The following is a 126063-nucleotide window of genomic DNA, read 5'->3' as shown; positions in this document are numbered from 1 at the left end:
TCCGCTTAATGCTGCACTTAAGCATATCATCAACTCCTCTCTGTCAGCGGGTGTGTTCCCCACCGCATTCAAGCAAGCTCAGGTCACCCCTCTGCTCAAAAAACCCACACTAAACCCAGCCCAGGTGAAAACTACAGACCGGTTTCTCTTCTGCCCTTTCTGTCAAAAATACTTGAGCGGACAGTCTTTAAGCAAGTTTCTGAGTTCCTGTCCAGAAACGATCTGTTTGACCCAAATCAGTCAGGCTTTAAGCGGGGCCACTCTACTGAAACTGCACTACTGTCAGTAACAGAATCGCTACGAGCTGCCAGAGCTGCGGGTCAGTCCTCAGTTCTATTACTGCTAGACCTGTCTGCTGCCTTTGACACAGTCAACCATCAAATCCTCCTATCCACGCTCTCTGAACTTGGCATCTCAGGATCTGCCCTCTGTTGGTTCGTGTCCTACCTCTCTGGGCAATCCTTTAGAGTGTCATGGAAGGAAGAAGTGTCCAAAGCGCACAACTTATCCACAGGGGTACCTCAAGGGTCAGTGCTTGGTCCCCTTCTCATCTCCATATACACAAGCTCACTTGGTTCAATAATCCGCTCTCATGGCTTCTCATACCACTGCTATGCTGACGATACCCAGCTCTTCCTGTCATTCCCGCCAGACGATGTTACAGTCTCTGCAAGAATCTCATCATGCCTTGCTGATATCGCTAAATGGATGAATGAACGGCACCTTCAACTCAATCTTTCAAAGACTGAGCTCCTTGTCATCCCAGCAAGTCCCTCTATGCAACCACAGATCAATATCCAGCTTGGAACAACCACACTCATGCCCACAAAGTCTGCCCGGAACCTGGGTGTCATGATTGATGACCAGCTAAGTTTTAAGGTTCAAGTAGCCTCGATTGCCCGGTCATGTCGATTTGCCCTGTACAACATCAGGAAGATCAGACCTTACCTGTCAGAACATGCTACACAGCTCCTGGTACAGGCTCTTGTGATATCACGCATTGACTATTGCAACTCTCTACTGGCAGGTCTTCCTATATGCACTATCAAACCCCTGCAAATGATACAAAATGCAGCAGCACGACTGGTCTTCAACCTTCCTAAAAGAGCACATGTCACTCCGCTGTTCATCTCCTTACACTGGCTCCCAGTTACTGCTCGCATCAAATGTAAAACTCTGCTGCTCGCTTACAAAACAGCAACAAAAACGGCTCCTCCTTACTTTAACTCTCTCATCCAGGTCTACACTTCCTCCCGCGCACTACGCTCTGCCAATGAAAGGCGTCTGATCCAACCTTCACAACAGGGTCCTAAGTCTCTGACTAGACTCTTCTCCACTGTTGCCCCCCGGTGGTGGAATGAACTTCCAAACTCCATTCGATCTGCAGAGTCCCTCTGCACCTTTAAGAAAAAGCTAAAGGCCCAGCTCTTTCATGAATACCTACTAACTTAATGATGATGGTCTCAATATTATTGATGATGATGATGATGATGGTTGTGACGATTGTTTTTGTTTGATAACGATGACTTGGGATGGTTTCTATACTGATTAGAGCTCTCAAGAACTGCCGTCAATGTTGTGCTTTGCCTCTGTGCAATGCCTGTCAGCACCTGTGTGTCCAATCGGACTCATAGCTGATCGTTTGCTTTTACTGACATTGTTCCCTTTTTTCTAGATCCTTGCTTGTGTTGTACTTACTCTCTGATGTACGTCGCTTTGGATAAAAGCGTCTGCTAAGTGAATTGTAGAATTGTAGATCTCAGAAATAGATTATTGAAGCTTTGAAGTGACAGTAGAGAGTACTACCTTTTCACCCACACATCTAAACTATAGACTTTCTCAATTCAAGTTCATCAGGAGTATAATGTGGTGGTCATCTATTTCCATCATTAATAACTGACAGCTGTAAAGTTTGGGAGCAAACAGGGCCAACTCAATTTAGGACAGATCCCTTGTTGTTGTGTGAGTCAACCCTCCCTCTCCACCCAAGTCCTTTTCATCCAAGTTTTGGAGAAAGACATGGAAGGAATGACCGAGCTGAGCAGCTGGGGCAGCTAATTAAGGGACCTACATCTTTAAAGAGCCTCACATGTCAGCATTCAAACAGTAAAGGTATTAGTCCTGTAGTTTCAACTTGATCGTCATCAACATTTCAGGGGGAGATGCTCTGATTTTATTTATCAAAGGACAATGATTTGGGAATATCCACCTGTGAGTAAACAGTTGTAAGAGGCTTACTTTACTTGCCTTTTTGCAAAACAGGTTTTCACATGCAAGAAGAACCATAGAGGTTTGATGAATAACACTAAACACATAGTAATGGGGGCGCTGGTGGAGCAGTGGTTAGTGCGCGTGCCCCATGTATGGAGGCTGTCGTCTCAAGCGGGCAGCCCGGGTTCACATCCCACCCGTGGCCTCCTTCCCGCATGTCATTCCCCACTCTCTCTCCCTGATTTCCGACTCTATCCACTGTCCTATCTCTCCATTAAAGGCACAAAAAGCCCAAAAATAAATCTTTAAACACATAGTAATTACAATAAATTGATCATAGGAAAGTGTTGCGAGTTATGTACAAACATATGAGTGACTATAAAAAAATATTAAAACGTGTAAAATAAAGTGTTTTTTTTTAAAGAAATATAAGTGGAATACAGTTGTGATATCTTGATATGGGAATTTGTAATGTACGGAGAGAGAAAAGTCCAAATACTGTGAGTTATTATCATACACTAAACAAGATGTGAGATTGAACTTTTATGTAACATTAGTGTCTGTAGGCTGGGATTAGAGAAGGGTGTCAGTTGGGGGTCCTGTACTTTAGGATTAGCTGTGAGTCAGCCCCAGTTCAGTCAAAAACAATTACTTTGAAAATCAAAAAAATATGAAAATCTGTTATATCAAAGTGAAAAAAGTGATGTAATCTCACCTCTGCAGCCCAAAGCATAAGTCTGCTTGTGGCCGTAACTCAGTCAGAGCTCAAGTTGCATTGTGGGTACTGTAGGCACTAGTTCAAGTCTAACATGCTATCTTATCAATTAGTCAGAAGTGAACTTTAGAATTTTTGCTTATAAATATGACTTTTTAAGGATAATTAATTAAAAAAACAACTGCTTCTAATCTTAATAGATGTATTTTAGTTGTGTCCACTTAAAAAATACATGTTTTTTTCTTTACTTTTTTATGTTTTAATGTGTTGCTTCTACTTTCCAAAGAGAATTGTGACAGTGTAATTAGTTATTTCTACTAATCTTCAGCACAGGATGTGAACATTCTTTCACCACTGTGGTGGAATCTAAAGACTTCATCAAAGTACAATCGAATATAGGGCACATGTTGAGTTTCAGACGCCATCCTGCTGCAGCCTGTCCCAGCCTGACCTGATGGCATCTGGTGCCGTCTTCTACGCCAATCAGCTCTCACAGGCCTTCAGCTAAAAATGTATCAGGAGAGAAAATAGAGCCTTTTTTGGGCTGTAACATTTAAAAGTCTGATAATGATAAGAAATTGAGCCACTTTTTGGAGGTCTGATGCCCCCTTTTTTTTGCACATCCATGCTTTGAATATTGTATGGGTTACTTGAATAATAGCCTGTTTGTTTGTATTTCAGCATGAAGCTACAAGAAAGAAGAGAAGAGCAAGGGTGTTCAAATTGCAGTAATGGGCAGACAAAACATGTGATAGGAAGTAAGCTAAGTGTTGACTTCTGATTGATAAGCGGTCTGTGTTTCTGTGGTTGGCCTTGTTTTAGCTTGAGTGGAAGTGGCCAAGTCCATTTAGAAACTGACCAGTCAAATGGCAAACTGACTGCACACAGCTATGAGTTTTATCAGCACTTTTGCACACTGGAAGTGATCCACCCTTTGAGGAGAGAGCGTGCAATTGATTTATTAAGCCCATCCAGCAATGATGCTGCAGTGATACCATTGTGTCAGTCACTGGGGCTTTGTTGCATTATGCATTTTATTCCCTCTCTAAATATTCCCAGCATGCAACTACAGTATCACAGATGGCCTAATTTGAACAATTAAAGGCAGATTACCCGGCGGTATAGATTGCAAACATAATAATTGACGTGCTTCTCTGAGATTTGAGGAGAAGAAGATGACTTGATTATGTGAGAGTGTGAGGGGAGGCTTCATTTACTGTCTGCTTGACGGTATAAGCATTTTTTTTTTTGTGTGTGTATGTATGTTTGCTTAAGTGCTGTATGTGTGAGGTTTGTGTGCAGAAAGACACAAATGATGATAGAGAGAGGAGGTGAACAACATAATCCCCAGTGGGCAGAGAAGTGCACGTAACACATGAGTGCTGGTGGAGTGTGAAAAGCAGAGGTTATTTAATGGGACGGGCCCAAGGTTGAAGTTGGGACCACTGAAATAAAATTCAGTTAAAAAACATCATCCTGCAGAAATAATATATTGTTAATGTAAGTGTTAGAAAGGAAAGGTTGCAGCTGCAGCTTTATTCCAAGGAAGCAACACAGGGAATTGCATGAAGATTGCTTCATCATCATGATCAAAGATAACCGAAAGTAACCTTACTTTATCACTCCTGAATTTATCTGAGTATACTCAACCCATAAGTATCTGTCTTTTTTATCACCCAAAGGATCACTAATAGGACAGGATTCAGTGCCTCAAAGGCTGAAAAACAAAAGAATATATATTTGTGTTTGAACTTGTAATGTCACATGACTTTCTGTGTCAACCCCCGTGCCAAACTGTACCAGACACAACCTTGAACAGTTTGGTTGAATGTTTGTTGCACCAAACACAGGGAGACCAAACTGTCAGGATTCTGTCTGTTTTCACCTGATCCACTGTAAAGGTTATTAAATGCGCTTTTTGACCGTATTGAATAAATTCCACTGATGGAGGGCAGTCACTCAGCTAATCACTAAGCTTGAAGACGTTTTAAACTGAACATCACATGGAAATAATGAACCTTTCACTAATTATGAATTCTTTAAGTACATGAGCATGTTCTAAATAGATTACAATGATTATTATAAAGACAGCAGCTTGTATATGAAGAAATTCAGATCATCCTCGTCTTTTAAAACAATGCTTTACTTCTAGTTCTTGGAGTACATTTTAAAGCTATATGGTATTTTATATGACTGAGGGTGCATGGCATTTATCTGTAACACAGTATTTCTACACTTTAGTACTAAGAATTAATGTATTTTCTAAATAGAAGATCTAAATACTTCTTTCAACACTGATTGTTAGGTTAAGTTTATTTTACTCTCTCTCTCTCTCTCAGTTGACAGTAGTGATACCTGTGAGAATACATCAACAATAACTGAATAACACACATGTAATGTTAAGCTATATACTTTTATTTTACTCCGTATTTATTCTATTGTAATGGGCTTTGTTGTTTAGAAACAATCTTTCTGTTTCTCTGATAAACTTTTAGTGTATAAATATCTCCACTAGGGGGTGCTGCTGGAGTAGAGGCACAGAGAACTTCACACAGATCAAGTGTGGTGGTTTTTTACTTCATGAAAAGAGGAAATGTGATCGTATTAAGATAGATGTGAATAGATAATCAGAAGCTGGAGGTTTATAAATAGTACATTCTGTGTTCCACATTTCTTACGAAAACTATCTTGATTTATGTCTCAAATAGTCTGACAGCAGAGCTCTTCTACAGCGACACATAACAGGAAACATTGAAATGTGAGCTTAACTTCCCAAAACTGAACCCGAAAAAAAGGCACACAAGGAACGCTGTTATGGCATATATCTATATAATTTATTTTACAAAGTAAGTTACACATAACGCAGGAAGAGCTTCATATTTCCTGTTCATGCAGCAGCAGGTTTCCAGATCAGATGATATGAGCTACATGTTAGTTTAGGGTAACAACACTGACAAAAGTCTCTGCGTTAATACCTCCAATCCCGTCAGCTCGACCTCTTTGAAGGCTTACATCCAAGGAGCCATCACAGACGTCTCCTTCTGTACCTGCTGAGGAAACAAAAGCAAACACAAATCTAATTGGACCATAAAAGGAACAAGATGGCAACAAAACTTCAGAAGCTTTTTAAGAAGAAAAAACCTAGTATTCATGTGATTAACAGGGGACTTCCCTTTTTACAAAGAATACAAAAAATGTTTAAAAAGTATCCTTCATGTACAATAATCGTCATAGTAAACAGTACAACGGAAGTGATTCACTGCTGAACTCACAAATTCTCCTCACTTAAAGGAGCCATAACTCTTACATCATATTCATCAAGACAGGTTATCAACAGACGTTATTACATTCTCCAAAAGAAACACAGTGATTTATATTAATGCTAAAGCTGGTTTTATGAGCTCTCATTTCAAAGTGTCTTAGTTTCAGACTCTTCTTAGCTCTGCAGAAACCGAAGCTAGTCTCTGTTACCTTGTTGAGTTCAGGGAAAAGCTCCTGAATAGTGATGTCCAACAGCACATACGTCAGCTAAGGAAGGCGAAGAGAAGAGGAAAAGCATCAAGGCCGTTGATGAAAGACATTTTTACAATACTTACACAATGAATTGCAGAGGAATTTTTACATTGGAGAGATATTGCACAAAACACTAAATAAATCAGTGTTTGCTTACAGTCATGTATGAGTGTTAACATGGAGAGATACAGAAAATTCACTTCATTTCTAGCAGTGAAGGACAGACGTGCTGGAATAAACTTGTAAAGTGTTTGTGTGTTGGAGTGAGGGTCTTTTGTACCTGTTTGTTGAGAACAGGCTGTTGCAGTCCATCAAAGAGCAGACGTATGCCTTCATACTTGGCCTCTTCTCCGATACATTTCCCCAGAAAGTCTAAAAACATACACCTATAATGAATTTCCTAACCAACACTTTTTTTAATAATAACCACTTTTTCTCAGTTACAATGGTTTTATTTGTTGTTGTTTCTTTACAAAATTACAACTCTTGTAAGATCTGTATGAATACCTGGAATATATTTCATCATCTCGTCAAACGTCTTCCTGGCTCTGCTCTGCTTGTCCTGAGCCGAGCGAGGCTGACTGCTCTCACAGAACACCGAGTCTAGAAGGGCACAGATTATGTACGTCACACGATCATTTCACCTCCTTAAAGTACCGTGTTCAAAGAGATGGTTAAAGAATCACAGGTTCACCACCCCTCCCTCTCAGCATCACATTAATGTGAACACGTCTTCATTAGTACCTCTGAGTAGTGTGATGAGTGACACGAGCCGGTGCTCCTGGACCACCTGGTTCAGTTTGTACTGGAGGCAGTAGTCCGTGTATGCTTCCAGTGTGTTCTTCAACAGGATCCTACCGGTCATCAGCAGGTGGTGGAGCCAGTCGGGGATGTGAAAGACAACCCGGCCTGACAACATTTAAGTTGAACAAGAAGAAGAAAGAAAAAACAATGAGCTCTACATCAGGGCTTTAAGGTTGTACTTTTCATGGTGCTGATAAATGGTGCAGCACAATTCTACAAAGACTTCATTTTTTAAAATAAAAACAAACTTTTTTTTAAGACTTATTTTTGGGCTTTTTGTAACTTTATTGGAGAGATAGGACAGGGGATAGAGTTGGAAATCAGGGAGAGAGAGAGTGGGGAATGACATGCGGGACAGGAGCCGCAGGTCGGATTCGAACCTGGGCCGCCAGCTTGGAGGACTATAGCCTCCGTATGGGACTACCCACTGCGCCACCAGCGCCCCAGTCCTCTTTTACTTTAAAGCAGTTTTTAACTTCAAAGTTAGAAAGCTCACTTGAGGTGTCTTGCTCAAAGACACGCAGCGTGAACACAAACTTTCCTTTCCTGTCATCAATAAGATTTGATGGACAAACTCATGGGGAGCTCGCTCACCTATATACATCAAGTAGTCATACACCCCTTCCACGTTGATCATTTCCATGAAGTAGTTCTGGTTGTGCCTCTTCTCACTCAGCTCTGAGCGGTTGGCATTGTTTTTGAAGACATCATTGAAGAGCTACGAAAGAGAGATTAACATCCGACGTTAAGACTGAAGCCCTTTGACCTTCACCTTTTCTGCTCCGAGTAAATAAATATGCAGTTTATGATTGTTTGCTTTTTATACCAAATAAAGTGATCAATGTATACAGTGCATAGAAAGCCCATCTTTATTCCAAACTGTACGTATTTATCCCTGTATTAGACAGTCATATCTAACTAGTCTGATGCGGGGCAAACATCACTGCATGTCATCGCTGATACAACTTAAAAATATACAGTATATGTTATACATACATGATAAAATATGTTGACCCAGACTGTTGCAAACTCTGTATGCATTTACATTTTTCTGGAAAAAACTATAAACAAGACATATTACCATGTGGCTTAGCTCATGATAAAAAAATCAAGATAACCAGTGGCTGTGATGTCTGGTTCTTAAAGTCCAGTCAAACGTTCCCTTATTTCAGGACAGCTGACCCGGTAGAAAACATTGAAAATAATTGAAAACTGATATTTTAACACATAGATAATAAACAAGGGTGTAAAAGGTAACCATAAAGCTTGTTTGGAAGTTTAAACTACATTTCAGCATCAAGCACGACTCCATCTGTACTGAAAGATGACAATTCCTGCAGCCCAGGCTTGCAGACAGAGAGAGAGAAAGAGAGAGAGAGAGAGTGAGAGAGAGAGAGAAAAAATAGAGTCCCCAACCTTTTTATCATTTTCCGAGGTGGGGCTGAGGATGGTGAGCTCAGGGCGGCTGGGTTTAGGTTTTGGAGACTCGCAGGAGTTGAAGAAGGACTGGATGAAAGGCTCCAGATGCTGTCCTTTCTGACAGAGACGTCACAGCAGGGATCATTTGTTAAAGCTTACAATGACAGTATTACTTCTAATGCAGGTGTATTTGTCTAATTTGAAGGGCACATTTGCAGTGAAGGAAAGGTTTGTATTGTGGAAGAGCAAACACACAGACACAATCAACCAGGAATGCATTTCTTACCTCTTTGATCAGTTTGCTGGGGACTGACTTGATGATTTTCCCTGTGAAACATAAATACATCATCACAGTGATGCCTCATCTGAAACACACACATCTATTCTCTGCACCGACAGGCCATTAAATATAGAAAGATAAGGTAAAGATAGGCCACTGATTAAACGCTAACACAATGTGTCTGACACTTTAACTGAGTGCTGTTGTTCAAACATGATCTATCTCACTGGTCTTTATCTCACTCATACTGTACCCAGGTTCACGTCAGGTAACATCTTGTCCAGGAACTGAGACTCCATACTGTAAGGAGACAGGAAGTCGGCAAGCAGCTGACTGTTGCTAAGCTCCGGGTGCTGCAGGAGTTTCTGCAAAGAAAACACATGATGACATCGATATTAATTTTGCATGGACATTCATGCCTCCCTCAGCATCCTGAATTTGGAACTTGTGAGTATTAGCCTGAAAATGACATGAGCCCAATTTCATCATCCAGACCTTACAGACACAGCAGTTTGTAAAAAAATAAAATTTTCATACCTCTGCAAGGAACATTACATATGTAGAAGTTGTTTTTGTTCAATTCTGGCTCATCCCTCAATCTATCAATCTGCAATGCGGATATAAAGGGCAAATAAAGCAGAAATGTAATCTACCTGCAGGTATTCCTGGAACTCTTCACGTTTCGATGTGAGAAACTCGTAGTTCTTGGGACCAATGATTCTCTTGGAAGGCAACTGTGCGTCTGGAAAAGAGCCTGCAGAGGGTGTAAGAATTCACAGAGAGGAATGCCTGTATGATTCAAAACACAAGCTCTCTTTTCCCTCAGTAGGAAAATAATTCAGTTTACCAAATGAAATTTTACAGCAGGACTTTGAAACCTACACGACCCTTGAAATGAATGTTCACTTAAAAGTAATGTTCTGTGAATCCTTTTTGGTGAGTAATTCCTTCCCTCTGCCAGTCAGTGAAAAGCATAAAATGTACAGGCTCTGCAAAGATAACCAGAGTAAACATAGACAGGAAGAAACCTTACCGTGAAACTCAGTGAGCTTTGATTCAAGGACATAGAACTCGAGATATCTTCTGTACACAGACCAGTGCTCAGTCTCGTGTCCCACTGCCGCACAAACACACAGAGGGAAAACATACAGTTAGATTTTAGAGGTTAGATCTACTGTAAGTTAGATATACTTTAAGTTAGATCTACTTTAAGTTAGATCTACAATAGGTTAGCCTCATCTGTGCACGCAGCACAACTCCACATGTCATGGGATGTCAGTGAGCTAAACAAACACAAGTAAACGCTTTGAAGATAATTTGTGTTTATTTTCTCAGAATCAACGGATCATAAAATCCCTGCTTTGTTTGCTAATGAGTCATACAGCTACCAATCAGATCTTATACAACCACTCCCCTGCTTTTCTCAGAAGCAGGTTGACTAAGATCCAAGTGTAACCCTTGATAGTGTAATTCACTAGAGAAATATAAAAAAATGTAAGCAATAATTTCAGGTATTTATTGGTCAAATTCATTCTCAGAATGTTAAAACCTTCCCTTCAGAACAAGAGCAGCTCACTGTGAAACACCGCACAGTAAAGTAGGGTAACCTCTCTGTGGGGACAGAGAGAGGTTATCCCGGTACAGGTCTGCAGAGTCTCACCTGCCTTCCGGTCATTGCGCTCCACGTCGATACAGAACACAGGAATCCTCTCCCTCTTCACATCATCATCGTAAAAATCAATGTAGGGGATAGTGATGTTCCAGGCTGAGAGGTTTCTCGGTGTACTGGGAGTGGAGGCTGCCTCCATGGGGGCGTCGTCCTCCAGCACCATCATGGCTTCCTCCACCTTGAACGGAAGGAAGAGGAAGAGTTTAAGGTCGGGCTCCGTTAAAGTTCTGTTGATTTTTAAGTGAGTCTTCAACTTGTGGCCAGAGTACAATTCAAAACACTGCATGTCCTTCATTCTCCACTCAAGAAGGGATGTTAAAGAAATCTCACTCTTCACCAGCTGTGGAAGACAGGTTTACATGTTATATATATCTGTACATATACATAAAAAAGGGCAGTCATCATCAGACATTAATGGTTAGAACTGAACACAAAGGATTGTTTTGCTCCATAGAAATATACACGTAGATACCGCTTCTGGGCTTGTGAGATGCAGGAGGACGGCTGTGGTGACATGTTGCTCTTGTGAACCAGAGCGGGCATCTACTTACAGATATGATGTATATTAGCCAAGTACGGAAAACACTGAAGGTCAAGTGGTGCTTTCAACAGCAGAGATCGAAGACTGAAACCTTTGATATTGAACTGGAAAACTCAAAGGAAGGAATGGTTCCTTTCATTACTCACTAACACACCCAAGTGGTTACTACAGTGAAAGTACAGGAGAGGTGCTCGGTTGAAATTTTGAAGTTGCTTATTTTGGTTTAGATTAAACAATTATCTTTTTATTAAAGCCCATGTTTGCTATTTTAAAGCCAGCATGTAACATTCATCTTAGGTAAAAACACAGAATAATTTGTTTCAAGTTTAAGAGCAGATTGTAAAGGAAATCATTATTATATCACTATTACAACAAAAACTGTGTATCACCTAAAGATTTGTGTTTTTGAATATTTTGAATTAGCCTCACCATATCGTCTTCTCCCTCTACCAGCCCATAGGACGGCAGCATGGCTCCCTCCATGGTCGTGCTCTTGAACACTCCTTTGATCTTGCTGCCAATGCGGCTGATCCCAAAGGATTCGCCCCTCTTTGACGTGTTCCTGCAGGCCGTACAGGGAGGTGATTAGACAATGTGTGAAGGAGGAGACGCGCATCGCTTCAGCAAAGCGCATGCAGCCTGAAAGATGTGACAGGAAAGAAAACTGTAGAGGAGAAAACATGAAGCAAGGAGCACAGACTGCATCACTATCATGATTGTACAATAGGGGGAGGCGGGGTGGGGGGGAAAAAAAGCTAAGGTAGCCATCCCAAAGCCAAAACGTCACTTCACAGCCATCTCACAATGAAATGCCTGGGTTGTTGTTTAGGGGCGGCAGCAGGGCCAGAAGCAGACACAGCACACAGCAGTGATTTCATGAACAGATGTCTAGTTGGAGGAGGATCACAATGTTAAATGATCGCAAAATGCCAACTGGAAACGACACATAACATCACAGGTGCTATGTAGGAGTGTTAGTTAAATCAGGGGGGGGGGGAAACACAATATAAGCCTTAGAAACTGGACATTGTAAAGTCACTGTTATGTCAAAAACAAGAGTCAAATCTTTAGCCTAAACAAATCCAGAGTATTGTTGGACACACATAACAAATAGAAACAGAATCGCATGCATCGGTCCAGCCATGCAAGCGTCTGGAGGGGACCAGGGGGTGACATGGGAGGAAAAGTGGACAGCATGACATCACACTGAGCGACCTGTGACACACGGATGGACCCTGACTTACTTGGGTGATGAGTGGCGGTGGGATAGCGAGCCGTATGGTAAGGTTGTGAACGTGGACTGGGCATGGAGGGAGTTAAAGGATGCAGGTGAAGAGCTGCCAGAGGCGGTGAACAGTGAGGATGGGGACTCGGGGCTCCAGTCCCAGGAACTATAAGCAGAACAGGGTCACGTCCCCCGATGGGCAAGAGGAGGGAGAGGGCCGTGGATTGTACCGGGGTCAGGCAGTATGGTGGTTACAGAATCAAGAGTGGACACACAGACACAGCACGGGGGAGGCAATACAGAGATGGAGTAACGGGGCAGACAGACGGGCAAAGTGGAGGGGAGGGGGGAGGTTACTGAACTGCAGACATGGAGGGAGTTGAAGCTCTAGGTTGGTTGTCTTGTTATGGAGTGCCAGTATGAACTACTATCTACTTGTTTCTCCTTTAAGTCATGCTGCTTTGAAAACTGTCTAAACCAGATTTAAACATTCTTCCTAAAGCTTCCCTGCTGTAATTCTATATTTTTTCAAACCAAAGACTTTCATATGTTTTAATCATTTTCTTATCAAATAAAGCCTGAACTGATGGAGAATTCCTATTGCATAGACTCAGCAGCATCTCTGCCGATTAGCCTCCTTAAATATTATTAATGATGACTCATGCAAAATGATTAACAACATTAGCTGATTGAGGTCACTTTTTTACAACCTTCTCTCATTTGCATTCACAACACAGGCATCAAATCAAACATCTATTTAGCAGTGAAATGAGATTAGCAAAAGAGTTAAACATCATTATCATTTGATGAAGGCGTGCTCATCGAACTGTAGCCCTGATTACAGGTGGCAGAGAGCACAGATCATTGGGAATAAAAGGCAGCACATGTTCCTCTGTACACCAGTCAGGCGACAATGAAGTGTTGTTTGTATCTTGCGTGCAGCAGCACTGCTCAGCCAGCCACTGTTTCTTTTTTTATTTTTATTTTTTTTTTCAAACAGCACACACTGATGCCTTATACTCACCGGATGTCATCCAAACTCAGGCTATTTCTGGAACAATATGCACAAGGAGTTAGTGGCAGGGCCCCCGTGGCCACATACACACCGCACCCCGAGATACACACACTGCAGTCCGTACCTGGGATCATGTCACCTGATTTCAAACGTACATTTCATACAATACTGGCAAGAATTCTCACATATCTATTTCTAATTAGAAGCGATTTTAGGCTGCAGTTGCTATAAGGATGCAGTGAACTGTAGACTTTGAAAATATCCATAAATTATAAGTGAAATTCTAAAACAAAATGAAGGAACTTTGAATGCATATTGGTGCACACGCAAAAATCAAAGCATTAAACAGATAAACTTCTAGTCACACATTCTGTGTTTAGTATCTTTCTGTGAATAGATCCCAATAAATCATCATCTGTACTTTATATTATATCACAGATTAAAACATGTACTTGTTAACATAAAGGTCACACTGAGTTTTGTTCCACATCAACTCAAACGTTGGTAAAGTGAAACCTACCTGCTCATCTTGGAGTTCCTGGTGGGGGACTCGGCCCCTCTCAGAAGCTGGCGGAAATACTGGAGAAGGCCATGAAGAAGAGAAAATAAATGAAAGTGATTTTTAGGTTAATCACAGCTAACTCGTCACTTAAAAAAATCACTACCATATGTATCAAGTGACCACATAATGTCTTACTAATAATCATGGCTGCACTGTTTATTGTTGAGCAAGAATAGAAGTGGCTAAAAAATAAATAAGAATAACATTTATGTGCAGGGGCACTGTTCATAAAGCCAGTGCCCTGCTGTGGACAATGACTGAGCTCTGGTCCACCCAGCTGTATTCAATGAAACGGCCTCTGAGGGGTGAAATTCGGCTTGGCAGCTTGGCATTTGGCCAGCGTCGGCTCATTGGCCAGTTGCGCTTCTGGTATTGATGACATGTCCGATAGTGGTTGGTGGCTGAGAGATCGGAAGAGGATAGTGCAAGAGAGTCACTGAATCAAAAGTTCATTGTTTTGTTACTTCTGAGACAAAAATCTGAGGACATTAACATTCAGTCTGAGCTTAAGACAGACTTGTTTTGAAGGATTGTAGTTGAATTTAGAGCACGCACAAACGGGTGAAACAGATTGAGGCTGAGGCATAAATTGCCGAGCTGGCTGACAGTGAGTTAAGTGATTGAATTCTGGGTGTAGGTGCCTACCTCGTCACTGTGACAAAACATGGGGGTGAAGACATTCTCCAGGAGGGACAGGACGTGCTCGTAGGCTTCAAACAAACACCTCATGGTCTGCAGTTTCACTACCTCTGCATACGGGCCCTCTGCAACTGGAATTAAATCAAACAAAAAACATGGTATTAGCATACATTCTTCTGAAGGTTTTGTAGAAATGTAGAAAAATGATTTAGGCGATTATTGGAAGATGCTGTCACATACTGTTGCGTATTTCTTCCACTATGAAGGGGTCGAAGCGGATCTTGTCAATGCTCTCATCCAAACAGTAGCTCTCATAGATCTTCTTCACCTCCCCATGAAGCAATACCTTCTCTGAGTCAGATAGCTCCGGACAGAGAATCCTGTCATTGAACTCCTCTAAAAAAATACATTCAGAAATTTCAGTCTCACTGGAATATGAAAGTCAGGATTATGTACAGTCTTTAGTGAGTTTTCCTGATTCACTTCTGACTGATTTCCTCTGTGTTGCTAAGCGATTTCTCCTGAATACTTCTGAAGTTCAACCAAATTCAAGAAAATTTACATTTTTAAAATGTAGAAACTTAAAATGGTCTTTTTGCTCCAGTGACTGTGGGCCACAAGATAAGCAACTCATTTACATATTGACGGAACAAAAATATAACCCTGACTGGCAGCTGAGCTATCTTTTAAAAACATTTTACAGGTTTATGACATGCCTACCAACTGCGAGGCAGAACTGGAGCACATGGACAGCTCCTTCTTGCTTCAGGAAGTTCATGAAACGGAAGAGGAGGTCTTGTTGCTCTCGGATTTCCTTCAACTCCAGCTTCAGCACCTGATTAAGAGTGAGACGACAGAAGTTGTCTGTAAACAAAGATAAGATCTTCTTACTCACTGGTATGCTCCTTAAGACCTGATGTATTACGCAAAAAAAAAAATCAGCATATTGTGATAACCCAAACGATAATTGAATGCAGTATCTGGTGGTTTGCAGGGGAAGTGGTTCTTACACTCTGGATCAGATGAAACACTTACAGAGGGCTTCTTGCTGCGGGTATCAGAGTACTTCTGCAGGAAAGGAACCAACGTTGACGAGGGCTCCGTGGCTGCTTCAGGCTGGAGGGACAGACATCGTTAAGAAGAACGTGTTTATCCAACACGTCCTCTGCAGCTATATGTTCACATTCAGACTGTACATGGAACTGCCTATGAATATCAGGTCACAGTATACTTACAGGGGAGTTGTCTATGAATAACAAAAGTAAATGATTCACTGTGTCCTAAAATGAAAGAAAAGAAAAAGTTAGTTAGACCACAAAACTCCTAAATCCAGTGTTGACTGACAAGCATCTGTAGAATGGCTCAAGTTTAAATAGTTTTAGCTTTAGGAAAAAAATGGCTGAAAATGTGTCTACACTCACAGGATCAGCCAAGTAGTCCAATGAAGGAAGGAAGACAGAGCCAGCCAAGACCTCTCTAATGAGGAGAGTAAGAGATCTGGAAGGAGTGAGGAGATAAGGCAGCAGGAAATAAGAAACTGAAAGCGTAAAGAAGGATCCTTGTCTACTTGTTGCCAGCGTCAGTGCTGTCAGACTTTCTCATTGAGGACAGTAATACACACTGAGGCTGTGGAGAGTCCTGGGTTACCTGCAGTCTGTAGCCTTGGGTGGTAGGATGTAGGGGAAGAGCATCTCAGTCAGCTTCCTGAGGTAGAGGAGCTCATCTCGGCGACTGCGAAGGGCCACATGGAGGTCAGGACCGTATTCTTCCAGAGCAGCTTGTTGAAGAAACTCGCTGTTCTTAACTACGGAGGGGGAATAATAGAGCGGTGTTCTCCTCACTTTCTTTTTCAGGTGAAAACAAAGAACAGACTTGGTGGATTATGCAGATCAGCAATACCTCTCTGTCTCGCTTTGCTAATTATTTCAATGTGCTTCATGGAAACTTTGAGAAGTTTCTGTGTGATGAGCAATGCCACGTCCACCTAAGAAAACAAAAAAAAAAGCACATCACAACTAAATCCTGCTCAGTCAATTAGAATCCAAAGATTTAGTTCATACAGCAGTTTGTACTTTCTGGGTGCGGCGGACCAACACGGCTGCAAAGAAGCGCAAAGTCACTCTCAGCTCGTCGACAAACGCCTCATCATCTGTGATGTCTCTGGAAGCAAACAGAACATAGTCACAACCGTCACAACATAAATCATATAAAATACTATTTAAACTTGATTATAACATACACTAAAAGTAGAACAGATGGCATACCTATACCAGGGATATACAAAATTTTCCAGAACCAGCTCCAGAATCTTGAAGACAAGTAGATCAGACAAATTAGTTTGGTGGGAAAACGTAAACTACTAATTTCATTCAAATGTATTGAATCACGATTAATTAATGAATTAATGTATTACCTCTGAAAGGGAAGCATCCACCTTAGAAGGAACCTTCAAGTCAAGCCATGGTTGATAATTTTCCAGTAATAAAGTCGGTCTAATGTTGGAACAAATAGAAAAGAAACACCTTTCATGAACACAAGAGGGCAGTGTAACATCATCCATAGCTTGATACAATTTTTTATTATTGTGCATACTGACAGCTATGACAAATCAAATGAGTTGAATTAAGACAGAATTACCAAATAAGAATATGATCACATAGAATGAAGGCAGAATTATCCATAGAGTCTATTTATTATCAACAACCACAGTTGACTGAAATGATCATAACACGAGACAAGACAGTACCACATCAGAAACAGGTATCTTACCTGTGCCTTTTGCATTTGATTTTCCCACAGACGGCACAGCTGTGGCCCAGTGGAAACAGCTCCTGTTGGTATGTCTGCAAGAGACAATGAACATGTCGAAGATAAACATCATGTACAGCGATCCTATCATTAAAACACCAGTTTGTTCATAGAAACAATATGTGATGTACAGTTTCTTATTTGAGCTTGGAGACACTAAACACCAATAAGAACTTAAGTTAACATGGTCCTATCATGCAAGCCCCCCCCCCCCCCCCCCCGGAAATTATGTGAACCAAAACCATTTAATGTAGGCTAAAGCATGAGACACGCCAAAAAGGTTATTATAAAAGGAACAAAGTCAGAAGAGCATGCAATTACATTTTATCAGTGGGCATTAATTATTGCTTTTTAATCTACCTTATTCTTTGGTTTGATGGAGACAAAAATGTTGGGCAGCAGAGACTCAGGCCCCAAAGAGCAGTAGAAAGTGATGACTCCAGCCAGGAAGGACCAAAACACCATAATAATGTGAATATATCTGTCAAAACAGAAGAAATGTTCTGTTATTAGTAAAGTACTATGTTTAAGCATGTAGAGGGAACATATGAGGATGTTAGGGATGTCATATTTTAAGAAGAAATGATGACGTATTAAAAATGTATATTTACCTGTTTAAAAGCAGAGTGGTGAGCAGCAGTGCCAGCAGCAAAAAGCAGAAGACTGGATATTGTCTTCCCAGCTCTCTGAAACGCTCTAGCTTCATCCTGCCTCTTATTTTATGCAGGAAAGTCGTGATGCATCCCATTTTTGTCGCTTTGGCAGTCTATTTGCATGTAGTCTCTTACATATTGATTGTAAAATTAGGATAACCCCATGGATTCTGAGGTCAGTGGAGTCTGAAAATACAGAAAAGGCGTGTTTCAGCCACACACCACAGCGTCAACAAAAAATACTTTTTTATTGCCAAGAGAGATTATTGCAGGTGGCACTGATTTTAGTAATGCGCTCCAGCACTTACTGTAAATGTACGGTGTATGTTATGGGCCATTTTCTCTGTAGTCCAGCAGCGACACCATCATGATTTTGCAAAAAAAACAAATACGCAGGCTGCGTGTTTTTAGGGTCAGCGGAGGAGAGGCGAGGTGCCGTACACAGCTGTAAACCACAGCAGGATTAGAGGTAATTACGCAGCGTAATCTGTATGTAGACTGTCCTTAAACTCAAACACTGCGAGGCTAATGGCTGCGCTGCGCTAGCTGTCATTTCGGGTCCATTGAGGGGCATCTGATCGTCTGCGCTGGAGACGCGTGATGTCACCTCCGCTGTGCTCAAAACAGCAGCCTTTAACATAATGGCCACTGTCGTTCACAAACAACCGAGAGCATATATATGATCCTGTCCATACTTCAATAGAAGAAGAAATAAAACACGGCGAGGTATCGAGACGAGATCGAGTTTGGAGTAGGTTATTTCTATTTTCTGAATTAAACGTGGGTAAAGTGAACTAAGGCAAATATCCCATTGTGGGATACACAACTCACCGTGAAAGATGAAAAAACTCAGCAACCAAATAATGTCCAATATTTTCTATTAATCACCAGTTAGCCAACTGCCAATTAATTAGTTTCGATACCAGGTAGGCTACAACCGTGTTGTTGCTATGGTTACGTGCAGATCATGAACAGATACCCTGATGCTGTCCAAAATGACAACTGAAGAGACAGCGGGTTTGCTATTTAAGATATTACTTTCAATTAATTACGTTTCCATTCCCCATTTATTCTAGTCACGGCACCACACTATAAACACGCCCTGCCCAGCGCTTCAACTGGGAGTTAACGCCGCCAAAAAAATAACGGACAATTTTATATAATCCCATGTTCTGTTACGTTAAAAGCATTAATACTTTAAATTAGTCAGAAAATTTAAGCGCTTTAAAACACAACTTGCTGACAAAACATCTTATATTAAAAGGTCCAACTGTGTTATTTAGGTCAGCCTTACATTGCCCTTGGGTTTTTCAGATCCTGTAAATAGACCATTTTCTCCGAAGTCTGAAATTAACAGGAAAGGATGAACAGCAGTATTCATTTGAGTTCTGGTGGTCTCACATCCACTCATTATGGTGAACAGTAAGAACACAGACTGCTGTTTTTATTCATTTAAAGCGTTTATAGAGATGTCTTCGGCATGTTCTTGCATAGACCTACCGGTAATTCATATTTCAAATATTTTTAATGGTGTTGCCTACAGGAATTCTTTGAAGAAATACGCCTGTTTTAAAAAAGGCCCATCATCCGTAATGACCTGCTGTTCAACAGTGAACTTTAATTTCTTCACTGGACAGGAAGATAAATTAAAAATCACTGTAAAATGAGGCGTCACAAGGAATACATGTCAAACTAAATCAAACACAGGCCAATTTGTATCCCATCAATATTTTATCCAAAGAGTAAGACACAGATAGAAATCAAAAACTTTATTACAAAAATAAGTTACACTCACCTCCATTTTACAGTATAAAACAATTTATTTGCAGGAATGCAAAAAACGTTGTTGGCCACCAACAATAGTTTAAAACTGCTAACATCTTTTTTTTTCAAAAGGTGGTTGTTATGATTTTATTGAGGGAGTTAACTGTATAGAAAACTGGGATTGAAGAGCAGTTTCCTTTATGCTATACCGGGAAATAGAAATTATTCACTGCAGTATCCCTTCTACCACTATGTCTATGATCCCTCAGCATATCATGGCAGCTCTCGTTAGGCACACATGCTCACTGGTTGGGCATTATGGCAATTCAGTCATCCATCAAGATTAATTCAAAAGATCTTCTACATAGTCGTGGTCTTCACAGCTGGGAAGGGATCATTCAAGACTGACATGATTTCAGATGATGTTGAATAAGGTTGTTTTACATTATTCTGTTGTTGGAAAATATGTTGTTTCAATATAAAAACAATCCACTTGAATTTTATAGTGGCACAAAAGGGACACTGCAGGGCTTTATTTTTGTTTTTACTTTTTTTTTTTAATCAAAGGCAGTTGGATGCCTGTGATGTTGAAGCCTTTACAAAAGTAACATTTTATCCGAAAAACTATACAACCAGTAACTACATACTCTGAAGAAGCAAGGCGGCTAATTCAGTTCAAAATAGGATAAAAGCAGGGCTTGTTCAGACTCATCTCATGAGATTGTTTTGCATGCCCAGTTTGACTGTTTGCAGTGTCAGAGCTGCAGCTAAAATGACTATATTACATTAAGTACATCGTTTTTGCGCTACAGCTCTTGTGCATATTTTGTTTGAAAACAAGCCCTGCTTTCATCAATATAGTTTCCCTATTTACAGTACAGGCCGGGTAGTTTAGTCCTCTGTACTGAGGTAGTCAACCAACCCTTTAAAGACAAGTTCTGAAAAGAACCACTTTCCTGGAATGCCTGACTTATCCATGCCAGGTGGGTACACCCTAAAAACCTGCAAATGTTCTCTGTCAAACATCCAGATCATACGATTAAGATTGGACATGGATATTCCGACAATAAAAATTGCGATTAGCACAAAAATATACAATAGCATCAAGCTCCTTTGAGCCACTTCAAACCTAAAAACTTAAAAAGTGCAAATTCTTCAATAATTATTTAAAAATGGCATGTTCAGGGACAGGGAAGGGGGAGATTGTAAGGGCAATACACAGCTCTGTTTATCAGTACTGGGTACAGGGGATCTGGGCAAATAGGCTATGGGGATTTAAAATCCTCCATCATTTTTTAAGGTGGCAGAAAAAAAAAAATACAATAGAAATGGGGCGGGGAGGGGATGCTTCTTCTGTAAGGCTGGAATATCATTGGACCTTTTTGTCGCGCTCTTTTTTTCTTTTAACATCCATTGCAGCTTACGGTGTAACCCCACACATCAAGTCAGTATCCACTGTGACAGGTCAGGACCGCCCTCTGCCCCGTTTCCCTGCTGGACCAATAAGAGATTAGATACTATTAGTTCAGAAAAAGACAATCCAACAGACACCCACCACCTCCCATCAATCACAGTAATTACAGATTAATGAGATTCCATTGAAATTTTGATTGAATACAGTATTTTGCCATGAGGGTGGTACTCATCTAGCCTCCTAAAAATATATGTTGTGAATGACCTTTGTCTGCTGGCAAACAAGCTGCTCTGACAGATGACACCTGTCAAGGATAAGATATGAAGCCAATAAGCAGGTGGAACTTTTTTTGTAGATGCAGCCTTATAATCATTACCAACACCAATTCAAGACAATCCTTACCTGCTCTGTAGTTCATCCTTAACTTCAGTTTTCCCAAACTACAGTTGTTTTAATTTTTCTACGCTTTAATACCTCCTTCATCTGAACTTGTGCTTTGACCCACTGACAGAGAATATGCTTAATTCAACACTCAATTTTGGAGCAGAGCCTAACCAACAAAAAAATGAACCACAGATTTTTTAGTCACCACAGTTCAACTAATCAGATGTTCCCCCCTTTTAAACTAAGAAAAAGAAACAACATATATTTACCTCTGCTTGTTCCAGGGCCTCCTCGCTGGGTGAAGCCCAGCCGGCCCCTTGGTGTGATAGCACCACGGCCCCTGGTCTGACTGGCATTGCCACGGACTCCTCCCCTCCCTCCTCGGCCCCTGCCGGACCCCTGGTAGTCGTCGTATCCGTAGTATGGGTCGTCGTAGCCTCCCCGGTAGTTGTGGTAGTCGTATCCGTAATAATCGTAATAATCTTCATAGCCATAGTAGTCAGGGGGGTAAGAATAACCTCCTCGCCCTCCTCGGCCACGGCCTCTCGTTGGTGGTGGCATGTGGGGAGGCCCATAATAGTAGTATTCATCATACCTGTAGGAAGATTCACAGATTCCACATAAAAACGTTGTTCTGCTTCAGGTAAACATTTTTTTTAATTTGATTGATTGATAGCTAAAGGTTTACAGCCTTTAGCTATTGTGCTTCTCTCTTACATTTGTGTTTTAGCGGCTTGTCTCTGGGCTTTGCGCTCTTTCCGCTTCTGGTCAGGGGGCTTGGCAAAGACAATTTCAATGTGCTCTCCCTCGAGGTCTTTGCCATTGAGATCGGCCAAAGCCTGGAAAATTGATTAGGTCAGTAACAATCAGACAAACTTCCGTTTTTGTGTTTTATAAATGTGATGCATGTCCTTTAAGTCTTTTTCCCCATCCATACCTTCACAGCACCATCTCTTTCCTCAAAGTGGATGAAGGCATAGTCTTTCAATTTTTTCACCCGCTCCAGCTTCCCAAACTGACTGAAGGCCTTTTCAAGAATCTCCTCTGTGACAGTGCTTGCTAAGTTCCTCACAAACAGCACCTTGACCTGGTAATGGAAACACAAAGTTAAGAGGTTTTTTTTTTCCTTCTTCAGAAAAGTTAGCAAACAACTGCAGGAAACAGTTTGATGTCACATATGCGTGTAACAACATTCTATTGAAGACACTTGTGCTTGTATCTTACCTTGGCCATGACCTCTGGGTCAGGGTCCTCAATGGGATCAGCCCACTCCACAGTGACAACGTTTCCCCACACCTTGACCTTGCCGCTCATGAGCCGACGGCGGGCCTGAGCTGCTGTCTTGTGGTCTTCGTACTCCAGGAAGCAGAAGCCCCGATTCTTCTTCTTGTCGTCAGGCTGATGGTACAATATGACATCATTTAGACCCTCTGTCGAGAAGAACAAGGGGAGAGGAAGAGGCAGCAGGTGGTTAACTAGATACATTTCACTATTACATCGACAACATACAAATGACATCCAATCTGCATTAAGGAAAACGACCATTTATAAAACAAATTGAACAAAATCTGCCTAGTTATAATTCCTTAATTTAAAACATAATTTACTAAGTTTAGTGTCCAGTCAGATCTTAGCGGTAAACCATCATAGCAACGTGAGTCACTCCAGCATAGTAATGAGATCATCATTTGGACACAAACAGGAGATGCTTCAAACACATCTTTACTAACCACGCTACAACCACGGGTCCTTTGTTTAAGTTACAAATCTTATATGCAAAAAGTCAATTTCATTAAAATGGTAGTGAAACTGTTGAATAAATGTTACACTGAATATGATGTGGAAGGAGGGGTTAAAGGATGTTGCAGACTCACCTGTGACTTTTGCAAATTCTTCAACAATCTGCTCTTTTGTTTTACTCTTGGGGATGGAGCCAACAAACAGTCTATTATTGGCCACAGAGATGCATACGCCAATGTGTTTACCTGGTCGAATTTCATTGTTGTTGCACTGCAAAAGGATGGAGAGTAGTGTAAGTAAGAGAAGAAAAAAAAAGGCAACAAAGGAAAGTCTTTGGCAACTTGTTGGGTTTTCTTTTTCACAATTAGCATATATGTTTATTTTATCCGTTCATGTTAAATATCCTGACATGGGCTGTATTAGGTTAGTTTGTTTTCTCAACTAAGTCCCGCTACCCAACACACCCGCACTCTTTCTGCTATGATTTGCAGGAGACTAAGCGTACCAATTTGACAGCCTGCTGTGCAGCGTCTTTAGTGCAGAAAGTGACAAAGGCGTAGCCTCTGTTCAGGCCACTGAGAGGATCCATCATCAGGCGGAGGTCCCAGATGGGTCCAGCTTTCTCAAACAGTGGAACCAGCTCATCCTCAAAAAGGTCTCTGGGGATTTTGCCTACGAATATCTGTCAGGCGGAGAAGAAAGAGAAATGTGGTGCATGAGTTCAACTTTTTAATCCGATGAAGATAGAAACATGGGATAAATGGCATCCAGTTTAAGAGGAATCCAGTCAGCTCTTAGCGGTAAACTATCAGTGTAACCATGGTTACTACAGAGGATATAAAAGTGTCATCATTTGGACCCCATGTGAAACATGAATGCACTTGCAATAATAACTATTGAAAGTTCATTATTCTTGCATCTCTGTGTGTAATGAATGCTAAAAAGGCAACTAGTTTTGTACCTCTGTACCAATGGTGGGCTGAGCCCCTGAGTGGGCGGACTCTGGAGGTGGACCTCCATACTTCCTCTGACCAGTTGTCACATCAAGTGTGTAGCCAGTTCTCTCCAACAAAGCCTGACCAGAAAAAAAGAGAATGATGGTTATGGTTTAACAATGATGGATTATACAAACAGCATCTATATAACAATACTCATACATGTCTTTCTTTTTCATTTATTAAGATACAATCACTTTTTTGAACAAAGGACAAGTTCTCACTTTAATTTTGGCTTCATCTGGTCCTTTACTGGTGTCTGACACTTTGGTCCCTTGTTTCTCTCTCTGTCTGAACGTCTTCATCACGCCACAAAGAAAGGCACTTTTGTTCTGGGAAGGAAAAAAAAGGGACAAGTCATGTGCAGGAATTCCTGATCAGATCTCAAAAACGTGTATGGATGAATTAAGTTATACATTGACCAATCTGATCTTTTTCTTTAAATGTTGGCAGTCATGTAGGTGCTTTAACACCCTAAGTTTTCCTTTTCAACAACACAGAGTGCAGCTGTATGGAACTCATAGTCTATCCTTGCTCAGCTTTGTAGATGTACAGTGGATAAGAACACTACTGTGGTAGTACAGGGCTGCTGTGTAACTAGTTTACAACTTATATGCTTAGTAGTAAGGTATCTGCCTGTATAGACCCCACTATACATCCACTCGGTATGAAGGCATCAGAAATGAAAAGTGGCGTATCATACCTGAACATGTGAGAGGTCACTGTCCTTAAATTGCAAAAGGACTTGCAGAGCACCTTCCACCTGAAATTCTTTCAGGGCGTCAATCGCTCGATCATCTAAGTCACTGTGTGACACCAAACCTGGAGGAGGGACGACAACAAAAAAGACAGAATTTGAGTTATTAGCAGATAACAATGACAAAGTTTTCATAACCAACATAATGATGTTGATGCACAGAATTATAAAGTACATCTGAAAGGATGTAAGTAAGCATGCGAGTAATGTTTCAAACCCAATCTTTTAGGTTGCGAAACAGACAAATAATGATTTCAAGATTATGGAGTAAAGACCGGGAGCTTCCTAATCTGATGAAACTGTATTCAGTAGTCAGGCTGCACTTAACTCTCCAACCAGCACATTTTTGCAGAACTAATCACAACAGATGTGACAGTGCAACTCGATATGCTAGTGCCACTCTATACTGTGGCTGGGAGTTTCTAATGAGACGGTCTGCACTCTGTTCTATGGAGGGGCCATCACCTGTCCCAAGCAGGCGCACACCAGACAGCTGCTGCCATTGTTTCTGCCTCAGCCCCATCTGGCCGAAAATGCAAGACTGGTACTTTTCTAGATCTTACCGACCAAATGAGTCCTAAAATGACCCCCAAGCTCTGGCACTGTAGCCCACCCCATACAAACTGGTAAATATCCGACCACAGAAGAGACACTTTAGCTGTAACTGACATCATACTCAAACCTTTCCATCCCTCTGCAACCCTTTTATGAGTTGCAGAGAAACTTCAAAGAAAATATGGAGAGACTGGACAGGCTCATCAATACACATCCCAAGGAGAGGACAATTCATTTGCCCAGACACCAGTGATCATGCAACCATGTCGGGAATACAAATGCTGCAATCATTTACACATTTTCACACTAGTAATGTGTAATTTTGTATTTTGTAGCACTGCAGTACCCATTTTGGTAGGAAACCACAAAAAGTTGCTTCAGGATCCCAATTCCCCCATTCAAAAAGGTGATATTATGACAATACATGCAAGAAATTGATAAAACATAGAAATTTGCATATTTGAATATGCAAGTATAGTCATTGTGCCTTACCTGCTATGAAAATTTCATCTAGTTTTTCAGCAACTTTCTGTGGTAAACCAGCTTCTAATAAAGTCTGGAAGTGCTCAGAATGGGTAACTGCAGCAGAGGTGTCCATTGGTTCTTCTGGACCATTTCCATTAATATGTTCTGTGGCCATGTCTCCAGAAATCTGTGTAAATGCAATGAGCCAAATTAATCCTGGGTCAAGGGCAAGACTTGGCATGTGTTCAGGAGAGTGCAAAGTCTCAGACTTGTAAGGTCAAAAACATTTAACCATTGTAAGATCTTGGAAACAGTGATTTTTGTATTAGGCACAAATTATCTTATTATATCTTGTATTTTTTTTTTTTACTTCACCATGTGCTTTATTAGTAACCATGGTTGTGTGGGCCGTCTGGAGACTTTTCACTATCCTGACTGTCACTTGAAGCTCTTGGCTTGCATGAAATAGGAGCGAAGAAACCTGTGTATAGGCATTTGACAAATGTTTCAATAGTGTGCTGTGCGCAAGACAGACAATGCACATACCAAATTCCCCACGAAAATCAATTGGATGACATCTCGTAAAAACCGTGAAACTACTGGGTTTGTGTCCATGTGGCAGTTTTTCCTTTCTGGTTTGCTCTAAGCTTAGAAGTTTGTGCAAACGGAGCCAAGTATTGCTAGCTCCTGTATCACAGCCCCGTTGGTAGTTTCTGTTGCAGAAGTCTGGTCTTCTTTGGTCTCTAAATTACATGTTAGCTTACCTTCTCACTGCTGACCACAGCACAGGCTAGATAGTCAATACACGTGTTCCAAAAGAGAGTCATCCCCGGTTTCCGTTTACTGACCAATGAGCAAGAATGCAGCATTTAGCATTTTGTTTTCAGTCACTTTGGCGGCTGATATTGTGACAGTGGTAAACAATCAAATTGTCACGTTACTGACCCGTACAGCCATAACTTTCCATGTGTATGATCAGACCGAGTGAAAACTTACGAGGAGCATCGACCTAACTGTCCCGAACATTATTCATCTTCCAACAATATACTAAACAGCAAGTGAACAAGACTTTTTTCTTTTGACCTACTGTTGACTCGGTTAATGATATAAAGCAACCTTTATCCTGCTAATCATTTTCATATCGGTAAGCACGTGTTGTCTCTGTGGTTAAAAACACGTCTGCAATAGTTAAAACTATCTAATCCGCAAGGCCAGATCTAAATGTCATCTCGACTTTGTGAAATTAACTAAATACAAGACGTTTTTTTTCCATTTCAAATCGATGTTAATGATAATTACATTCAGCGGGGACTGGCTCGCACACGTTGAGGCTCGCTAGCTAAGCGGGCTAGTCTGCACGGCCACTGTAACAGACATTAAGCTAGCGCAGAGGACCGTCTTCTGGACAATAACAGGACGCGCTAGAAAGCATCGTCTTCTATAAACGCGTGTGTATTAAGTGTTTCAGAGGACAATGAGCGTGTCCGCTGCAAAACTAACCACGTTGAATCGCACATTTTTCGTCCAAGTTAACAGGCGTTTGCCAGCTAGCCACCGTTAGCACACGATGACAATGAGCATGTCAATTCCATGATCTGTCAAAATAGGCTAGCTTAAGTTAGCATGCTAATTCGAACGGAATTTCAGTGGGGCCATTGTTACAACGTCACTTGTCGGCGTGGACTTCAGCATTAACGACGTATAGCTTAAATATTTAACATGTGTCTACTAGGCCCGAGTAGCTAAAGGTTTAGCCTGCTAGATGCGTGGTTTGACAACGTGCCGCCATGTAGGAAGAGTCCATTTTCAAAAAGCCGGTCTGGAGAACTCGTTCCCAACCACCACCAGTTTCCACATTGTTTGAAACAGCACCGCACGATTCAGACTTTTTAAGCAAGCAATTAAGCAACAATCAAACGACTAATTACAAGCATTCGCCCTACCTGCCGCTGGATCACCAACGCGTATGTTGTGGATTATTTAGGAAGATAAATGTGATATTTAAAAGACAGAAAAAGTGTAAAACTCCCGGCACTGATCCGGCTTCAGTCATTCACTCTTGATGATGTAAAATGGCTGCCACGTTCACGCCTCGAGTTTTGTCTCGTCGATGGGGTTTCTTGGACAGCCCCGCACGGGCTTGCCTTGTATGCATTTTACAGAGGAGCAGCAGGTCAACCACAGCATCCATCATAATTACTACAGTGAGTAATTTTACGACAACAGGGGCCGTTCATTTGACGGATATGATTGTAAGTAAATGGGTACATTACTAGAACTTAGTCACATGGCGTAACATTTTGGGATAACAACCTAGAGCTGAACCTTGGTTATTAAAAAAAAGAAGTTAATAATATCACGAAATTCTAAACGATAAATGCATTACATAACTTTTAATTGACTCGGAAACAAACATCAGTGATGAGATAAGAGTAACTTAAAGTCACTAGTCTAGTCTTGGACCAAATATTATCAACAGCAAGTACACATATACATATTCTTTAATGAAAAACTGCATGCCTACAGTAAACTAACACTTGTACGATGCACCATTTCAGCAGAGTGTCTGACTGGGAGAAGTGAGGTAGGTCCCACTTTTCACCACACTGTGTCACCATTTTCATAGATTTAACACTCCTCTGCCACATGAACAAAGGAATATATCGAGAGAGTGTAAAAAAAACTAAACAAGAGAGGTTAGTTGTTTGATGACCAATCATAGTAAGTTAAACAATGGTTATTGGAATAGTTTGTACTGCTAAAGAGTTCAAAACCTTTTTTATAAATTTATTTCTGCAACATCAGTAGCATACAGGAAAGAAATATTGACTTTGTCGTCATGCCTGCACTACAAACTTGATCATATTCAGATGATGTAGTGTCTATGTTTGTAAAAATGTCCTCAACATTTGTCTTTGTGTCAATCTATGTCTGTTTTACATGTTTTCTTTCTTTCACACTGCTTGGGGCTGGGGGAACACAATTTGCGTCTTTTATTCATGCAGATAAAGTGGAAAATAAATAAACGGAATCTTGAATCGTGAACATTTTGCTGTTCTACATTTTGAGCCAGTTACCAAAAAGTCTAACGTCAATTTTTGGAAGAATATCATTATAACAGACTCCTATGTCTGGGTTCAAATATTTGGACACGTTTGGAAAAAAGCTATTTTGTAATTATTATTGAAAAGTGCCTGAGTTGATTCTCTAGACAGTATGATTTAAAGTAGGCTAAACATGACATACAAACCAGAATATGAGTTTAAGATTGGTTTGTCTGCTATCCTCATCACAGCTGGATGAATGATGGGTCCTAATGTCCCACTCATGGCTGAAATCATTCAACTTTAGCTGCTACAACAATCCTCCACAGGTAGGCTACAGAGCAGCTGGACTGCGATGGCTGGAAGATTTTGAGGAATTACTTACACAGCTGTTCAGGAGTAGAGTGACAGGTGGATTCCCTATAGCTCTCGAGCTGTAAAAATGTTGGAGAAAGAATCAAAGATGTGTCACAAGAAAGTTTTTTCAGGAAAAAGTAGGCTATAGACAAATCAACAAAGTTCTGAAAAATAAATATGAAGGGCAAAGTGCAATGCAGTCATAAAGAAAGACAAAATCAGAGGTAAATGTTTTAAATATTACGCAGAGACAGAAATGAAGACGAATGTGTTCAGCCTAAAAAGATCCCTTATCCATCGTATCTTTGTTCTCTAGCGATAAAGCCAACAATAAAAACTCTTTTGATTTAAAGGAAGTACTTTATTAAGTTTGAATGCTTATGCCTGAAGGCTCCTCTTACCTTCAAGGTGACTGGCAGATTCCACTTTTTGGTCTACTTTTTTTTCTTTTCTTTAGTTAACTATTTATTTATTTTCTGTAACTTTTATTTCCATTGTTTTGGAAACTAGGAGGTCTATTGGTTGTACCAGGAGGGTTGATTATAAGGAGAAGTGATATTGGGTTTTTGAATGATTCAGAAAAAGAAACAGAAGAATGTTGACGGCATCTTAAAGTTTGGAACTTATTGCTTCAGAAAAAAGTACAGTGAAATAGAAAAAAAAGATGACTGGCAGATTTGGTATTGCATTAATTATCATGTCCTATAATATTATTTAACAACTGATTCAGAAACTTTTCTATTGAGACTTGAGACTCAAATGCAGCATGCTATGAAACGGGAAAAGAAAAGTCCCAAATAATTCAGTTATAGCAAAATCTCTTTTAGCTCTGTGTGTCATTTGGCATCTTGAACTGCTAGAATGAAAAAGAACAACTATTTCACCATGATTTAAAATAACAAAGATTAATGCCTTGTGTTCAGGTGCTTTTGTTTTCATAGTGTAAAGGATTACAACTCCTTAGATTCTGATTATCAAAAGTTGGAGGCGTGGTTTTTTGTTATTATAAAAGACATGAATGGAACAACTGTTTCTATTGGTTTGTCCAGGATCTACTGTAAATGTCCAAAAACGTACATTAAGGGATAATGATTATTAGGATTCTTAGTTAAAAAGCAGCACACTTCAGTATTCAGGTCTGATTGGTGGTTTCGACATACACAAATGAAGAGATTCTCAGTCCTTCAACTTCATCTTCTATACACATTGGATACTTCTCAAACTGATGTGAGGTGTGTTGTTTTTCTTTAATGACACTAATATAACCTTCTCATCAATAACCATCTGTTTGTTTGTGTCAGACAACGCCTGCTTCCATTTCCTCCCCTCACTGTAACGTGAACACCGCAAACTCTTGAGTGAGATGAGGCTCATAACAGTTCCTGTATTTAGAGAGCTCTCATGCCACCATGTGGAGAGAGTGCCGCTGTGTACCCAGCAACAAAGCAAGGTGATCTGCCATGTGGACAATACGCTGTTTATCACCCTCTGTGTTTGAATATTCATTTTTAATTTTTTCAATGTTAAATAACTAAAACACATTTCATATCCATTTTAAATGATTTGGATTTATTCTAAAGCAGAAATTAACGAATTACATTATAATTTAGTTTATACACAAAAATCCTCCCATTGAGACGTTCAGCTGTTCAAAGTCTTTAATACGATGACTAAGAGTTCTAATCATTTTTGTCTTTATTAGATCACAATGTGCCATGGGAGTCAGGTAGTCATTTCATGAGGCTGTGGCTGTGGCTCAGTTGGTAGAGTCGTCGTTCCGGTCGAGGGTTCGATCCCCTGTAGCCACATGTCCGATGTGTCCTTGGGCAAGACCCTAAACCCCGAATTGCTCCCGCTGCCTGGGCGGCATTTGAATGTATGAATGGAATTAGTGACTTCTGATGGACTCTCTGCATATCAGCCTCTACCATCAGGGTGTGAACGGGTAAGTGTAACCTGCGGTGAGTGTTCTTACTTTGAGTAGTAAGCAGACTAGAAAAGCGCTATAAGCTCAAGTCCATTAATCATTAACATCCACATAGTGTACCATGCAATATTTAGCTGCTTAATAACCTCTGATGTTACAATATGGACTTGACCCTCTGCACTTTATTGAACTTGCTACTGAAATCCCTCGTGTAATCATGTGATGCTTAAAATGACGTATTCTATTTTTTTTAATGGTTTTGTTTTTATTTGCTTAAAATGAAAGTTTTGTTACTGGTATTGTTTTTTTATGGTGTACAGTAAGGCAAATTCCCCTTGGGGCAATAAAGGGTTTAATTCAGTCATTCGAGTCGCACTCTTCTTCATGCTATACCTCATTATTCATATTGTTTACCATCCTACCTACTGTATTTCATATTGATTTATGTTATATAAACTAATTTAACTTTTTATTTGTACATTCTTTAACTTCTACATTGAATATTCCAGATCAAACCGCATTAAATACTTCATTATTCTGTACTGCTCTACATGTATGTTTTAACAGATCATCATCTTATCTCTCACTTCCTCTTAATGCACCTTTTATTATAATAAACCTAATACCTCATATCAAACTGTATGTCATTCGTCTTCACTGCTGTTTCCACAACTAGCTGCCAAATAATCATACCTGGTCACTTTAATTTACCAAGGCAAGGCAAGTTTATTTATATAGCACATTTTAACAACAAGGCAATTCAAAGTGCTTCACACAAGACAAAAGCATCATGACAGAGGAAAGAAAAGAAACATTAAAATAGAAAATTTAAAAATCAATGAAATTATTAAATCTAAATATTTGTTCAAATAAAAATAATTCAAATGAAATTAATTGAAATAAATAAAGTAAAAATATTAAAAGAGTTAAAAGTTACAGTGCAGAGTTAAAGTTTAAAATCATATTAAAATTGTTTAATGAAAGGCAGCTGTAAACAGGTGTGTCTTCAACCTCAATTTAAAAGAGCTGAGAGTTTCAGCAGACCTGCAGTTTTCTGGGAGTTTGTTCCAGATATAGGGAGCATAGAAACTGAACGCATCTTCTCCATGTTTGGTTCTGACTCTGGGGACAGAGAGCAGACCTGTCCCAGACGACCAGAACGGTCTGGATAGTTCGTAATCAGGAGGTCACTAATGTATTTTGGCCCTAAACCATTCAGCGCTTTATAAACCAGCAGCAGGATTTTAAAATCTATTCTCTGACAGACTGGGAGCCAGTGTGAAGACCTCAGAACTGGGCTGATGTGATCCATTTTCTTGGTCTTGGTGAGGACTCTAGCAGCAGCATTCTGGATCAGCTGCAGTTGTCTGACTGATTTTTTAGGCAGACCTGTAAAGACACTGTTACAGTAATCAAGACGACTGAAGATAAAAGCATGGACAAGTTTTTCCAAGTCCTGCTGGTCCTCCAAGTTTTTCCAAGTCCTCTGATTCTTGATATGTTGTTCAGGTGATAGTAGGCTGATTCTGTAATTGTCTTAATGTGGCTTTTAGAATTGAGATTTCTTTCCTGGTCTGTGGTTTTCAGTCTTACTGACTGAAGCTGCGTGCTGACTCTTAGCCACTCCTCCTTTGCTCCAAAAACAACAACCTCAGTTTTGTCTTTGTTTAGCTGGAGAAAATTTTTGCACATCCAATCATTGATTTGTTCTATGCATTTACCCAGTGCTTTTATGGGACCGTGGTCGCCTGGCAACATTGTAATATATATTTGTGTGTCATCTGCATAGTTATGATAACTTGTTTTATTGTTTTTTATAATCTGAGCTAGTGGGAGCATGTAGATGTTAAACAGAATAGGCCCCAGGATGGAACCTTGGGGAACTCCACAAGTAATTTCTGTTTGCTCAGATTTGAAGTTACCTATAGACACGAAGAAGTCCCTGTCCTTTAAGTAGGATTCAAACCAGTTTAATGTTGTGCCAGAAACTCCCACCAAGTTTTCCAGTCGGTCGAATAATATATTGTGGTCAACTGTGTCGAACGCAGCACTGAGATCAAGTGAAACTAAGACTGAGGTTCTGCCACTGTCTGTGTTTAAACGGATGTCATCAAACACCTTAACCAGGGCTGTCTCAGTGCTGTGATTTTGTCTAAAACCTGACTGGAAGACATCGAAACAGTCGCTCAATGTCAAGAAGTTATTTAACTGTTGAAAAACAGCTTTTTCTATTATTTTACTTAAAAAAGGAATATTTGATATAGGCCTGTAATTGTTCATTATTGACTTGTCTAGATTGTTCTTTTTTAATAGTGGCTTGATGACTGCTGTCTTCAGGGTCTGTGGGAAGACACCTGAGAGAAGAGACAGGTTTACAATTTGGAACAGATCTGGAGCCATGACTTCGGAGACTTTTTTGAAAAAAACTGTTTGCAGAATATCAAGACAGCAGGAGGAGGAATTTAATTGTTGTATAATGTCCTCCAGGTTTTTAAGGTTGACTAGATTAAATTGTGTCATGGTGCTTAAGTTGGTTTTAAATGGACACAGCACATATCCTGATCCTGATGTTGAGTTACTGACAGTTTGTCTAATTTTCTGGATTTTTTCAGTAAAGAAGGTGGAAAATGTATTACAGGCCCTGGTAGAATGAAATTCAGATGCTATTGACACAGGATTGGTTTTGTTAGCCTGTCCACAGTAGCAAACAGGGCACAAGCATTATTATTGTTTCTGGTGATGATGTCAGAGAAGAAAGATTGCCTTGCATTCCTCAGTTGTGAATTCTAAACATGAAGTCTCTATGTAGGTTATAATGAATCTGGAGATTAGTTTTACGCCACCTGCGTTCAGCTTTTGGACAATCTCTTTTTCCGTTTCTTACCAGTGTCGAATTTCTCCATGGAGATTTTTTCTTACCAGAGACAACCTTCACCTTAATGGGAGCAATGGAATCAATAACATTTGTGATTTTAGAATTGAAGTTATCCACGTAGAGCAGCTTGGCCTTCAGCCAGACTCAAACAGAGCCGGTCAGCTTCACTGTGTCTCCTATGCTCTCTCCGCTACAGAAACAGGGACAATGTTTACCCAGCGGGGCCTCTGACAACATATCTGACTCGTGTTTCTTCAAGCATGACCATGTAGACTACACAGTTTACTCCAGACCTGGGGCTTTCTTCATCTCCGTAGTTCAACATCTCACAACATCTGAAACTCAGCATCACTCTCTAACTCACTCATCACTCATCATTCAGCTCTATAATGGTTTCAATCAGTGATTTTAGTCACTGCTGCAAAAAGCCACAGCTGATCTTATTTACAAATCACAACCAAATAAGCATGAGGTCTTATGAGGTATGATAAAACTTCTTATCCTTTTTTAAAGACACTATTTGAGCCATTTTATGCATTTATTGACAAGATGTGCTAGATGATGAGTGATGAGACAAAATCGGAGCAGATATGAAACAATGTGAGGAGAAAAAACAGGAAGAGAATAAAGAAAAATACAAGTTTAGTTTGATGGTTGATAATCACATCACATCAATTTAAACAATTCATATTTTTCAATCATGTTTTGATACTTTAAATGTCGTTTTGAAAAAGCATAATTAAGCCTGTTTACTCAATATTACCATCAGAGGACATGTTGTCTAATGTCAATAAATTACATGTTTCATAGCCTAAATAATAGCACACAATCCAGGAGCCATGATTAGCACTACTTGTATGGTTTACAATGCCAACGTTTTGAGAAGAAAGTAAAAACGTATTAAAGCATAAAAAAAGGCTTTAAATATCCCGTTGTTTTAAAATCTATTCATCCACAGGGTTGAATTTCAAGTCTTAGGCCGAGGATTTATCACCAGCACAACCAAGGACACAGGACGTGGGCTTAAGTAAACAGGCAGACGAAGTACAAACTGCATTCATATTCATCCTTGACATTTGGGCTGTTTGTGGGCGGACAGATGACAACTATCAAACATGTCTGCATTTATTGATAACTTCTTCCATCGATTCAGTCAATGATGCCTTAATGTACAGTCAGCTTTTTTGTCGAAATACGGGTTAAGAGAATAAACCCCAAATACGTGTTCTGATTTTGTAATAATGTAGAGTCCAATTTACTGTAAAAAATGATGTTTGTTTAAGAAATATGTTGTTAATAAAGCTAACATGACAAATCACAGCATCCCAGTAAAGAGCTCAAAGGTATGATGATGAATTAAAAAAAACTAAATCTGTTGTATTTCACCACTAAGTGTTATAAGACTTGATAAAAATATGTACAGTATCCAACATTTAACTGCATTTATTTATAATGTATTTCATTATGAATAGTGTTTTTTCTTTTGTTTAATTTAATGATTTAAATCTATTGATATTTCAAAATAAAAGTAACCATCACAACTTTCCCACAGAAGAAAAAAGTCCAAAATATGAAATGTAACCATAGAACAGAACAGTTTGATTGTTTTGTCTGAGGGGAACAGTCAAGAAATAAAATATCAAGAGATCAATACTAGATTTTTTTGTTAACTTAATTGCATTTTATTTGTAAAGGCACCATGTAGAACAGGGATCATCAACTGGCGGCCCGTGGCTACTTAATCACAATGTGAAAAATAACCTATTGACCCTCTCTTTGCTGTGACATGACAAATAATAATAATAATAACCTCCAGTTACTAAGTAACAGAAATCCAGGGATTAAAGCAGCGTCCATAGTCAGGATGGAAGGATGATTGAAGTATGTTTCCACTGTTTGTTCTTACTGTTTTGTGCTTTGAAGGGATTATGGGAAAGGTTGCAAAGTGGCCAGTGAGTCAGTGAGATCGTTGATAAGGTTGATAGGTTTCACTTACTCCAGGAAGGGGTCACAGTCTGCCCGCAGCACATGAGGTATAAAATCGACCGGCAGGGAAGCAGAATTCATCAGTAAAAAGCCACCCTGCACAGAGAAAGAGAAGACAGAAAACATTTTCTGAACATGGTAACATTCTCTATCTCTATCTTCCTGCATGTTTATGATTCGACGGATGTTTGATTGACGGTTATCTCTTTGTCTCTGTGTTATCAGGTGACTGCTTCAACTATGATGGGTTCAGTGAAATCCTCCGGACTCTGTCTACTTCTGATGTCTTTCCTTCTTTACGTAGCTGATTCTTACCCCAACAATGACCTATCAAACAGTAAGATTTGATCATACTGACTCTGCATCCCAAGCTGTCCATGATGGGTACTATCTGATTCTAAATGTAATACTTCTGTGATCTCTTCTTCAGTGGGCTGTGAGGAGTGCACGCTTAAGAGGAACAATGTTTTCTCCTCTACTCGTCCCCTCTATCAGTGCATGGGCTGCTGCTTCTCCAGAGCGTACCCAACACCTCTCGGGGCCATGAAGACGATGTTGGTCCCGAAGAATATCACCTCAGAGGCAACATGCTGTGTGGCCAAGCACAGCTATGAGGTAAGGATGCACACAAAAGACAAGTCTGGAAAACGTATCTATAAATAGCGTATCTACTTAAACTGAAGTCAGTCTAAAGTAAATCTTTTACTACATACTCGGTCAAAGTCTGGCTGGACACTCTTCTCTCCACCAGTGGTTTCTGTCTGACACTTTTATTTTAAAGGATACAAAGGAGGAAACACATCTTTGAACTTAAAATAAAAATAAAATAATTTAATTGGACTGGAAGAAATTATGTGTATTGAAAGCTACACAAACTTGCAAGTTCAATAAAATATTTCCAAATGTGCCCACTGTGAAAATATAACAATTATGTTTTCTTTAAGGTTACTTTTGGGGCTTATTGGACTTTAATTGATATGACAGCTTGAGAGAGACGGGATATGTGGAGAGAGAGAGAGAGAGAAGGTTGTACACCAAATAGCATCAGGACCAGGAGTCAAACTCGCACCCAGTGCATCGCGATCCGTAACCTCTGTACATGAGGCCTGCTTTATTTTTGGACATTTATTTATGATCAGATAAGTTGAAAGAAGTCTCTACTTAGATATCTATGAGTTATGGTCATTGAAAAGTGCCATTTCTGGGGTCCCAGATGACCTAGCGGTTAGGCCATGAGCCCCACGTACAGAGAGCACAGTCATCAATGCGTGCAGCCAGGGTTCGACTCCGACCCTCGGCTCTTTCCATGAATGTTATTCCCACCTCTCTCCCCTATTCCCTTCTCTATCCACTGTCCCTCAAATAAAGGCATAAAAGCCCTAAATAAAAGGTAAAAAGTGAAGTTTCTGCTGAAACTTCTACAATAGTTGAGACTCCCAGCCTCTGTCCTTTGATGTATGTCTACCCTTTCTCTCCTCGCCACATTTCCTGTCTCTCGTACGCTGTCCTATCAATAAAGGCAAAAGCAACTGCTTCAAGTGAACTTTCATTTCATGCTGTAAATCAATGAGACTTAGTTAATACCGTTGTCACTCTGCTTTCTTCTTCCTCATCTGTTTCTCTTTCAGACCGAGGTGTTTGGCATAAAGGTGAGAAACCACACAGAATGCCACTGCAGCACCTGCTACTTCCATAAGATATGACAGCTGGGAAGTGGAGACAACCCTGCAGCACTCAGCTCGGCAACAAATGATGCTTCTGTTCACGTACACATGCTATTCTCTGTTTTCAAATGTAAACTCTTGTGTTGGCAAGTGTCTGTGATTTGTATTTATTAGCCCACATTTTTGCATGGATAGATGTGTTTAAAACAATGTAGATTGAAAAGCAATAAAATCTCATCCAGATTTTCCAGTTTCATTCATGTGTCTTGTAGTGAAATACATGGTATCTGTGGTGTGTGAGTGATTGAGTGTGCCTTTTTGTCAGAAGCAAATTGTCTTTGGACATCAGTAGTGGCAGAGTTGCTTGGGGCATCAAACACCTTGTTTTCAAATTAGAACTGGCAACCACAAAATATACATGTCAAGACATCAACAAACTACTGTAGCTGTCTTTAACAAGACTTTGTGCTTGTTGGGGGAAATCTCTGGTAATGTTGACCTTTTTCCAACAATGGATGTTGACGTGTCAAAAAGGCCTACCTTTATTGTATCAAAATGAAAATAATATTTTATAATGATTGCTTGTTTGATTCTTTGTAAATTGAACAAATGAGCTGTTTAGCTCTAAGATTTGATTTTTTCACATTGAGGATAATATAAGACATCAAGTCGACATAAAAGCAAGAGGAACATTACTTAAATATAGTTATAGTCACGCAATAACAACTTTTTTTATCACGACCACTCTGTAGTTACAAGACAGACTGGAATATCTTGTCCTGTTCGTCCTAGAGTTTGATTATAACTTGGGTAAATGTCGGAAGTTTTTCTAGATGTTTGAGGCTGTTTTGTTTTTCACTGATGCTCACTGTCTGTTGGACACAGATCGACACATCATGAGGTGTTCGGGGGAAATCCAGGAATCCGTGAGTTCACGTCCAGCCTGTGTGCAGAGGATGATTTTGTGTCACTGTAAGGTCATGGATGCTTTGTTGACATCAGGGGTGTGTGTGTGTGTGTGAGTGTGTGTTTGGGGCCACTTTGTGTTCTCCCTTCCCCCCTCTGCGTGCGCGTGCGTGTGCGAGTCTGGCAGCGTAACATCTGTGCGTACGCGGTCGTGATTGTTGTGAAGATGGCGGAGGGGGAGACAGAGAAGGAATATGACACACGGAAAGCTATCGAGGAGCTCCGAGGGCGCTTCCAGGGTTTGACCACAGCTTTGAAAGAGAGCTCACAGTCTCCGTTGGAAGCCTCTCTGCATTTCTGCCAGGAGTTTTGCCAGGTTAGCCTTCTCTCCTGCTGCTCATCCCGGGCAGCAGCCTGCAGCCCCTCTGGCTTCCTGGCCGAGGATGCGCGTCTACGTTTGCTACAACAATGTAGCTAAGGGGTTAGCTCCCCAGCTAGCAGCCTGGTATTTCAAGATGGGGGAAAAAAACTCATGTGTTGTTTTTAGCTATTCTTTTCATCGTGTTTGTCTGTGTCGTGAACTTATTTGCAAAGTCTGACTATCCATGCGGCGATAAGTCCCATCAGTGTGTGCGCGCTGTGCACGCCTTATTGGTATTTTCCAGGCCAGATAGCTAATAGCAGATGAATGCTGCTAGCTGGTATGCAGGGTCCCCCTGTCCTGTGCAGTGGTCATGCTGTGCAAAAAATGGATACCTACGTTAGCGAGATTTCACATGGCGATTAGATATATATGCACGCAATTACAAGTTTCTACCCCCCGTATAAAATATAGTTACGATGTTATAACATTGCATCTCTGCAGGTCGTCACGTTTAAACCTTGTGCAGAAAATGGTTACTTTTGTTGAGCTCTTTTTTTTCGAAACGTAAAGATCAATGATTTTTTTTCCAAAGGTGCTAGCCCAGGCCTTGTGAACTAATTAATTCAGTTTCATATATAAGCGAAGATGTTTATTACAGTCATACAGTCGGCATCAGCAGAAGATGTTAAACTGATGTCAGTGTTAAAGCAGCCTGCAGCTGTGATTTAAAAAAGGGAAAGTGTGGCTGTGGTCACTGACTCCATTACACATCCTGCTCATTAATTTGCCCTGACCACGTAAATATCAAGCGAGATATCCGCTGATCTAACATTTTGCTGACACTAGTACTACTATCATCTCTACGAGAGAGCGGGGGTTAGTTAGTTTGAGCCTCGGCTGGGAGGAATGAATCCAAGAAAAAAAAGTTATTTGTGGAAAAAAAAGGGGGCGACTGTGTGCAGGGAAGTCTTAATGGAGGATGATCTCATGAAAGTAAGCCGGCAGGATGAAATGAGAGTGCATGGATATACTGCTGAAGTAACGGGGGAACTTTTCAGAGATGGAGGCGATGCTTACTTCTTCTTACTTCTCTGTAAAAAAAAAAAAAAAAAAAAAGATGGAGGATTAAAAATTACTTTTTTCCGCACATTGTTGCTTTCTTGTATCAGGTCTCTACATATTGCTTGAATTATGTATAAAGTTTATCAAAACATAATTAATATTAATACAATATTTTTTTCATCTCAGGTAATTTGTTATGCTGTTAATATTGTTCTTCATGTAATAATTAATGATGTACTTTATGGTCCAGAACTCAAAGTTTGACTATTTTTCATTGTTAATTGCCACCCCATCTTTATATTTAGACTGATTCATTTCTAACTTTAACATGTTTATTTTGTCTTTTTCGATTTAAGACTAAAGTTTGTTTTTTTTATAAAGTGATCGGGGTTATTTAACAGCATTTACCATCATGTAATTACAACTCCACCACTGCTCTGGTGCACTGTGCTTAGATAGAAATACATATTTAATTATGAAAATATAAGATTTAATTTTAAATATTTTATTTGTATATATTTGTAGAAGTTCCACTTTACTTGTCTTTATTATTTTCCTTCACCAAGAGGGTTTAATGTTCCCCAGGAGTCACGGCTCGGTTCATAACTTAGTTTTTGTTTAACAATTGTTACAACGGGGAAAAAGCGACTAAAAGTCCTTCATAAATAGTTTTAGGTTCCTTTAATATAATTTGAACCAACAGCAGTGCAAAAAATGATTTATCACACACACATTGACTGATAATAAAAACAGGACCGAGAGAGTGATGTGATGGAAACCTGAAAAAGCTCAAATCTTAACTTGTAATAATTGTTCTTCTGTTTGTTAGTTTTAGATATACAATGTTTCAGAAAAGATTGAGCCATTCAAATATGACATCTCACATATTTTACCAGTACTGTATTAAGGGACTTGCATTAAACACACAAGGAAAAAACCCATTACTGAAGATATAAGAAAAAGAAAAACTGACAATCCTCAAAATTAGATAAAAAGAGAATGTTCTGAATTTCGTCATTCGCTTAATGAATTAATTGTTTTAGCATACACAGAACAATATCATTGTTTATAAACATTTTGTTTGCTCTAACAAACTTTTTTAAAGAACTTATCCCATGCCAGGACCTGCTGGGTCAGCAGTTTGCTTCAGACTGTTTTTTATGATTCTGAAAAGAAACAACTCGGTGTTCAATGGGTTCATCTCACTGTCGTGTTTCTTTGTTTGCCAGGTCCTTGTGGAGCATGCTGGCCGTTGGAAAACTGATGAGGATCCACTGCCTTTGCTGGAGGTCTACACTGTGGCTATCGTCAGCTTTGCGCAGGCCGCCTCCTGTCTCTCCTCTGAATGTGAAAACGTGCCACTCCTACTTGAAAAGTTAGCACTGTGAGTAGAAACTCTGCAGTGTTTCCTGCACGTTGACTTTGTTTTGGCAGGCCGCCATGGTTTAATAAAGGCTGCCAAGGCATATTTGGTGACCCATTTAGCAGGTTTTATTCATATTTTAATCCTTCAGATAGCATGACCACCATCTTCATTCGATTTATGTAGAAGACAACTTCCACTTGCGCTCTCTTTCACTTACCTGTTCGTCCTGCCATCATACGTTTAGAGACATGCAGGAGGATAGAGACAGAAAGAGGCGTGGCAGGCAAGTGTGTGTGTAGTAAGAGAGCAGATGTGTATGTGATTGTGTGGAAATTAAAAGAATGTTAACCAGATTAAAGTTCTTTAAAGAAGTAATTCATTCATTGAATCAAAACTAAGGTCAACTGGAAAGTTGGTCGAATAATAAACTTGTAATAATAAATACGTAGTAGAAATGGGGAGGTGTAACGAGTTAAATGTTTTTGGTTAATCAATTTTTGTTTAGCACCAATTCATAACAAATGTTGTCTCAAGACACAAACGAGGTTTAGTCCAAACTCGTTGTTATATTATTCACAGAGATCCAATATGAATCCACAATGAGCAAAACACCAGGCCACATTTAGTAAGTACCAGTGACGAGGGAAAAACGTTCTTTTAACAGACAGAAACCTCGAGCAGAACCAGACTCATGTTGAACAGGACTGAAACATGTTGGGCTAGAAAAGGAAGACCTCTAACATGTTTTACCCAGACTGTTTGGAGAATCATCTTCATCGAGTCTCAGCGGCAACAGCAGAAAAACATCTACACATGTTTTGGATGTCCACATAACATTTGACACAACATGGATTGACTTTACAGTTCGAGAAGTGTGTGATCTCTGTATATATGATTCCATGAAAGATGCATAATATTTGACTTGAAAATAAAACAAACACAGATTTGATTCCTAAAAGGACGTTTACATTAAAAAAAAAAAAAACAGTATCAAGTATCTGCTCAGCTAGTTCCACTAAGTGCTCTTGATGTAGTTATGGAGGCAGAGTCCTTGAGGCACGAGTACAGAATAGAAATGTAGGCTACCTCTTGGGGAGCTCTGACATATTTGGGACGAGCTAAATAGTATACTTTGCATGCAGAGGTCGGTTCAGTGCAAACACCACACGCAGAGAATCCAAGACAGTTATCCTGACATTGAAAGATGAAACTTCAGTAGTGATCTTATTGACTGATTATCAGATTTTTTTTAAATTACTTCCACACGTAAAAGAAGGTCAACTTTGAAAAACTTGTATTGAGCCGTGTGACTACTGACTTCACATTGCATTATTTGAACAGCAATACGCACATGGTTCCTCTTATTACCTGAAGTGTTGTCCATCCTTGACCTAAATGTGGCTTTAACAAATGACTGTGTTGTATCCACAGGAGCTGTGCAGAGCTGCTGCTCTTACTGCCCCAGCATGTCCCTATTGCCTTATGGGAGGAGTTTCAGTCCTCCATGAAGGTCAGTATCCCCCCGGCTGTTAGGAGAGGCTTGCCTTTGCACTGATAAGAAATGAAAAGTTGTATCATTATTACAATGTGTTTAGATCATCATTGGAAAAAAAAAATTTGATCTTTTGGTACTCTTTCTAAAACATCATCTGTTAACCATTGCAAAATGGCACAAAACCACTGCAGTAACCTTGTTATTTTAGTCTCTGGCATGTCTAACATTTGAGGCGGACTCCTTTTATTTGTAGTTTTATAGTTACATTGATTGATGTCTGTTGCAGTCGGCACACAGCCTTTTGCAAGACAGCGGGAGCACGCAGCTTTACCAGCTCTCAGTTCTGGCGCAGCAAGATGGCGTCTGGTCCAACACCACGTTAAGCAGCATCCTGTCCAATCAGACTCCTCAACCCGAACAAGGTTTTTTGCCCCATGCTAATTTTAAAAGTTGCATTTGCACTAAATTATATATTTCTTTGTACATTTTATTGTCTGCATTCCCTTTTGTATGTAGTTTTCTAACATTTTGTCTCTGTGTTCTTCTCTCTCTCTCTATTTGTTTTTCTTAGTTCATGAGTATCTTGAGTTGGAAGGCCCCACGCTTCTCAACATGAGGATCAAGCATCTTATCAAAGTGGACAGAGCTGATAAAGCTGCTGTCCTCGCAAAGATGTGCTCCGAGTATCCGGGATATGAAGGAAAAGGAAACTTTAAGCAGACTTACTTGCTTTGCATCTGTATGACAAAAAGTCAGGAGCAGCTAATGGAGGAGGTAAGAGATCAAACATGACAGCAGTGTTTTGTTTTTTTAACACACATAGTCCTTTAGCATGTTACATTTTTAAAAAGTGCCCTGCTGTTAAAAAAAACTACTTTTTTCTGATTTTAAATCTTTGAATTAGAAAAAAAAAACTCCCAATCATCCAACAGAAGTTTTTAGTTTTTGACTTTGTATTTTTGTATAACATCTTGAGGAAAAGTAATCTAATACAGTAAACATGATTTTGTTTTGAACTGAAATTGAATTGAACAAATTCTTGTAATCACAATCTCAAACAGTGTTGGTAAATAACCAGATAATTGTGTGTTCATTTCCTGACGTACTGTTTCTCTCTCCCTCTCTCTCTCTCTCTCTCTCTCTCTCTCTCTCTCTCTCTCTCTCGCTCTCTGCCTGTTAGATCGCATCAATAGACTGTAAAGATGCTCTTGAAATGATCTGCAACTTGGAGTCAGAGGGAGACGAGAAAGGAGCTCTCTGCGTATGTTCTGCCTTTCTCAAGCGTCAGCTTCTCCAAGGGGATGTCTACTGTGCCTGGTAAGTGTTGCACTTTGTTTCAGACAGATCCTCCAAGACCTCTTCCAAAATCAACCCCAGGAATTCAGTAGTCATTGAATAATTGTATTATGCAACCTGATGAAATCTCTCTAATGAATATGCACGAAGGTAACCTCATTGTTGAGCAGGATTGCAAATGTGTGAATTTAAGATTGGAGTCTCTTAATGCCTCTGTACTTGAAGGAAGAGAGGACAGCTGTGAAATAATAAGCTAAATGTGTATTACTGTACTTACCATTTTTAATGCAAGGGTTATTTTCTCAAGTTACAATCTTTTTAAAACTTTTACATATGTTTATTACTTGTGATCTACCTTTTTCAGTTTTTGTAACGATTAATATGTATATGTGACATATGCGACAGTTTTTCCTTTAAAGCTACCAAACATTCAATATTTTTTAGTTTTTAGATGCGTGGATTTGACCCTTATACGTTTAAAAACATGTAGTGATGTCTTCTTGGGTAGTAAGATCTTGTGATGGATATTTCATGTTGATTATGAAAATGTATGGACAGAATGTTTCATCAAAATACTTTTATCTTAACAAAAAAGAACAAGTAATAAAAAATGATGAGTAGCAATTTTTTAATACGTGTGTTTGTTGTTTTGCAGGGAGCTCACACTGTTCTGGAGTAAGCTACTAATGCGGTTGGAGTCTTCGGCTGATGCATTCCTTGGACACAGCAAAGAGATGGCTCTTCTCTGCAGAAGTGTCTGTCATATTCTGTTTCTCATCAAAGTCATCCAAAATGAGGTAAGGAAAAAAGTCTTAAGTTTTTGTAGCTTATAAATAAAACAATTACATATAACCATACACACTTGGAATAACTCATAGGATACCGCATCTGTTTAAAGGACTTCAAAATGAAAAACCATGGCTTTAATTTTCTTTGTTATTTCTGCAGCTTGGAGAGGTGGGACTTCCAGTGTGTGTGGAAATGTGCATTCAAGCTTTGAAAATGACCTCCAGTGACCATAAGGATAGCAAGTCTACTATCTGCAAGACTATTTCCTGCCTCTTGCCAACAGATCTCGAAGTGAAACGTGCATGCCAGCTTACTGAGTTCCTCCTACAGCCTACCATTGACTCGTATTATGCCGTAGAGTCACTATACAATGAACCAGACCAAAAGCCTGAGGAGGATGGGAGTCTACCAGTGCCCAATTCTTTACGATGTGAGTTACTGCTGGCCTTGAAGACACAGTGGCCTTTTGATCCAGAGTTCTGGGACTGGAAAACACTGAAACGCAACTGCTTGGCACTAATGGGAGAGGAGGCAGCTATTGTGTCATCTATAGACACACTCAACGACACGGACGAACAGGAGGTGGAAAGTGCAATCGGCAAACTCCCTGAATACAGAGACTTGGAGGATTTTCTGTTAACCACTACAAATGAACTCAATGAAATCACAGATGAAAGAGAAAAAAACAGAGAGGCGAAGAAACTTCGGGAGCAGGGTTTTGTGTCTGCTCGTTTCAGAAATTGGCGAGCTTACATGCAGTATTGTGTTTTGTGCGACAAAGAATTCTTGGGTCACAGAATTGTTCGCCACGCACAGAAGCATTTCAAAGATGGAGTGTATCTCTGTCCAATTTGTGCTGACAGTTTTGAAAGTAGGGAGGTTTTAGAGCCACATGTAGCATCACATGTAAAGCAATCGTGCAAAGAGAGACTAGCAGCAATGAAAGCAGCTAGGAAGGTAACCAAACCACCTCAGTCCCCTAAAAGTCCGTCAAAAAGTCCTAAAGTTGCTGCGAAGATGAGTATTAGTCCTGTTAAAATGGAATCTCAAGTTACTGAACAATTGGCAACACCTGTTAAAATAGAACAAACAACATCTGACACAAACATTAGTCAAGACTGTTTCTGTCCGGTCAAAAATTGTTCAAAGGCTTTCAAGTTTTTCCGTAACCTCATGGCTCACGTCAGATCTCACAAGGATGACGAGGAAGCCATGAGATTTTTAGAGATACAAAAGCAGAAAGTGGTGTGTCAGTATTGCAGGCGGCAGTTTGTCAATGTCAGACATCTGAATGATCACTTGCAGATGCACTGTGGTAGCAAGCCGTACATCTGTATACAGTTGGATTGCAAAGCCAACTTTAACTCCAATTCTGAGCTTCTAATGCATAGAAAAATACATTCTGAGTTTAAGGCCCAGTGTATGTTCCCCAACTGTGGCCAAGTTTTCAGTGAGGCCTACCTGTTGTACGATCACGAGGCACAGCACTACCTTACATACACCTGCCAAACAGATAACTGTGGCAAAATATTCTACTCGCAGTCTCAATTCTTGTCTCACCAACAGATTCATAGTACAAATGGTGCAAACTGTTTGCCTATCAGTAATCAAAATCCTCCTGTCACTCCAAGAGTAGAGGCACCACTCCAGAGCCCCCCACTTAGAGAAAACCCAAGTTCTGCAGTTGTCAGCCCTGAAAGTATAAAGACAGATGTATATATGAAGGAGGTGGCAAATGCAAACACATCACCATGTACATCTCCTGAGGTTGCTATAGACGCAGTTTCTCAGAAAGTTAAACACTCGATTGAAAGCATGATGAGTTCTGAAGGAGAGCCAGAAATCCAAGAACCAGAGAAATGCTATACTCCTTTAACAAACCCCACTCCAGCAGCTGAGGTGAACCCAGCACCAGAGCCTCCCCATGTGCCCCCTAATGAGGCTGGGCAAAGTGAAAACCCTCCAGTGTACCCTGTACACATTTCAACAAATCCTGCAGCAAGTCATCAGAGAGAAGGGCTTAATAATGTTCAGTGCAATGAATTTAAAAACGTGAATCCGCCAATCATTTCTCCAAGTCATATAAAGACAGAAATCCCTTCTTCACTGCAAGGCTATCCTTCGAGCACACCTGCTGTGACTGCTGGCAATGAGGAGAACCTGCATTGCTGCCCTTATAGTGAGTGTACAAGGGCATACAGTACAAACAAAAGTCTATCCAGGCATGTGAAGAAGCAACACCCTGAAATATTTGAGGACTGGAAATTGGCAAAGAAATATAACAAGGTGGCCAGAATTACTGCAAAAAAGGCACCAAGTGGGCTGGCTTCACCAAGTCAGCGTCAGAACCTGGGGAATAGGTCTCCAAATCAGCCAGGAATACTATGCAACAAACCTGGGATGCAGCAAATGGATTACCAAACGGGATGTTCAAGCTCGCCAGCTCAGTGTTATGCTGGATCAATGGAGCCTGTGCCTATCACTCCAATGGTGAACCCAACACTGTACCCATCGTGGGGAAGCCAAAATAATCCAAGTGGAATGATGCAGGCCGACATGTCCCAGTCATGGTCTTCACCTCCCATGAACAACTGTTATCCAGAGGCCTTCAACATGAATGAGTTCCCCTCTCGGGGCTATCCTAATTGGCAGCCAGACCCTTATCAGAACACAGTGCCCCCGCCACCTGATAGAGATCATTCAATGGCAGCTATGCACGGTTCTACCATGTCACATGGGCCTTCGGATTCAAGTTTGATGTCACAGTACGTGTCCAGTTCTCTGATGCTTGACAATGGAGGGCAAATGCATAATGGAGGGCAACAGTATGGAGTAATAAATCCAGAGGGCAGTGGAGACAGAAAAGCTAATACAAATTTGACAAACCAGTTGGATAATGGAAACAGTATCTCAACAATTGACAGCCTGCCTGAAGGAAGCTACCACACTCCATATGCTCAAAGTGAAAACTCTTGTCTTACTCAAGGTTCTTCGGTTGATATTCCCATGAAATCCCTGAGCCCAGAGGCCCAACTTCCATTGAAAGTGAGAAATGAAATAGTTAAAACTGAGAATATGTCCACTCCTGGTTATGAACAGATGGACAACTCGGTAGATGGCATGCTCAGCCCCCAAAGTGTCACTCAAGGAGATTTCTCTTTAGATGAGGAATGTCCAAATGCTGACTGTGAGGATAACGTCTCAGATGATAAGGCTGGTGAACCTGACGTGCAAAAGGGCAAACGCAGTAGGTTGAGCAAACGAACGAAATGGCCGGCAATCATTAAGGATGGTAAGGTCATCTGTAGGAGGTGCTTCAGAGAGTTCACGAGCACCAAGTCTCTCGGAGGTCACTTGTCTAAACGCTCACAGTGCAGGCCCGTAGACGAAATCGATCTTACGGCTGAACTGCCAACATCTTTCCTTGATTTTCTCAATGACCCCCATGTCCCTGACACTAATGGAGCAATATTCAACGTGGCAAATGGGGATTTCTCACAGGAATCGTGTAGCTTGACCACTTTGTCTTCACCCATGGCATTGAAACAAGAGCCACAATACACAAACATAATGGATTATTCAAACTCCTTAACTGTTACCCCTGAAACCCAGCCAGAGAAGGCAGGAGAGTTGGCAAACCCAGCTCTTGCTGCACCTTATCAAGAAGATCACTTGATGGAAATTTCACATGCCTTTCAAAGGCTTGATTTGATTGAGGCTGCACAAGAGAAGATGCGGAACGCTCTGTTATTAGAACAAAATATCAGTCATAGCAAAGCAGCCCCTGATGTTGAAAAAAGAAAAATACTTGGTAAGAGTGATGACAAGCCCTCTGAAAAGGTGCCCAAGCCTTTCAAGTGTGACCAAGATGACTGTGAGTACTCATTCATGACTAAGGAGGCATTGTTTAAACACTTGTGTAGAATGCATGATTACACAAATGAGATGATAGAAGAACTTAAAAGAACCCCATCTAAACTGTCGCCTTATCCCTGTCAGATTTGCCCCAAAACATTCACGAGAACAACAGGTTTGAGAATTCACTATGAAAAAGTCCATCGATTGTCAAAGGTAGAAATGCAGAAGCTAAAGATCAGTGCTCGTAACAGGCGTGCTTTTAGACTTAACAAAGACAACGTGTTAGTAAGCAGTGCAACCAGTAATGCCAATAACAGTAACACTACACAATCTGCAGTACCAATATTACTTGCAATTAAACAGGAACCACTTGACATTGCAATTGCTACTCAAACCGACAATGAGAACAATCTAGAAGTTACTCAGCTCACTTCACCAGAAAATGCAGTTAAACAGGGTTTCACACCAGAAGTATCGACTGTTACAAGACTACCATCACCTGAAAGCTTTTTATCTGAGCGGTTGATTGGTGAGGTGGCACCCTCTGTTCTTGAAAAGTCCCCTGATCGACAGAGAGTGGCTGTTGTAAACAAGAGTCCAAATGTGAAAAAGAAATCCACTTTAAAAATGAAACTCAGTCCGGTTGGGAAAGCAAAAGAGCACCAAGGGCGATCAGACGCAGCATTAAGCAAAGAAAAAGAGCCAAAGTCCAGCCCCGCTTCTGCATCAGCTTCATCCTCCCCAGAAAAACCCGGCAGCTCTAAAAACACGCCAACGAAGGATGAATCCCAGAGAAAACAGAAACATCAGAAAAGGTTGAGCCTCCAAATGTGTGATGTAGACGCTTTCAGCCCATATAGACCATATCGCTGTGTTCATGAAGGATGCACTGCTGCATTCACTATTCAGCAAAATTTGATTTTGCATTACAGGGCCATGCATCAGGCATCTCTGCCTGCTAGCAAACCTGAAGTTGAAGCTGAAGCTGAAACTGAAACGACTAGTGTTGAAAATGGACAGGCAAGCCATCAGAGCATAAGCAAAGATGATGAGGTCAGGTGTCAGGTGAAAGACTGTTCAAGGGTGTTCATTGGAATCACAAGGTTAATCCAGCATTACCTCTTACTCCACAAGTTTACCCGTGATAAAGCCACCTCTATGATGGCCAGCATGACCATAGGGACTTTCAACTGTGATCGGCCGGAGTGTGCTCTCCCCTTTGACTCAGTGGAAAAGTATGTGGAGCACATAAAGAATTTTCACAAGGAGATAGCTATCTCTGAGAGCGGCTCAGTTGATCAAACTTTCAAGTGCGAGTATATGGGATGCGACCGTGTCTACACTACAAAATCAAACCTCCTCCGTCACCTCATAAAAAAGCATGAATACGTTTATGATCCTAAAGCAAGTGACGGAAGACGGACGAAATCAGCAGGGCTCTTTCCAGGAGTTAATGGGAAAGAGAATGTGGAGAGCAAATTCAAAGGGAAGAAGAAAAACACTAAAAAGAAAGATGTGAAGTCCATTGAACACTGGACTCATTTTGGGAAGCCTAAACTAAAATCCCACGAGGACGCATCAGCCATGTGCATCAAGAAGTTTTCCCTGCAGTACCCATGCATGATAATAGGCTGCGATGCTGTTGAGCGGGCAGAGAGAAGTATATTCAAGCATTACACCACACATGGCCTCACAGAAAGATACATTGAAGATCAGAGGAGCCAGTTCATTTATTGTAAAAAGTACTCCCGTTCCAGATTCAAGGATACAAACAAATCTGAGGGCGCATCAACCTCCTCTTCTGAGGAGACAGAGCCAGAAGACGCAGAAAAATCAAGTGACCAGAAATCAGATGAGCTCGTGGATAGAATAGGCCAAGAAGACAGCAAGCTGTCAAACGACGATAGTGCAGAATCTCAAGCTTCCACCGGGACAGATGGTGGCATTAAAAGAGGCCGTCCCAGGAAACCGGCACGTCCTACACCAGCTTGTCCAGAGAGGATCCAGTCTCTAAGAAATCGTACGACTGTTAACAGTTCAAGAGAGAACTCAAATCCTGGTACACCTACAGCCCAAGAACAACCTGATGAAGGGGTTAATCAAGGTGCTTTCAAGCCTCTTGGGCTTGAGGACTCATTCCTTAAGTTCTTGGAAACCTCAGAGTCAACCAACTCTTCCAAACGCAAATTAAATGACAAACCAAGTGCTGAACTGCCGTCCAAAAGACACCAAACACACAAACAGAGATCTACAATGAGAAGTAGAATAAGTCATGAGTTTAGAGGCTACGAAAACCTTGTAGAGTTCAGAAATCCCCTTAATCTTACATCAGTTAGCAATGTCAAGATTGTCATGGACAAAACACTTTCAGAAGGTGCTGATCTTTTGCTAAAGCAGCTACAATACATGAAGCCCACGGTCATAATAAAAAAGTGGCTTTATAGCGGATCATAGCCCAACATTTTGTGTTCAACTCAATCTCACTCAGGATTTGAGATGTTATGCTGCAGAATGGTTTGTTAATGCATCAGATTTCCAACTGATAAAAGTAACAGTCACGGTTAACAATAAAATGGCCTATTTTGTACTTTATGAAAAACTGTCTTGGATGATTTTAAGTATGTATGTTAGTTATAATAACCAGGTAACCTATAGGGCATAGATTTTAGAAACATGTTTGTATTTATGCTTAGTACTGAAGATGTTTTTTTCTTTTGCTAAATGGAGACTTTTAAAGAAAAATGTTTTTATATATCCCTATGGGATTTCAAGTTCTGTTTGTATTTATTTTATCCTTTTTCAACACTAGTAGACCTATCTGTAATATTTACATGTCTTCCACAAAGTGTTCAATAAACTGTTACTGGTTCTTTTTGTAAAGTGTTGTCTGCAGATCTTTTTGTGTGTGTGTGTGTGTGTGTTTGTTGCATATCTTTTAGGTCACATTACATTTTTTCTAGGCTTCCTAGATTTATACATTACGCTCCAACCTGATGCAGTTACAAATACACAGTTAAGATTAAGTACATTTTTGTATGGATATTACAGATTCAATGGTTAACCTGTCTTCATACCTGCTGAATTTATGACAGAACTTTAGAGCAAAGCAATTGAAATTATTCAACCTGTACCCACAATTATACATTTATTGGACAAAATTAATTTTAAAATAAAAAAAATCACTTGAGCAGCTGTTTCATTTTTAGACAATCAAAAGTATACAGTAACAAAAGACTAAAAATATATAACAAGACGAATCACATAAAAAGAATACGGTTATTAAAGCTAATATCTTTGTTTCTACGCTGCCTTAATTACATAGTTTTTATTGTGTTACAATCAATACTAAAGAATGAGTTTAGAGAGCATGCTCCACATTTCTGGATGTTCAACTTTACAGGAGGAACTTTTCAGCTGCAGAGAGGCCACGGAGGGGAAACCATCAAACTGGTGGAAAACGGTGGTGTTGTAAACGAGAGAGGGGCGTTCAAGACCACCAATGTTTCATATATCCAACTTTAAACTAAATTAATAAATGACCACTGAACTTAAGGGGCGTGGGGTTTTGTAACACTGTTGTCGCTCTTTATTTGTGGTTTGGACTTGCACGTCAGTTCAGTTCATTTGCTCGGTTATCTTGGTTTACTAAGCTATGAACATTAAACCCGCGGGACCATTTCGCAGCTGAACACACCCTCTTCCGTAAACGTCACTTTGGCGGGAAGTTGTAGCCACTTCGTAAGGACAACACAAAAACATTTTTTAACACATATTTTACCTTTTAAACAGTGAGTAACTTAGTTCATTGACGAGATATCCACAATATATATATCAGCCGATTGATCCCGTCAATACTCTGATGTCTACTTCATCCGTGTCGAAGGTAATATTCAGACACGATGTTTTATTTCATAAAACTTCACAACATAGAATCATCAAGGTGTCAATTCTTTGTTTACTTTTACGGTCACTGGCACTGTAGCTTAAAACTATCATTCTTTCAGGGCTGTTTCGTTTTTAAGCCAAGCGCTAAGAAGAAGAAGAAGACACCGGGTTTGGGTGAGTGATTTTAAATGTGACTGCCTGGTAATCGAGTATTCAAATAACTTCTGTGTCGTAAATGACTCTCATGTTTGGAGGTAATTTCTCAACAGAGGATTATTTCCTCCATGGTTGTGATGGAGCTGAACACAGAGAAACCAGATTTAAACTCTGCCAAGAGTTATGGGACCAGATTAAAGCAGATACAGAGGTAAGAGCAGATGTTATACCATAATTTCTGTCAGAACTTTAAATGAGAAGATAGTTTGACAATGGGGAACATCTCTAATAAGTGTCAACAGTTTGTCTATATTAAGATAAAGATAAGATATGCTTTATTCATCCCAGCATACATACAAACACACAACACAACACAACACAACACAACACAACACATATATACATACAAACACACAACACAACACAACACATATATACATACAAACACACAACACAACACAACACATATATACATACAAACACACAACACATATATACATAGATATCCCACCCATACAAAAAAACATGAGCCCACAATACAGTTTGATATATGATATATGCAACTCAGGCTAAAGTTTAAAAGTTTAAATGTCTTCTGTCCTTACTTAAAGGGGAGTCGTTATAAAGTGCAATTGCAGTAGGTAAAAAAGTATTTTTAAATCTTTATACATCTTAGGCATCAAACTGAACCTAGTCCATATGAGCTTGTATAATCTCTCACATGGGGTTTAACATCGTATATAATGCTTAACCAAATTGCTTTTTCTACTGTCACAAAAACCTTAAATTGGAAAATAAACATTGTATTCACTCAACTGTATAATCACATTGCATATTTTTACCAAGTCCTCAATTAGTAAACGAAAATAATAGTTTAATACAGTTTTCTCTGCACTTATTATTAGGTTAACCGTACCCTACATTTTCAGAAACAAACAGGGTGTTTAACACTTAGCTTTTGCTGTCTGTAAGGTTTTACAGGATGAACTCAACAGGAAAATCTTGGACAGTTTGCTGGACTTCACGAGGAAATGCTCTTTCACTCGCCAGCACAGTGACTGGGCAGCACAGATGAGGGCGAGTGAGATCCCCACGGCGGCCCTTGTGCTCGGTACGTTGGTGAGGAGAATGTAACTGTTGGAATCTACCCCCTTTTTTTTTTTCTTTTTTTTTTTTTTTTTTTTTTAAACTTTCGTCGGTGTCGTGGTATGCCTGTGAGTGTTTCTTGGAGACTAACGTGGCAGTTCCTCCACAGGTGTAAATGTCCCAGACCACGACATGACCTTCCAGAGTCTGTCTGACCTGCTCCAGCAGTCTGTCAGCCCTCATGTGGCCTCTGTGCAGGCCAAAGAGTGCGGTGGTAATGGACTCTTTTTTTAAATTTTTAAACACCAATAAATAGGTAGTAATGGTTCCACTTCTTTAGGATTTTGTCCCGTACCTCCGTTGCAGTTTGAGGTTACAGTGTCTGCTTTATCATTTCAGCATTGAAGCATTTGATGAAGAGAGTCCTGGAGAGGTTAATGGGCACCGCAGTGACTGTGGATGATGATGAGGAGGAGGAGGCGGCTGAGCTCGCCAACACCCCACTGCACAAGAGTGTGCACTGCTCGCTCAGTACACTCTGTGATTGGTACAATGCAAAAACAAAGGTGTGATGATAAAGAAATAACTAGGAGGCATTACTTTCAATTTACTGGTAGGTGCATCTCAAATTTGGCACACCTAAGGCGCTAACATTTTTCCCACGATTTATCAGAAATCCAGTTCTGATACTCCTGGAAAAAAGCGTAGCTCTCCAGTCAGAGAGGATCCACAGCAGCCTCCTGTTGTTATTATTTTCAAAGATTTGGAGGCTTTCAACCCCAGAGTTCTTCAGGACTTCATTCTCATATGCAGGTAACAAGAAGCTCTTCTATTTTCTCCACATGAAATCACTTAAAACAATGTTTTAGTGCTTATTATTTATAAAGATCCAAAATAAATCTGCTTTTGTAGCTTTGCTTACCTTAAACACTTTGTTAGTGTTAGTGTAACCACATCACATCAGTATACCTGTTTTTTATCAAGTTTTATCACCACAACTGTTTAAATGTGAACTTAATAAACATGTCCACTGTTCCACAGCCGCTACATTCAACGTCTCCCGCTGATGTTCATCTTTGGTATTGCTACATCTCCCAGCACCATCCAGCGCATACTGCCCCACTCTGTGTCCTCTCTGCTGTGCATAGAACTCTTCCAGTCTCTGTCCTGCACACAGCACCTGGCTACAGTCATAGACAAGGTAGTTCCCCTCTCTCATACAGTAGAGTGAAGAAGGATTGCATCAACAGGTCTTGGAATATGGTGGTCAGTGACTGAATGAATGAATGAATATTTTTGTCATTCATTAAAAAATAACAGTCAAAATCCTTTACTTAAATATTCCACTTACAGATACAAATAAACACTTCACATGTTTACACATTTCACACAATAAAATTCAAACAATCAATGACCAACCAAAACAGGAACAGGCTGAAGCCCAAAGCTTATTTCTGCATATCCTATACAATCCTTAATATAACCCAGAACTTCAGGAATACAACAAAGAAAAAAAATCATATAAACTCTGAATAGTTTCTCAATTCTTTGTTATTTTAAGTCGTAATCATTTGCACTTTAAGGTTTTTTTTTAAAAACTCCCCAGAGAACGACATAAATTTCATCTCCTCACTAAAGCTGTTGCAAAATTTGACTCCAAAAACTGAAACCCATCTGAACACATGACTGCAGCTAACTGTGACATCTTAATAAACATCTGGAAAACTTGAATCATATACACATCATACAATACTGGATATTGCCCATCTTAACATGCAGAATACTGTAATTCTTTAAAGGGCAAATTCATTTGTAGTTTCCTGTTTGAAGACTTTAACTGACTGAAGACTGTGGGCGGCAGTAGCTCAGTCTGTAGGGACTTGGGTTGGGAATCGGAGGGTCACCGGCTCAAGTCCCGGCACGGACCAAGTCCAGAAATTGGTCTGGTAGCTGGAAAGGTGCCAGTCCACTTCTTGAGCACTGCCGAGGTGCCCTTGAGCAAGGCACCTAACCCCCCCCCACCAGCTCAGGAGCGCCCGCTGTGGGCAGCCCCCTCACTCTGAGACCTCTCCATTAGTGCATGTCCATAGGATCCTGTTTGTGCATGTGTGTGTATTTCAGCCTATGTTTGTGTAGCATGTTAACTAGACAGAGTGTAAAAAACGAATTTCCCTCCTCGCGGGATCAATAAAGTATAAATTATTATTATTATTATTATTTATCAGAGGTTGTAGAAGGATGTTAAGCAGCCAGTTAGATGACAATGAATTCTTTTTTAGAGTGTGTTCAGATTTAATCCTGGTTTTTAAAGTTGATCACGGAAGATGATATGTTTCAGTCGAGTAATCTACAGGAGGAGATGGATATAAAAACTGAGTCATATGATGTAATCTATAACAACAGCCTTTTTGCTTTGTGTTGCTAATATGCTAAGCTTTATTAAGTCTGTATTAAGGAGGTTTGAGTTCAACAATATTTACACTTTTGTGACTCAAATCTTTGTTCAGAGTTATTGCCATTTTATCTTGATGAGTATGATTTGCCTTAACTTTGCCGTTCTACCGTTTTTTTAAACATAAACCTAGGATTTTCATTGTTTAGTTTGTCTCGTCTTTGTTTACAGTTGATCCTGACCCCACACTTCCCCTTCAAGCTCAATGGTAAAGTGATGCAGGTGCTGGTCAGCATCTTCCTCTACCACGACTTCTCAGTGAGAAACTTCATCAAGGGCGTTCAGGTACAGAGAAGTTTAAATACTCGATGCGTTATGTGTGTCTGTACCTGTAACTCTCTTTGACTGACGGTTGTTTTTCCCGACATGTCGTGAACAAATGTTGTGTTTCTGTCTTCGAGCAGCTGGCCCTGCTGGAGCACTTTCACTCTCAGCCTCTCAGCGTGCTCTGCTGTAAGAAGAAGGAGGCTCTGCTCAACGTGATGCAGCTAAGTCAGAGCGACTTGGAGAGGATCAGGCAGCTGCCGTCTTTCAAAAGGTATACACCAACACACACACACAGAATATGGGTTTCGATGCGGCTTCTAATTCCCTACTCTCATCTAATTACAATTATGTAAAATTTCCAAATGGACACAACAGACATGCAAAGCAAAAAAACTGTTTTGATATAGCTTTAATGTGGCTACAGCAGTAAGCAAACTGCTAACATCAATTCCATCCTAATGTGATTAAGAAGCACATTCTTTATGGCTTGGTTCACTTTTATAAATAAGGCTTTAATTGAAGTCTTCTGTATTTTTCAGGTATGTAGAGGAGCAGGAACCTCAGGAACAGCTGAACCTGTTGACGGACGACACTCACTTAAAGGTACAGTCCTTATTTCATCCTTACACCTGAAGAATCCGACATACTGAGTGCACGCCTGTGAGCAGAAGACCATACTTTTTTTGTTTTTTCTCTCTTTGCAGGTCGTGTGTCAGAAGCTGGTTAAGGAGCTCCGTAAATATCACAAGCACTATTATCCCATCCTGAGGTGTCTCCATACTCTGACAACATCTTTACCTCGATATCCACTCGGAAAACAGGCAAGAAGAGAATGCCTTTCAAGTGTTGAAAGACGTTTTTGTTCAATCTGTTTTGCTATAACACTGAAGTGTCTGTGTGCCACAGATTAGAGAGCTCCATATAACATGTCTTGAGAAGAATGTTTGGGACAATGAGGAATACCAGTCTGCCATGAAGCTTCTGAAGTAAGTCCAGATGTTCAACCTGCAAGTCAACAAATAAGACGTAGAATTAAAAATATTAGAGTTACAAAGGTCTCATTTCTAGTCATGCACTAGCATGTTCTGCCAACTTATTCACACATTTGACCAACAGATGGATATATCTTTAAGGATATTTAGAAGAAAACTGCTCCCCCTGGTGGCCAGATTTATATTAATGTACATTAAAATAGTATTGTAATTGTATTTTTATTTAACATCAGGCCGAACTGAAGTGAGGCTCTCGGAGTGATGCTTCACTTTTCATTTGTCAACCTTCTCTGCAGGATGCTCGCTAAAGACGAGCTGATTGCTTTGCTGCAGAGGTGTTTGGAGATTCTGCAGCCTGTCAAGTCAAAAAAAATGAAGAACGCTCGGGTCCAACTGGAGGAACTGCTCGCCAAACTCAAGCAGCTGGACAGTAAGTAGTGAAAGAGAACCCATGTGACATTAGTCTCTGCTGATAGATTCCTATCCTCAGGTAGTCTCTTTTCTTAGATAATTATTTGTATAGCTGTTATAGGCATTGTAAAGGTAATGAATATGCAACATGAAATAATAATTACTTTGTACTGTATTCTTTTTGTCTCGTTCTTCACAGCAGTAGCTGCTGAAGCTCCTCCCTGTGTGGAAGAAAGTCTCACATCTCCAGTGAAAAATCTTGGAAAGAAAACTGATCTGTTCCAGCTGCAGAAGGTTGTCATGATGATATATTCTCTCCACCACACTTCTTTGAGCAGCCTCTCCACTGATTGCTGTTGTGCTGTCATACTTTGACTCACACATTTGTTATTATTATTATTATTGTTGTATTCTAGACGCTGCTGGAAATGAACGAGACTCGGAGATCCAAGAAGCTGAGTCCGTTTGAGGTTCTGCGTAACGAAGCTCTGGAGTTCATTGACGTCTTAGTGAAGTAAGACACGTTGATATTATTAAATCACCTACATGTGTTCGAGATTCTTCTTCAGCTGACAGCTCTCTCTCTCTCCCTCCCAGGACTCACCTGCCCACCCCTGAGTCTCAGACACTGAATGAAGTTTGCTACTACAGTTCTTCTGCCACTGTGAGACGCCACCTCAACGCAACACCACGCACCTCCATTCAGGCTGCTCTCAACAGTCCTTACTATTATCTACAGGTACACCCGCCTCATAGTAATATCCTCACATGACGAGCACCTGAATGCAAAGAATATTTATAAATATATAGTGATGTTAAAGTGGTGTTGCTTTAAGGATGTTAAGCTGAGAAATACACACATACACTCCTCCCTGTGTCTTCAGAACAACAGTCTAATAACTGAGGACGGCTCCGTCTCTAATGCGGCTCCTGATATCTGCGTCGTGTACAAACTCCACCTGGAGTGTGGCAGGCTGATTAACCTCTACGACTGGCTAGAGGTACGTGTTGATTTACTTCACAGTTACATTTTTGCCTCGTGATGTACGCCACCTTTCAACTCTGCCCTTTAAAACTTGCTCTTTGGAAGTTTGTTTTTTCGTTCTTCGGAGGACAACTTATCGATCGCAACGATAGATGTTTCACATTATTGATGCGAAAATCAATCTTTGTCCCAGGGTGGACTGTGTGCTGACATGGATAGAAATGTGTTTGTTTGTTTTCAGGCCTATTCTACTGTCGTTTCTGCTGCTGAGGGCAACAACCCTGATTCGGACAGTTTCGGCAAAGTGGACGAAGTTAAACAGTATCCTTCCTAATTTACATACATGTTCTTCTTCCCATGACTTAATATTGTGAGGTAAGGACTTCTCTGCATCGGGACAAACAAGCTCCTACTATGAGGGAAGTTTAATGGCAGATGATGTGCGTCTAGTGATGGAATTTATTCTATTATGAATCACATTTATGACGTTTTGCTCCTTAGCCTGTTCTCCAGCGCTCGTTTCATCCGAGCCGTGTCCGAGCTCGAGTTTCTGGGCTTCATCAAGTCCACCAAACAGAAGACTGACCACGTGGCTCGACTCACCTGGGGGGGCTGCTGACCTTAGAAAGAAAACGTGCACATCTGTGGTCACTATCTCGCTCCATTATGGCTGGATCAAATTGGATTTACATTTTTGTACTGTGTTTTTCCCCTCTAATAAATATGAAGTGTCTGATAATCATGGATGTTAAGTTTCAATATACAGCTTGGTACACAGCACACATTTTTACAGGATTGATTAATGGTAAAGGGTTGGCTTATTCCAAATTCAAGGTCTGTAGTTGGAGGTATCCATGGTAACCGAAGTTTCCTCTGCTGAAGGATACTCAGTTCACATTGAAGGAGAGACAAACTGCATGACTCCTAGTTAACAGGTTTGGATCAAAGAACCACCTTTAGAGAAAAGCCTGATATTCAAACATGTTTAAGTTGTTTTTTTTTGGTGTGATGAATCCTGCTTGAGTCAGTATTTTCAAATGTTCACAAGCATCAACTCAAAAAAAAACATTCCAGAACTTTTAACATGCATCACAACAATGCTCAACTCTTAAAAGATTTTTTATTGTTTTGTCCAATAAGTACATTGGTTTCAAAGTGATACCAGCAAAACAAAAGTCAAAATAAATAAAACACTGGTAGGGAGAACAAAAACAAAAAAAAAATCGAATTAGCCCACTATATGCTGAGTTAAAAAGCAATGAACAGAGAACAAACTGCAAACATAGTCCCTCTGTTCAGCTGTGTTTCTTCCACTTCCTCTCAGATTGACCAGCAAACCTCATGTAAAACTCTGTAGCTTCATCATATTTACATGTAACAAACAGAAAACGAGTGACAAAGCCTGGAATGCCGGGAACAATTACAAAAGTGAGATAACTGTAGATACACATACAGCGGGAGGAACATAGGCCACTGGTAGAGATAGGGTCCATTCATTTACATCAGGAAGCACCTAGTTGCTTACATCAATGTGGTAACAACTGACGACAGCTTCATATAAACCTTTGCCCAAAGACAGAAATATGGCACAGTAAGAAAACTTTTATCTAAACTGGCTGAACTGAATCTCTTGCGATGATGAGCTTCTTTTTTTTTTTTCTTCTTCTTCCTTTCTTGAGATATCGCTGATAGCTTGCAGCAAAGGAAGGCCGTCTTGCAAAGGTTTCTGTGCCACACTCAGGAAACATCTGGAGGAGAGAGGGAGATGAAATCAAATATAGACTAGTTGCTTTTAACTTCAAAGGCAGAGATCAAACCCGAGATCCAACTCTGCCTGTCTTCTTGGACAGTCTTCCAGTGAAACAGGAATGTGGAAGTGATTGAAGATGAAATCAAATAACTCACAGCTTGCAGGTTGCTCCCCGAATCGCCGCATTAACTGATCGTGTGTGAACTTCACAAAGGTGTCATACTGCTCTGTAATTTATAAGGACACACAATCAGAATCAGAGAATTGTCTTTTAACTTTGGGACGGATCACAACTAAAACATTTAGAATCGATTTCCACTGTGACGTTAAAACAAGCTTAGCACATCAAGCTCCCCTGCACAAACACACAGTTACCTTTATGCACTTTAGTATTTGGCAGTCGATGTTATTGATGTACAACAATTCTAGTCTTTTCTAAATCAACTTGAAGAAAACTACCAAACATCTGCTCGCCCATTTTGAGGATTTGTTGACGGTTCATTTTATGCAATAAGTACATTTAGTAACTTTTCTTTTTTTTTAACAGCCAGTCGCTTTTTTTTACAACGATTCAGGTGGTTACAGTGCTTCAAAGTAGACTTGTTCAGGGCAAACGAACCTGCCAGTTTTGAGGTCATAGTCTCCTCGTACTCCTCCCGCACCTTCTCTTCCCTTTCTTTAAGCAGGCGTTCGCAAATCATTCCAACTTGTCTGAGGGTGAATAATGGCTGTTCTTTTCTAGAAGGAGAAACGCATCCAGAGGACGTTCCTGAATAAATCAAAGAGGGGAAAAAAATGTAAGTGGTATTTTTTTTTTAAATGTCTAGAGAACATGGCACTGTGATTCTGGATTAATCTCTCCTTTACTCCACACACCTGGCATGTTGGAAACATTCATAGTAGACGACTGGGATGGGGACTCTGGAGAATAGCAGCACTCTGACTGTTGGTAGCCTCCATCTAGATGCTTCCTCTTTTGAATGCGTTTGTACTCCTGCTTAATGCTGTTGAGAATTTGTTCTGGTGGGCACAAAGGAGACAGACAGAGGTCCATTAGAGACAAGACAAAATAGCGTGTTGCTCATGCCCCTGAAGCCCCCTGGCTGGTCACCAAGCAGGCCAACAGAAGTGACATTACCTGCACTAAGTGTTGACGATGACTCCCCAAATGGCGAGGGCTCCATGCTAAGATACTTCCTAGGAGATGAGGATGTGGAGGAGGGGGTCACGGGGATGCATCTTCGTCTTTTCGGGGACGTAGGACTCATCAGCGGATCAAAATCCATGGTCCTCTTCAGGGTGGCTCCACACGCCATGACTTCGATTTGTTAAAAAGGATAAGGAGAGGAGGAGGAGGAAACATGTGAATAATGAAGCGGCACCATCTGATAGTTAAGACGACTTGCTGACTACAACGTGAAATGTACTGCTAAAACTAGTTTCCTTTGCTGAGCATACTGCGCAGCTGAGGCTTTAAATACTCGCTAACAAGCTAACTCTAGCTAGTTAGCTGATAATCAAAAAGAAAACAAAGCTAACGTTAGCTTTTGCTGCCGTCTGGTAGAACGGAGCGCCGCGGTGTAACGTGATTACGAATAAAGCTTTTCTTCACCTGTTTCGAAGGAGTGAGGTTGTTTCGTCCGACTGCGTTCAACAACTCGACTCGTTCCAACAAAGTTGCTTTCCCCAAAAGTTGAAGTGACGATCAGCCGGCTGCGGGCCAACCCGTCTGTGGAGCTAGCTAACGTAACTTAGCTGCTTGTTGTCGATGTGGGGCTGTCGGCTTTCTCCGGCTTCTGACGTCACACGCGGTGCAAAGCATTCTGGGTTGCGTAGTAACTCAGTCGCGGATAGGAACGTAAGTAAGATCGATGTTATCCTAATTATCGACAACCAAAACCGATTCAATATTCGATTGGATGAAATGTTAATGTATATGTCAGTATGGTGGAAAATAGCAGATAATTGATGCTGGATGTCTTTTTATTACCGCAAGAGGGCAGTGTCACATAAAAAAAACCTACACACCCTGATAGTTTATTTTGCCCTACCAGATGAGATTATTTGTGTTATACATTAGATTCTTCTTTGAAAGCGAGTCTGGAACTTTTCTTTTTCATTATTTGAAATTCATATATCCAAGCCCTACAACCATTTAGTGAAGCTATTTGAACCATTTCTCTTTTAGATGCTGCTACCTATCCACATTCAAATATTTTGTTAATGGCTATCAAGTATCAGTTTTAGACCCACAGCTGCTTGGATAAGAAGAAAAATGTCAAAATGAGAAACAGGATTTAGATTTCATTGTTTTATTGAAAAAAAAGACACCAGGTATAGGCCTACTGACGAAAATATTGGGGGGAAAATAGACAGCCTTCATACATTTATTGACTCGTGTCCTTGCTTATACACAGTTATGGGACAAACTGGCACAATGGATGCTTTACAGAAACACAGAAGCATAGCTTCTCACAAAACTGTTTCATAAGCACATGTGTAATATGCAGCTATGTGATATTTCCCAAATCACGACAGAATAAAGTTTTGGTGAGATCAAAACACAGTTCATGTTCTAAAGTAAGCCTTCAACAATCTTTTGTAAAGTATTTAATTATGCAATAAATAAAATAGAATAACAAATAGCCTAAGTGGCAAGTTTCACAAAATCATGGTCATATAAAATCATTCAGATTTCATTCAAATCAATAAGGGTAAGCAAATTCTATACTTACAAGCATTGTGCTTTTATTCAAACAACATTTTGCATGATAGACAACGTTTCACCTTGCGTTACTGCCACGATATTGCTATGATATAAAGTCAGAAAAAGAAATAACAAAATGAAACACGTTTATTTAAATTCAAAGCTGAAATCTGTAACTTTATGCCAATTCATTCAAAATGAACGCAGCACAGTGTAGTGTCTGTTTGGAAATTTTCAAATCAATCTATTTTAGAGATTTCAGCTTTTAGCAACACAAACTTGTATTTCAGTCCTGTTTTTAAATCATTATTTGGCACATTTCACAGTAACAGAGTAGAGAAGTAGGGTTGGAGCTATTCTACAATATTTTTTCTTCACAGTTGTACCAGAGCAGGGACGCTCCTCTTTTAGACCGGCTCTGCAGAAGACGTCTCAGTCCCTCCAGAAACGGTAGCTTGGGCTACTTTTACTCGAGCCTTTCCAGAGCAGGCTCTATCTTTCCCTGCCCCACCTGCTGTGCTTCTCACACTCCTGCTGTTCCAGTCGCTCTCAGCACTGCTGTCCAGAGTCTGAGACGCTCTCCGGCACATGTGGCAGATGTTGAGGAAGGCCCTGCGCAGGTCTTTGCTCCTCATGGCGTAGATCACAGGGTTCACGGTGGAGTTGAGCAGGCACAACATGCTGCAAAAGGCAAACACGGTCTTGATGAAGTCGTTCACTTTCCCGAAGATGTCGTAAAACATGATGGTCAGAAGCGGGCCCCAGCATATGATGAGGGCCACCAGGATCAGGACCAAGGTTTTAGCCAGACGCAGGTCCATACGGGCCTGCTCAGGCCTCACTGTCTGCACTTTAGTCCCCTCTGCGGTGTAGACGATTACACTCCTCTGGGAAGTGCGGCTCAGCATGCGTACCGCGTGGTTGTGGGACTTCCAGAGGATGAAGATGTAGGCGTAGATAATGAAGAGCACTAAGATACTGGTCATACCGATCCAGAACATCAGGTACTTCTGGTCGATGAGAGGGAAGATGTCGGAGCAGACAGAGTTGAGACGCTTGCAGTTCCAACCAAGCAGTGGCAGCAACGAGATGACGATGGAGATGGTCCACATCAAACTAAAGGCGATGACCGCTTTAGTCTTTGTGACAATGCGTTTGTACGACATGGGCCTGTGGATGGAGATGTAGCGGTCAATGGCGGTGAGAAACAGACTGCCTACAGAGGCGGTGAAGGAGGCGATGACCCCAGCCAGCTTGAAGAGGAACACGTTGGGAGTGTCCTTCCTGTGGAGGACGTGAAAGTCCAGGAAGCTGTAGACGAAAATGATGCTGCCTATGAGGTCAGCCACCGCCAGGCTGCCAATGAAGTGATAGGAAGGTCGAGAACGAAGCGTCTGCGAGTGTAGGATGACACACAGCACCATTAGGTTCTCTAGGACTGTAAATGTACCCAATGTGAGCGCCAAGATGGCGACTGCAAGCTGCTGACCAGGTGTCAGAATCATAAAACACTCCATGTTGTCCACCATGTCCTCCCCGCACTGTGCAGCCCCCCCGCCCTCAACAGAGCTGCCATTAGTCAGCAGGAAGTCAGTGATGTTGGTGGGGAAAACGGGAGCGAGGCCGCCAATCACGACATCTTTACTTCCAGGGACAAACCCTTGGAGGAAGGAGTTAGTGAGCGAGGGAGGTTTCTCAAAACGGAATCTGCTCTTGATCAGAGTTGAGTCCATGGAGGAGGGGTCGTCATAGCTAGCGTCATTAGAGCCGAGATACTGGACACCTGTCGTGAGCGTGTTCATTGTGGTGCCTGCTATCCTGTGCAAAGCTGACTTCATGGCTGGTAAATGGAGGCAGAGACGCTCAGTGGAGAGGTGTGGGTTGTGACAGCTTTAAACCCATGCAAATAGACATCTATGAAGAGAAAAGATTTTTATTCTTTAAAAAAAAAATGCTAAATTTGTATAAAATAATCCCCCCCCCAAAAAAATGCATCATCTTAAATTCAGCTTTTAAATTCAGAATATTATAAAATAACACAAATGTGCACTTATGATTCATATGGTGTAAAATGAATTTGTTGCCGGGAGATATTGAGGGAATCTGTGCATCAGCCAGCTGACTCCTGAACAGATGTATTACAGACAATAGTGGGAAACTGAACAGTTGATGACAAACGTGTGCAGCCTCAGGGGAAATCATTGCATTAAGTATGTAGGACAGCCCGGCTTTCTTATTAATTAAAAAGGTCATTAAGCATTAATCTGTTTTGACTCCCAATAATCACTGGATTAATTAGGCATCAAGGGAGGAACAATAGAAAGGATGCACAAATCTGTCCAAAGAAGCATTTACATTCTGATGCCAGTTATAATGACATCAGTAATTGAAAGCTTACATTGAGTGTTTGGAATCAGACATTTCTGAGGAGGGAAAACATTGTTTGGCAAACCCATAAACGTGACATAATGTGCTTTATTAATAAATCAGTTAGGATCCAAATTATGTTAGCCTGCATTGGCAACGCTTAAGGATACATTTACTACACCTGAATATATAAACATTACAAATAAATGTAAAACTAACATTGAGAAGAAAAAAATGTAAAAAAAAAAACGTACCTTGATTTCCATAAACCTGCTGCTCCGATCCATCACGCAAAAAAAGTGAACTGGGAGTAAACCGGTCCGTTGTTGTTATCTTCCCTCTTTTCAATAACAGTTCGACTACAGCAACTCCAAAGAAATGAGCCAGCAATGGGGAAACAATTGTTGTCGTTGTTATTGTTGTTGTTGTTGTGATGATAAATAACCCGGAGAAACTCTCCTGTGTGCACTCCACAGACACCGTCAAATAGAAAACAGACACTTGCAGGCAGCCGGTGGGGAGTGACTGTTTGTGAGAGCGCGCAGCTTCAAGGCTCCTTTTTGTGCGCCTGCTGGTCACGTGGTCTGAGGTGTTCGAGCCTGGAAGAACTGAAGTACATCTGCGAGCATCACCCACACCTTTATTTACAGCTGCTACATGCAAGACATGAAAACCAGCCTAAGCCCATGAGGTTTGTTTTTGACGAGCTGTCGCTTCCTCTTTATTAAGTGTCATCATTTAAACAGGCCTAAAATGAGAGCAGTAGACTTTTAGCCATTTCGTTCTTTTGAATGCTTTTCTTCATTTACCTCAAAATTATCATTCCCAATAAAGGTGTCAAAATACAAAAAATATATATATAAAACAGTGCTGCTTCACGAAATAACAAAAAAATTGGTTCAAGAGTGACCATTTCTGTCATCATACAAAACATGATTGCTCAATAAAATCCTAGTTGTAATCCAATCCCCCCCCTTCCCGCATGCCCAAATAACACACACAAATGAAATGTTAACTTCCGTTTTGACATCTTATGCATACTATTTAGGAATGTGTGGGTCAGCATACAAAGATCTGTCAACACCATCACAGAGATTGAATCTGTAAAAAAAAAAAATATATATTTTTTTTAACAAGTCAGCTAACAAAGCTTCAATTTTTTAAATGATTCATAATAACCCTCATGAACAATTCAAATGCAATCAGGAGTCATTTTAACAAGACAAATGTTTATGTTACTCATGCTTCAAAACAAATGAGTAAGGTAATCTTTTAATTTATTTAAACCAGTATTGCAGCTAAAACAACATGGCCTTTTGACAGCAGTAAAACCTAACTTTTAACTCCACTTCAGTATTGTCAGCCCAAGCTCATTGAAATAATAACAGTCATTGATTGAAATGGTGAAATATTAAACATTAGTATTAAAAAAGCTTCAACACTACCATATTTGCTACATTTTAATGCATATTAATAAATGTTATAACCAAATATTTAAAGACAGTCAGTGTGAAAAGGGCCATTCTGCGTACTGTGGTAATGTACAAGCACACTACGTTTCTGATGCTTTGTTATCTTTACTTTTTCACAAAGGTTTATACCTTAATATTTATAGTCTATGGTTTATACATGTTTTTCTTGCCAACTGATGTTTTCACTTTGTAGTTTTGCTCTTATAAGTAAAATGTTTCATTGCTGAAACTAATTTTAGAACACTCATGCTGATAGTAAACTATGAAAAGAAGCTATTCAGTTTAATTTCAGTGCTATTTTTCAGCCACATTGCATCTGAAAGTCCATCACGAATATCCTCTATTTATCTATTTACTGCAGTTGGGGGTCACATGTTCTCACTATTTAGAGTCCTTTTCCTGTCCTGCGCAGCTGCGCAATTATTTCCACTCTGCACTCCCAGCAGAGCTTTCTCCCAAATTACATGTATCTTGTTGTGGAAAATACATGACATTTGGCGATGCAACATCATGGAGGAAACAATGAAAGACATCACATGTGATGCCAAAGCCCTAAGATTTAGCAGAACAGAAGAGGCTGAGGAGTCATCCTAATAATTACTCAACACTTGTTATGAGGCGCTTAATGCAGATAAATGCAGATTTATCAATTGCTCAATTGGTCGATGGTAGAACATTATCTCCTATTTTTTATGAATATAGTTCACTTAGAGAGACAGCCAGTGTTTGTTAAACATCTTAATAGGGACTTTTGATAATGGATGTAATCTATAATGAATTCATTGAAATGCAAAATGTCTTTAATGCCATCGCTCAGTGGTGTTTTCCTTCTGATCAGGATGAAGTCTGACTGTTGTTTTGGTTTCTAAGCAGCATCTATCATCTTTCAAAGCACTGGGCTTTGAAATCCTCATCCATCATAATAATTATCATCAATATTTCAGTGTCATTCTCACTCAAGCATGAGCAAGAGATGGATGGATTTCTAAGACAAAGCCGTCTGTGATGACAAAAGGCCTCTGTACGACTGTAACAGGGACTTGCAGACGTTCAATTTTCACTCAATCCTCTTGCACCATGTGGGCTGTGCAGTTATGGGAGGCTGCAGCTTTTGTTTCATGCCCTTCTGTCTTTGTTTATGAATATTGCAAGTGATCACTGATTGATTTTGTGGTATTCTCATATTCCGCGTGTCATTTAATATTGATCTTTCTCGATTTAGTCGGTTGTTCTGTAAGTGTGTGTCTACAATATGAAATCATCACTTTCAGTCCACACAGGTAGCCTTCAAATCCGGCAAAACAGTAGAAATACACTCAAAAACATACAAGATAATTCTTAACTCTTATTTAAAAAACAGAGTGAAAGAGACATCCTGGGACTTGAAATGTAGTTGTGACACACAGCACGCTGCATAACTAGACTGCCTGTTTGTGTCTGATGTGTTTGTGTTGAAAAGTTGGAGGAAGGGAGAGATTGGAAAAGGAGGAGAGGAAAGGAAGGAGGGAGGGTGAGGAGGAAAAGATGCATAAATAGAGGAAAGGGAGGAGGAGGTTGTGGCTTTACACTAACGGCCCTTAACTGTTTCCTAATCTGCCACTTCCATATTCTGCTTGTCTCCAGCTGGAGACACTTCACGCTTTAGCCAATGGTGGCACTGCAGAAAGAAGCTGAACTCAATTTGGCAAATAGAAAAAGCCAAAATGTTTACTAAATGTGTCTAATTCATTTTGTACGTTTGTTTTTCTCCATCTAATGCACAGAAGAGTTGCATGCATCATCACCTTTCATTAGTCATCAGCCATCTGCAGCCTCGTGATTTCATTTTTGCGAACACATAAACCTGGCTTCTCAGTGTAGGAAATCCAAAGGTGTTTGTTGATGCATTTGTCTTTTTTAATGAAACAAAAAGGAAACTAAATCAGGGAGTAATCAAACAGAGAGGATAGAGAAGTGCTGGAGCTCCATGTCATCTCTTTCTCCTTTCTTCCATCGTTCTCGTATAGGAAACAGATCATTGTGATTAATTCTATTTTAACTCATAAACACTTTAAACATCTGTTGGTTTCGGAGTGTGCATTTGAAAAGAAGAAACCCGTTTTCTTGTTGAGGCGGAAGAGACAGAATTCAAACAGCAAAATGGTCAGTGGGTGGAATCCCCTTCATGCACCATTTAGTTGCATAAAGACCTTTTTCTATCTCAGCAGAACACAGTGGTAATCACAAAGACTTAGCAGGTGGTTCAGTGAACGCTCACTTGTGCAAACACTATGCAAATGAATACTGCAGGCTCAGAAGAATAACTCAGGCAGCAGCTTTAGATTACAGCTCAGTTGAAATGTTTCTTTCAATGTTAACTATGTTCAGGTAGAACAGAACAAATAGTCATATCCACAGTGAGAGAATGGGATCTAGAATAACCTCAGAGTGCCATTTGCTCATCCAGAGCCAGTGATTAATTGGTCAGCCCCTCATCCGGCTGCAGAGACTGACGAGTACACCAAATGAACCGGACTGCCATGACACCAGCAGTCACCTGTAATCACATGGACTTTTTTGAGTCTGGAAAAGGAGGAGAGGATTTGTAAAACTTGTTTTAATTTGTGCAGTTTTTACGTCTATTTATTTTTGCCGTTATGACATTCTTGTCTTCAATGTAAGAGGTTTTTAAATCTCAAATAAGTCATCAACAGGATCTTCAGAAACAAGCCAGAAACGTTGAAACATTCTGTTTTCTATGTTGATTTGACTGGTTAGCAAACAGTGTTGCTGCATGTGCTTGATGTCACAACAGGCAGCAGCAACATTAGCTTTCAGTGGTAGTAGTTCTTCTGGTAACTTCAATCAATCATTATTCAATCTAATCACTCTTTTAAACTCAGCTTTTGGTCTCTACCATAGTCTATATATCAGGGGAGGACTTAGCCACTTCCACGATGTTACCAAGTGGCAAACTCTGGGCTTGGAAAATGAAGCCAATGCTGAAGTGCAAAATCCTGCAGTACGTCAAGTGTCCGCTCGAGGCTGGCTCCAGGAACCCCGGCCTCAGCTCCAGCTCTCATCCTGTCGTTAGGTTGACTGAAAGTTAGTCTGACACAGGATTTCCAGCATGGCGGCTTCTGCCGATGAGCCTCCAGAACCCCCTCCAGTAACAGATGGCTGACGTCACTCAGGCTTCATCCATTAATATTTACAGTCTATGGATGTTGCCTTTAGATTTGTTGATTTCTGTTTTGAAGTCTCGAGTTTTGCATTGACGGTTGTGGTTTTTTTTTTTCTTTGTGGAATAACAAAAAGTACCTCAGAAGGCACACCATGATGTAAAAAGATGCAGAGGCAGTCACATTGTAATGTTAACAATGTATTAAAGATGGCGGGAGTCAAACTGTGGCATTTCAGTTTGACTCTATGATGACAGTTTGTTGCCTTTATATCAATGCTTGTGTAACCCCAACTTTATAATTTCAGGGTTAAGTGGAGTTGATGTGCGCCGCAGGTTAAAGGTCATGGGTGTCGTTTATATCATTGGACCGCAGTGAGCTACAGTCACTGTGAACATAAGAAAGCAGTGTCATACTCTTCTTTGTTTGCCAGTATGTTCTTCTCTGCTCTTTTGTGTATACTGTGAGTACATCCAATTACAAGTAGCATTGATTTCAAGTCAAAAACTGTCATGTGTAAGTAACAACTTTGGAAAAATTCAGGTGCTGGGGAAAGCTGTCCTGCAAAGCATAGTGGGAGAATTTTGGTGAGACTCTCAAACATAATTTTCCCATTTTCAGAAAACTTGTTGCAGGGTGAACATGAAACATGAGATGAGACCAAAGTAAAATATCTGTGTGCATCGATAAAGAGGAAGGTGAAAGCAAATGAAGGCAGATTTGATTCCAATCGTCGTCAGGTATAAGCTCATGCCTCCCCCTCCCACAGCCATCACAGCCATCTGGGCTGGAAAATAGACTGATGGCTGCAGAGCACAAACAGCCCGGCTGGCAGTCAGCCATCAGGCATCAAGATGAACTTGGCGAACAGAGATGATTCCTACACTTTATACCTATGACTTCTCGTCATCACTTCACAGCTTGTGACCTAATTGACTTCAGGCTTATGTGGGCTAAACTTTTGAATCATCAGTGAGATAGCAGCATTACAGCACCAGCGTCAGTATGTCTGTGATATAAAGTAAAGAAAGTAGTCCTGAATAAGAAGCAGAAATCAGTTTGAGCTTTTAGTTATTCACTATTTTACTATTCTCCACTTGTACTGAGATGTAATGTATGTGCAGAGACCTTTTTCAACAACTCAAATGACATTCAAAGGGAAAGATATTTTTTCAGACTGCTTCAAATATCCATTTTCTTTTTCTTTTTCTTGTACACTCCCCCCCCCCCCCCCCAATGCTCCTCTCGCATCATAATTTGTATTTATTTTCCTTCAAAGTAATAACAGTTCACCTGGAGAAAACTATTCTTTTGACAAGAAAAATGTTCAATCTCATTTCAAACTTCAAAGCTGAGAGGACTGTAAAATCTTCTTCGGTCTCTGGAAGCTTTTCATGTGCATCACCATAGAGACTGCTGCAACGCAAACGCACAAGGTCAGCTGCGATACACCACTGTGTGAGTGTGTGTGTGTGTGTGTGTGTGTTTGTTTACTCTGATGAGTCTGGGAGCTGTCACAAGTAAAGTAATCCAGCATTGGTCTATCTAAGGATTTTGTTTGAGAAGCCAGCAGTGAGTGGATGACTGTTTTCAGATTCTGTGATTATTTAAGATGGATCACCGATCATCATTCTTTAGGCTGGATTGCTTTTTTTGGGGGGGGCTTCTTAATGGTGTGTGCCAATTTGTCTGTCATCTACACACCTTCTCATACCTTCCTCCAACATTAATCACAGCCTGAAATATAAAGCAGTACTTATTAACGCTATCCATCTTCAATCATTGCTTTCTTAAACATGATATTGTATTTCTGTCACCGTCTTTATCTTTGGTTCTTCAGAGCTTAATTATGTTATTAAGCTTTTGTGGTTGTCTTTAAGGGTCACTAGAAAAATACATGATGACTCCCTGCTTAAAAACCTGCTAGCATATAAATGTATCCCTCTATTGCAGCAAGATCTGCATGGACTGGTTATAAATAGATAAAGCAGGGTTAAGCATTTATATCAGTCTTCATATAAGATGAGATTTAGAATGAAAACAATAATGCTGGTGATATTCTACATGCTCATGTTGACATTAAAAACAAAATTCTATTTGTCCTTTTGTTCAGGTTTATATGTTCCTGTTGAAGACATATATCTCTTTATAAAATCTGTCCTCTGTACTTTGGAGAAAATGGATGTTCAATAAGAACAGTGTTCCTCATGGTGATTAGGGCGCGGTCACACTGGCAATCTGTTCCGTGCCTATAAGCACGCGTCACCCCTAAAGTCCAGTTCGTTTGACCAGTGTTGACTGCTCTGTACCCGTGCTCAAGCTTTTAGACATCTTGGTCCTGAAATACTAAGATGCTTTTCCCCACATGTTCTTCACTGCAGGAAAGTTGTCCCTGTTGGAGGGGGAGAGGGGTTTGTCTCTGGAGGCAAACCATGGCAGACAAAGCAACAGAGTCCAACGCTATGATGGCTTTTTTTTTGTCGTTGTTGCTTTTATATCAAGGCTACGTGTAATTGTAAATATTCAAAAAGAAAGAGAGCGAGCAAAACTACAGTAATTAAAGAGGCTTAAAAACATGCATGAATATTGAACTGGTCATGCAGGAGTCACAGGAGATGTAGCTCCCACTAACTCATTGTGAATTTTCCTGAATATTTTACACTGTGTTCACACATCGGCTCACCCCAACTGCCTATGTAAATTTCACTGGCAGGAACACATTTCTGGATAAAACCCGGGGTGATAAAATGTGGCAATTTGCATTTACACATTTACCTCACCCCAGAAACTTCAGGACATTTTAAGAGTCTTGTGCATGCTGAACATGGCTTGAAGTAAGTCATAGTGGCGTTAACAGATCGTTGCACTGTCCACATGAAGCCAAAGAAAGGGGTTAAACAAATGTAATGTAACTATTTGTTCAGCTAGATATAGTATACTGCTGAGTATTGTTGTCTTCAGGACAGGATTGCATATGAACACAAACATCACCCAGGGTTTTGGTGTGAATCATTAGTTTGATTCATTTTTGGACGATGGAGTTCACAGAGGAATAAGCCAAATCAGGCTTCAGCTATACAAACAATACTTGTGGGAACAATCAATTCACTGTTGGTTTAGAGAGTCTTTTCATGCTATTTTTTGCCTTTAATCCTTTTTCAGATTATGAGTAATGTTGTGAGACATGTTTGAGTTTTGGCTCAGCAGTTTAATCCAGTTTTGGGTTCACGCAGGTTCAACCGCCATTAGTCAATCTCAGATACATGATCATGGAGGAGGTCAAAGGTTATGACCAGTAGAGTCAGGAGAGCTTTGTTGAGTTTTGATTGATTAATGACGTGTCACACAACAACACCTGTTCTTACGATGAATCGATCTCTTTAATCTCTTTTATTTTCTGATGATCCCTACATTTAGATTTGTTAATGGGAGGACTTGTCTACTTTGATTTTTGCCAAGCATGTTTTTTTTTTCTGTGTGCGTGTGTCAGTGTATGCTAGTGTTAGTGTTCGTGTTAGGATCTCTGTGGTGTCAGAGAAGGTGTCTAAATTATTACTTTGATATATGAGCTCTGGGAGCTCAGGGACAGACAGGCCATAACAATATTAAAGCCGGCAGGTTTTTGCCATATGATCATTAAAAACAAAAGTATTCATGTGAATTTGTAATGTGAGCTATAAACAAATTAGAAATGTTTTTTATGTCAGCCTTGAGGTGTCATTTCTGTCCGTACAGCCATCTGGTGTAGTCTTAGAAAGTTAACATCACCGCTGTTCACAACAGAGAGGCCAAAGTATGTGTTTTCATTTTCATGTGCTATCACAGGAATAATCATTTTATCTGCTTTCAAAAGTTTTCTGTCCTTGTCATGTTGTAGTTCCTTAACTAGTGTGTGTGTGTGTGTGTGTGTGTGTGTGTGTGTGTGTGTGTGTGTGTGTGTGTGTGTGTGTGTGTGTGTGTGTGTGTGTGTGTGTGTGTGTGTGTGTGTGTGTGTGTGTGTCTCTATTTGTATAAAAAATGGCATTATATTCAATGCCAGCGGGGTTTTGTATTAGTTTATACAAAGCTGAAGGCATGTCAACAGAATTGCCTTGAAAATGGGGAGACTGAACAATAGCCATATTGGTAATGAAAAAAGATAAATAGAGGTGAGTTGGAAACAAAGTGGCAGGAGGTGAAAAGTAGTGATTGAATTAAAATTTAAAAGCATCGACATTTTGTTTTGTTTGTTTTGTTCTGTTTTTTCTCTCCTTCGTTTTCTAAGCTGTTTTACCTTGAAGATAAAAGCAAACAAGTAAAGCCAAATAACCTCCTTGTAATTCAGATAGTCAAGCAATGTCAGAAAAGCAAAAAGAGAAAAAAATAAGACACACAAGGCTGATTATTCCACGCTACAAAGAACATGATTTTGCTCCTGCAAGCTGTCAGAGGATCAAAATCAAAAGTTCATCCTGAGGTCGATGCTACACTTTGGGATAAATAAAATCAAAAGTGTTCATGTTTCAATCTTGTAAAAAAAATACATTTTCTTCAAGGCCATCGTTTGCCTGAGAGATGCAAAATTTTCGGCAGTATTAGAAGGGTGATGCAGTCTTTGTAAAAGTGAATTGTTCATACCCTGTGGATCATGAGGACGCTCAGGAATTGTAGGAAATATTTATATTTCCTGTGTATAAGTTGACCTCTTAGTGCTGTAGAGGGGGGAGTTGGCATGTCAAAGAAATAAAGCAAACTTATAGAATGACAAATAACCCAAACAAATGTTAGAGATACTCTGACTAATATAGTTGAGGCAGATATTGTGAAGTCCTCCTCCACTAAACTGAAATCACATTGTTTAGGCCTCGTTGCTGACAGTGTAACATTAGATTATTAATCTTTTGATCAGCACTACACCAGGTTCATTTACATGCTGGTTGTGCATTGTTTTATGCAATCCAACAGTGGGGCTTACCATATTATTTAGGGATCATTATAATATGACTTAAAAGTTTCATGTAACTTAGTTTTAGAAAATGTATATCATCCAATATTTACAGGATGCAGTGATGGGTACTGTAAGTATTAGTTAGTTAGTTTTCACTGGACTCATTTTGTGTTTACTGTTTAAACATTGCTGTTGCTTTTTTTTTATGTGTGTTTGTTGTTAGCAGAGATAATTAGTGATTACTAAAGAGCAGGAAACATTTTTTCTGACACTGCTGCATCCAACCATGCATTTTGATCAGACTGTGAACGGCTTCCTGTGGTGAGTAACCCTGTCTTCACATCCGTTATGATGACTGTCTGATTATTCAAGCCTGAGTCTATGATAGTAATCAAATGGCTTTTGAGTCTTTGTGTGAATTACAGCTACAGTAAGTTATATTTAAATCACAGTTTGATTCATCTTTATCAGAGGCAAACAAATCGTATTAAACCACCACCATTAACCATTTAAAGCCTCTGATTCTGACCAGCAAGGGTCAAAATCTTACATTCAGTTATGAGTGTTTACATATAGATGTATATGAATAGCAAGTCAAGTCAAAATCCATCAAAGAGGTGTTGCATGCATCCTAACATTCGTCCTCCTGCATGTTATGATTCAGGACTGAATAAACAACAGGCTGCAAAGTAATATTTGGTTGATTAATTTTCCAAGACCCATATTGCTCAGAGTGCTCAGGGTGCTTTTATCTCCATAAAACAGAAGATCAAAACAAATGTAAAATTCTCATGAGAAGTAATCTCGATAGTATCTTCTACAAAGTCTAATTCGACAAAATCAATTTCACGAGTGCACATTATCTCACTTCCATTACTTGATGTAATTCATGCATGCAGAGATTTCAGTCCTCTGCTTTGGAAATATTTCCTGTAGGCAGTATGATGGAAGTACAGTAGTATCAAACCTTTGTAGTGTGTTATTAATATAATGTTCCACAAGCTCAAACAAATTGAAATTGAAATGAAGGTAAAACATATTACCTTCTGATGTGACAAAGAGGATGGCTGGCCCCTCTTCTGGTATTTTAAGTCTTGAATATTAGGCCATTCTTGAACTGTGAAAACATCCTCTCCTTCTTTTCTTTCTTTGCTACAACCAGCTTTAGAATTTCAGTGCCTAAGAACTTCTCATAGCACTGTAAATCATATATTGTAGCGTTGTGCCGTAGCTAGGCAGATATGGAAGAACGGAGAGTAGGCGAGGGACATTTGCTAGCTCAAATGAGCCCAGATTTATTTCCTTGCTGAAGCAACAGCTAACCCGAGGTTGAGGAATCACCAGTTAAACAACAAACCATGCAGGGTGGCTAGCTTGCTAACTCTCTGATTTAACTCCTTATGGAAAAAAAACCTCCACCTTATTTCTCGCCTGGTGCAAACCAGCTCTGTGTCACTTAAAAACATGACCCCCTCTTTCACCCCGGGACTAACTTTCAGTCAATAGCCTATAAGCTGGACCATCTGTGATTAAACACATATCACAAGAACATAAACCCAGTGTTACAATATATATCTTTTACATTTTGTTTTGACCCCAATATGTAAATGATATTACAAGTTTGTTTTTATTTTTTTTAATATTTTGAGTGAATAAGTTTAGACAGCGACCAGGGATTGTAAGAGTAAGTGTTAAAGAGCCCATATTATGCCCTTTTTGGGGTTCATATATTTAATCTATGTACCTACTTTTGTACGTTCACAATAGCTAAAGTTCTAAAAAAGTGTCTGTTTTCATGTACTGCTCCTCCTTGCTCCCTCTACGCTCTGAGTCCGTCAGCTGCACTCTGTTGAGCCCCCACTGTTAGACCCCCACGTGGGCCAAGTCTGCTCTGATTGGTCTGCCGATCCGCTCTGCCGTAATTGGTCAGTTGCTCAGCACGCGTCTCGGAAATTTCAACATGAGCTGCAGGGCTTGCCACAACGAGCCAATGGGCTTAGATCAGTGATCTCACACTGACAATGACGCCGCACTGACAAATTTTTATCGAGGGGGGCTAGAACCGAGCGTTACATGCAGCTTATGCTACAGCTAACAGGAGGACGTAGGAGAAGCCGCGTTTCCGCGGACTTTGAATTTTTGCACATAGATGTGCCTAAACATGCACAGGACATTTGGAAAACACACTAAAGAGCATATAAAACCAGAAAAAGCATAAAATGTGACCTTTAAGCTAGCTATTTCCTTTTTTATTTTTTATTTTGCTAAACTGAGTTAACCACAAGCTAGCTATACAGTAGCTAGCTGTAGAATTACAGACAGGATATTGTTGATATTCTCATTTAAATAACTAATTTAAAACTAGCTATGAGTCCCTGAGTTGTGTATAGTTTCTCTTGTAATTAGCCAATGGGAAAACTAGTAGCTATTTCTCCTTCTATCTCTTTGTTTTAAGCTAATTTACCCGGCTGCTTGTGGCGTCTTCACATACCATGAAGATATGACTGTTGATTTGGAAACAGGCTTTGTTTCAATCTGTCATCTTAGTAGCGGCATCAGAAGCATCAACAGTATGATGATTAGGAAGCAGACTATTTCGTTTGAAAGATTTCTTGAAGGCCTATCAAAAATTAGTATCATATAAGGAAAAGAGTAACTTTTTGGAAAGAAGTTTCACTGTATATAAATTTCATGCGAAAATTGTTTTTTTATGTAGCCTATTTAAAACCACTAATTTGCTAGATTGGATTCGATTAGCTTAGTTGCGCATGAAGTTAAAATGGGTTTTGCTACTGATGGCAGGAAAGCAAAAAAGTGTAAGCTGCCAAGGTTTAAAACATTGCATTGCATTACATATTCAATATAAAAGTTTATTCCAAATGGTTTGAGAGCATTAACACTACAAGTGAAGTGGTTCATTTAACCGTGCAACAGCGCTACCCTCACAAAGGAACAAACCACTGTGTGTATATTAAAGAATGTGAGAGCACAGCCTCCAACACAATAACAATTAATCCCTTTTTTTTCAGCTGGGACTAATTTCTTTTAAATGCTTGAATGTTATTCGTGCACAACAGGTCAAAAGATCTGAAAGGAATATTAAGTATGATCATTATTCCAGAGGAGCCATGAATCTGAGAGAGCCATGGCAATCACATTAGCTGATAAACACAGAGGACAAGGAAGACGCCTACGAGTTCCCTTGGGAGAGCTTCCAATTAACACTCAAGCTTTCTCCCTGACAAGTCTGCTGGCTGGAGAATGTGAAGAGATGGAAAGACCGGCAGAGTGAGTGAGAGAGCTCACTCACAACATACAGAGAGGGATAGCATTATTTTTTTAAAAGCCAAATTATTTTACGATATTTAAATACTCAACAAATGCACTACATTCTTTATTTTGAACTCTTTGGCCTTGACGTCTTCTCATCCAAACTGAAATATCTCTGCTTGACCCTTCATTGATCCTCTTGCTCTCTCATAGATATAATTTAGCTACACATTCATGTCAACTTTTTAGGTTAATTATTACTTTTAGATTAATAATTGTTATTCCTAAACTTTTTTTTATCTAGCGCCTTTATCAGGACACAATTAGTACACTAGCGTACTTTGGTTAAAACTAAATAAATGCAAACATTTCTAACATGATTTGGACTAATTTGCTAATCTAAGTAGAATATATATATATAATTATATATATATATATATATATAATTATATACGCACATTAACTGCTGAAAATGTCATATATGCATTCTTAAGAACAAGTTAGCGTTCAGAAATTAGCATTAGCTCATAGTACGGATGTGCCTTACATAAACATAGGCGTATTTCAGGTCTGAAACCTGAATCTAATGCCAAAGTGTCGGAAACCTTTTTCAAATGGTCAGCTGGTCAGGCAGTGACTTACAAAAGGCAAACTGAAAAGAGGTCAATTAGAAAAATACCCATCTTATTTACTAATTACCTATAGCAAACATTTTCTTGATGCATTTATAATCTCCCTCTTTAATAAAGCATGATGTCCCTTTTGATCATTATTAAGTCTGCTGCATAAAAATTTGTATGCCTGACTGTTTAAAATGAGGGATTTTATTCATACTGAATTACAAAAAAAGGTGGATGAAACATTGTTTATTAAAATGCCAAACTACCTCTCCTCTAGAATTCAAAGAGTGCATAGTAAATACTTTAAAATTGCTAGCTTTTTAGGTCAGACATTGGAACTTCGCTTTTATTCAAATCTCGCCCTTCTTAAGAATAGGCTTGGTCTCAACAAACAAACAAAGACAACCAATATGCAGTTATTTCTGAATGACTGGTATATTTCAGAAAATGATAATGACTTGTAATCTCTGTGTTGTTTATTCTTGAAAGGGGAAAAAAAATCTTCCTTGGGTGCAGACATCAACATCAGCCCCTTTTGTGTTTTTGTCACACAGACTGTCAAACCCTCTGTGGGTCCGTCTACTCTGACGCTGCAGTTTCCACCCTGCCCCCTTTAAAGCCCTGAAAAGAAAACAAAATCTCTCCTCTTTTGTTGCAACTTTTCACCATAGAAGAGGAACACTGATCCCCTCTTGATCCCTACGTTCTCCCTGCAGTCTTTTGGCCCCTCAGTTGCCTGGCATCACCACAGTCTATGTTTAATTTAAACGCTTTCTGCTTGTGGCAATTATCAGAGCTGGGGGATCCTCTGAAGAGTGCAGAGGGAGGAGGTTTTTCTCCCCTCCTCTGGAGCAGAAAACTGAAATTAATCCTACCCCTCAGGACTCACAGAGTACATTTTGAACAGTGCAGACTACGCTTACAGTGTCGTATGGAGACTATCAACATTTTAAATGCACTACACACAGGTTATGTGGAAGTCAGGATAAGCTGTGGTCTGTTTTGTTCAATCAAGGTGTCAAATGTCTCTGGAATTAACCCTCATTTTCAAAAACTCCAGCTGCCTTCAGATTAAAATAAAAATCTTTTAATTCATCAGCTATATTGTCCAGTGAACCACAGTTGCTATACGTAAGAGAAAATTAGCATTTCAGTTGTCTTATTAAATGTTCCTTTTTTTAATACACCATTCTTAATTGTCACAGCAATACTAAGTCGAAGCTCCCCTTTGCACACATCCTGCTGCGTGTGGCTCCTCTGTGGTTCGAGGAACTGTACTCGTACTCCCACTGTTCAGCACTATTCCCACAGAGGATGATGTTATTGGGGCAGACAGCTTCCTTTTCAGTGCTGTCAAACAAACAAAGGCCACCGCTCCTGCAAGGCTGCAGGTCAGCCATGTGTACAGACAAGAAAATATATGACCCAACCTGCAGACACGAGAAATATGTTCTTGTTCAAACAGTAATCTAGGCTTTTATTTTAGTGAAAACATTTTCCCTTTGTGTTCATTCCTGTGATGTGTGGATCACAATAAAAAACTATCTTTTCCCCAACCTGCAGTTCTGGTCTGTGCTGACTATGTTTTCTGCACAACAATAATGGCTTCCCTTGCATGCACAAACTATCATGTTCTTCTTCTATCCATTACGAGCAAATCACTCACTGTTAGTTGCAACCCGAGATGATAAAATTGTTTCAATATCTGTGTGGGCAAGATTTGTTTCTGCAAGAGCATTAGAAACTACAAATCTAAAAGCTTTCATTAACAGGAAGCAGAAGCAAGAAGCAATAATAAACAGATCAAGCTCGTTACAAAGAAACTTAATGCACTCTAATTTATATAAGTAGGTGGATTTAGTTGAATCAATTGCATGCATAAACCCTGTAAACCTCAGAAAAAAAGTATTTTTTTTTGTCGTTTGACATTTATTAGAAGCCAGTTTGAAACGACCTTCCCTCATAAACCATCAAAAAAACAGATCAAATGATGATGAGTGAAATCCCACCCCCACTCCGCCCCCTGAAGAAGCAGGATGACTTGATAAACTGAGGTGTTAATGTATTCCAGCTCGGAGAACGCAGAGGCACACTGTGTGCATTGGTGTGACATTAATGACAGAAACAGGACTGTCAAGTTGCACATGCACCCACACACACAGATGCACACTCACAATTCTGATGCCCCGCAGGGCGATATTCTCCAACCACCAAGCAGCTTGCTGTGCATTATCGAACAGTTCTGGCTGGATTGCCGGGGGACTCCTCTGAGGGTGCGTTTTGGCTGTTAGTGATGCTGACAGGACGGAGTGAGCACGACTGACACCTTGTCAGTTTCCTTCAGTCAGCTGGAACCTCATGTTTAAAATCAGGCTCACCAACGAATTGTCAGGGCACATGTTTGTCTGTTAAGACCTTTTAGAGTTCATGGATTAATATGGAAGCTCATTTATGCCAGGAGAAGAAAATAAAGGATTAATTCTTTTGATTTTGATATTCAGTCTGTAAAGTTGTGCATAAAATAAATTGAAACTGACTGTTAAAAAAGAGAGAAAAATTGAAGTAGGCTTTTTTAGAATTTGTAGCAAATAGTGGTGCAACGGATCACAGTTGATCTATGATCCATACTGATCACCCCCCCATGGTTCAGAGTGCATTTGATCAGCAAATTGATGTTGCATCTATCAACATGGGGTCAAATAATTGTTGGCCTACTGCAGCTAAATTCCCGTGTAGAGCTTAATGAAAAGAAGGTAGCATTTAAGTAGTGTGTGTATGTACCATGGTGATTTGCGGTACAAATACAAAAAATTCAGTCTTTTAAAAAATAAATTGTACGCAAGTTTTTCTGCAGACTTTCAAACATAAAACGGTCGTCAAGTGTTGATATTTCATTAAGTTTGGTTACTTTTTATTGAATGATGCTTCGACCTTTCTCCTCTAACTCTCACCATGTAAATGTCAACTGGTGCTATAATCACATCAGTTTTGTTATCCTGCAGACTACTGTAGGTCAAATACTTGGTCAAATAATCTCTGTCACACAGCGCTGTTTAAACGTAAGGTATAGCTCCTATAAATGCAAGCTCATTTTTGTTGTTCTGTCTGACTCACACAACATGCACCATGGGAGCAGCGTGCGAGACACTCAGATTTGCAAACTGAAACCTGTGTGTAAGCTACATGTTCAGCAGTGTCAAAGCTCATACGAGGATTTGTTGTACCCCTGGTAAAGAGGAAAAGATTGTGGCCCCCACCATGACTGTCACAAATCTCCTGAAAACGTCCTGAAATCTCTGAGGTGAGCTCGATTTAAAAAAAAAAGAATGGGCGGCGAGGTCACAGTGGATACTTCCACTTCTTATACGAAGTTAAGAGACACTCAAAATGATGAGCAATTACTATTAGGCAGTTAACATTTCCAAAAGCAACAATTTAGCAATGACTATTTTTTGGTTTCCGTCATTCCTTTTTTTTAACAGGTACATATTGCCCTCCATACACAGAGGTACAAACACATTAGTATTTGGCCCACAATCTAGCTGAGACCACTGACACACAAACACACACCCGTCTATTGTCTGTTTCATGTCTCTTCTCAGAGACATGCTGTCATCAGGGGCACATCAATTCATTGTGGCTGTCAAACCAGCCTTCCTTTGGGGCATGCTGCTGTTGTGACGCCTGCATACATATAACACTACTCACGCATCACGTTGGCTTGGTTTGGTGGCTGGTGCTTTGATTAAAAAAAAAAAAATCCTATGGGAGAATCTGTGGATGCAATCGTTTTAACATTTGATAATTTTCTCATTCCTCTGCTGATGTAAAATGTTTCAGCATCAGCTTTATCTGATCAGAGTGTGATGTACTTATGTGTTTGAATTGATCATTTTAAGAATATTACAGCAGTCCTAAATTTAAAAAAAATAACATATATAATGTATATATATAAATACATAATGTGGGAAAGCCAGATTTGAGGCCAAAAAACATGTGTGATCATGTGAAATTAAACACATGCTCACAGGCTAAATCCCTGAATAAGACAATGAAGTGACACATGGCCGCCTCCGATGTCACTTAATTGAAACACAATGTAGAGTGTCAGCAGCGTCGCCAGCGGGGCGTAAAGAAAGTTGACAGACAGGCCATGTCAGGAGGCAGTCCTGGTGTCAGCTTTCTGAATGTGTTCAACATATCTCCTCCTGTGACTGACAACTACCCCCAATTAACCTACAACTCAAATACAGAGAGAAAATACACTCTCTCTCTCACACACACACACACACACCTGCTCTCTCTCACACACACACACCAGACACACAAAAAAACGTATGTACACACTCACGGGATGAGTGTGTGGCAGCTGTGGAGCTTTGTCTTTATTCATTCAGTGCTAATTGACCTTGTTTTCTGGGGCCAGGTCGCAGTTCAAGGCAGAGCCGTGGTTGATTCCTGTGTGCAGTCATGTGAATAGCTACAGGCAATAAATAACAGAAATAAATAATGAAATACCTTGCTGGATATTTGTCAAGGATTTTTTCATAAAGGCTTTATTCCTGTCCTTTATATTTACCAAATAGTTTGAGGTAAAACATATAAAACTCTGCAGAATACAGATTAATTTCTGCTGCACATCTGATGAATGCAGAGGCTTTTAAGTGTCACACTGGTTCCCTCTAGTGTGCTGACAGACAGATATGTATACAGGATTTTATTCCCAGCCTCCCTTTTCTGTCATGATTTAGTACATCAAAGCACAAAGATACTTCATTGGTTTGTCTAGCATTCTGCCTCTGGAGCTTTGGGATGTTATGAAATTGCATTTCCCTGTCTAAATTTTCTAGATATGAATTATTTAGATGTTAATGTTCACATCCAGTTTGTGATCCATGTTTTACTCTTCAATACAGTTTCAATAGTTATAAACTGAGTGTGATTCTGGCCACTAGATGGCGATCCAGTTTAAAATAGACTAATTTAGCACCACAAAAACTGTTTGAATAAAACCCTGATGGGGTCCTTTTTAGTTTCATGGAAATAGAAGCAGATGACTATTATCTCATGTGTACACTAAAAGACCAGCCTCTCTCTTGTAATCATGACTTGTTTGTCAGATGTCTTATAAGGACTATAAGGGAAAAGTACAGGTCATTTTATGAAGCGTAATTAACTTAACATAAATTATTTGCTTGGTTATATGTTAAAGCACAGTAATTAAAAAAAAAAAAAAAGTCAAATACAGTCTTGTTTTAAAGCCTTTTTTATAACACTGAAACAGTTTCCCAGTTCCAACCATATCTAAGAACAATGCGGAAGAGATTACAGTTTCCTTTTTTTCCCCACTGTGTGAAAGATAGGCCTATAGGTAGAAAAAGAAACAAATGAGAGCTTTAAAATATACACTTACTTTTAAAAAAGTATTCATTATGCAGAATGTATCCTGAAACTAAATTGATATTGTTGATGGATTTGTGGGCAAATTGTAGGCCTCTGTAATTTCTCTGTAGGCCTTTAGTCCTGCAGGAAGTCAGCCACTTGACAACAAAGTGGATGTCTGTATCAGTTAAGTTGATAAAACCTTACTTACGTAGGTAAAAAAAACATTTATGCGAGAAGTAATCAACACGAAAGTTATTATTTAAGTTTCTGAGGTCTGGCTGTCTTTCCATTCAGTTACGTGATGACGATAAAAACGTCACAGCACGTTCGAGTGGTCACCCTGATTTGACATGTTTCTCGGTTGCTCGGATGGCAGTGTGTTCACGATCTTTAATTGTAATTAAGATGGGGGAAAACGAGACTATAAACGCATTGATGAGAAATAAACAAGTTATTTCACACGTAGAGCAATTTACCGTCATAGCTCATTCCCTTTAAGCAAAGACAAATCCAAAAGAATAGTTTACACTAGTCCTACTTGAATTTACGATTTAAAAGAACTTTCGACCATTAAGTCAACCTCTACTTTTGTCTCTCATTTCTGCGTGTTATGACGTCCATTCTGTTTTTGGGTTTTTTTAACTTTCCGAGTTGTTTTTTCCGACTTGCAAGAACCTTCAGGAGGATTTTTCAAGTTGGAAACTGATCTGTCCGATTATTCTGAGGTCACGTGACTGCAGGGTGTCCCATAGAGACCGTAAACAGGTTACTCCATGCAGGGCGTTCACGTCTTAAGTCATACTGAAAAGAAAGAAGTGTGAGCAAATGGATAAACTACAGCAGATGAAAGACACCCTCCAGCTTAGTATTGAAAGACATAAAGACGACCTGTACAGTTTAAGTCGGGACATTTGGAGCCGACCAGAACTGGCTGGAGAAGAGACGCATGCGCACGACAGGCTGGTCAGCTTCTTCTCTCAGGACGAAGCATGGACGGTAGAAAGTCACTTCAAAATGCATACCGCTTTTCGTGCCAGCTGGGGCCCGGTGGGCGGCAGGGAGGGTGAGTCGGTGCTGAACGTGGGGTTCCTGTGCGAGTACGACGCACTGCCGGGTATCGGGCACGCATGCGGGCACAACCTGATAGCAGAGGTGGGAGCTGCCGCCGCCTTGGGGCTGAAAGCTGCCCTATCAGAAAACCACACTGAACTCCCTGCCCCGGTGAAGGTATGAGAAGTGCAGTTTTACTTTAAAAACAGCCTGAATCATGTATTTAAAAAAATAAAAAATAATAAACCCTTTAATACCCCTGGTGACTCTCACTCAACAACAAAAATGTTACTCAGTTTCTTAAGCGTTCAAAGACAAAGCTGTGTTTGAAATGAATTCATATTAGAGTCAATAATGAAAACTATGTTACAAAACAAAAGCTGAATTTGTTCCTTTTTATGAATCCATTAATTTTTATTTTGTATCATGATTTGATAGTAACACAGTTTGTATGCCCCATAGCTTCAACAATATGAAGAGACAGTTTTAGTTCCTTAATGAGACACCTATAAGCCATGTTAGTCCACAAACAGTCATTACATGCATGTCCTGTAATTATTAATAAAAAGATAACCAATTTGTGATGATATAAGCTATGAGTAAATATCACACTGAGCTGACGATTATGTCAATTAATTGAAACAAACCATTTTTATAATACCAGATAACTGTTATTGGAACTCCTGCAGAGGAGGATATAGGAGGAAAGATTCTCCTACAGAAGGCAGGGGCCTTCTCTGACCTCCACCTCATCTTCATGGCTCATCCAGCTCAGCAAGACACTTCTTTCCAGCCCTGCGTAGCACTAGATGAGTAAGTGACTGTTTACCTCACAGTATATATGGATTTTCTCCTACTTATTGCCGATAACCTTTAACCTGCTGTGTTTATGTTTCACAGGGTGTCAGTAAAGTACCATGGGAAGGCGTCACATGCTGCTGCGTACCCTTGGGAGGGAGTGAACGCGCTGGATGCTGCTGTGCTGGCCTACAGCAACCTCTCTGCTCTGAGACAGCAGCTCAAACCAGAATGGAGGCTCCACGGTGAGTATCAGGTCGAGTCTGTGATAGCTGAGCTTTGAAATTATTTAAAACCACCAACAATAGATGTCAATGTACCTTTAGCGGACATGAATGTCCTTGATGTACATGAGGTAGTAAATATGTCAAACACATAGGCTACATTTCCATCTGCTTAAGAAGAGCAACAATCAGTCAATTAACAGATCAATGGATCAAAAGAACTCTTTCTGTAATATTTTAATAATGATGTCATTTAAGGATAAGGGTCTCTGCAGACACAGTCACCACCACACATGTATGGATGCCCATGAGTGACAATTCAGTGGCATTACTTTTGTCTAAGTCTATATTTTGTTCACAAAATTTAAGGCTGAAGACCCTCTGTTAGTGTAATAGTATTTGTATTTTTCAAGAGATGGAAGGTGTTTTTTTATACTTGGTATTTATGGTGATATATTAGTTATATGACCCACTGTATAAATGGAATGTGTATTGAAAAATGAAAGCCACATTACTTCAATGTTACCATGGAAACCAAAGTAGTGAAAGGTTTGGTGAGAGGAGCGTCAAGAGAAAGTTATGCAACACATGTTCATATAGATTTTTAAAAGTCAAAGCGGTCCTGTTCCACTTTGTGATGTCTTTTTTTTATTTTCCTCATACTCATCACCTAACAAGGATAACAACCAGATCAAAGTCGGGCAACACATTCTCATCCGCTCTTCACAGGTGGATGTTTAATCTCTCTTGTGGAAATCACAATAACACAACAATTTGGCCTCCTAACCCTTTTATGTGCATTGTGATACTTTCCTCCACAACAGGCATCATTAAACATGGCGGGGTGAAGCCCAACATCATCCCTGACTTCACTGAGTTACAGTTTTATCTGCGCACCCCGTTGGCAAAGGATCTTTGTGTCCTGAAGGGAAAGGCTGAGGCTTGCTTCAGGGCGGCCGCAGTCGCCACAGGCTGCAAAGTAAGTCAACATAAAAATATTGTCTTAGCATTTGCTTCCCTGTTTACTGGACACACAGTATATCCCTGCTAAGTAGATTCATACTCCAGTATGGATGTAGGAACAGATCTCGTATGCTGTTGAGATGGGTGGCTGTTATATAACATTGCCCTTTTAACATTCGCCTCTAAATATGCTCTTGAGTGTTGATGTTACATAATTCACAGTTCTCTTCAGGCTACTTTTCTCCTACATCTGCACTTGCTTCAGGCAGCTTTAGCTCACGTGACAGGACATGCATGGAGCTTCAACAGGCTTTAAATACTGTGTAGGGATCTCTCCCTGCGTCATGGTCTAACATTTTTGTACCCTTTAGGTGGAGATAACGTACCCGAGTCTCGAATACCATAACATTCTGCCTAATGCCACACTTGCAAACCTGTATGAAAATAATGGAAAAGCTTTGGGGATTCAGTTTCCAGAGCAGCCAGACAACTTTTCTGGTAGGAAATGATTTAATAAAAACAAGTATTAATATTAATTTAAGTCTCTTCCTGGATTGTGTCAGGGAACTTAGAAGAGCAACACTAGAACTTTGATTTATAGTCTTTTTTTTTTAGTTATTCACTGAATCATCAAAGACTTTTTAATCACAGTGATTTCATAATTATCTGGCAGGTTCAACTGACTTTGGCAACATTTCATTCATTGTTCCTGGAATCCATCCTTTCTTCTACATCTGCACTGATGCGTTTAATCACACGGAGGAATACACAGAAGCAGCAGGTATCACAGCATGTTTCTGTTTGGAAGAAAGTAACCTGAACTACACTCAGACATTACCAGCTGTCTGGTCTTTCTAGGTCACTTGGTTTTCCTGTTCAGTTTCTATATACCCGATTTATATACTTTATTTCCTTCTCTCCTCTCCCCCCCCCCCCCCCCCCCCCCCCCCCCACCTTCTGTGTCAGGAGCTGAGAAGGCCCAGTTGTTCACCCTGAGGACAGCCAAAGCTCTGGCTATGACAGCTGTGGATGTAGTTTGCTGTCCTGATCTGCTGAGCCAAGTGAGAGAGGACTTCAGGCTGGCCAAGCTGCAACAGGAGAGATGACAAGAAGTCAGCAAAACAGCTTCGACAGTTCCAAAAATACAATGAATAAATTGTCTTACTCTGCAGATAACACTGGCATGTTGACAGTTATGATGATCAATGTGCTCTTTTCATAAAAAAAAGAAATACATTTAAATAAATGTTTTATAGCTGACTACTTAGTAATTGATAATGTGATTTTACTTACAACAACGGAGCCTTTGTGCTTCTACTGATGTCAATATGGGGACCTGTATTTTTAGGTTTTTTGGTACCAGAAAAGGTGGTTTACATCAAAACCTCAATCCATTTTCTTCGGCTTATCTGAGGTCGAGTCCCATTTGCAACAAGTAAAGTAAGTCAACCCAGACTTCCCTCTCCCTAGCCATGTTATCCAGCTCCTCCTGGGGGATTCCAAGTCGTTCCCAGGCCAGATGGGATATACAATCCCTCCAGCGTGTTCTTGGTCTACCCCGGGGTCTCCTCCCAGATGCCCAGAAAACCTCCAAAGGGAGGCGGCCAGGAGGCATCCTAATCAGATGCCCGAACTCAACTTAACTGGCTTCTTGAGAAGGAGTAGCGGCTCTACTCCGAGCTACCGCAGAATGTCTGAGCTCCTCACCCTATGGCTGAGTCCAGCCACCTTCTGGAGGAAACTCATTTCAGCCGCTGGTATCTTTGATCTTTTTCTTTCATAGCGAGACCTCGTGATAATTCTATTACTGGTAAAAAAAAAAACAACAACATGCAAACTATAAGGAATCATACAGACATAGATCAAATTTTGAACCTGCCATGCTTTAGTTCCCGCATTGAAAAAAGACCTATGCCAGCGATACAAGAGAGACCATGCTGGTAGCACTCCAACGTCTAATAAGTGTGAAAGCTGCCCTCCAGCACTGGTTAAATATATATATATATTATAATATACTGTATCAGAGCCGGGAAACAGGATCATAAGAAGGGACCAAGACTGTCAAGGATTTATCATAGAAATTCTGCCAGATGCCTCAATTGACATAAAGTATATATTATTTTGGAGTTTTCTATTGATTGTAAACAACGTGTTATTTCATTATTTCCATTTTTTCAAGCAAGATTTATTACATTAAGAAGACTTCAGATGAACAGTAATGTGAATGTGTTGCTCAGCACCTCAGCTCAGTTACAATAACTTTCATATTTGCAGAAAACAAAAACTTTTATTCCACATTTTCAAGAGTTTCATTCCATATCGCTCTGTTTGTTCATTAAATTGTCAAAAACCAACAAGATGTATTTTCAACATATCTTTAGCCCATAAAAGTATAAAATAGTCTGAAGCTGAAAAAGATGATAAAACTAGCAACTAACAGCTCACAGTGAACCTCAAAGCATCGAAACACCAAACAGTGGAGATGAGCTTCAGCTGCATTACAAAAAAAGAAAGAAAGGACATTAAGAAAAAGCAATACCATCATCAGTGTTTGGGACTCATCAAGCATGTTTTTTTTTTCATTTTGTGTGATTTTAATTGACTGCATTTTTTTTTTTTAGCTTTATAACAAATTAAACTTGCAATAAAGGAAGTAGTTTGACAGCACAATCATTTCATTGTTACAAAGATCACAATACAATGAAACATATATTGAATCATAGTTTAACGTGCTGCAAAAACAAAATAATCATTCAAGAAGACAAATAATCTGACTATTGAGTTGTTAAGGGAAAAAAGTTCCACATTTTTTTTTAAATCACTTTTGGATTTCTTATCGTGTGTGAGATGTGAAGATTAAAACACTTTTTGAAGTGTAGAAGGCTAAATATGAAGCCAGAGCTACTGGGCTAACAGCCTAGTTTAGCACCATGACGGTAAACAGGAGGAAAGAACTGAAAGGCTCGTGTCTGAAGAAAGGTTTTTTGAAAGTTTTGTTGGTGAGCCAGGCTAACTGTTTCCCCCACTTACAGTGTTGTGCTAAGCTAGGCTAGCTTTGCTTTTGCCTTTGAATACATCAGACAAATATGACAATTATACCAATCATCTCCTCAAAAATTCCACCAGTAAACAAATAGCCTGAGCTACTAAATACTTTTTAAGTTGGCTTCTGATTGTCAAAGAGGGACTTGAAGTGTCAGAAATCTATTTTCATACATTTATCAGTTCTCAAAACGTGGTCAGTAGGAGTAGAACTGAAATGTTGCCAAACCTGCACAAATACAAAGGGCCGTGTAAAAGCATCTGTCTGTGCAGTTGTCCTCAGTCGACAACATCCAAACGTCTTTCCAGCAACAGCCAGTAGTTACAGTATGACGCCACACAGACCAGAGAGTGACAAAATGAGCCAAGATGTCCGTCCTGTACATGGCTCATTTTTCAACTCTTCAGTTTTAAATGGCTGGGTCAAAAAGAAGGCAATGGTCACCAATCTGTTAATGGTCCCCTTGCATCTTATGAGCAGTCACTGTATGAAAAGCATCAAATGCAATGTTTGTTTGTTTTCTGCTCTAACGCAGGATCTTTGAGTCACATCATGGACGGCTCTCACCGAGGTACTGCATCCTGCGTTAAAGGTAGATGGACCAATAGATGATGTTAAAGAGGATGTACGCTCCAGGAAACATCCACCTTGAGTACTTGTCTATGGCATGGGTGTCTATCCAAATGTTCACGTAGCCTCTGGATGGCTTCACCTGACCGGTGATCTGCGGGTCGTTAAGTGCCACTTGGGCCAACATTCTTGGCTCCTGGCGCCCGCCGTTCTCGGGCATCCCATAATTCCCTGTTGTGTTCATATCCATTGTCCCGTAACCAGTGATCTGGGGGTCGATCATCATGTCATCTGGGTTGCCAATGCCACAAGTGCATGGCAGCTAACGAAAAGGAACACAAAGTCATTTTAACACTTTGAAAATCTGCTTATTGTAAACAAACTAAAATGCAAAGACAGAATAAATTTGTTTCTCAAGTGTTAAGCGTATTTTCTGCAAACTCAGTGCTTGTTAATAACTTTGGCAAGAAACATTTATAGGAAGATGTTTGTGCTGGAAATGCTCCTCAGGGTACGTGGGCAATTTGGCTCCATATGCTGCAGCATTTGGCAGATGAAGAATAGCAGTATAGTACATGAGCTGTAGTCCCAGAAATAATTTGCCATAGCCCCGAGAGCTTAAACGGAGCCAGTTTTGAGAATATTCATCTGCTTATTGGGAAGGAGCATGAATAATTAATCTATGTCTCCATGGGGTTTGAGATATTCTGATGTGTAAAATATCTTAATACAAAATCAGGTCAGCCATGTCCTGTTGTGGCTTAAAGAAGAGTAATCATGTGGCTTTTTGGCTTTTAATTAAAAAGTTTTTCTTCTTTGCAGTGATTACAAAATGTAGTTTTTTTTTAATTATCAACAGCAGTGGGCCATTTAACAGTTCAAAAAATAAAAAATAAAGGGACATTTAATTCAGCCCATAGGGAGATTGAGATCGAATTAAAATGTTAGATATGCATGAAAAAAATCACCGAGAATTAAATCGATTTAAATGATCATTTTTAATAACTTTGAGGAAAATCTGCCCAGACGGCTGAATGTGACGACCATCAGCAGTTTTCTGCTTGCAAGTTCCCCCTGTTAGAAAACTAATCAAGGACAATGGCCTGCAGAATAACTGTAAAGGATATGATGTCCTACGTGTAGCTCCACATGTATTGTGCACACAATTTGAAAGAAAAACTACATCAAACAGAACTATGAAGTTTTTTTGCATAGTGAACCTGTTGTAAATTAATCTTTTATGTAAAAAAGTAGAGTCACATTTGCATTTCTTAATTGTAACACGGAAAAAGAAACGGAAACAAACAATTATTTTTAAGAATGTAAACATGATGGAAGAAAGAAAAGGGCTTTTACCAAAAATTCTAAAATCTGAATGATGTACAAAGTTGCATTTTTACACTTTTTTGCTCAAATTATGCTCAGAACTACTGCACTTGCTTACACTAATGTTGAAGGCTAAGATAATTACACTGGTTTGGTAAAGATAAAACTGATAAACTTAAATCATCACCATGTCACAGAGTAACTTTGTTTTTAACTGTCGTGATCAATAACCACAAGAGGAATAAAAATCATGAAATGACACTCACTCTCTCCCTTAGCTTCCTTTCCTTCCTCTCCTGCACCGTGGAGAGGTAGTTGACTGCCGCGTACTCTATCACCGACAGAAAGACAAATACAAAACTGACCCAGAGGTAAATGTCTACTGCCTTGATGTAGGAGACTCGTGGCATGGAGGCGTTGACTCCGGTGATGATGGTGGACATGGTCAGCACTGTGGTGATGCCTGGAGAAAAACCAACAAACAAGACTGGTCATACAGCAATTCTATTTTCTCGACTGGAAATGGGTAAACAGCTCGCTGGCTCTGTCAGAGCGTAGCAACATCAGTGTACCTGCATCCTGTTCTTTTACACTTTAAATACTGTTTGTATAATCCAAGCAGAGCATGAAATGCAAAATGTGCTGTTTTATGGGAGGATATGTCCTGGATGGATCATTTGTGAGGTAACAAGCAGAGAATTTTTTACGACAATATTGAGTCGCTTATCATTATGAAGGGAAGAAAACAGCTAGCCTTGTAACAAAAGCAGACTAGCAACTCTTATACTGACTTATTAATAAAGTGTTGAAATGACATTGGTGGGTTCTGAAGGTTATTTTCTAGATTTTTTTGGTACCTCCAGAGACATGCTAGATATTTTCTACTTCTACTCTTTCTACTTCCTCTCTTTATGCCAAGCAAACTAACCAGCCTGTGGAAAATCCCGCTTTCCAGCACCTATACATGTTCATTGTAATGTCATATCATTATAGTACAAACAACTATTAGCATTGTAACAGTCCAGTGTGAGACAATTATTTTTGTCCAGCACCAGTAACATCTGGAATCTCAGCTGAATACTTGCAACAACACAAGACAACAACACGTTAATAAGCTTTTCTTTGATGATCTTGATGGGCTTTTTTGTGGGTTTTGATGTAGCCGAGCTATTTATCTCCCTGTTATCTTATAGTGCTAGGCTAAGCTTAACGGCTGTTATTCATAGTTTTATAAATATCTCCCTTATATGAGAGTGGCATAATCCTCTCATCTTACTTGAAGGAAATCAAATGAAATTTCTCAAATTACAGGTCACTATGACAAAATCTGTCTGGCCACACCAGTGATACATCCAAAACAATTATGGGCTATTTGCCTAGTCAAAGGAAGAACTTGTGTTAAAATGAACTACTTGGACTGTATTGAAGGCTACTTGTAGGTATATTTTTGCATCTATCACATCACGATCACGATCTTTTGGAACCCTTAAAGAAATTACCAGTAAGCTAAAAAAGATTGACATGTTACCACTCTGTTGTGTTACTTGTTAAAGTAAAAATATATACATATATATATATATATATATACAGGAATAAAACATATTTTAGATACTTCAATGTTGTAGTAAAAGTGGATATGATTAGTGGAGATAGAAAGGGTAATGAAATTATAGTCATTCCTGTCTGTGTACATGTACACACATACTTTATTTAAGCCTTGAATGAGGTATAGCCCCAGTTTGGCTGCCCATGTCAGATTTTTTTTTAGCTCTGCCCCTGCTTAGTCTCTCCCTTTTTCTAAGGTATTACAGCATAATGTATTTCCCATTATTCTTAAAATCATCTCACTGTTTTTTTTTTTTTTTTTGGTCCTACCTAGTGGCACCCTGGCAGGGACGGCCCTGCGGTCGATCCAGAAGGACACCCAGGACAGCATGACCATCAGAGTCGCAGGAAAGTAGGTCTGCAGCAGGAAGAAGAAAATGTGGCGCCGCAGGGTGAAGTGGATGTACAAACGATTGTACCAGCCTGGAAGGTAGAAATGTGAGTGTTACACATACATGTTAGTTGCAGATAAAACATACAAACATTGCCTAGGCAAAGGTTGCCTGCTATTGTGACGGGGAGGGATACCAAACAAAATCCCTATTCTGCTTCAGGTGGCACTTCTGAGCTAGAAGTGACTTGCAGTCATAAGAAGGCTGTAGGGATTTCATGGAGGCTTTTCAGCTGCATGCAAGTGGTTGGAAGTAGTTTGACTCCTTTCGTCTCACAGTTAGGATTAAATATGTGTACCTTCTTCTTGGTGTCACTTTCAAATGATATCATTTAAGAGGACGTCATACTTTAGTAGGAAAAGGCTTAAAAAGTTAAATGAGATGCATTGAAGTTTGATTCAATTGTGATCTAGTTATTACATGCATGATGCACCAGTTGGGTCAATTTGCATAATCACTTCAGTTTGCTGCTTATATTAAAAGTGCTTGTGTTGTGGATTACTGTACCTGTGCTGCTGTAGAACGCCAGCTTGGTGGTGGTGTGAAATTTCTGGATGAGAAACTGGGACAGCGATATTCTGTCATCGGTGTTGAGGGATTCGTTGCCTTTCTTCCAGTACAACATCAGGTCGTCATCTGTGTATGCATCTGCAGGGAAAAGAAGTAGAAAGAAGTACACCTGTGAGAAGCCAAATCAGGACAAGATGAAGTTTGAACAATGCAGCATGTTACTGTGAACTAAAATTCTGACAAAGAAGATGTACTGAGACAAGACTACAACTCTAAAGCAGTAGCCAGTAGCAGCCCCTTGATTCTTCAGTGACCAATAAACCATCTGACGTTTGTCCTTTGGCCTCGCTGTAAGGGGGCTGAATGGACGAGGAGGTCTTTCATTTAAAATGTTATCTTTGTAGCATAGATGCTCAAAAAATTTAATGGCACGATATATATTAAATTTCCACTGAGCAAACTTGACATTTTGGCCTGAGGAGGGCAAAAGAGAACAGAGCGTGTGGGTAAAAATTGTTGTAAAGTAGACTACTTTATCTTGATCGTGGTGTTGTAGATACTCAACATATCTCCTGGCTATCAAGTCATTTAATTTGGATCAAATATTGGGGGGATGATTTAGCACATTAGCATTGAAAGAAGCTTTGTTATGGCCAGCTGTTGGTCATAGATGTGATAAATCCACTCACAGCTCTCAATCTCCAGGGAGCAGGTTTGGGTGTCCAGAGGGAAGCGACTAAGGTCCATGTTGCACATGGCGGTGACGGTCACTCTGCACAGGGAAAACAGCAAAACATGAAAAACATGAAAAACATGAAAACTACAGGGAGATAACTTATCCTTTAAGTGCTGTATTCTTTTCTTAGGGATTAATGACTATAACAGCTGCTTGCAAATGCGTCTCATTGTGTCAATTTTTGTTTTTGGCTCAAAGTTGAGACCAATCAGTCCTCTGCCGACATGTTTACCGGAGACTATAGAGCACGTTTCCGTCAGGGTAAACCCTCAGCATGACATTATCAGTTGTGGTGTCGTGGATAAAAGAGCGCTTGGAGTGGACGAAGAACATGTCAGGAACCCAAATCTTCTTCACCAGGCGACTATCAAAGGTCATGCTCTGGTTGTTGGTGCTCGGGAACGACAGCCGCTCGTCCTTCCAGTAGTGACGCAGGTATAGTGTCATGGTAAAGTCCTATTGGAGGAAAAGAGGGGGGTTAATTACTTGTGGGGCAGGTACAGATTAAGTACCGATAAAACACGAGTACCGCCCTCTTTAAGGACAACAGCCTCTGTACATGGGGCGGGCAAACTAACTGCTAGGCCAAGCGGTGCCCGAGTGACTGATCTATTTTAACATAGGTTATATTATTTTATGATTTATAAAAGTAATGCAACAATGTGTGAGTAGCATGTTTCAACTGTGGCTGGTTAAAATGGAACAACTTTATGTACGTTGTAGAAAACGTGGTAGTTTCTAAACCAAGGGTTCAGGCCCTCCAAATGTCCACAGGATGAATGTTATGGGCCATGAGATCATCTTTATTCAGACTTTTCTTATTTCTATCTCCATGCTAAAATATTCAATCATTTCCATATTCTGAGAAGCTTTGAAAGGTCTCTTCCGTGAGGTAACTTAAGACTTCTAAAAGGTGACAATAGGCTCCAACCAGACGAGTGTTTTTCACGCGCTAAAAAGGACATAGGAACTGTTGGTTCAACCTTTAACAGTACATGTGTTTTCTCATGAGCATAAGTGATACACAAGAGATGACTATTTCTTTACTGATGATAAAAACCACTTCTGATATAATTTCTACCAAATAGTATTTTACTTTCCAATCACATCTGCATTCAACTGACAGCTTCAACCACTTTTACTTAATGACGCACAATTCCATCAACAATTAGCTTATTTAATAACGCATAATTTATCTCCCAATGACACTCCTGACATCACTGACTCAACTCTTTGGAAAGCTGAATGGTATAATGAAACTGAAATTCAAATACATTTCTGTTCTCTCCAACCGAGTGAGTGGAATGTTTTTAAAACCATAACATTTGGAATTTGCAGAAGAAAGATAAATGACTTGCACGCCAGAAGCATACAAGCTAACAGAACACTCATAAATCAGAACTAGTACAGGGACGATTTCCACAGAGCCGAAAGAAATGTATCAATGTTTACAGAAGTGTTTACAGAGGACATTTACCCCAAAGACGTAACTTAAGAAGACATTACAAAGGCAATACACATCTCCCCTAACTAGAAAGCCACAGGCCTGATGGTTTCTGTATAGTTTTAATTAACAAAAATGATAATACAGGAGCAGGAGCATAAAAACTATTATTTAAGAGCAGACAAATAAGAGCAGGCAGAGTTAAAACCGCGAGCACAAGAGTACTCAGATAAGGTACCTCCTATCATATTAGAAATATTTAAGCACTCTATTACAAACTGTCAACTCCCTGAATCCCTATAATGTGCTGACATCCCCTTGATACTGAAAGAAAGATAAGGATCAGACCAGCCCAACATCATATCCTATGGCTCTCCTCGGCTGTGATCTCAAGGTGTTTATTTTAATCCTGGCCAACAGACTCAATAAGTGTGTTGCAAGCACATCATGATTAAACCGGATTTATTCCAGGAAGAATTTCCTTTTTTAATGTAAGGCGCCTGATGAACATAATGTACTTGAGTCATAACAAAGACTCTAAAATACCTATACGAGCTCTTGATGCTGAAAAGACTTCAATCAGGCCGAGTGGAAATACATTATAACAGTCACAAGGAGTTTAACCTGGGCGAAAACTTTGGTCTAAATACTTCCCCGACAGCCTCTGTGATTGAAAATCACTATCTTTCTCCTCACAACATTCTTTTTCTGACAGGGCTGTCCTCTGAGCCTGTTATTATTTGTGTTCGCCATCAAACCCATGGCTATTAGCATGAGAAGCCACCCTTCCATTGCTCAATTAATCCAAAGTGGATAATCTTATCTCCCTCTACGCAGATGATTTAATTTTGTTACTCTCCTGCCCTGAAGAGTCCCTGCCTCCTCTTCTGGAATTCTTTAAAACTTTTGGTACATGCTTTGGTACACTTTAAACTGGGATAAGAATGTATTTATGCCTCTTACAGGAGACTTGAACACAAATCCTCCTAAAAACCTGTCCTTTCACATTACCACAGACAAATCAAGTTCCTAGGAATAGATATCTCCAAAGACCCTAAATTAATGTACAAACTCAATCATTTGAATATGATATAAACACTCAAATCCACCATTGAAATCTGGAGACTGCTACCACTGTCTATGGTCTTTCGAGTTAATGCAACCAAAATGACACTCCCTGTCATTTTGACTTAGCTGAGTCCCTGAGTTTCTTTACCACTTCCAATATTTACCTATATTCTTGCCAAAAGCCTTTGTTATTCAATTCAATGGGGATTCAAGGGACATGGCATCGCTAAAACTCATATAACTAAGCCAAAACCCGCCTGTGGCCTTGGTCTCCCTGACTTGGAGTACAATTTCTTGGCTGCAAACTCGAGAGCACTGATGTACTGGCAGGATGTTTATCCCGGTAAAGTCACCTATACAGTACCACATCTTCATGGCTTGCAATTGAACAGGACCTTTGCAAAAACCTGCATCCCCTCTCTTCTCTTTTCACAAACCAAATACCCAGACTCTGTTACAGGTCATGGTTGAAATATCTTTAAGAATTTGGTATCTGAAAATAAAATCGTTTAATCTACCTGAAACTTCTGCTTTTACTCCTTTTTTCCCTCTCTTATTGATTATATTTACTCCAGGCTCTGGAAAAATAAAGGCATCATCCATATAGCAGACTGTATATATACTACTATATAATATAATACTTTCGCCACCTTTGTTCAGTTGAAGGGAAATTACTCAATTCCAGACGCACATTGGGGCAGATTGAATACTACATCAGCGCTAACATATCAAGCTTCCAGTCAATCCCAACACACATGGAACTCTCCACTCATCTGAACCAGAGCCCTGATTCAAAGCTATTAGTCTCCAGTTACCCGGTTTCCCAACAGAATCTAAAGGAAGCCTGGAAAAAAGACTTGGCATTTCAGATGGTAATGAAACCTGGGAAATATACCTTAGATACATTTACAGCTTTCCATATACTCCAGACACCAACTAACTACATTTAAAGTACTTCATAGGCTTTACTATTCCTTCACTAAAATGTAAGAGTGCATTTTGAGCCACTTATTTTGGTCTTGCCCCAAACTATGTTCTGGTCTGGTTATTTTCAATGCTTTTTTGAAGTATACAATTCCGGCATCACACCAGATCCATGCACATCCATTTTGGGCAGAACGCAACATCTCGAAATCTGTCACACTTATAACAAAAGGCAAGACAACATGGCATGGCTGTTGCACAGAGAAACATTTTTGCACTCTGGAAAAATGAAGATGTACCTTTTTTGTCTTTTAATCCTGGCAGAAAAGACCAATCTCTTTCACACGGAGAGGGTTCAACCTAGTGTCTCTCTCGGTTGGAGACCTGACTCATTATACTCACCATATCCACCTCAGAGATGGTGTCCAGACTTTCAACCTGAACATCGACACCAACAGGAATTGGAGGACCTGAAAGAAAATCAGAAGCAATAGAAATGCATGACCAATAAAGAAGTGTTGTTTTTCATCATAAATGCTTGATAAGCCTGCTGCTTGTGTGGCTGTGACAGTCAACATGACCTTTACAGGGATTTTTGGAACTTGTTTTTGTATGTGCTTCCAAAAAGAACCACAAATCACACGAATAAAGCTCAAATGTTTGTGCCACGACTTTTTGTCGGTCTGGCTGGGATCCTACTTCTGACCTATTTCTGCCTTTTTACTCATCATCATCATCCTCCAGTAGTACACCAACGCAATAGTGTCACAATAATAGATCAAAGGTGATGCAGCATTGGATGAAATCCATCTCTCTTCCAGCTGAGAAGCTCTTGATGGTGGAAATCAGAGAGGATGCTGCAAGGGTCACTTGGTTTATTTTCAGCAGCAGATTGTCGTGTGATTACAAGCACTCGAGTTGTAATAAAGCAGCATGTAGTTCTCTGAAACAATAATTCCCTTATGGCTGATTCATTTTTTTGTCGTCATGTTTGTGGCTGTTTGTCATAAAAGACAAAAAGATTAAGAATATATATTTCATTACTATCTTGTAAAAACAAATGCCTGTTTGACTTTATCCCTGCATAATCCTACAGCCCAAACAGCCAACATGAAATCCCTGTAATATACACTGATCCAAAGACATGTATTAACACTCTCGTGATGTAAAGAACTGAGCTGCATTTGGTGACTCAAGCACAGCTTGCATGGATGGGGTCATTAAAATCTCCAAGAGCTTAATGCATACAGGCCCGGAGCAATGTCCCCTGCACGAATCTTATCCAGCTGCACTCGATGACTGAGCATGCAGCCTGAGCATCCTGGCTGAGTGGAAATCATGTGCAGAGGAAATGTAAATGAAGAACTCTAATAAAAGAAAAAAAATAGTACCGACCTCCAAATGCTGGCCTCATGGTAAAATCATGGTCGTCTATTCTCAGGAGTTGCTCAGACTTTGTCATTGGAGATTTTGTCATGTCTGGACTACGTTTGTAAATTGGACTGTAAGAGAAAAGAAAAGCCTGTGATGTTCTTGATTTTTAAATTCATTAGCAAAATAATGATAACTAACCAAAGATGAATACAACTTACCCTCCAGGTTTCTGACCTCCACCTCCATCCATGTTGGTTTCTCTTCGCAACCTGTAAACAAGTATGATAAATCAATAAACCAAAGAGAGCATCCGTTACATAAGGAAAACGACTTTGCACCTATTATTGAGATGGAGGCAATCAGATTGTTGTGTACTGTTTTACCTTAAACTGTGGTCCTTTTTAATACAAGTTATTTTATTTTCATCTGCAGAGCTGCAACAAGTAGGACTTAGCTTCATTAGTGGATCCAAAGAAAACTATTCTGCAATCACTTTGATTATCCAATCATCTTTTTACAAGAATAAAAAGCAAAACATTTGCTGGTTTCAGCTCCTCAGAGGAGAGGATTTTATTCTACTCTTTGTCGTGTGTGACTCAAAACTGAATTTCTTTTTGGTAATGCGGGTGTTCATCTGACAGAACAGGACATTTGAAGATGTCAGTTTGACTGATACAAAAAATTAAACGTGTATTTTTTCTAATTTGGACATTTTATTAGGGAATTAATGCTCAACAAGTCAAGAATTAAACTGCTGAAGAGATTCATTTTGCATGAGAATAATTGTTAGTCGCAGCCCAAAATGTTTGATATGATCTATTCTGTTTAGAGTTCAAACAATAATTAAAGTCATGATTTAAGCAACAACAGAAAATTACCCAGCAATTACACTGATAATCAAGATTTTAAGTTATTTTATCAAGAAACAATCCAAATCACTGGCTGGTTACAGCTTCTCCTAAGAGCAGACTTGATGCCTTTCTTGTCACAGATTCATGCTATCAGCATTCTTCACTCTTTTCACATTTGTTTCTGTTTTTGGGATATTTAATAGAATAAAAGATGAATTGAGTGACAATCTGCAGATTATTGAATTACAAAAGGAATCTTTTGCTCACCTTTTGTCTTTGACAGAATGATGACGTCACGTTTAAGCTTAATTTATTGTACGTGTTAAGAGTAGGAACAATAATTTGTGTTTTGTTTTGCTCACTTTCTTAGATGTAGCACATCCTGTTACATCACACACATTTGATCTTCAAATAACACAAAGGGTAAAAGAGCCTTTCCTCATCACAGCCTCTTAAGACAAAGCCAGCTCTACATTTTACTCACATTTCATGAGGGCTGTACTATAATAAGGCTGAATTTTCAGGCCAAAGCACAGAGTGTCGGAGAGAGAGAAAAAAAAGAATTCCAATAGCCCTAAAATGGATTATTAGAGTAGAGCATGCTGTGACACACAGGGCCAAATCCCTGTGACAACCACAGACATGCATTAAGAAAACACCACAGAAGAAGAGCAAGTGGGAGGGGAGAGGTGAAGGGACAACAACAAAAAAAGATAAAAAACATGACAATAGCAAAATGAAACAGTCGGTGATGGGTCTTGATGCTCGCTGCAGTGTTCTGCAGGGTTCAATGTGTGCTACTCGTCTGCACCCATCCAGCAGCTGGTTCCTAATCCTCTTGGCAGAAAGGCCTTTCCAATCCCCTTCTATGACTGCCTACAGCACACAGAAGACTGACGACTGATCTGTAAGGCCGGATGCCGCCTCTGCTCTGCAGCCATGGACCTGCATGCATGCAGTTCTGCAGAGGTTGGGGTCAGGGGTTAAGGCACATATTCCTACACACTAAGACCATTCTGTACACATTATGCTTGCAAAGGCGAAGAGCAATGACTATAGTAAAATGGTTTAAAGTTCACAGGCTGTATTATAAAACAGATCAACAGGATGCAAGTCTTTTCATGAATTTATGGACTTATCTTGAAACTTAAAACACTGATGTATAGACCTTTGGAAATCATCAGGAACTTGGCTTCAACTCAATAGCAACAAAAAGAGGAATGTATACACCACCCTTTTCAATCACCATACATATGTAGTATTTTAAGACTCTAGAAAAAATACCATTTAATAAGTCATATAAATATCACTTGCACTCCAAACTTTGAATTCAGTATTTGCCAAAGTTGACTTTGAAGCCTTCTGGAGTGAAATTAGTTAATAGAGCGGTTTTCCCATATGCACTGCTGAAATGATCTAGACAGTCTATGCACCGTGCAGCAGTAACAGTATAGAAACGTCACATTCCCCCCTCCTATTGGCTCGAGGTGAATTCTCCGGAGAATATCCTGTGGTGCTCTCACATCAGCCCACTCGGACTTGCTGTGGAAAAAATACTATGGGTCTGGTCGGAGACACTCTGGGTGAAGTCCGAGTTAAAAGTTTGGGTTCACATATACAGCTCCTCTTGGAAATAATCTGAGTTTTTCAGAAGATTTCTGCAAGTGTGAGAGCCTTATAAATGAATCATCTGAACAGAACACAAGGAGGGGTTTAAAGTAAGTACCTTTAACTTCACTGTGCTGTGACTATCTTACCAGCTAGCTTGATTTGGTTCTGTCTCTTTGGATTTTTATTCACAGTTCCCTTCATGTTTAAATGACGTTTTGGTTCCATGCTCTGGTTTAACATCAGTATCGGCCTGTTGATAGACATCGGCCCATCAGCATATAGTGCGACATACACAAATGTCAGAAGCCGATATTATGTTGCATCAATTTAACTGACTGCTGATTCAGAGAAGAGGTTTTATAACTGGGGAGGAGAAGTCACCTGTTGTGCAAACTCTGAATTGTTTTCAAGGTCGAACATGAAAGAAAATGTTGTGTTGTGTGGGAGTCGTATTGTCTCTGGGAAAGATCAGCAACACACAGTGTTTATAAGACATGTTCCAGTTACATCTCAAGAGGGGACTCTACCAACAACAATTTCAATACAACACATCTCATAGCTCATTTGAAAAACAGACACAAATAATTATAGTATTAAGAAAAACATTAGTGTAGCTTCTTTTATATATTTTTAGAAAAAGCCCCAAACAGAACAACATGTCACGATACTAACAAGACAGAATACGTTGATTGTCAGTTACTAACCAACTGTGTAAAAACATTATCCTTATTTATAATTCAATAAAATAAGGGAAATAGCAGGTTAGGTCCAGGCACCTAGTATTTGGAGTAAAGAGGGTGCGTGTGACAGAGATAGTCTTACGTTGTGAGACATGGGTGGAATTTTATTCTGAATAATGTCAGGACCTAAATATCCGGACTTAGCCACAGGATACTAGGAATACATGTGAGGCAGGGGCTTTAGTTACATCACTTTAGTAACACTATCTATGTGACTTAATGGATGTATGAACCATAAGTTAGTGTTGGTATCCTCGGTAAAAGTATTGTGTGTGTTTGACCTCCTCCCTATTCAGCAGACTTCTTTTGTTCTTGTACTGTCACATGACCTCCTCCCTTGCTTCCATCACAATTACTAAAGCTGCTAAAAGGGGCTGAAAAACGATGGCGCGAATGTGCTATGGTAAATATGTCAGGACGTGGCAGAATTTTTGAATGATTGGCTGAGAAACACAATGGTAAAACTTACAGGACAGATTCTAGTTTACTGACTTAAAATGTTGCTTGCCAACTGGCTAATGCGATTTGACTTTGAGCAGCAGAATGTACCAGTGATGAATATATGGGCTTAATCTTAGATGAGTATCACTCATACAGTATGAGTCTGAAGGCTGAAAAAAAACCTTGGAACCTCGGAAAAACAAGCAAGTTTATTCTTTTTATATAATTTAAGTGTTGTTTTTCTAACCCAAAAATCATCAAGCGAGAACAGAAAAACGATCCCTCGAACCACAAAACATCTGAGGATTTTCCCCTCAGATGTGTTTTTGTGTGGGACTGTGCTGTCCTACACAAATCCCCCTTTTCCCGCTCATCCTCCTCAAGGCTGCGAGTGGTAGAAAAAATTGGAGTAATGTAGGCTGGTGAAAAAAACTCCCACAACCCACACCAGCAGCCTCCAGACGCTTTTGCAATTTCACACTCAAGAGAGGAGGAGCGGAGTGATGAGAACCAGGGAGAAGAGGAGTTTGACTCCTGCAGAAGTATACTGAGAACCCCCCCCCCCCTTTCACCCCCTTAAAAAAGAGGAATGAGAGATTTACACTTGATTTGTATTCTTAGGCTGTGTGTGTCAGCAGAGAGAGGAATGTGTGAGCTGACTTTTAACTAGTTAGGGTAAAAGAACAGTGAAGCTCACATTTGATAACAAGGGGATGCTGGTGTTGAGAGATTACAGAGCAGCTGTGAGCCACTAGTGCGCTCTTTCTTTTGAAGATTTTCCACAGATGATTATGGTTGTGCTCCTCTTACACATAATGATCATCTTAATGACCTTAGGGCTGAAAAGGATCAGTTTAAATGAGCGCAATTTCACAGAGGATTGTTTAGATTGAGCACAAATGCTCCATCAATAAGATCGCTGCAGTCTGATGATTCGGTATATATGATAACAATCCGTAATGTAATGTCGAACACATTTATTTCACTAAGATGGATCAGAATTTTAAGAGTGACCAGATTGCTGTTTGACGTCCGATCTATAAAAAAACAACAGTTATTACATGGATGGTGATAGTGTGTCTAAAGGCAGAGGGATTATGATTTGACAAGGTTTGTTGAATATATTAAGTGGATGCAAATCATTCAGCACTGACAGCATTGCGTGGAAAACATATTCTATACTTTGCCTGCTTGGAAAAGTCTTATCGTCTTCACCAGTGATGAATGCAAAGACAGTTTGAGACTTGAGTGCCTCGGGGTGTATTTGTACTCACAGCGGATATTTTCACAAAAGAGTCTGCTGACACAAAAAGACTGAAAAAGAGTCCACTCCTCACTTGTTATTTACAGGACTCTTTTAGAAAGATTGTCTAATGTGTTGCGAGTCGCCTCAAGGTGTTGACTTAGTACAAAAATGCTGAAAAGATATTTCAATTAATCAAGGGGAAACCTCCAGTGTTGAAAAATGGAGCTGATGTGGATGTGCAAAATCCTGCAGTTCGTCAAGTGTCCACTTGAGGGTTGCTTCAGAAGCACCTGATGTCACATACACACCCATTCAAAACAGCCTACTTATTACAGCAGCAACCAACACGCTTACAGCCTGTTTTTAAAAAACCCAATAAGTCTGATTCGCTCATGTTTCCATCGGCACACACTGTACGAGGGGAATCATTTTCAGCTGCTCTGATGGACAGGTGGGTGCAGTGTAATGGTTTTTGTAAAGAGGCTTAAAAGCCGCCTCAGCTCCAGATCTTTGCCTTAAGTTCGGTTAACTGAAAGTTAGTTTGAGACAGTAGGGATGGTTAAAAATATCAATTCATCAATGCATTGCAATTTTTATTTTCCCAATTCAATATCAATTCAGGGAAATCCTGAGATCGATTTTTTCCGTTGTAATTACACCCTACACTGGAGGCACTGTGGGTGCTGTGAACTCAGGTCAGGCACTTTAGATCATACTGTACATTAATGTTTTATTATTTGTTGATCAAATAATAATCCAATGATAAAATACATTTTTGAGTCAGTTTGTTCAAAACCAATACAAACAATGCACACATAATTATTTAACAAATATCAGAAGGTAATGAGTTATCTGGGTATTCATCTTTATGTATTATTAAATCGATATTGATCAATATCGAATCGATATCAAATCGTGACCCAAAGAATTGAAATCGAATTGAATTGTGAGGTTGTGGACAATAACCAGCTCTATGGGACAGCATTTCCAGCATGACGACTGCCATGAATGGGGACTCCAAAGCCCCCTGCAGGACCAGTTGGGTGACGTCACTCAGGCATCGTCTGTTAATATTCACAGTCTATACAATTAATCAAAAAGTCGAGCCAAAGAAAAAAATGTTTAGAAAAATCATGAATTCTTCAAGCTAAAAAGTTGATAAATAACGTCTGCTACTTTTCTTTCTTTTTGTTAAGATCAGTTAAATTTATTTGGCTTTTTGTAAAAAATGTCATGTCAAATCATATCACGATTCAAGTCATGTAACGGGCATGTATCAGGCAAACAATAAGGAGAATAAGTAAGAAAATAATCCTCACATTGATCAATAATGAAAGTTAAAATGATTTTCAGCCTCAGTGTGTGTTCTCTTCTCACTGATCTCCATTTGATTCTCAACAGGTTTCAAAAGCCTTTCAGAGTTGTTTATGATTATTTTCCAGAGCTCAAACATTCATCTTTTTAAATATCATGAAGTGTTGCTTTAAAATATGCCCTGGCTGTATCACATGTGCATTTCTAATGTAAAAATAACTATTCTTCCTCTACAAGTAGAGCCTGACCGAGTAACCTGCCAGCTGATAATATCGACCGATACAAGCATATTTAGTGACCATTGGTGTCGGTTATTTTGTTGCAGATTTGGGCCGATATTACGTGAATTATTCACCAGTCAAATAGCATTTATTTTGAGTTTCATTGTATTACACTAGCAGTTCTCTTTGTACCAGCACATTACAACAAGCATCACCTTTTAGTTGAGTTACTATCTTTGATTCATTAAATATCTTTTCCACAAGTGTTTGATGCATTGGCGGGATCAACACATAAAATTGTAAATCTATATTTCTCTATCTCTACAAATCGAAGATTGATTTTAGAGAGATATCGGCCGATATATATCTGATTATATGTCTGAATTTTTTTCCTCCCTGATATAAAAATCAGTTCCAGACCCAAAACTCCCGTATCAGTCGGGCACTTACTTCATATGATACGCAAAATAACAGTTTGTATAAACGACTGGTATTCTTGTGAGAGCTGGAACAATTATTACATTAAGAAAAAAAAAATCTACAACTTTATTGATTATCACAATCACATTTTTAGCTAATATAGCAGAAATAACTGGGCGTGCCTCTTCAAAGAGAATACTTTTTAGTTTTCTTGCTCTTGGGATGGAAAATTCTTTGAGTTTCAAACTAAACTGTACGTTTTAAGCTAAATATATTGGCACAGATTCTATAAACTGACAGAATAATCAGCAGCTAAGTTTTATTTTAAAAAGGTCTTTGACATTTATTCCTGAACTGTGCAGTTTGGTAAAAAAGGCCCCTGAGATATTATTATATAGATATTAACATATTTCTGCTTCTCAAATGCCTGACTGCATTTTAAAAGATTTTTCTTCTTCAAGTGTTGCTTTACGCTTCATTTTGTTCCACTATCATTTAAGTAATTATAAACAATCAGTTACAAAATACTGATGCTAAGTTATTTATTTATCTTAAAGTTGTGTCATATGAATGTATACACATGTATACAACTAGACCAGCAAATACGCTCTTTTCTATTCAATCAATATCTATAGTCACGGTCAGTTCAGTCAATATTTCGGATAGTTACAGATGCTGTATGAATCTAGTTCAGTCCTCCCCAAAACATATAATCCAGTGGACACATTGACGAGGCAGCAATTAGCCTAAATAATCACCTGAAAATGACATTGACTACAACTGCTGGCGGTGGGTCATTAACTTGCCTGAAGCAGTTGTGGGGCAAGAGAACACAGCTTTCACTAGTAGTACATAAATAGATGTGAGGATTTAGTGCTCCCTCTCTCTCTCTCCAATCTGGCATCTGAAAAAGTCTTTTTTTTCGCGGGCGGGGGTGGGGGGGGGGGGGGGGTGAGCAGGAAAGTGACTCAGGAAACACTGGACAACACCATGTAAACATAAAAAAAAACATGTCTAAAAAGATAATAAAGAGAAATGAGATTCAAAGAAAAAGGAGGCTTTAAAAGCTCAATACACCTTGTATAAAAATAAAAGCATGCATTCCAGTGTTTGTCTTTGCTACATTCATGACTCTTTTGGCATTACCTGCTCTGTTTGTAGGTCTCCAGCTTGTGACCCCTCTGCTGGACCTTCTTCCCTGCTGCACCAACGAGCCAAACGCAGAAAAGCACAAGTACTGTATCCACCTGCATGGTTCACATTCCCCAGAGGACGGACCTCTCCTGTCAGTCAGAATCGTCTCCCCTCAAGGGTTTGGAGCACTCTGCCGTCCTGAGACATTCCCCTCCGCAGCTCTGGAGCCGGTAAGAGAGAAGAAAAACAGCAACAGCAACAGCAGCAGCAGCAGCTACACTATTCTACGGCCTGGGTGGAAAACATCCTACGGTGCTTAATCTCCACAGTGGGAAAAGCAATTTTGACTAAACCCATAAATCCTTGAGCGTCAGATGGTACAGATTTGATCCCTGCAGCGGCGGATGTGCCTGCCTCTCTTTGCTCTGCTCTGCTCTGATATCCTGCACTCTGATGTGCTCTACTCCACTTTGCACCGCCCAGAAACACCAATTCGCACAATGATGCAGTGTGCCTCATTTGTAAGGTCAACGGTTTAGAGAGACAGACTCGCAGAGGATCCGGGGGAAGCTCTGTGCCTGTCTGATGTGAAATGAAGCTCCTCCTGATGCTTCAGGCTCACATCAGGCATGTCAGCAATGGTTTCATGCTGCACAAAAATGACAGACCTGCGTTGTCTCTTCCTTGTGTATGCAGGATTTCACTCTGGCTTACTGTAAACCCATTTTCTCATTGTCTGCTGATTTTTTTTTTTTTTTTTTTCGCTGTTAAAGGACTAGGATTTATTTTTGTATGCACTATAAAAATTATTTCACAAGTTGAAATTTCTGCAAATCTAGAGGGAATTAAATAAGAAGAAATTTGAGACAAATACCTCTAAATCAATATCATTGAACTTGTATATTAAGCGCATAGAGACATTTTGTTAAAATTACATTTTTGTAGCTATGCACTGGGTCCTCTTTTTTTGTCATATTAAAGCTAAAAATACGTCCATTCATTTTGTCCAAACAGACAGCAGACAACAATAGTCTAGTCATCACACTTGTATCCTAACACTCGGGGGTAATGATGTCAGTAATGTTTATTTCATATGTGTCTGTATTTAGCAACGCACCAGAGGCTAAACCATAATTTCTCTGTAAAGGCGTGATGTCCATCAGAACAAGCCAATCAGAAAGCTTGCCTGCACTGCTGACGTCATCAGCATCCATGCCCATGTGTCACCCTTTCCTTTTTTTTTTTTAGCAGACTGAACAGTTGGATTATAAGATCACAAATTTGGGTTAGCTCCATGAATGTCAATCTGAAAATGGGTGTGAGTAATGTGAGGCCTCATTTGGGGTTCAGACTTGTGGATCCTGATATAAGGTAGTCTTGATGAACGATGACATCTACACCACCTAACAAAGACAAAGAAACTATCACACTAAATGGATGATACATTTAACTTATAGTTAGTCTTTCAAAATAAAAGAATCCACATTAGAGTTTAGTAAAAGATTATGAAAGCACAATTTCAGAATATGTCCTCCTGCACGCCTAATTGTAGTTTTGGGGGTCTTTAGATGAAATCATCTTTGACATGGTCTGATCCTGGATTTTACAGGGCAACTGCACCAGGGCTGCAGTCAAGTGGCTGTTTTTTTGTTAATGGAGTCTAGCTGAGTGAAATGACCCAGAAGTATTTAAGTGGCAGCCATGAAAAGAGCTCGTTGAATTCTGTTAATGGAAAGGAAAAGAGCTCCGAAGGCTGCCCTGGACAGTTCTTTACCTATTGTTCTTCCAGGGCGGTACGACATTCCTTACAGTATTTAAAATATATTTCAAGTGATGGACCATTTTGGTTGTTAACTGAAATATGCAATCATTAATGTGTGTGGATAAACACAAGTAGACATCAAGGTAAGCGTGAGCAGCTATTCTTGGGGCTTTGTAGCTTATATCTTAATTAAAATGACAACCTTGGTTATGAAGTCCTATTTTTCTCATGGTTATCAATTCTTAGCCTGCAAGAAACCTCACCGTTAGAAACAAGTATCTAAAATGAGCTATGAGTAGTCCTTCTTGGGAACTTTGTAGTTCAAGAGTGGAAACATCCACTGACACACAATTAAGGTAACTTGTGTAAGTGGAGTCAGGGTATCTCTGAATCCTCCTTTTGCATTTGTCTTAAACCTCAAGACTGTATTAATCAAGGTCAAGTCAAATTGTTGAGTATTGTGAGAAGATCACTCAAAGTGAAAGATGCTCTGTCCTCTTTGATTTTAAAAAGAGAAATCTGTAGTATTTCTGTAACTTGGGGCCACAACGAGCCCACATCCGGCATCATATCTGAATATGATGCAGAAAAATAAAGCAAGCTGTCACCACTTGGCAGGTAACACCTTATTGTTAGACAATAGAAAACAACATAAATACAAACTCTCCAGGGAACGTTTTAATGCTATCATTAATAACTAACAGATATGCCTTTGCTAGGGGCAAGATTAAAAATGAATTATTCAGTGTTACCTGGAGGCCGATAATGGTTCTGTTTTTAAAACGGTCTTTGGCATTTTCTATGGAACCATAATTTTTTGAATGTTTTTCAGGGCAACATACACAATGAAACACAACAAGAACATCTGTGATGTGCTTAAGTAAGGAATAAACATTGACCATGACAACCTATCAGATTGGATCTTTTTGAATCGACTGAATGCCTCACTGTTGCATTTTTGTATTTAACATGTTTCAAATTATTCAAATATTCTGAGGTGTTCTTTATTGTTTCATTTTATTTTTTTCCAGAAACGAAAGCCATATAGGCCTGTTAGCCTGGAGGACATTTATTTACAAAGACTTTTAAAACACCCACAAAAAGAATCTAATAAATTCCCTTTCTACGGCAATTTTCGTAAACTTTACATCCAATATGACAAAGAGGTTTAGACATGTCTGTTTTTAGACATATAGGTAATCTTACCTCTTCTTAATTTCCACCTGACTGAATTGATTTGGCCCCTTAATATTTGCAGTAATCATGAGGCCTACATGTTTGGCTACAACGTCACACTTGGCAACCGGAACAAACCACTTCTTGTTAATTCTGTTTGTGCTGTCTTTTCATTCACACTTTAACATGCTCCTAGCTTGTATTTAAGATTTTGTTCGGGATTTAACTGCACTAGACACACAAGTTGTCAAAATGTAACCGAAATACGCGTATCCGCTTGTTTCTGTGTGGAACTACGTCACAGGGTGCGGCTAGCCAATGAATTGCCCCTTTTTTTTTTTTTTTTTTTTACAATTCTTTTTTGTGCCCAGTATTTAATCTTGCAGGCAGATATGCACCAGTTTGTTGTTTCTGTTAAATGTACAGAAACCTAAACGAATGAAATGCGCGATGTTCCAGCTCAATTTTATAACAGATGATGTGGATTTCGAGCTGTGTTGGAAACACGACCTTTTAATCCTCGGAAAGGGGCGAACTGTTTGCCTGTAAGAACAACATCAGGGCATAATTTACTTCCTCATTCTGCAGTGAAGTCATTGGTTGGCGCAGCGGTGGCGGGGCTTTATGAAGTTTACTGTGCACTGTTAGCTGAAGTTATCTGATGTTTACTGAGTTGTTGTTGAATATGAAGAGATGTTTGGTTAGACACGACACACGATCGGATACTTAAATGACAGCGAGAGCAGAAGAATAGACGTAAATAAGTGAAAATGGTATGAAATTGTGATTTTGTTTTGGGTCGATCTATGTTTTGTCGGCTTTGCTTCATCTATCTATCGCTAAGCTAAAGTGAAGCGCGCTGCCTGTTTATATATTTACCATCAGCTGTGAGCTAGCTAGTTAGCACCGCTCAGAGGCAACTGGATAATGATGAGCTCTGCACGGGAGATTAAACGTAAGTGTTGGTTTACTAATGCATATATGAAGTAGGAAAGCTTTCTCAATCCCTCTCATTTAGATCGTTGACATTGTTAATGTGGAAAAGTACATTGTGTGATTGTTGCGCAGAGCTACAGAAAGCGAAGAGCAAAGCGCAGAGCAGCAACAACTTAAGAGAGGAAGCCAATATCTGCAATCATCTTGGGGAGCTGCTGTCCAGAAATGGTGAGTGTTTTAGAAGATGACCAGCATTAGTATGGATAGACCTCTTTGTCGAACACATCACCATGGGAAAACTTACAGCATCCATCCACATTTCTGACAACTTGGGAGCCAATCCTCACCTCACTACTTCCCGAACAACATAGTTCAAACCCCTGATATTCACTACCACAAATATAGACTCATACAAATACATACACACACATAAAGACGTACACACACACACACACACACACACACACACACACACACACACACACACACACAAAGACACACAACCTTTTTATTATTTTTTATTTTTTTCCTTTTTGTTTCCTTTCTGTATAACTATCACAACTTATTTATGAATTTATTTTCCTCTTACCATCAAATTTAATCTTTTTTTATTACTATTATTATTATTATTATTGTCTTTAGCCACCATTTCATTATGACCTATTTATTGATTTATTTCCTCCCCCCCCCCTTATATTCATATCATATTTATCATCATAAATTCTCATCACAGCCACTCTCATTTTTCATCAATCAATCAATTCAATCAACTTTTATTTGTATAGCGTCAACTCATAACAAGTGTTATCTCGAGACACTTTACAAAAAGCAGGTAAAAGACCTTACTCATTGCTATGTTACAAAAATCCGGCCTATCCATCATGAGCACTTTAGCAAAGCATTGATGCATTTCTTTTTATTTTTATTTATTTCTTTTCTCTTTCCCCAATCCAGATGATTGTCTGTTTTTCTTGTCTGTTTGCCTTGTTTTATTCGTCTCCCCTGTCTCCTACATACTTTTGTTCTTGTCATATCCCTCACTTGTCTTGTATTGTTCTGCATCACCTAATAAAAAAAAAAAAAAGATGACCAGCGTTAAGGTTTGTCTGTACTAAATAGTCGTTAATTTGACTGGATTTGTTATTTAATAAATACATTTTTATTGTGATAGTAAACTGCAGAACTATTTAATCATTCACAATATATGGAAGAGGATATGGCACTGACATAAATAATGACAGATTATAGGTTTTTAGAGAGACTGGATGAAATGATATGTGCAGATTGTGAAGAAATACAAGCAAAGAAGATGAACATAGACGTGTTTTTACAAGCATTACAGTGAATTTACTCAATCATCATCTCCTAAGCAAAGGGCAATACTGGCGAGATATAAGTAGTTATTTTAATCGGCATCTGCACAAATCTGAAGCCCAACAGTTATGAGTTAGATAACATTTGTGTTTCTTTTCTAACTCATTTGGATTCCTACTTTTAGTTGCAAAACCATAGTACTGTGGATCTCCCCCCCTCTCCCCCTTGTACTAACGTTTCGTCTTACTCATTTATTTCTTTGCGATATTTTGTCCTGTGCGGTCCTTGTCTATCTCAGGTGATTACGAGGCCGCCATAAGGGAGCATCAGCAGGAGCTGGCTCTGTCAGAGGTGCTCAACGATGTGATTGGACGAGCTGTAGCCAATCGAAAGATAGGAGAGTGCTACGCAGAGATGGGGAACATTGAAGCTGCTTTGAAAGTGAGGACAATTTTCTGCTTAAGTCAAAATGCCTGAAAAATGTCCTGTTCCCCCCTTTAATCCCGTTCTTAGAACTTCTCATTTGTAGTGATTTAAAAATAGTGCACAGCATTCAGACTCATATAAAGACATACACAGAGTTACTGAAGAATTTAAGATGTTGTATGTTCTCCTCTTCTTCAGCATCAGCGCTTTCACTTGGACCTGGCTCGCTCCGTCAGAGACCACGCTGAGGAGCAGAGGGCCCTGGCCACGATTGGTCGAACATACCTCTTCCGTTACGAATCGGACCAATCCAGGAACAGTTTGGAGCAAGCAGAGGACGCCTTCAGGAAGAGTCTTGCCATAGTGAATGACCGTCTAGAAGGTCTGCACTGTTTGATTATGTGCCTGTTTGGATCTAATTATATAGTGTTTATTTTTGTATTACCTGTCTGTTCTAACATCTAACCATACCCCTACCATTCTACATCTAGGGACTGTGTCGGGGCGGGAGATTAGTGAGATGAAGGCACGTCTATTCCTCAATCTTGGCCTGGTCTGTGATCATCTGGGGGAGACGAAACAATGCAGCGAGTTCATCCGTCGTAGTGTCTTTATTGCAGAGTGAGAGCGTACTAAATTATACTTCATTTTAACGTTGGAACTTGCAGAGGAAGGGGAAGATTCAAAACTGTAAATGTTCTTATTCTTCACTAACCGGGAACAGCAGGGACTTACAGTACCTAAATCAGAACTTTTCAAAAGTTTACCATAAAATGTTTATTATTGTGCTTTCTCTCTGTAAAGGAAGGGTCAGCTGCTGGAAGATCTGTACCGAGCAAACTTTAACCTGGGCAACATCTACTTCCGTAACGGTCAGAAGTCTAACGCTGTGCGTTGCCTGGAACAGGCCAAAGAGTGTGCGAGGAAGATCAAAGACAAGTTCAGCGAGAGCGAGTGCTTTCACTGCATTGGCAAGGTACGGGCTCTTTCCTGGCAAAGCTAATGCAGTTACAGTCCAGTTTAACCCGCTGACGTCGGCATTCATCCGCAGGTGCAGTTGTCTCTGGGGGATTTCGTAGCAGCCAGACGATCTCTGAAGAAAGCACTCTCGCTGGGTTCGCAGCAGCCAATGGACAGGCAGGCTGTGAAGAAAGCTTTTAAACATGGTAAAAGAGTTTGTGTCTTATTTTATATAGAGACAAAAAAGTGTTTCCCACAAACGCATCTGATTTGATGGTGTTACTGTTTTTATTTCTTAGCCGACCAAGGCTGTAAACTAGAGGAGGAGTTGGGGGAAGATCAGGGTAAAAGACTCGGTTCCCATCAGGCCGTCGGGCTGGCAGAGCAGCTTGGGGACCTTTACTGTAAGGTTGGCTGCTACAGCAAAGCTCTGGATGCATATCAAGCTCAGGTAATAAAACACAATTTACATTTCGATGTTTACTGTGACTAAACATGTTCACTGTATTTAAACTCCTTCAATCTCAGTTATAGTGTCTCCCCACTATTAAGTCTGTGGAGCTCTGCTGTGTTTGCGGTTTAGCTAAAGGGTGCTGAGGCAATGGGAAAGCCTGCGAGGGAGCAGGCCGTCATCCACGTGTCCCTGGCTGCGACCTACACAGACCTGAGACAGCATAGCAAGGCCGTGGAGCACTACAGACAGGAGCTGGCTCTACAACAGGGCAGCTCGACTGAGGTACACATGCATCATCTGCATCTTCACCCAACACCACCTTCTTCTAAATTGCTACAGAAACTATGATGTATCTGATGGATGAAAGATGAAGTATAGTTCCAGCTTTGTCACCTGTATGATTGTGGGAGAAGACTGAAGTTATTTGATTACAGACTTTGATTTAGCGTCTCTAATTTTCAAATATAATTTCCAATATTGAAGCACACTATAGAAAATCATTAACTAGATTATCCTGACTTGCATGTGGATTAATATCTTGTATTTGTCTACATCAGGAGTGCAGCACTTGGCTGAACATTGCAGCAGCTCAGGAGGAGAGCAGCTGTGCCTTTGAGGATATAAACAGCAGCTACAGTACGGCGTTACACTCCGGCCAGACATGTGGGCAGACCAGACTGCAGGTGAGAAGAAACAAGTGCTGATAATCTTTGAAAAAAGTTTGAAAAAAGATATTTATGGATACAGTAAATCTATCCTCGCTTTCCTTTCAACAGAAGCGCGTGCTGAGGCTCTGGCTGGCGTTCCAGAGACGACGCGGCTCCTCGGACGCAGACGACACTGAGGCGAGGCTGCAGGAGCTTTGTGCCGCTGAGGGCTGGAGCCCAGATGATAGCGACGGTGAGGGTGATGAAGAGGAGGAGATGGACAACAGTGAACCTCTGGATGACAGTGACGTCGTTCTCTCAGACTCAGGTAGACTGTCCTGTTCACATCTCCAATCAATCCATTCTGATATATAGTTGCTTAATGTTCGTCTTCTATTGATTCCGTGTCTAGATGACGACATGGAGGGCTATGACAAGATGGTATCAGGGAGGAGGAAGGCAGGACGGGTAAGTTATGTATCAGTTAGCACTTTGCACAAGCTAAAGATGATTGAAATGTCAGGGTTTTACACTCTGCCCTTTTTAAAGTAATTTTTTCTTCTCTAGTGGAACAAAAGGAACGAGAAGGGCGAGACGTCTCTGCACAGAGCGTGCATAGATGGAAACCTGAAGCAGGTCCAGTACCTGGTAGAACAGGTAAGAAAGAAATGCTTTCTGATGAAGGGCGACGGCCCGAAACGTTACATGTGGTGATAATTCCCACTAAAATTGAATTGGAGCAACTTCAGGTGTGCGGACTTAGTCTTTCTTTGACATGATGATGAGAGTGAAACGTTTTTTGTCCGGCACCCAGTACTTTTTGGATGTGTATGATATTTTTGTAAGAAAAAAATGCTGCACATTTTTCCCTTTTTTTTGTGGCCAAAAATGCAAAAAAAAAAAGATAAATGTAAACCAAATAACAAAGTAGGACTTCAGATGAGAGTAAAATCCTCAATCCACTGTAAAATATCTGTTCTGTGCTCAGTTGTTTTTTTGTAAAGTAAATTTTTAACAAGCTCAAGCTGCTTTTGCTTGAATCGTTTGTAGAGCGAGAAGCCACTTAAAAGATGAAAGAGTCCGTTAAAAGGCTGCCGACATTCACTGTAACATGAAACAACCTGGACTTGATATTATTTCTGATTGTCAGGGTCACCCAGTGAACCCAAGAGACTACTGTGGCTGGACTCCCCTTCACGAGGCCTGCAACCACGGTCACCATGGTAACTGATTCAATATGTATCATGTTTTTAAAGATGTAAATGTTAAAGAGAAAAGAAAAAGAAAATAACTCTGTTGCTAATCCTGTCTGGTTTTTTTTTCTCTCTCCTCCAGACATTGTGGCAGTGCTGCTGGAGCGAGGTGCTAACATCAACGACCCTGGCGGTCCCTTATGTGAGGGAGTGACTCCTCTCCATGACGCGCTCGCTTGTGGCAATTTACAAGTGGCAAGGCTCCTGGTTGAACGAGGGGCTTCTGTCACCCAACGCAACTCCAAGGTGTGTGAGGCCTCTGAGTGAAGTGGAGGAGCTGATTCAGTCATGGAACGTGTTGCTGCAGGAAAACTGTGTGAAACTCAGCAACTGTGGCATTATCATCCACATATATTTATCTGTTATTTCATTATTATCACTTCTGCTTCATTGTATGGAATAACTGAAGTTAAGGAGAGATCTGTTAGATAAATAGAATCATTTTCTCTAGACATACTGACATACTGGCAGTCAGTCAGGACACATTGTTTAAAAAAAACATTAATCTGACACTTTTATTCTTATTATTGGCGCATATCTAAAAGCATTTTCCCTGTTTTTTTCCGATCTTGCCTCACCTAGAAGAACTATTAATATCTGATTGTGGTTTATATTTCAAATATGTTATGCTTTCACCTTCCTCTGTCAGGGTGACTCGGCCATGGACACTCTGCGGTATTGGCAGAAGACATACAGCAGAGAGTTGGACCAGGACACCAGGCAGGAGTGCATCGCCACAGAGAGGCTGCTGAGGAAGGCGCTCGCAGGGGGAGGTGAGGCCTTTTCATCTTCATGCTGTTTAGCCTTCGTTTTGCCTTTTTTTTTAAAGAAAAATATTGCTTCACACATTTTAATCTCCGTCTCACACAGTGCCTGCTGCTGCGGCCCCGGCCAAGCCTTTCGATGCCCTGCAGGACAGCCAACTGTTTGATGCTGAGAACTCAGAGCCACTGTTGTCCTCTGGAGGGGGCTGTCCCCTCAGCCAAGACTGGCCCCAGACCAACAGGAAATCAGAGGTTAAGGAGGGACCTGCCAGCCCAAAACGATGGCAGATCAAACGCCCAACACAGCGGCTCAGAGCCAGAGGAACAGAGGCTGCTGTCCTGTATGGGGTAAAATCTGGAAAAATACCTTTTGATATGAAGTTAACATGCCTTATACTACATGATTTCAGACTGTGGCTTCTTTGATATCATGCTATTTGTTCATTCTTTATATTTAAAATCACATTTTAGAATAAAAGCAGTTCATCAGACGACACTGACTCTGAATACCCGGTCAGTCCTCTCCGTCCGGTCCGCCCTCGGCAAAGTTTCCCAGCAGCCTCGAGTCAAAAGGAAGTTCCCCCAAACAAGGAAGCCGACTCTGTCCCAACCTCGGGTCGGGAAAGTGTCAGGGAGGCTCCTCCACCGTGTGTCTTTGAACGGGACGAGTACCACAATGCAATTCGAGGGCTAGGCAGCGCCAAATCCCGTCTCCAGGGTCTAACTCAGCCTCAGATCTCCAGCACACCAGCGGTGTCATCCAGCAACAAAGCAGCGCTGGTCCCTGAAGAGGAGTATCTGGCCGACGACTGGCTGGAGGATGATTTGGAGGAATTCCAGCCGAAGAAGAAGAGGAGGCTTCGTGTGGAGCAGAATGGGATGAGAGGGGAGGATGTGGCCTTGTCTTCAGTAGGAAGAAGCCAAAACAGGCACTTTAACTCTGACACAGCCTCCAGAGGTAAGAATGCATTTTTTATTCATTTGTCAACCTTTCTTTGCTTCTTTTTTTTATTTTTTTATCTTCACTGTATGCCTTTTCTTTTTCCACAGTTCCTGCAGTTCCTCTCTCCTCCAGCAGGAGTCTCTCTATGAAAAAGAACCCCTCCTTGAAGCCTCACCAGGTGAAAATGACTCAGATGCCGGGGATGGTCCGGTTGGGCAGACGAGAGGTCAACAGGTCACACAGCCCCACGATTACTGATGACGAGGACATGAGAGCTGAGACACCTCCACCACCACAAATACACATCCAGGTGAGGAAGAATCTGTGTCCTATCCATTATTCTGAGGAGGGACAAGTGAAGGCATCTAGAAAAATACTCATCAAAGGGTTATCAGCCTTGGACTAAAGTTAATTTCTCATAAAATGACTTATTGTAGTCCGTATGTAATCAGTGCATGCAATACCACTTTCATCGAGAGAAAGACAACTTTGAGAATCGACGCCAGCTGACGTAGTCCAAGTGAACTTTTCAGGGTGTTCTGCTTGTCACACTGTTATCTTATTTAGCCAAAACGTCTCCCCTCCTCTACCCTCTCCTCCTTCTGTTCCTACAAGGGGCTTCACCAAACCTTTTTCTCCTATGCAGTAGAACTCCTTAAGACCTTTTTTGGAGGGTTTCGATTGTCCTGATCTTGTAACATTTGTGCATTTCACATTTTGATGGAGCACATATTTTAAGTCTCCATGCATCTTTTGAAACATTTTTGACAAATAATTTCAGCCTCCAGCACACACTCGCATGGTTGCACCGATGCCCACGTCAATGCCGCCACCGATCAGAATGAGGGTCAGAGTTCAGGAAGATGTTTTCCTCATCCCAGTTCCTCAAAGGTTGGTGTTGTATTCATTCATTTCATATTTCTTTTGAGCATGAATAGAAGAAAGAAAATACGAGGATCGAAAACAAGAATCCCTGACACAGAAAACGTACATCTAACTCACAGTGGATAACTAATAAATAGTTCTTGCCCAAAACAACTTGGGGAGGAGAATACCTATCAAATCGCCATTTTTTTTTTAATGGAGAAGAAAGAGTTTATGTTAAAGATGAATATTCAAGGTTTCAGATGCAGGGAAAACTTTCCTAATAAAGCAGCACATCATCATTTTACACAAGATGTGTACTGTCTCTAACAAATACGACAGACTGTAGTACTGATGTTTTTCCATGTTTTAATCCTCACACTGTGTTCTAGTGAGGCAGACTCCTGCACCGTGTCCTGGCTGTGTGAGCAGGCTGCTCAGCGTTACTATCAGAAGTGTGGACTCCTGCCCCGCCTCTCTCTGCAGAAAGAAGGGGCTCTGCTCTCCCCCCAGGACCTGCTGCTGGCTGTCCTACACACCAACGAAGAGGTGAGGACGAATGACTTCCATACTGTTGCGACATGACTTGATGTAGTCAGGACCGGATCATAATGGTGTATTTTAAATGTAGGTTCTGGCTGATGTTTGCTCCTGGAATCTTCCTCCTCTCCCTGAGCGCTACAAGAAGGCCTGTCAAAGCCTGGCAGTGGGTGAGCGTCACGCACAAAAACACACGTCCACATTTCTGAAATGATGCATGAGGTACGATCTTCTTGATTGTCGATTTCTGTTTTGTCTCCGTGCAGATGAGAACAAGCGCGTCACCCGGCTGTGCGAGGTGCAGGACGGGTCCTCCTCGCTGACGGTGTGCGGCCTCAGCTTGGCCCCGTCTTCCCTCAGCCCGCTCCTCCGTGCGCTCAAACTGCAGGCCAGCCTCACCGAGCTGCGCATTTCCGGCAACCGTCTACACGACAGCCTTCTCCCCGAGCTGGTCGCCACGACGATCACCATGCCGCGCCTTCGGCTGCTGGACATTTCTGCCAGTCACATTACGGGGGAGGGGCTGGAGAAGGCGGTGAACGCTTTGAACGGACACAGCCATCCTGCATTCCCGGTAAAAAAGCTCAGCTGGAGGAGCCTGGTCACTTTTTAATTTGTGTTTATTTTTTATTTTTTTGTCATTTTGCTTCTCAAACCTCTGTAACCATCAAACTACAATGCAGGAAAAAATAATTTGTGTGTGAAACAACTTTTTTTCCTGGGTCACTGTCCTACTTGACGTTGTTTGAGATGTTATCTGTGGATACACGTTGACATTTGTTCTACAAACACATTTCAGTGTTTATTTGTTGCACTGTGTTGTCGATATTTTTAGGAATAGATAACTTAACATCTTAAAGGACAAAGCTCAAACCACCAATGTGACAAAGATTAAGCGGTGGTTTAGAAAATGTTCTTGTTAAAATGTCAACTGATGGCCTTTGCCGGTGGGCCACATTGCACTTAGAATATCTTACACTCCATTAAAGGCAGTCAGATCATTAGTATGTGAAGAAAGCAGTCTGAAGTGTGCTGCAGTCTGTTAAAGTCGTCATGACACCTTTGTTAGTGTGACTTGCACCTGATATCACAACTCCTCCCTGTTTGTTCCTGTTAATGTGTCACTAACCAAAGTGTGGAAGAAAAAAAAAAAACTCATCACGTCAACCACCATGCACATTTACTCTGTCACCTCTGAGAATCCTGAGAACGACGGGTCACATGCGGGCATTTAAAGATCAATTAGAAGAGTTGTCATTTGTTCAGATTCGCTGTTTGTGTTTGTCTCCTGTCCCGCAGTGTCTGGAGGAGCTGAACCTCAGTATGAACCCGCTGGGTGATGGTGTCTCTGAGTCCCTGTCCTGTCTGCTCTCCTGCTGTCCTCTGTTAGCCAAACTGTCCCTGCAGGCCTGTGGCTTCACTGCTCGCTTCCTGCAGCAGCATCGACTGCTGCTAGCAAGTGCTCTAACAGGTAACTCCGGCCAGCAGAGGCAGCGTTGAGCTTCATCTAAAGCCACATGTTCAGATAAGGGATGAGTGCATTTGAGGGATGAAGTTGTGTTTGCTGTTAGAATCATTGAAAAGGATATATGGAGAGACCCACAGTCCAACAAAGAATCTATTTCAGCTTCTTTCTTTTTTTTTTAAGATGTTTAAAATTAGAGAAATCATAAATGATATCCTCATTTCTTTCAGGGACAGGCCACCTGAAAACACTGTGTCTATCCCACAATGCACTTGGCTCCACTGGCTTTGAGCAGGTTTTGAAGACTCTGCCTCTCCACTGTCTTACACACCTGGACCTGTCTGCTGTCCGCAGGGGTCCTGCTGACGCCCCTTCACTGGAACACCTCACAAATATCCTCTCTCAAGTAAAAACACGCAAATTATATTTACACACAAACAATGACCAACTAGTGTTCTTTAGCAGCAGTACAGTACAAAGAAAACATTTGTCTTTTCTTGCAGGATGAGTGTTCACTGACCCACCTGAGTCTGGCAGCAAACGGGTTGACAGACAGCAGTGTAGCCACCTTGGCCAGGTGTGTGTGTGTGTGTGTGTGTGTGTGTGTGAGTGAGTGTGTACTACGTCTGCACTTTGCTGCGTAGACATGTATGGGTGTAGTTTCAGTCTAATGATATCTTTTAAGGGTTAGTGATGACATGTTGTTATTTTGGGTATTTCTTTTAGACATTTCTGTGATTTTCATATAATTTGCCTTCCAGTGTCCTTGTGAAGTGTCACAACTGTTTGGTTCTCCCCTCCAGGTGTCTTCCTTCATGTCGGTCACTGGTGAGTCTGAATCTGTCAGCGAACCCGTCTGTAACATCAGCAGGACTATACAACATCCTGAACGCTCTCAGAGAGGCTGGTCGCCCTCTGACCCTTCTAGACATACAAGGTATGTATACACACGAGTATGTGTTGGGCACCTTACTGAAAATGTGTTGCAGTTACTACTATCAAAAAGTAACTGAGTTATAAACGGAGTTACTGCTTATAAAAGTAACTAGTTACTGGGGTTACAATCCTCATATATTAATGTTCACATTATTTAGTCTTACTGTAGCAAACCGGTGCTGTGACAAGGTGTAGGTATTTTACCGATTAGCTTTCTGAAGGCAACAGACTCAACAGCTGGTATAAAGCTCGTCCCCGTCAACCTACCTGTCTATCAGTCTACATTCCGGCTTACACATCGTGGCGCAGGCGGTGTTTTAAATCAAGCCAGGTGTTTGTATGCTTACGTGATCCGCAGCACGGGGCTCTCCGACAGTTAGTTTGGTAGACGCGTGTTGTAGTTTTGCTCGGCGCTGCGTTCTTGTGAGAGAAGTTTTGAGATGTGAGGCTGTGCGTAATATTCCTATTGAACTCCCAGGGTGTTTTTGTTCAGTATGCAGGCTGTGGTCAGTTTGCTGTTAGATGATTTGGGGTAGTAGACAGTAGTGTTGGGACAACAAGTTTACATTTTCAAATTCCGGAATGCCTCCATAGATTTGTGTAATTGGGTTTTGTGCGGAGGAGGTGCAGAGTCATTAATCTTAGTTTTAAGCAAATGGAACCTTGAAGCTTTTTTTTTCATTGCGAACATAGAAGATGAAGGAAGTGTCTGTATGTCCTTCAAATGAACAGAAAGAGGGGAAAAGCAAAACGATGCTGTTTATTGTTCAGGTTGGACTAGTTCTGAAATCTGATTTATGAGATAAAGGTGCATGATTTGTCCAAATCCCTTCAGGTTCCTGTATTCACACACTCTTTGATTATCATTTTGTGTTTAAGGTATCTTTTTTACAAAGTTTAATTTCTGAGGAGATAGAGAAGGAATTAAGCCGAATGACAGAAATCACTACTTAAAGCTTGCTCTAAATTACAAATCTGCACATTGAAACACTGAACTGGAGCTTGTTGCTTCTCCCTCAGGCTGTCAGGTGTCCGGCCCCTGGGACAGTGAGGGTCTGGATGGGTTGTCAGAGCTGGTCCAGGATCTGCGTCTCTGCTCTCAGGGACTCAATAAACTGGACCGTCAGGCCTTAAAGCAGAGCTGGGACATCAGTCGCTCTCATCACGGACTCTTCGTCGATCGAAACGGGAAGTTCCTGCTCTCTGCTGCGGCCTCCTCGTGAAGACAGGAAAATAGAAATGAGCTCCAGATAACAGCAGGACTCCCTCATCTGACACTGAATTATGAGCCATGTGACATCAGAAGATAATAGTTTTATAAATGAGAACATACTTAAATTACTATTCGCTTTAGGTTTGGTTCAGTTGGCAGTGAACGCTTGAGGCTGCATGCTGACTCGTCAAAAGTAGCACACACACTTGTAGAAATCTTCTATGTTTCTTGTGTTTGTAAACCTTATTTATATATACCTGTGTATGTACAGTATGTTAGCTGTGTGTTTGTGTCAGGATGCCATTTGTTGTCCTCAACCAGCTGAACTTTTGTATGATTTGATTTAGAAAACTATTAAAGTGACTTAACATTTCTTTAGTCCTTCAGTGGCCCCTTCTTCATCCGTTCATGTTCAACAAAACAATCAGAATTCTACCTCTCAAACACAACATTCAACCTTTTGCACTTGAGCACACACATTTGTCAGCGTCTAAAAGGGGACATGTTGATGCCATTGTTGCGCAATCCAACAAGCTGTGAACGAAAAACTCCCACTTTCAGGAAGCCTGTTGACAGCACCAAACAACACTCGACCTCTTTACTCGTAAGTGCTCAGTGTTTGGAGGCTTTCACTTGTCACTGTTGTCTGTAACAGTTGAACTGATGTGGAGAAATGAACATTTTTCAGAGAAGTTCGATTACAACAAAAAACAGCTGTTTTTCAGTTGGTATTAGTGTCACTGCAGTCACTGGTATTGTCAGCCGTGAATTCTTACTGATAATGTTGAACCTGAAAGATTGTCCCCGTTTAAGTATAAAATCATCATGTTGACTGGATTTTTGGCTTTTTATGTAACTTGACAGACTTAATGGAGGTTTTTTGTTTGATTCATTTTTTTGATTCGTAAAAAAGTTTAGAAGTCCAGGTTTTAGTCTCTGAGTAGCCTCGATCTACAGAGGTGCATTTAATCATTGAATTAAAAACTGGAGTCAGGGCGCCGAAAGCCTGGTGGTTAGGACGTGCAGCCCATGTATGGAGGCTTTAGTCATCATTGCTGAATGTCACACCCCGCTCTCCTCATCATTTTCAGACACTTTGTGAAACTGACCCACAAGGAATCTTCATGCAAATAGAAAATGCAAACATTTATTGAAATGAACACAACAGTTACTGCAGAGTAAATGAAAGTACAAGACAAAGTGTAACACAGTGAAGGCACAGACAGAAAGTTTCAGCTGGTTCCTGCCGCAAACATTTGTGGTTTCTCTTGCAACTAATGAGTAGATAATTTATTCAGCATGCAAACCGCATCAGGGATAATCATTGGCTTCGGATGATGAGTCCTCCATTTCAACGAAGCGCAGGCTCCACAGCTCCTTGGGTCTAAAGAGAAC

At 40.2% G+C, this 126063-nt stretch overlaps 11 protein-coding genes and 1 long non-coding RNA gene across 23 annotated transcripts in view; 6 read left to right on the top strand and 6 right to left on the bottom strand.

Moving 5' to 3' along the window:
• Positions 1-5738: 5738 nt before the first annotated feature.
• Positions 5739-18692, bottom strand: LOC132993402 (sorting nexin-14-like). 5 transcript variants are annotated; one of them, XM_061063229.1, is made up of 31 exons: positions 18363-18692; positions 18013-18240; positions 17762-17882; positions 17363-17436; positions 17007-17085; positions 16858-16901; positions 16666-16753; positions 16493-16577; positions 16241-16397; positions 16015-16090; positions 15829-15873; positions 15629-15709; positions 15314-15428; positions 14834-14989; positions 14600-14724; positions 13913-13971; positions 13402-13428; positions 12397-12543; positions 11582-11714; positions 10603-10789; positions 9976-10059; positions 9596-9696; positions 9196-9307; positions 8949-8989; positions 8660-8779; positions 7838-7961; positions 7184-7348; positions 6947-7042; positions 6720-6811; positions 6398-6454; positions 5739-5973 (listed from the first exon to the last, which is right to left on the bottom strand). In XM_061063229.1, the coding sequence occupies exons 2-31, from the start codon at positions 18147-18149 to the stop codon at positions 5935-5937; spliced, it is 2967 nt and encodes a 988-aa protein (XP_060919212.1). In that variant the 5' UTR covers positions 18150-18240; positions 18363-18692; the 3' UTR covers positions 5739-5934. The 5 variants fall into 5 exon arrangements, with proteins under 5 accessions (XP_060919212.1, XP_060919211.1, XP_060919214.1 ...); XM_061063228.1 differs by having other exon boundaries at positions 5739-5976; positions 18363-18689; XM_061063231.1 differs by lacking the exon at positions 12397-12543 and having other exon boundaries at positions 5739-5976; positions 18363-18688.
• A 1116-nt stretch (positions 18693-19808) lies between these two features.
• On the bottom strand, positions 19809-28221 carry LOC132993403 (heterogeneous nuclear ribonucleoprotein Q-like). 6 transcript variants are annotated; one of them, XM_061063238.1, is made up of 13 exons: positions 28072-28221; positions 26156-26315; positions 25055-25173; positions 24576-24683; positions 24318-24431; positions 23862-24038; positions 23491-23626; positions 22841-23046; positions 22554-22703; positions 22334-22455; positions 21886-22211; positions 21497-21536; positions 19809-21312 (listed from the first exon to the last, which is right to left on the bottom strand). In XM_061063238.1, exons 2-13 carry the CDS (start codon positions 26301-26303, stop codon positions 21264-21266), a joined length of 1695 nt encoding a protein of 564 aa, XP_060919221.1. In that variant the 5' UTR covers positions 26304-26315; positions 28072-28221; the 3' UTR covers positions 19809-21263. The 6 variants fall into 6 exon arrangements, with proteins under 6 accessions (XP_060919221.1, XP_060919216.1, XP_060919218.1 ...); XM_061063233.1 differs by lacking the exon at positions 28072-28221 and adding an exon at positions 26675-27127; XM_061063235.1 differs by lacking the exon at positions 28072-28221 and adding an exon at positions 26675-27127 and having other exon boundaries at positions 19809-21309.
• Positions 28196-33830, top strand: LOC132993406 (uncharacterized). The gene is made up of 3 exons (XR_009676462.1): positions 28196-28332; positions 30831-30979; positions 31232-33830. It is a non-coding gene; the product is annotated as an uncharacterized LOC132993406 (long non-coding RNA).
• Positions 33831-35744: 1914 nt separating this feature from the next.
• cga (glycoprotein hormones, alpha polypeptide) lies at positions 35745-38224 on the top strand. Its single transcript, XM_061063240.1, has 4 exons — positions 35745-36455; positions 36543-36654; positions 36748-36932; positions 37946-38224. Exons 1-4 carry the CDS (start codon positions 36453-36455, stop codon positions 38018-38020), a joined length of 375 nt encoding a protein of 124 aa, XP_060919223.1. The 5' UTR covers positions 35745-36452; the 3' UTR covers positions 38021-38224.
• Positions 38225-39098: 874 nt separating this feature from the next.
• znf292a (zinc finger protein 292a) lies at positions 39099-51997 on the top strand. Its single transcript, XM_061062474.1, has 8 exons — positions 39099-39263; positions 41543-41697; positions 43111-43189; positions 43461-43596; positions 43746-43948; positions 44355-44491; positions 45126-45267; positions 45419-51997. The coding sequence occupies exons 1-8, from the start codon at positions 39114-39116 to the stop codon at positions 51569-51571; spliced, it is 7155 nt and encodes a 2384-aa protein (XP_060918457.1). The 5' UTR covers positions 39099-39113; the 3' UTR covers positions 51572-51997.
• An 810-nt stretch (positions 51998-52807) lies between these two features.
• orc3 (origin recognition complex, subunit 3) lies at positions 52808-60093 on the top strand. Of its 2 annotated transcripts, none has more exons than XM_061062854.1 (20): positions 52808-53000; positions 53122-53176; positions 53272-53369; positions 54131-54269; positions 54414-54518; positions 54644-54810; positions 54918-55057; positions 55286-55445; positions 56868-56981; positions 57101-57234; positions 57503-57566; positions 57668-57784; positions 57870-57949; positions 58252-58385; positions 58569-58660; positions 58783-58880; positions 58964-59105; positions 59251-59367; positions 59593-59672; positions 59865-60093. In XM_061062854.1, exons 1-20 carry the CDS (start codon positions 52977-52979, stop codon positions 59968-59970), a joined length of 2166 nt encoding a protein of 721 aa, XP_060918837.1. In that variant the 5' UTR covers positions 52808-52976; the 3' UTR covers positions 59971-60093. The 2 variants fall into 2 exon arrangements, with proteins under 2 accessions (XP_060918837.1, XP_060918836.1); XM_061062853.1 differs by having other exon boundaries at positions 52809-53000; positions 58566-58660.
• A 359-nt stretch (positions 60094-60452) lies between these two features.
• LOC132993169 (akirin-2-like) lies at positions 60453-62737 on the bottom strand. Its single transcript, XM_061062855.1, has 6 exons — positions 62714-62737; positions 62240-62419; positions 61978-62121; positions 61721-61870; positions 61257-61328; positions 60453-61099 (listed from the first exon to the last, which is right to left on the bottom strand). Exons 2-6 carry the CDS (start codon positions 62415-62417, stop codon positions 61089-61091), a joined length of 555 nt encoding a protein of 184 aa, XP_060918838.1. The 5' UTR covers positions 62418-62419; positions 62714-62737; the 3' UTR covers positions 60453-61088.
• Positions 62738-63289: 552 nt separating this feature from the next.
• LOC132993483 (cannabinoid receptor type 1B-like) lies at positions 63290-66742 on the bottom strand. The gene is made up of 2 exons (XM_061063352.1): positions 66430-66742; positions 63290-65722 (listed from the first exon to the last, which is right to left on the bottom strand). The coding sequence occupies exon 2, from the start codon at positions 65644-65646 to the stop codon at positions 64216-64218; it is 1431 nt and encodes a 476-aa protein (XP_060919335.1). The 5' UTR covers positions 65647-65722; positions 66430-66742; the 3' UTR covers positions 63290-64215.
• Positions 66743-85826: 19084 nt separating this feature from the next.
• Positions 85827-89305, top strand: LOC132993381 (peptidase M20 domain-containing protein 2-like). The gene is made up of 7 exons (XM_061063197.1): positions 85827-86237; positions 86725-86873; positions 86961-87103; positions 87907-88061; positions 88417-88543; positions 88719-88826; positions 89012-89305. The coding sequence occupies exons 1-7, from the start codon at positions 85836-85838 to the stop codon at positions 89149-89151; spliced, it is 1224 nt and encodes a 407-aa protein (XP_060919180.1). The 5' UTR covers positions 85827-85835; the 3' UTR covers positions 89152-89305.
• Positions 89306-90179: 874 nt separating this feature from the next.
• On the bottom strand, positions 90180-109669 carry LOC132993315 (gamma-aminobutyric acid receptor subunit rho-1-like). The gene is made up of 10 exons (XM_061063105.1): positions 109028-109669; positions 101256-101306; positions 101059-101165; positions 100066-100133; positions 96460-96683; positions 96181-96263; positions 95489-95629; positions 94860-95012; positions 93251-93447; positions 90180-91980 (listed from the first exon to the last, which is right to left on the bottom strand). Exons 1-10 carry the CDS (start codon positions 109132-109134, stop codon positions 91675-91677), a joined length of 1437 nt encoding a protein of 478 aa, XP_060919088.1. The 5' UTR covers positions 109135-109669; the 3' UTR covers positions 90180-91674.
• Positions 109670-112398: 2729 nt separating this feature from the next.
• On the top strand, positions 112399-125041 carry tonsl (tonsoku-like, DNA repair protein). The gene is made up of 28 exons (XM_061063052.1): positions 112399-112908; positions 113022-113117; positions 114502-114644; positions 114828-115011; positions 115121-115250; positions 115434-115605; positions 115681-115795; positions 115889-116040; positions 116173-116325; positions 116601-116726; positions 116820-117018; positions 117103-117158; positions 117258-117347; positions 117841-117913; positions 118026-118189; positions 118593-118716; positions 118814-119055; positions 119179-119665; positions 119758-119960; positions 120432-120541; positions 120907-121063; positions 121146-121224; positions 121321-121628; positions 122354-122525; positions 122750-122925; positions 123023-123096; positions 123323-123456; positions 124476-125041. The coding sequence occupies exons 1-28, from the start codon at positions 112881-112883 to the stop codon at positions 124676-124678; spliced, it is 4350 nt and encodes a 1449-aa protein (XP_060919035.1). The 5' UTR covers positions 112399-112880; the 3' UTR covers positions 124679-125041.
• Positions 125042-125803: 762 nt separating this feature from the next.
• The window catches only part of nkl.4 (NK-lysin tandem duplicate 4), a 2289-nt gene continuing 2029 nt past the window's right edge, over positions 125804-126063 (bottom strand). For both annotated transcript variants that reach the window (XM_061062729.1, XM_061062730.1), the window contains exon 5: positions 125804-126052. In XM_061062729.1, the coding sequence (XP_060918712.1) occupies positions 125980-126052 (73 nt within the window). In that variant the 3' untranslated portion in view covers positions 125804-125979. The remainder of the gene's footprint in view (positions 126053-126063) is intronic.

Source organism: Labrus mixtus, chromosome 18 (assembly GCF_963584025.1).
Source record: "Labrus mixtus chromosome 18, fLabMix1.1, whole genome shotgun sequence".
Lineage (NCBI taxonomy): Eukaryota > Metazoa > Chordata > Actinopteri > Labriformes > Labridae > Labrus > Labrus mixtus.
The sequence above is the reverse complement of the archived record's forward strand: the minus strand, read 5'-3'. Positions and strand labels throughout refer to the sequence as shown.

Excerpts from the sequence above, each read along its gene's own strand:
- LOC132993402 (XM_061063228.1), bottom strand. The coding sequence starts at position 18,149 with ATGGGATGCATCACGACTTTCCTGCATAAAATAAGAGGCAGGATGAAG. Across the intron at positions 10,790-11,581 it reads TAGAGGGAGAAGACGATATG|GTGGAGGAAGCCATGATGGT; the intron begins GTGAGGCTAATT and ends CTTCCGTTCAAG. Across the intron at positions 8,780-8,948 it reads CCAGCAAACTGATCAAAGAG|AAAGGACAGCATCTGGAGCC; the intron begins GTAAGAAATGCA and ends CGTCTCTGTCAG.
- LOC132993403 (XM_061063233.1), bottom strand. The coding sequence starts at position 26,743 with ATGGACACAAACCCAGTAGTTTCACGGTTTTTACGAGATGTCATCCAA. Across the intron at positions 24,684-25,054 it reads GTGACCTCTCACATGTTCAG|AACAAAAGTGCCTTTCTTTG; the intron begins GTATGATACGCC and ends TTTCCTTCCCAG. Across the intron at positions 22,456-22,553 it reads AAAGAGATGGTGCTGTGAAG|GCTTTGGCCGATCTCAATGG; the intron begins GTATGGATGGGG and ends TCAATTTTCCAG.
- cga (XM_061063240.1), top strand. Across the intron at positions 36,655-36,747 it reads CAACAATGACCTATCAAACA|TGGGCTGTGAGGAGTGCACG; the intron begins GTAAGATTTGAT and ends TCTCTTCTTCAG. Across the intron at positions 36,933-37,945 it reads TGGCCAAGCACAGCTATGAG|ACCGAGGTGTTTGGCATAAA; the intron begins GTAAGGATGCAC and ends TTTCTCTTTCAG.
- znf292a (XM_061062474.1), top strand. The coding sequence starts at position 39,114 with ATGGCGGAGGGGGAGACAGAGAAGGAATATGACACACGGAAAGCTATC. Across the intron at positions 44,492-45,125 it reads GGGGATGTCTACTGTGCCTG|GGAGCTCACACTGTTCTGGA; the intron begins GTAAGTGTTGCA and ends GTTGTTTTGCAG. Across the intron at positions 45,268-45,418 it reads TCAAAGTCATCCAAAATGAG|CTTGGAGAGGTGGGACTTCC; the intron begins GTAAGGAAAAAA and ends TTATTTCTGCAG.
- orc3 (XM_061062853.1), top strand. The coding sequence starts at position 52,977 with ATGTCTACTTCATCCGTGTCGAAG. Across the intron at positions 54,519-54,643 it reads GCAGGCCAAAGAGTGCGGTG|CATTGAAGCATTTGATGAAG; the intron begins GTAATGGACTCT and ends TTATCATTTCAG. Across the intron at positions 57,567-57,667 it reads CGGACGACACTCACTTAAAG|GTCGTGTGTCAGAAGCTGGT; the intron begins GTACAGTCCTTA and ends CTCTCTTTGCAG.
- LOC132993169 (XM_061062855.1), bottom strand. The coding sequence starts at position 62,417 with ATGGCGTGTGGAGCCACCCTGAAGAGGACCATGGATTTTGATCCGCTG. Across the intron at positions 62,122-62,239 it reads ATCGTCAACACTTAGTGCAG|AACAAATTCTCAACAGCATT; the intron begins GTAATGTCACTT and ends TGTGCCCACCAG. Across the intron at positions 61,871-61,977 it reads GAATGTTTCCAACATGCCAG|GAACGTCCTCTGGATGCGTT; the intron begins GTGTGTGGAGTA and ends TGATTTATTCAG.
- LOC132993483 (XM_061063352.1), bottom strand. The coding sequence starts at position 65,646 with ATGAAGTCAGCTTTGCACAGGATAGCAGGCACCACAATGAACACGCTC.
- LOC132993381 (XM_061063197.1), top strand. The coding sequence starts at position 85,836 with ATGGATAAACTACAGCAGATGAAAGACACCCTCCAGCTTAGTATTGAA. Across the intron at positions 88,062-88,416 it reads CAGTCGCCACAGGCTGCAAA|GTGGAGATAACGTACCCGAG; the intron begins GTAAGTCAACAT and ends TGTACCCTTTAG. Across the intron at positions 88,544-88,718 it reads GCAGCCAGACAACTTTTCTG|GTTCAACTGACTTTGGCAAC; the intron begins GTAGGAAATGAT and ends ATTATCTGGCAG.
- LOC132993315 (XM_061063105.1), bottom strand. The coding sequence starts at position 109,134 with ATGCAGGTGGATACAGTACTTGTGCTTTTCTGCGTTTGGCTCGTTGGT. Across the intron at positions 100,134-101,058 it reads CATGAGGCCAGCATTTGGAG|GTCCTCCAATTCCTGTTGGT; the intron begins GTCGGTACTATT and ends ATTTTCTTTCAG. Across the intron at positions 91,981-93,250 it reads AAAGGAAGCTAAGGGAGAGA|CTGCCATGCACTTGTGGCAT; the intron begins GTGAGTGTCATT and ends CCTTTTCGTTAG.
- tonsl (XM_061063052.1), top strand. The coding sequence starts at position 112,881 with ATGATGAGCTCTGCACGGGAGATTAAAC. Across the intron at positions 119,056-119,178 it reads AGGCTGCTGTCCTGTATGGG|AATAAAAGCAGTTCATCAGA; the intron begins GTAAAATCTGGA and ends ATCACATTTTAG. Across the intron at positions 121,064-121,145 it reads TCCTACACACCAACGAAGAG|GTTCTGGCTGATGTTTGCTC; the intron begins GTGAGGACGAAT and ends TTTTAAATGTAG.